At 35.7% G+C, this 144,179-nt stretch overlaps 10 protein-coding genes across 15 annotated transcripts in view; 7 read left to right on the top strand and 3 right to left on the bottom strand.

Moving 5' to 3' along the window:
* Positions 1-7,955, top strand: part of LOC125645553 (transcription factor SPT20 homolog) — a 20,052-nt gene extending 12,097 nt beyond the window's left edge. Inside the window, exons 2-7 of the mRNA XM_048871140.2 lie at positions 1,991-2,161; positions 2,385-3,441; positions 4,011-4,436; positions 5,000-5,164; positions 5,407-5,478; positions 7,274-7,955. Coding sequence (XP_048727097.2) covers positions 1,991-2,161; positions 2,385-3,441; positions 4,011-4,436; positions 5,000-5,164; positions 5,407-5,478; positions 7,274-7,455 — 2,073 coding nt within the window. The 3' untranslated portion in view covers positions 7,456-7,955. The remainder of the gene's footprint in view (positions 1-1,990; positions 2,162-2,384; positions 3,442-4,010; positions 4,437-4,999; positions 5,165-5,406; positions 5,479-7,273) is intronic.
* A 26,507-nt stretch (positions 7,956-34,462) lies between these two features.
* On the top strand, positions 34,463-37,424 carry LOC125645564 (uncharacterized). The gene is made up of 5 exons (XM_048871161.2): positions 34,463-34,659; positions 35,728-36,231; positions 36,387-36,474; positions 36,592-36,785; positions 36,933-37,424. Exons 2-5 carry the CDS (start codon positions 35,778-35,780, stop codon positions 37,205-37,207), a joined length of 1,011 nt encoding a protein of 336 aa, XP_048727118.1. The 5' UTR covers positions 34,463-34,659; positions 35,728-35,777; the 3' UTR covers positions 37,208-37,424.
* Positions 37,425-38,993: 1,569 nt separating this feature from the next.
* On the bottom strand, positions 38,994-52,847 carry LOC125645558 (proton-coupled zinc antiporter SLC30A2-like). 6 transcript variants are annotated; one of them, XR_007359366.2, is made up of 11 exons: positions 52,693-52,847; positions 48,624-48,658; positions 46,810-46,920; positions 46,113-46,259; positions 45,098-45,251; positions 44,295-44,361; positions 43,637-43,861; positions 42,899-43,004; positions 42,425-42,559; positions 41,937-42,141; positions 38,994-41,731 (listed from the first exon to the last, which is right to left on the bottom strand). XR_007359366.2 is itself a non-coding variant. In XM_048871147.2 (10 exons), exons 1-10 carry the CDS (start codon positions 52,845-52,847, stop codon positions 41,999-42,001), a joined length of 1,278 nt encoding a protein of 425 aa, XP_048727104.2. In that variant the 3' UTR covers positions 38,994-41,998. The 6 variants fall into 6 exon arrangements, 5 of the variants coding, with proteins under 5 accessions (XP_048727104.2, XP_048727103.2, XP_055998468.1 ...); XM_048871147.2 differs by having other exon boundaries at positions 38,994-42,141; XM_048871146.2 differs by having other exon boundaries at positions 38,994-42,329.
* Positions 52,848-53,965: 1,118 nt separating this feature from the next.
* On the bottom strand, positions 53,966-75,901 carry LOC125645560 (proton-coupled zinc antiporter SLC30A2-like). The gene is made up of 9 exons (XM_048871153.2): positions 74,935-75,901; positions 70,613-70,677; positions 64,882-64,992; positions 64,657-64,803; positions 60,690-60,843; positions 59,948-60,272; positions 58,827-58,932; positions 57,948-58,082; positions 53,966-54,609 (listed from the first exon to the last, which is right to left on the bottom strand). Exons 1-9 carry the CDS (start codon positions 74,949-74,951, stop codon positions 54,464-54,466), a joined length of 1,206 nt encoding a protein of 401 aa, XP_048727110.1. The 5' UTR covers positions 74,952-75,901; the 3' UTR covers positions 53,966-54,463.
* Positions 75,902-92,977: 17,076 nt separating this feature from the next.
* Positions 92,978-107,890, top strand: LOC125647462 (multiple epidermal growth factor-like domains protein 6). Its single transcript, XM_056142029.1, has 5 exons — positions 92,978-93,005; positions 94,412-96,043; positions 98,533-98,664; positions 98,919-98,954; positions 107,715-107,890. The coding sequence occupies exons 1-5, from the start codon at positions 92,978-92,980 to the stop codon at positions 107,888-107,890; spliced, it is 2,004 nt and encodes a 667-aa protein (XP_055998004.1).
* Positions 107,891-109,688: 1,798 nt separating this feature from the next.
* Positions 109,689-119,155, top strand: LOC125645568 (uncharacterized). The gene is made up of 10 exons (XM_056142494.1): positions 109,689-110,463; positions 112,047-112,257; positions 113,150-113,232; positions 113,490-114,029; positions 114,491-115,728; positions 116,110-116,316; positions 117,477-117,560; positions 117,738-117,839; positions 118,523-118,664; positions 119,029-119,155. The coding sequence occupies exons 1-10, from the start codon at positions 110,367-110,369 to the stop codon at positions 119,112-119,114; spliced, it is 2,790 nt and encodes a 929-aa protein (XP_055998469.1). The 5' UTR covers positions 109,689-110,366; the 3' UTR covers positions 119,115-119,155.
* Positions 119,156-125,046: 5,891 nt separating this feature from the next.
* LOC125645563 (nacrein-like protein) lies at positions 125,047-131,290 on the top strand. The gene is made up of 8 exons (XM_048871160.2): positions 125,047-125,248; positions 125,360-125,536; positions 127,858-128,033; positions 129,242-129,322; positions 129,438-129,467; positions 130,405-130,501; positions 130,601-130,803; positions 131,037-131,290. The coding sequence occupies exons 1-8, from the start codon at positions 125,074-125,076 to the stop codon at positions 131,181-131,183; spliced, it is 1,086 nt and encodes a 361-aa protein (XP_048727117.2). The 5' UTR covers positions 125,047-125,073; the 3' UTR covers positions 131,184-131,290.
* Positions 131,291-135,098: 3,808 nt separating this feature from the next.
* Positions 135,099-136,550, top strand: LOC125645565 (uncharacterized). The gene is made up of 4 exons (XM_048871163.2): positions 135,099-135,195; positions 135,360-136,040; positions 136,228-136,350; positions 136,430-136,550. Exons 1-4 carry the CDS (start codon positions 135,138-135,140, stop codon positions 136,459-136,461), a joined length of 894 nt encoding a protein of 297 aa, XP_048727120.1. The 5' UTR covers positions 135,099-135,137; the 3' UTR covers positions 136,462-136,550.
* Positions 136,551-139,172: 2,622 nt separating this feature from the next.
* On the top strand, positions 139,173-142,867 carry LOC125647461 (uncharacterized). The gene is made up of 4 exons (XM_048874133.1): positions 139,173-139,185; positions 139,574-140,257; positions 140,852-140,974; positions 142,820-142,867. Exons 1-4 carry the CDS (start codon positions 139,173-139,175, stop codon positions 142,831-142,833), a joined length of 834 nt encoding a protein of 277 aa, XP_048730090.1. The 3' UTR covers positions 142,834-142,867.
* A 79-nt stretch (positions 142,868-142,946) lies between these two features.
* Positions 142,947-144,179, bottom strand: part of LOC125645567 (uncharacterized) — an 8,835-nt gene continuing 7,602 nt past the window's right edge. Inside the window, exon 3 of the mRNA XM_048871164.2 lies at positions 142,947-143,911. Coding sequence (XP_048727121.1) covers positions 143,783-143,911 — 129 coding nt within the window. The 3' untranslated portion in view covers positions 142,947-143,782. The remainder of the gene's footprint in view (positions 143,912-144,179) is intronic.

Raw genomic sequence — 144,179 nt, forward strand, 5'->3', positions numbered from 1 at the left:
AAAAAAATGACGAAATTCGGACCATGCAACTTTAATATCAGTGGCAACATTTTTCTTTGGGTACCGAATTCTTTTTTCGCCTTATTGTTCGTTGATTCCTCCGTTGGCATTGTGTTTCACACGCACGCTTCGTTTTCTTTTTCCGGAAATGGAGTGTTGTTGAATCAACTAATTAACATTCTAATAAAGATATTGTATCAAAATATCCAAATAGTTATGAATACCCATTGCTTGAATGCAAGGTGAAGATAACGAACAGTGATCAATCTCATAACTCCTACAAGCAATACAAAATAGATAGTTGGGCAAACACGGACCCCTGGACACACCAGAGGTGGGATCAGGTGCCTAGGAGGAGTAAGCATCCCCTGTTGACCGGTCACACCCGCCGTGAGCCCCATATCCTGATCAGGTAAACGGAGTTATCCGCAGTCAAAATCAGTGTGCCAAGAACGGCTTAACAATCGGTATGAAACACTTCAGACAGCATTTGACCCAATGCGAGGTCGTATTGACGAACTAGATCGTTATAACGACCATAGAATTTGCGAAATGCTGACTTCAATCGAGACTTTTGAAATCCCTGTACCATGAACTTGTTTGTCAGTAGCTTACCTCGATTTAAAAACTGATTATACTGAATATATTTTACATGAATTTAATCTATGTCTCTCTTCTTTTCGGGAGTGTGGGGTGTAACTTTTAAATAATCCAGGAATAGCCAGATTTTGATAGTAATTATCAATTCAAATAAGGTATAGGAGAAATAAAACACGATAATTAAAGTACAGGCAAATTACAGTGTTCCTTGAGGCTAAAAGTATGAAATATCTATATAATACATGTGCATAGAGTTTAAACGTTTTTTTTTAAATCAGATACTAGTAATCACACCTGGAAACCTAGGGTGGCTATTAGTTTTAGAAGTGCAGAAACAGTGTGGAAACCCAAGGTCTCAGTAAGTTTCTGCTGCGCAAACCACCTGGAATCGGGGACGGCATAGGTTTACGCACTCCGTAAACTCTTGTAAACTTGGAAGTTTCCAAACTGAGAACTTGTGTAAACCATTTGTTTTATTAAGTTTCTGCATTGTTTACGCAAAATTTCCACACCATGGAAACCATAGATTTTCAACAACAAAAACCCACTACGGATAATACGGGTTTTCCAAATGTTTCCACTTGAACCAAGCAAACCCACTTTGTGTAAACTAGCAAAAACGTATAAATGAAGCACACTACACCATTGCCTGGTTCTGTCATAGTATATGTTACAAATTAATACAGCAGGCCGTTCACTTTTAATTAAACATTAGCTCTCATAACTCGAATACTCAATAGCCTGAAACTGAGACACGCCAATCTACTCATTTGCAAAACCGTATGTAAATTGATAAAGAAGGAATTAATCAAAATGAAATGTTTCATACTGACGGGATATGAGCGTATTGTCAAGCCATAGTGGCTGTGACACATTCGTGCAAAACACTGCGCACTCTGCACGAAGCTCTAATGCGGATCTATTTTTACTTAACTTGTTGGTTTCACCTGAATTTTAATCACCTGATTACGTCTACTTCTGTTGTTAATTCCGTTGTGTGGAATATGTGCAGTAGTAATATTATTTAATGTTTTCTTACTATTAACTTGGATAACCTTAACTCAATCTTGTTTGACATTTTATGCGAATCAAACGCTTTCTCCGGTCTTTTTTCATATTAAAGCGGCATTTTCAGTGTGTACAATTACCCTTTTATTTTATATCAATGAATATGGATAAAAGGTTTCCCATAATCCTCAATAATTATATCCTATCATTTATAGTGAGGGGAAATGCAATTTCAATGATGAAATGGAGAAGTTTGCGTATCATTCTATATGATTGGTTGAATGATAGATAGATAGATAGATAGATAGATAGATAGATAGATAGATAGATAGGTGTTGTACGGTATAGCAATGGTTAATCTATTGTCAATAATTAATTTCAGCAAACATTTAAGACCGGTACAAGGAAGAGCTCTTTCTCGTTTAAATCGCCTAAAGCTGTCAGTTGGAAGCGACCGTCCGCAAATGCACAACACAATGTCCAAATGCCACAAACGGTACAGAGGCCACAGACAGTGCATATTCCAAATACTGCCCAACAAAACCAGCAGAAAGTAAGGCACCTTCACACATTTCACCTAAAGTTAACGTACCTTAACACACCTCCATGTTAACATGAGAGACTGTTTCAATTAGCAAGCCTATAACAAATTCTTCTATATACTGAAATTATATCAGATTTGAATTAAATTATATATATGGACGGTATTATCACAATTCTTTCTAATCATTTCAGTAAATCAAATGGTATTGGGAATTTTATTTGTTATTCTACAGAACCTTGCCCAACAAGGATTTGCATTTGGTCCGGAGCGGTCGGCACAAAAGTCTGCATGGCAAAACCAACAGCAACAACAACCTACTCCAGTCCAATATCCACAAGCGGTGGGCTCAAATCAGCAGCAACAATTCCGAAATTGGCAGACACCACAGCAACAACCAGAACCACCACAGCCATATCAGGCACAACAACCAAAACCACCGCAAACATATCAGCCACAACAACCTGAGCCACAGAAACCAGAGCCACAACAGTCCTATCAGGGACAACAACCAGAACCACAGCAATCATATCAACCACAACAACCTGAGCCGCCACAGCAACCTTACCAACCACCACAACCACAACAGCAGATTCAGCAATCTTGGCAACAGCAATCTTGGAATGGTCCGTCTCCTCAACAAGGCATTCAAACGCAACCAGAACCAGTTCAACCAGTTTATAGCCCACCTGATCAGCAACCTTCACCACAGGTTTATCAACCTCCTCAGCAACAACCTACTAACCCGCAAAATCAGCAGCAAAATTGGAATCAAGTACCTGCTCAAAAGCCAGAACCCCAATATCCACCAACCCAAACTCATGGCACACAACAACAACAACCTGCTCAGGCAAATCAACAATGGTATCAGCCGCCAACACAAAATACCCAACATCAAGTAAATCCACAGGGACAGCCAGCTCAACAACAAATTGAAAGGTATCAACCCCATACTCAACCACAAGAGCCACAGGTTCAGTCTCCGATCCAACAACAGACATGGCATCAGCCAGAGCAACCTCCTCAACAACAACCACAAGCCCAACAACCACAAGTCCAGCAACCGCAAGTCCAGCAGCCACAAGTCCAGAAGCCACAAGGTCAGCAACCTCAACCCAATCAACCCCAAGTCCAACAGCCTCAGCAACAGCAGAGTAAGCAGTGGTACCAACAACCACAAGTCCAACCAGCTCAACCAGAACCACAACAGCCAACCCAGTGGTATCAACCGCCAGAACAACAACGACAACCAAGAAACAATCAGTGGCAACCTCAGCAACAACCGCAACAAGGTATATTTAACAGTATTGAAATCAAAGAATCTTTGAAATCTGACTCAGTAAAACCAAATTATTCGTCAATAAAATGGTACATCTGAAATCCTGGAATCAATTTGAAGTACTTTTATCATTAAAAGATATTTTACACAGATGGGATTTAAATGGTGATCCCTTCTTTTTGCATTAACGTTAGTCGAATGATAACTCTTCATCAATAAAAGAGCAGTATAGATGGAGTTAGGTAGAAGTTCATAGTTTAAAGATGAACTACTGTACGTTGTAAAATACTAAGGCCAAGGATTTCAAACTTAATTCTATCCCATTTTAACAAGAAAGATAACTCAAGTAAGACGCATGAATGTCACTGGCTTAGATTTACGATGTACCCAAATATGATAACTTCAAATTATAGAAAAAAATTTTTAGCACTATACATGAATTGTATAATTCTCTTAAGCTTGCAGTTTGGTCTTATCTGAGATAATTGATCGAAAACCTTAGATTTCTAAGATCATAAGCTAACTTCCTAGACCTATAGAACAAATCAAAATATGAAAACCAATTAATTTGAAAAATTGAAGGATTTTACCCGCCACAACAGCAACAGGGCAATCAACAAGGACATGGTGGACTTCCTGAAACATTACATTTAGGAACGACAACTCCCTCGAGCGCTTCCTTTGCCGATTATATTCAGAATCAACAACCACCACAACAACAACAGCAGCAACAACAACAACAACAAAAACCAAATCAGGTTTATCAACCCCATCAACCAGTTCCACAGCAACAACCTCAGTACCAACCACCACAAGTAGTTCAACAAACACCTTTTGCTGGCAAACCAGTACCTCATCAGGGTCATGCACCATCTAATATTCCTGTTGCGCCAGTTAAGCCAATTTTTGCTGGTAGACCAGATCCCATTACCCCCGCGCCTCATGCTCCATGGACCACGCCTGCCATTTACAAACCTACCACCCCCGCATATGTTCCACCAACCCCAGGTTGATTATGTGTATAGTTGTTGTTGCGATGCCAAATAAAAGAACACAGCAGCTTCTACTGTATCAGATTTTTACACGCAGTATATGTTTCGATGTACATAAGCACACATGAAACACAGCTTTCTGCAATAACTTTCACTGGTCATTAGGAGAGATATACACAGGCTGTTATACTACATGCTCATATCAAAAGTTTACTTATTCAATTTTACAGGGCTTTGTATTGATGTACCAGTGTTCTTCACTGCACTATATGTCTGTAATGTTGTATGTGTGTGTGTATGTGTGCATTTATCGGGTCCAATATATTTGCCTATACTAATTGTGTTTCTTTTTATAGCACTGTTTTATATTTTGTCTCGTGCTTTCACTTCTGTATACGAATACTTTATTATTATATGATTGAATCTCATTATTTCTTATCCTTTTTGTAACAATTATATTTTCAAATGACTTGCTCTACACTTCCAAAGTTAAACGATATCTCTTTTTAAACATCCTGGGCACCGTTGTTAATGTATCATCGCCTTTGTTTACCGTTTTGACTTTCCGTCTTTCACCAGCTCCTGTGTTCACAACACCAGCTCCCCCTGTGTCCTCTACCAAGGCTGGGGAAGGTCTTGCTTGCTACAACACTCAGGAGTGTGACGTCGGCTGCTGCTACGGACATAATGGTCAGTTGCTGGACATGTCCACATACGGCCCAGGTGGACCAAAGGAGTACCAGGGTATGTGGTACAATATAATTGGATATTACTGTTAATTTAAGTTAAACGAGAATCGACCATGATGGCCCTAGTTCGTGCAAAACGTACGGGGATTCAGATTGTATTTAAGATTAGAATTGTTTGAATTATTTGAATCGCCTTCTTCCTTCAGCAATATTGCTTGACAGTTTTCATAATTGAATTCAAATTATTGAATTCTTTCTCTGATTGTTTATGTAGATAAATGACTTGTGTTATTTCAGTTTCAGGAAAATGCTGGATCCGCACCCCTGGACGTGGCGATAGATGTGATGATTTATGTCCCTGCACCACAGGTTAGTTATAGGATACACAATACTTTATTAAATCTGATTGTTATTATTTACTTTCAACTTTATTAATTTTTTCTTTATACGCGTAATTTTTTCGTAGTTTACCACATTTATTTTAATGCATAAGAATTGGATATTTACTATTACCGTCCTTCATATCGTAAAGCCTAACACTAAATAAGTGCAGATACCATTATGCACAATGCACATGTAACAAACGAATTCACTTTTGGTGACGGTTTTCTTCCAAAACCCAGGATCCAGACATTTGATATTGAATGCATACATATACATATATATATATATATATATATATATATCAGTATTTTGAAATGTGTTACATAGGAAAAACTTGTTACATAAGGTACCTTTCTTAGATTAAACTTGACGGGACTTTGGCCAAAAACACTTCCTTCCGTGAATATCAATGACGTTAAATTTCCTTCATCTTCAGCGTAGTCTTCAAAATGAGGTCGTGGAAGCTGAGAGAGAAGCATTTTAGCGTTGTTATTTTGACAATCACTTTTCTGCTCAAATTTGAAATGACGACATACATGCATTAGCTTTTTGACAATTCGTCTCAATTTTGATTCAATGGATGTAAATCTCATCTTTGAAATGAACCCGAGTCATATCGATGATTGATTAATTTCACACACTTTTAATTCTTTAACATCTATGGTTTGTGTTTTGGTGTACTACAATTATACTACTTTAGCCTTGATATTAGTTATAGTTCATTTGATTTTGCATAATAACAATCATGTTGCTGCAAAACTAATATGTCCGGAGATATTTTTATTTACTAACGACAACATTGTTACGCTTACTAATAACTTTCTCTGAGTCTGGTTTTGTCGTAACTTCAAAATAAAGAGTGGATATTTTATCCAAACAAACGACATATACTTAGAGGATTTCGGTTATGCTTTTACGTGTTTTGTGGTGGGCTTTTGGAATCGTTCAGTGTTCACAAAATATCCTGACCACAACTTGTAATCACATCTGTCAAACTTAATGATGCACTACTAACACCGGGGATTTTTATGGAATTAAATTGGAAGCTCACACCAGCGGACGAAGGTAAGCTTATACTCAGATTTTAGTTGTTTTAAAATTTACTCCTAAATCCTTATTATATCAATCATCCAACTGGCTCAACCAGGTTTAGAATGTGCTAAAGTATTTAAATCTAAACCTGCCTTGAATCTATGTCATATTGTTATCTCGATATATACACAGAGTTGTGAAAAATATAGGAAAATATATAGTGTGATGTGCTTTCAACATAATCAATAAAAAAACAGGGAGGGGGTGTGTTGTTTTTAAAGTACAAGATCCTGGTTTGATATCACGCATGATAACCGGTGCTTGCAAAAAGACCTATTTTAAATGATGGCACGTTACAGAGCTATGTTAATTGATACGTTACAAAGCTGTGTCGATCACGCATTTTTGGTATCCTAGTTCACTGTGAAAATTGTAAATTTTGTAAACTGAACTTTTACCAATCAGATCAGGAGACGAGTACGTAAATGTACTAATTGTAGATAGTTTTATCTTCTGTGTTTGTCTAAAGAAAACCACAGCATTGGGCACAAAACAGTGTAGCATTAAACACTACATGTAAATGCAATTATAGTCGTCTAATACTTTAATACATTAACACGATCCTCTTCTAATATTTGCTTTGGTTATGCAATTTTAGCCAACTATTTACTAACATTAATCAGTACCTATCCAGTCACCTTTGATGTGTTTACAAAGATATTCGATGGCAATCAATGCTGTTTTTCAGGATTCACGTGTGACCAAGATTATCATCCCATCTACCCAAGCAACCCGAAATACGTTCATGGGGGCAAACTGTTTGAGAAACCCCCAAGAAAATGCAAATCCGCCAAAATTGTTAAAATTAAACAAGCTGCATTCTGGGAATGTTACAAAGACCATGCCTGTTCCGGTTTCCCGACGGTGTAAAGACACGGGAAGAATGTCCGACAAAGTGATTAGTGCTGTTCACAGCCAGATGATGTGACATTTCTATAGTATTTTCTCATGACTGTACGTAGCCATGCTGAGCATTGATGTCGTGTTGTTCACATTGTTAAACCGTCGTGGCCATCTGTGATATGGAAGACTTAGGCTACTACGGATGATGGATCTGTATATATGATACCCATACAGTTCAGAGATACGTCTAATGGTCATTTTCATTTTTCTCGATATTTTGTAAATCATTTTGGATCATTTCTGCAAAGCTGATTTAAAAGTACGCACTTAATTCCCTCTACATGTTTTCAATTTGTTATGACGTAATGTTTACCGGTAGAATTTTATCCCTGTCTCCCTAATTGTTCCATGTTTTGAAAAGTGCTTTAAAGAACTCTTTATGCAATTAAATTAGTTATTGTTTTCTTATATTACGTTAACATTATCATATATGCGGTTTGGAAGATAATTAAACATTTGTGACATGATATGGTTATAATCTTTTGTGGATATAAATTTCTAATGGATCGTAAATTATTTCATTATTTTAATTTGATAGTCTAATCATATATAAGTATGTTAATTGTAAGTATGATAGTGAAACACGAGCGGAAAATCAAAGGTAGTTGGGGATACCTGAGAAAGGAAAGAATATTTCTTGTAATGAACAACAAATCAACGAGCAAGGTCAATACTGCAAATTAAACATGCATGAATTTCACTTTAACATGACATCCACTAGTACTCTAATTGCAGTTCACTCAAATAAATTCATCACATAAAGTAATTGGACAAAAACTGTGATTTTTGAAAATCAAATTCTGTCTTAATTTCAATATTTTATTGGTGATTGTCATCACACTGTAATCAATACAACTGTGTTGGATACATAGCACATTCCTGTAGGATATCCCACTATCCAGAGCTCTTATTTAAGAAACAAGGTATCATTTAAAAATATTTATCGGGATATAAATACGGGTTGGTCACGTGATCAAATTCCATAAAGCCCGAAGGGCTTTATGGAAAATTTGATCATGTACCAACCCGTATTTATATCCCGATAAATATTTTTAAATGATACCTTATTACTTATATTTACATTTTTGGTCGGTAACATTGCTGAATTGTGTTAACAACACGTTTCCATACATTTCAAATTGTTGACGTCCACAACGAAGCGTCATAGATGTTCAAAATGACGACAACACAAAACAAAGTTCTATAAAATGAAGAACTGTTTTAATTATTAAGACGCTAGAAAGCAAGTATATCAACATATACTTATACATTAACTCGGGAGTATATAATGGAAAACTCTTCCATATGTCTAATTTTAGGGGGTGGGGGAATTATGATTTAAACGGGGATGCGCAGTGTTACACTTAGAGTTGTGATGCGCTTTGATTTTTGAAAAGTGAAGACGTTGAAGACCGACTTTGAAAGATATTGTGTGGATATTACGGAGTTAACAGAAGACTGAGATGGAGGAACATGAAGAACAGGGCAGCAGTCGTCAGGTGTAGGCAACTCATTTATAGACAGGACAGAGGACGCAGCTCAGATGAATCTCCGGAAAGAACTGAACATCGCAGAGAATGAGGAACTGCACGAAGGTAAGGGACGGTTTGGATTTGGATATGTAATTGTTGATAAACATGAGCTCACTGAACGCTTCTTTTGACTCTATCATTTTTTGTAATAGGTTTTTAACGACGCCTCGCTTCGATGTCCCGACATAAACTTGGAAATCGACATCAAGCACTATGGCTGCTGTGGTACGGAAGCAGTGTGGTGTGTAGGTCTTAATGCACTTTGACGACTTATCGGCCATACATCCTGTGAATGACCTTTTTGCTAAAGCCTAATGTCATCGTCTAGCAGTAGGTACAATTCCGCATCACCGATGACCAGGGTGAAGTTGTAGCAGACGAAATTTTAGACATACATTAGGCCTAGTAGGCTAGTAACTAAATACATTGTTTACAGAAATGCTTTTATCAATTATTGATGAAAGTCCACTGCTTGGAATACAAATAAAACCGTAAATACATATTGTGATGTTGATTTCATCTATTGAAAGATTTCTGTAGTAAGTGAGAGCAATTGCTAGATGTGTATTGCCTTAGTAAAAGTAGTACCTGTTACCTACTTTTAACAAATGTTCATACGCACAGCCGTGACCTCTGTTGACCCCGTAGTAGATTTATCCAGAAATAAATACGTATTGCTCGTAATAGTGTTATGTAGGAGAAAACAGTTGCAAATGTAAATATATGGTATTAAAACATTTTGTTACGCAATCCTTTGTCTTTTTAGGCTTTGTCCAATAAGCTGACTATTGCTGTCCATTATTTTTAAGAATGGACAGATACTGTCCGTTCTTAGAAATAATGGACAGTAATTGTCAACGTATTGAACTGTGCCAGATAAACAGGGGATGCTTACTCCTCCTAGGCACCTGATCCCACCTCTGGTGTGTCCAGGGGTCCGTGTTTGTCCAACTATCTATTTTGTATTGCTTGTAGGAGTTATGAGATTGATCACTGTTCGTTATCTTCACCTTGCATAAACCCAATAACTTATTAGATAGGCTGAAAATAAGAGAAAGACAATACATTTGTTAATGAGATACAAATTTAATTTTCAATTCCCTACAAGTAAGACTCAACACAGATATCGGGAAAATCACTGACACACTTAAAACGATATTTCACCTTAGTAAAATTTTCTGCTTTAACTTTAAGATTCGCAATTATTTTTAATTCCACTGGTCTTTATTATATCGCACCAAAACTTAAATTTGAAAGACATATTTCCATGCTATATTTGAATTTCGCTGGATCCAGAGGCACATTCCGAAACTTCTTCACAATGCTCTTTTTAATGTTTTCTTTATTAGCATATCCTTAATTCTGAATTATTATTTTCGCTTTCATGAATAATTTTATTTCACGAGATGAGTTTATTGGGTTCTTTTGGCTGCCGTTAATTATTTCCTCATCCAAATATTCGAAAACACAATGCTTTTCAGATTAAAATTTGGCTCCATAACTTTTTCACCCTCCATACCCAGACTATAACACTCATTAAGATAACATTTTCAGTACTTTCATTAAAATCCTTAAATTTTGACAGTCCAGTGACAATGCTCTCCCCATCAGAGGACGACATGTTGATATGGCTCAATACTATAGAGTGAGTGAATATAAAACCTGCAGTACAAGACTACTTACATGTACCTGACACTGTCCAATAAGTGAACAAAAGAAATAGACTTCTACACAAGACTGGTTATATTGTCAGACTATTCAAAAAATAACTTATTCACAATTATCATTGTCAATGGACTTACCTGAGCCTGTTCATTCTTAGAACAAAAGATGTAATGTTTTAAGTAGGATATAAGCCTCAAACCCTACGGGCCTCGATCAGTTCTTTCTCTCACAGAATGGACAGTTTTTGGCTTATATCCTTTACTTAATACCGCCATGTATATCCCTTACCTTAACACAGTATGTATTTATAATAGATCATTATTGCCTATTTTTAAGATTACCAAGGGATTCATTTACCGGCTGAGTTTATAAATGTTCCATTTTAGAATAATAAAGTTTATGAGCGTTTTAAAACAGAAACGCGTCACAATCAACAATTCCGTCTTTAGACGATATGGTATTATGAATGATATAATAATATGATTTTATTTGTAAATGCAACCTGCTGTTAGATTGAATGTTGCTGTTTGACCATTTTTTACATAACATTACATTCTAACTACGGATTACTCCGTTCATCTGATCCAATAAGAGGGCTTACGGTGGGTGTGACCGGTGAACAGGGAATGCTTACTCTTCTAAGGCACATGAAACTACCTCTGGTGCTTCAAAATTATTTACCTGCTCTCAATTTTGTACATTTTGAGGAATTTATGAGATGATCACTGTTGAATTTTCTTCATTTTTTTCGTGATAAACAATTTGAAAGATCCATTGTTTGGAAGGTTCTTAGTTATAAAATCCAGACATTATTATGAATCCAACGCAAACCTATCGTTGGATCGAAGAGGGGGGGATAGGTGAAGTGAAAAATCTGAGCTAAAATTTGTACTGATTGTACTTTTATATGAAATAGTCGCTTTTACAGTAGTTACGTGATTCTATTTGATCACGTCCTCTGAGTTTCATGCTATTCCTTTGGTTTATAAAACTGTAAAAATATGCTTTGTTTTATTTGACAATGACACGGAATGACACCACAATACCTTACCAAAATGTAACGTTAACGTCACATCGTCGTCGGAAACTCACGGTTGATTACGCTTCGTTCCTCTCTCCATCACCTGTGGGTCCATTCATTCCTATTCGCTCGTTCTCATGAATAAATTTTTAAAAATATTGTTCTATCAAAGTAATCGTTATAGTAACGGAACACTTTTGTTTTTAAAGGTAGCATTAACAATATTTTGTTACCACAACAATATTATACCTAAATTGGACTGAAAGCGTCTTGTTGATTGGACAAATTCGCTCAGGGTATACCATGAGCGCCCAACCAAATTGCCTCATTAATTATTCATGAGAACGAGCGAGTAGGAATGAATGGACCCACGGGCGATGGAAAAAGGAACGAAGCGTAATCAACCGTGAGTTTCCGACAATGACGTCACATTGCCTACTCCACCAAATACATGTTTGTTAAAGAAAGCGCCTGGGCTATTACTTGGCTGTTCTAACTTGTTGAGGTACAAGTACGGAGATTTCTAGGAAATGAGATAATAAAATAACATCGTAGAAGACCCACATCTAACTTCAATGTGAATATTAGTGTTAGATTTTTAATTCTGCGTCTATTGTCCTAAACGCTCTGTAGATTTTCTGTTAGTCTGCACACAGAAGTACATGTATATTATTAGCACAAAAGACTATACAAAATAAACATTTAATGTTTAACTAGCGGTAGTACGTAGCTACACGGATTCTCCATTCCGTATAGGGAAATACCACGTTTCCGTGTACAGTTTTCTTTATGATTTATGCAATTAACAGAAAAAAATCTATTATTGCAGATAATCACACATGTGCTTCATTCCATCCTCTGTTTCAATACAATATGTTGATCTGATTCTGCCATCACACTCAGACACGTCTGTCCTTGTGACAGATTTCTTTTATTCATTTTCGTTTTGAAAGTAACACTAAAGTACATGTATATGCGATAAGAAAATAATACAATCATGTTCTACACATACTACTGAATAAAAATTCTCCGGATTCCTTTCTTCATTGTTTTCGAGTCACGAACATACTTGTACCCTCGAATATAAACTATCCAAGAACATAAAACAAAAACTTATCTATGAAAATTATAAAGAACAGTTCTTTTAACTTTAACATCGAGACCGCGTGAACACGAAATTTTATCGCAGTCTACGATAATTTCAAACGACGAAAATAAGTAATTCTACAACATCACTCCAGTTGCGGCGTAACATTCGTTATAAGTGGTGTAGTATAACACTTATGATTACATAAAATACGCGAAGTTCAGAGTTACCCTATAATTGTTTCCCTTTGTTGAACTCTTACGTACCATGAGACACAAAATTTATGGGTATAAAATTCAATGCTTATCGTTGCATTCATTTGTTGCCTAAAGTTTTATTACCAGCTGTCATGCAAATACCCGAATTGCTGAGAAACACAAATGTACTAAAATTACGAGGATCGGAGAATAAAATAACTAAAACAAAACTCAAAATTCACCATATTTCTTTGTTAAAAGTTTTGAAGAAGAAATGAATGATGAATAGCACCATTTTCATTGATTTCAAATTGAGTTGTGTTTATACACAATGTTTAACTTAGTTAGGATTATATTTCGTTGCTTTCAGATCATCAAAGTACCCCTTGCTTGTCGTAGAGGGCGACTAATTGGTCCTTCGGATGAGACCGCAAAAACTGAGGTCCCGTGTCACAGTAGGTGTGGCACGATAAAGATCCCTCCCTGCCCAAAGGCCATAAGCGCCAAACATAGGCCTAAATTTTACAGCCCTTCACCGGCATTGGTGACGTCTCCATATGAGTGAGATATTCTCAAGAGGGACGTTAAACAATATTAAATCAATCAATCAATCAAGATCCTCAAACGTAAATGGTGTTTTTGTTGTTTTTGCCACTAGTTTGGTGTTAACGACTCATAAAACGAACGACAACTCTGTATATGGTTTTGTATTACTTCCGGGTACATAGAAATATGAAACGTTCGGGAAGTGCCGGAACGACCGATTAGAATTGACGTTTATACACCGCGGTCACGTGATAGTAACCAATTGAAGGGCAAAGTTGACATCGATAAAAATTTGAAAATGGTGTTTCACTAGCAGACGGTCCGTAAAGAGCTAATATGCACAGTCCTAAAAAGAGGAAGAACGCTGACGATCAAAGTCACTATTGGTGCCCAGTACCTTGTTGTAAAACAGATGGAAGTTCTCCATTTCTTATCCACTCACATGATTTAATCAAATGCATTTTCCTAGAAATGGTTGCAGGGATTTCTTTCTTGGAAATGCAGCATATTAATGCAGGAATATGATTCCAATTCAAGACTTCTATGCTTGTTTACTTACATGTAGTTGTTTTTGTAATTCGGAAGTGTCATATGCCCTACAAATACTTTCAACGCGCGATAAAAGTCGGAGTGGATCCGTATCTCGAAAGTCCGGTATTGAACTCGTGCAATTGCAAATTCCGAATTGCACGTTTCAATGCATACATACCGCCGTTGACAAAATCCTCTCCAAAACTGAGTAGTAATAAAGGTATTATTTTCATGAATAAAATTTCAGTCACTTCTTCACTAATCCAACTTAAATGTGCAGACATGTCTTTTGAAAGTGGGTAAAAACTGTTCAACTACGTGCGGCATCTGCTACAGAACTTACGCCGTATGACCGTACTGTGTAACGGGAAACTTAAGTCTATCATTAGACAGAAGTTTGTCGGCTGGTATTCCGAAAGGCGAAGATAACGAACAGTGATCAATCTCATAACACCTATAAGGAATAAAAATACACGGACCCCTGGAGTCGAGATCAACCGAGCAAGTTTACTAACAGCTTTCCAAGATTTATCTATGGAAAAAATTGGAGATAATCTTCATGTCAGTCAGATTAAATCCGCCCACGCCAACTGATTGCTGGATGCGTTTGACGTATTGTCTAAAGACCGTAAGTGTATACGGACCGGGTTTCGGCTGGCCGAAATTACGGGCACATTAGGGTGTTTTGGTTGTTTTTTATTTGTATTGTCCATTGTACAAATGAAAGGTTTTTCATTATGTAATTTCAAACGTTATATACAATGGATCTGTATACACTCGCACATGTACAAGCATTCACACATTCACTCATGTATTTCAGAAGTAGCTGTAATTTGTACAAAAGTTGCTTAATATCTCACAATTGAAATGTATATCAAAACGGGCTGTAAAAACTAAAATCATTCAAATGGGTTCAAATATGCTGTTCTACACATTCCATTCCTTTTCCAAAAATAATAGGTTACATCTTTTAACATTGTATTTTGCTTTCAAATGGTTTAGCAGACCTAAAATGATTGCTGTGTTACATGGTGTTGAACGAGAAAAAATATATTGTTTAGTATATGAAATAATGAAGTTCACATTCATGTTGCCTTTGGTAAGAGGCAGTTCGCCTAAAATGATATTTTAAAAATAAAACCAATTCTTTTAGAATTGAATAGTTCACGAAATATGCATTTTTAAAAAATTTCTCCATATTGTAAATACCCCGTTATAACTTACGAACACATGTTGGATAGTCTCTGTTTCGTTTTTACAAAAGTTACAAAACTCTGATATTTGGATATTAATTGTTTTGATATAGTAGCCGACAGGGAGAATTGTATGAAGAAGTCTGTATTGTAACCATTGTACAGAAGAATCTGATGTAGTTTTAAAACATGCTTTAAAAGCATTCTTTATGCATATACCATTCACCCAATGAGGAGATAATTCTACATTCCACTTTGCAATTGCAGTAAGTTTGTTGGTTTTTATTGCTTAACATCCCACTCGAGAATTTTTCACTCATATAAAGACGTCACCATTGCCGCTGCAAAAATTAGGCCTAGATGCTCGGCTCTTGCGGCCTTTGGGTTTTTATCCATATTTTAAACCATTTTGAAATAGCACAAACAACACTACCATACTGTATCATATTTATATTAAGAAGATTGAACTGTTGTTGAAACATTTATTTTGAAAGAAAAGTACACTCATCCACTAATTTGAACACAGTGCTGATACCAGTTCTCCCTATAAACACATTTACATGTATTACTAATCTCTGTGACACTCATCCACTAATTTGAACACAGTGCTGATACCAGTTCTCCCTATAAACACATTTACATGTATTACTAATCTCTGTGACACTCATGCACTAATTTGAACACAGTGTTGATACCAGTTCTCCCTATAAACACATTTACACGTATCACTAATCTCTGTGACTGAATTATACCATAGCTTTATTTTTCATGTGCTTGTCTTGTTCTATTTGATTGTAAAATGCTGCCATGAACTACACACATCATTCAAAAAACATTTTTGTTCATTAGAACACTAGAAATATAACCATCCCCAAAATCCAAAGTTTTTTCCACAGCATCATTCTCTTTAATTGCAAAAATATGTCTAACCAAGGTTTATCATAAGATGCTACCTGTCTTCCACCCAAGTGCATTTCAGTGATTTTGTGACGTTGTTCATATTTGCCATCTTTAAACCTCCAGATAGATTTCTGTATTAGGTGTAGGAAGAGAAATCAATGTAAAGGCAAACACAGTGACACAACCAATAGGGGTCAGTATTCGTCGACTCTATTGCTGAATCCTAGACTTAATATTTGGTACAATAATGTTATAGTTTATTTCAGTAACAGTTTCTAGATCTACAAAGAATTTAATATCAAGCAAAGGTAAAGTTGTTGATCCTCAGTCTAGTTTCCATCTTGGATGATGAAAGGTAAAGATAACGAACAGTGATCAATCTCATATCTCCTATAAGTAATACAAAATAGGAAGTTGGGTAAACACGGACCCCCTGGGCACACCAGAGGTGGGATCAGGTGCCTAGGAGGAGTAAGCATCCCCTGTCGACCGATGATGAAGGACTTGGTTGAAAATGTCGTATTCATCTCAAATAAGTTTTGTCTTAGAACTGTTTATACTCCTCCTAGGCACCTGATCCCACCTCTGGTGTGTCCAGGGGTCCGTGTTTGCCCAACTGTCTATTTTGTATTGCTTGTAGGAGTTATGAGATTGATCACTGTTCGTTATCTTCACCTTGCATATTTAACCCAGATAATTTTGAGAAGAAATCTAAAGTATCAAGAGCTGCAAACAGTGATTTTGGGGCAAGCTATATGTCATCATTTTATGTTCCCTCTGAGAGATGATGCATTTGGTGTCTTCTTTTTTTAAAATTTTCCATAGTTTCTTGTTCATATCAATAGAAATAGTACCATCTATTCAGTATCCTCAAGATTGTTTAGTCTACAACACATTTTATATTTGTATATCTGCAAAGCAATGAAGGAAATAAAGTTATTACGTAGGCGTGCAAAATTCTGCACACCAAAGGTATCGTATTCCAAACCAATGAAACATTTTTACATATACAAGATATCTCATATCTTCTGTTTCTAGACACAGAGAACATTTGTCAAAATATTCTTTTTTCCACTTAAACATGTACTTTTTACAGGAAAGCAAATTATGCATCATTTTATAATCAAATTCAGCAATATTTCTATCAAAAGCCGACTTGATTTTCTGTTGATACATGTAAATGTGTTTCCGCATTTTTTTTTTTTTTTTTTACTGATTTTATATTTTATTTGATACAAAATGCTTATTGTTCTAAGTTTGGTAAATATATCAAAGTCCTTTAAATCAGCACAATTTATTTTCAATATATATTCTAAATTTGAATTATAAGCTCTTAATATTTTATCAAAGTGTGAACGTATAAACTTGTGACCATCATTTTTTTAAATATAAATGGCGGTATCCAGGTAGCTTTCAATGCGTGGAATTTAGTAAGTACATAGATCTATAACTCCAATACTGCCACCTTCTATTTTACCAATCAAGGTTTTTCTTCTTATTCTATCTTTTGACCCCTACAGAAAATTAAAATGATTTTTCATAGCTGTTTAATAAACGTTTCACTAGTGAGAGGTAAGATAGATGCAACATAAATGAATTTGCTTATGCCTAAATTATTAATCTTTTCAGTTTTATCAAAAATTGTAAGCATTCTCTTTTTCCATGTCTCAGATTGTTTACATTTTTTTCACTTTTATCAATCCAATTTATTTGGTAACATTCTTCTTTATCAAGACCAATATATATTCCAAGGCATTTTACAGATGATGTATTTACTTTTATTCCCTCAATTGTTTCTTTGTTACGATGTAACCTACGTGGACCTGTCAATATACATTCAGTTTTGCCCACATTTAGTTTTGATCCTCAATGTGTGGAAAATTCATTGATTGATTTTAGAGCCTCCTTTAAAGATTCTACACTTTTAAGAAATAGTGTCACATCATCTGCATGATGAACATGTTTATACTCTTTACTAAATTCAGAGGGTTTAATTCCCATTTTATCATTATTCTTTATCTTTAAAGCTAGAATATCTGCGACAAATACATATAGAATTTCCGAAATCGAACATCCCTGTCTCATGCCTCTCTACATGGGACATGTATTTTAAAGATCCATCCATTGTTTGGTTGTTGTTGTTTTTTAGTTTGAATTGATATTTCTCTAGAAGTTTAGATAATTGAATCGAACGCCTTTTCAAAATCTAAAAATAACAACATTCCGTATGTGTCTGCTTCCTCACAATATTCGAATGTATCTAAAATTACTCTAGGATTTTCGCCGATCCTTTAATGTATGCCGATTGATGTTTATTGATGATATTTCCTACAACCTTTTGAAGTCTTATCGCAAAAATAAAAGCAATTATTTTATAATCCGTGTTAGTCAAAGTAATTGGTTGATATTTATTTTTAGGTTCATCTAGTTTTATACATGAGGACGATAACAGCATCTCTCTGTGAAAAAAGTCATTTGAACATTATCAAACATTACTTTTAACGCTTCATAAAATAGGGTTGTTGTTTTTTAAATCATTCCAAAAACATTGGTAAAATTCGTTTGTAAGACCATCCAGACCTGGATATTTGTTAGTTTTTAAATTTGTTACAGCATCAGTGCATTCCTCGAGAGATGGGAACTGCTCACAATAGTTTGCATCGTTTTCTAAATCAATAGGCGATATATAATTATCTATGCATTCTTCTGATACAGGTGCATTATCAGAAGTGTATAAACTTTTGTAGAAAGATTACATAGCACCCAAAATATCGTAGGTGCTTTCTATGCGAGTATTTTCATTGGCTTTCAGTTCTTTTATGACACGTTGTTTCTGCCTACTTTTTTTTCTAAATTTAGAAAGAAATTTGAACATTTTTCGCCTTGCAACATCCATTTTGATCGTGATCTCACGAAGGCACCTTTACATCTTTTGTCATATAACTGCATCTAGTTCTGACTCCATATTACGTTTTTTCTTCATATCTATACTATAAGAGTCGAGCTCCTCTATTTCATTTTTTTCCTATGATTTATTTGATTTTTCATTTTTTATTATTATTGAAAGTAGACATTAACGACAAACTGACAACTCAACTGTATAACAAACGGGATGATTTCAGCTTCTCCATCGTCAAATTTCCATATTTATGTAGACATATTCCATTATCACCTGCATATGGTGTTTATATCTCTCAACTGATTTGATACGCAAGAGCTTGTTCTGCGTATAGTCAGTTTTTAAATCGAGGCAAGCTACTGACAAACAAGTTGAAGGTACAGGGGTTTCAACAGTCTCGATTGAAGTCAGCATTTCGCAAATTCTATGGTCGTTATAACGATCTAGTTCGTCAATATAACCTATCATTGGGTCAAATGCTGTCTGACGTGTTTCATACCGATTGTTAGGCCGTTCTTGGCACACTGATTTTGACTGTGGATAACTCCGTTTACCTGACCAGGATATAGGGCTCACGGCGGGTGTGACCGGTCGACAGGGGATGCTTACTCCTCCTAGGCACCTGATCCCACCTTTGGTGTGTCCAGGGTCCGTGTTTGCCCAACTATCTATTTTGTATTGCTTATAGCAGTTATGAGATTGATCACTGTTCGTTATCTTCACCTTTCATTCTTTCGAAAACTTAATAGAAATTACTGAGATTTTATTTTGCATATTTCCCACTTATCTACTGCATCTAATTCGTCATTATGTATCTCATTTATAATTTTATTTATTTCTTTTTATAGTTTAAATCATTTAAATGGTAGTTATAAATTTTTCAATATCCATTTCCCCTTTTATTTACATCTATTTTAAAAGTAAGTTTTAATGACCTATTGTCAGACATTCTTTACCTAAAGTTTTTACCTGGAATTTTCGTATGATTATATTGTTTAACGGAAATGTAAAATATCTATTAAAAATATATATATAAAGATTCTAATACTAGGGATATCCTCCGAATTACACCATGTATGAACTTTTCAAATGGATGTTTTCATTGCCAAGTATCATACAAATAAAAAGAACAAACAATCTTTTTAAGCTTTGATGAACTTTGGTCATGAAAGTTATCTGTTTTACAGTAAAAGTCCCCGCATGTCATACATGTAATACTGTCGTCTTCTGTTATACCTTGTTTTGGCAGAAAATTATGCAGTTTTTAAAGAATGTGCACCTGTCTTTTATGGCATGTGTTTTACAAAAACTTTTCCATGTATTTTTGCTTTTAAAAATAATCTTCTTACGTCCAATAAATGCGTGTTTTTCAATTATTTCTAGGTTTAATTTTGTTTTAAAACAATGAAACGATTTGCCGAACATCTTGAGTCATATTTAAATACATTTTTTCTCTACATAGTGTGTTTCTTGTAAAACGATAATATCTATATTCATATCACTTAACCATGTATACAACTTAACTCTTTTTTCGTCCGAGTTTAACCCTCGAACATTTACCGACAGTTTTGCAAAACTATTCATGTAAGCTAAATAGCTGAGGAAAAACACTAGTAATATATAAATGCATGTACATAAGTATATAAGTTGAAGAAAGTTTGCATATCAAGCAAATTTCTAATCTATAACATGTAAAAAAAAATTATAAACATTTGGATTTAAATTCAAAATCATGTGTTAAATTGCAAACCGATAGAAAAAAGTAATCTTGTATGTTTTACATGTATCATCTAATTCAGAGGTCCAGTTTCTGTCTGAATCGCGATATATGATTGTTATCATATTTTGAACAATTTCAAGTCAACACCCTGTATTTCCTACAAATGCATCCAAACATATTTTTAATTGCAAACAAACTTGAATGTCTAGATACCAATCTTTTGCTACATTACCTGTTTAAAAGTATTGTTTATTGTTTTTGTGCATGTGCCTTCATCGTTTGACTCGCATTTGTTGGTTGACTCGCCTTGATTTGATTTATTTGATGCCTAATATGGTATAATTAAACATACAACTAATCTTCTTTCGTTTCAGCCTTGCGTGTCGACCTTGAGTTTTTAAATTGTACCATTATTGTATTGTTCCAGATTTTATCACGTAGATGCAAGGTGAAGATAACGAACAGTGATCAATCTCATAACTGCTACAAGCAATACAAAATAGATAGTTGGGCAAACACGGACCCCTGGACACACCAGAGGCGGGATCAGGTGCCTAGGAGGAGTAGATGTGTCTTCCAAAGCAGTGTTTCAACATATAACTCAGTTTACTTCATTTCTGCCTTGAATATCGACTTTGTGTTTCTGAAACGTACAAGTATTTCCGTCTTTTAAAACAGCAATTCAATCACAACTCATCTAACTAAGTTTTCAAATCATACCATCATTGTATTGTTCCGGATTCTTACACGTAGATTTTGCATTCCTAAACTGATTCATTCAAATCTGATATCGTAGTAAATCTAATGTAACGTACGACTTATCTTATCAGGGTCACGGCGGGTGTGACCGGTCGGTAGGGGATGCACACTCCTCCTATGCACCTGATCCCACCTTTGGTATATCCAGGGGTCCGTGTTTTCTCAATTCTCTATTTTTTTATTCATTATAAGAATTATGAGATTGATCACTGTTCGTTATCTTCAGCTTTTCATTGCAACACCAAAGTATCTCCTCTATAATTTATTTGAAAACATAGCAATAGTATGTAAATGTATTCAATTGTCTAATGTCCACTTTGTTGGCAGAGAATCGCCCGTGTGACTGCTTTACTCACTTTCGACAGAATTGCGACTTTTGTGCAAAGTGCTTTAGCTCTTTATTTAACCTAAAACAGCGTGAAAAAGCTTGCACATCGAAATTATGGTTCCTATGCAGGTCTCAAATGCAATCCGACGGTAGATTATTGGAAGAAGATAGAACATCAATTAAGACAATTTAGCCATGAGGTGGCTCACCACCACTTGTAGAATTGTTAGAAAGTGCCAGTTAAGAAATGCCCTCAAAGGTTGTTCAAGATCTGAAAGACCCCGTAATGCACGCAGATGGGTGATTAGACGAAATTGTTTGTTGGTTGTTGTTTTTACCAATAGCCCAATTTTAAAAGGGAATGTTTGCCACATCACGTGCTGCTCGGAATCGACCAAAATCATTTGGCTATTGTCCAAAAATACCCATAACGAGACTTTGTTTACACCCAGTCACAAAGCAGTACATATGCAACGATGACAAGCTCGCCCACGTCTTGGAGGAAAGTATTTTCATTGGACAAGAGACGCGTTTTTGCTGCATAACACAGATGGATGTATGGGGGTATGGCGGCAAATTAGAATTGCATATATGCTGAACGAAATATTGTTAATGACAATTCCGTTTAGTGATGGATCAGTTATTGGGTGGGGCTGTGTTTTCTACGACTGTAAGATGGACCTTATCTCAGTTAGGGACATATCTGGAGCACCATTGGTCGCAGAGTTCGTAAACGGACACCAACATTTCAAACCTAAGATGAATTGACACAGGCATTGATAAGGAAATCTCTACCACAACATCAAATTCAACGCTTGATCAGAGACTCAAGAAGACGCCTACAATCCGTGTGAACGGAAGTTACACTAAATAGTGAAAAAAAAAATCTGCTTAGTTTGAAGTTTACAACATGTTAACCCTATTAAACTTTATTTCATTTATATTAGACAATTGAAGCAATAGATAAAGGCATATTTATTTACCACGTCTTCAAATAACAAAGGAATGACAATGAATATATTTAGCGAAGGTGTTTCACGTGTTTAGAGATCAAATGATGCTATTTAGAATAACTTCAAACATGAAACTGTTATTCATTTATAGGGTGAAATTAATCATCATACTTGCGCTAAGAGAAAAAATAAAAACCGTTGGTGTTGCGATATATGTTTACGTGCATAGTATGTTGACGGAGCTACCGTTACAGCGAGTATAGATATGTGTACAACTGTATATAAGCGGATCCAGAGATTTTCCCCAGGGAACCATTCAGTTTTAAGGGTCCTATTGAAACTATCGACTAACACTTAGTATTTCACTACTGGAAGGGCATAAACATAGACAAATGTATGTATTTTCTACCTAGTCCTGCGATGGTGGATTCGTGAACTCCACCCACCCGCACCCCCAATATACATGTATGTTCGCCTGATATAGCCTCTACCAATGAAAACCATTTAAATATTTGATTCAAAAGAAAACGGAAAAAAATCTCTCTTGTACTAAAAATCACACAATAAGATCCTTGAAATTATAAAAAGAAAAAAATCATTATTCGTAAGGAAAGCGGTCATTATCCTGAAAATTTATCTAATAATTGGTTATAGGGCTTTCATATTTCACACGTGCATTCCTTTCTTAGGGTACCAGAATTAATTTCCTGCTATACGGATACATCAGTGTTTAACAACCATATCTTATTCACTTTTACTTAGTTTTCAATGCAAGGTGAAGATAACGAACAGTGATCAATGCAAGGTGAAGATAACGAACAGTGATCAATCTCATAACTCCTACAAGCAATACAAAATAGATAGTTGGGCAAACACGGACCCCTGGACACACCAGAGGTGGGATCAGGTGCCTAGGAGGAGTAAGAATCCCCTGTTGACCGGTCACACCCGCCGTTAGCCCTATATCCTGATCAGGTAAACGGAGTTATCCGCAGTCAAAATCAGTGTGCCAAGAACGGCTTAACAATCGGTATGAAACACGTCAGACAGCATTTGACCCAATGCGAGGTTGTATTGACGAACTAGATCGTTATAACGACCATAGAATTTGCGAAATGCTGACTTCAATCGAGACTGTTGAAATCCCTGTACCATCAACTTGTTTGTCAGTAGCTTACCTCAATTTAAAAACTGACTATACCCAGAACAAGTTCTTGCATATCGAATCAGTTGAGATATATAAACACTATATGCAGGTGATAATGGAATATTGCTACATAAATGTGGGAAGTTGACGATGGAGAAGCTGAAATCATCCCGTTTGTCATACAGTTAAGTTGTCAGTTTGTCGTTAATGTCTACTTTCAATAAAATATCTAAGTATGAAGCAGAAGTGGACGACTCTGTGGTGTCCTTTATTTCGAGCTCACAGGGATATATCAAATCGACATATGAATTAAAGCTATTATTGTTAATAGACAAAACGTCATCGATATTTGTTCCGGTCGCGGTGGGTCAGTGGTAGAGCGTTCGCTTCGTGGCCGGAGATCATTAGTTCCAAATCTAGCTCAGGCCATGGCCGCGTTGTACCTCAGACGTGAAAATTGGTAGTGATAAGTGAAAATCGCGGAGATTTCAAATGATGCCTTAAAATTGGAAGATTCGCCACTGGCGGATCATTCCCTCCACCTGTTTCAACTTGCGATCTTGTCTTTTAACAGGCGGATCCTAAAGTGTCTTACGGTAATAGAGGCGCAGTAAACGGCTGGGTGTCTGGGGATGTCTAAGGCTCCAGTGAGTCCCTAATGGGGGTCCAGGGAGTGAAGCACCCTACAACTACCGAGTTCTGACAAATAAGATGTGTATATTGTAGTGTTTTGGACATACTTCTTTTTAAAAAATGGATCGTACTTGTGAATCCCGGCGCTTGATACGCCATCGTTTAAATCTTTAGGGTATTCTTTTTACCGACGACGGTTTGATTGTTCTGATCCAATGTAGTTTTATCAATTTCAATTCTATGCCATACACATATATTTTGGTAAGCTTATTATACGATTTTCTTTTAACATCTAAGAAATATTACTATATTTGGCCTATGTTTTGTAGGAGACTTGGTGTGTAATCCGGTGAATCCAAATCCCAGATCCTAAAGCGGAAAGGAAGTGGAAGTACCCCCTCGAACATGTGCACGACTAGAAACTGCTGCTGCTCAGAGAGGTGCATTCTGGGATTGCTATGAAGATGCAAGTTGTTCAGGACTATAATAAGATTCCTTTACAAAGTGTCCCTTCTCTAACGATGTTCTGTGCTTTGTTACATGTTAACGAGGGAAAAGGAGATTGATGTATCTCATGTATGTGCCATACGACCTTTGAAGACAAAATACATACTTTAAAATGTTCGTATTGTGTTGGTTAATTCACTATAGCCATAGCGGCAAACGTTATGGTGAAACACAGTCCATGTAACATCTTCACCGTCGGAAGAGAATTTAATTATATTTTCCCACAGGGGTATGATTTTCCGGGGGGGGGGGGTTGTTCCATTCTTTTTTATCTGTCTATATTTAACTGAAACTACATAAAGATAGGGGGGAAATGAGTTTTACCAATCTCAAGGCACGATCCTTTTCCCTCTTCTCCCTTGATTCATGCATTTGTGTGAGTACAGAGCCTAACAGCGATGTGAACAAAACATGAAGTTGTCTGGTCAATCCTATTCTTGCAAATGCCATGTAATCAGGGGGGATGAATAGTCCACTTGCAGTATATACAATATTGTCAGATGGCGTATTGAATCAGAATGTCAAAGGTCAAGGTCATATATATAGTATGTACATGTAGTTGCTTAGGTCGTTTGATCATTCCGTGAAAGGTTATGATAAGTAAGGGATCTAAGTGTATTCTCTTTGATTTCGTGTCAGAGAGGTCATGGTTATAATGATATATGTAAATAAAATCAGACATCTTCGCTAGCCAAGGGTTTACGATCCGCTCCTCTTCTCTAAAAATCCTTGGCAGATTTAGTGCGATTTTCGTAGCTTTGAGTGGCGCCCTCTAGCAGATGGAGAAAACAACACTGTTTGGATTACATCATGCTTATCCAATACAAATGCGTGTTTCAGCTACTGTTTAATTTAAAGCTGTATGACCCGATGTTCATGTATTATTTTTGTACATAATTACTTTAAAGCAGATTAATTACTTTATAAAGCTATTAACTTTCCCTTAATTATATGCTTGAAAACATCTGCATGTAAAAGAAAACAGTGAGAATATTATTTAGAAAGTAAATATAGTGTGGTACATATATAAATCATCCCATAAATAGACGTCTATAAATAGACCCACGTGCGTCAGGGGAATCCCAACATGATGTATTAACTCATACGCAACCGTCTAGTTTTAAGGCTGAAAGAGCGTAAAACAACGAATTACTAACAGGTATTTGATATTTTTATTTCTATTAAACTTATGGCACGGTACTGTTGTAACAAAATACACAGCTTTACACAGATAAGACCACCAATGATCTGAAAGTTTGAACTGGTCACGTGACTGTCACTTGAAATGGCAGAGTGACGCGGTTATTTGTAAACATCGATTTAAAATCAAATAATTTTGGTTAAAACAGGTGAAATAATGTATGATATGTCATACAGCTTCATAACTACATACGTGCGATGATTTAATAGCGTTTTTACGAGATGGAAAAAAAATATTGTAATTCGGACCATACAGCTTTAAAAGTTGTTTGGAAATAGCTGCGCTCAGAAAATAACGCAATGTGGTATGCAAATCATTCAAAATATCAATAGTAAATTTAACTATCTCTTAATTGCATACTTGAAAAAGAAATCAATGAGAATAGAAAATAAACGTGTGAACCCATGAAATATATGTGGTCGTTGAGTCGTCGTCTAAAAATAACCCCACGTGTCTACGGTGAATTCCAAATTGGGGAAAATAGCTCTGACGCAGACCTGTGATTCTTCCGTCGGAAGACAAAATCTCCCGAATTTGAGCCCCCCTTCCGTTCCTTCCGTTAAAATGTAAAATCTTCCGTCATTTCAAATTTTCAACAACACAAATTTTCTAAGCGCCATTTTCCGATATTGATAAGGAAAAACCCCGAGACAATCGAAAGTCGTCTATTTTTCTGTCACAGTGACTGCACAGGTAAATGTCAATTAACGAGGGTACAGTAATTACTGAAGCCATTTGAGGAGTTTATTTATGATTACACAGCAATTAGTGATAATAAACAATTAGTGGATGATTAAAAAGATTGTTTTTGGCACACGCTCTGGTGATTAGGAAGTGATACCGACAGTTGAAGTCGGACGATCTTTGATGCTGTTGAAAACTTGGTAAGGAGCAGGTGGGAAAAGAAAGTGGGCACTGAAGATGTTCGTAATATGTGTGGACAGAATGACACAGTTGTATTAGAATGGATTATCTCTAACTGAACTGTATATTCAAAGATGGATACGGCAAGACGACGATGGGTGTGCACAGTTCGAATTTTCTCAATATTTATTTACACATGCATGTATAAATAGTACGTGGCCAAGTCTTGTAACATATATTTGTTCACTACACGATTCACTGAAGAAGAAAAAAAACACGTTTTCAGATATGCAATGTAGTTCTTTTATGTGAGAACATGTTTTTTATACTATTTAGCTCACCAGTGCTGAAATCTCAAGTGAGCTTAAATTTGTTAGTAGGCCAAGATCTAATATGTTGGTCAACTTTTCTGAAAAGTGATAATTGTTATAACTTGTTATCTCTGTAATAAATATATAAATATAACAAGTTTTTTTCTTTTAATTGTGGTTTTTAAGGTATTGACTTAAGAATTATCAATGTTCTTAACACAAAAAAGGAATTATCAATGTTCTCAACACAAAAAGGATCTGATGATTATGAACTCAGACACTTGTAACACAAAAAACTACTAGTAGCATGATTTCATTAGCCAATGAACACACAAAAACGGTAAAAAAAAAAATGTCGATAAAAAATCTCCAGTTATCAGACCAAAACTCCAGCTGAAAATTTTCAAATCTCCAGTTGTGGCATGACAGTTCTGTCACAGGTCTGCTGACGCAACTGTCTAAATCTGACAACGAATTACAAGAGACTTATGTTACGGTACTGTAGGAAATAAAATGCACCTCTTTACGCAGGTTCTCTTCTGGACTGCTCACGTGGCATCATTCGTTTGGATATGTATTTGATACACGGCCGAGTGACAGTTGTAGGTATTTAAATGCCTTTGTTTTGTACGTGATCTAACGTAACACGTTCTCTGATTGAGCAGCGGAATTTCCCTGCGTCCAATCATATGCTGAAAGTTGAGGCTACAAAAATCGCACTAAATCTGCCAAGGGTTTGTAGAGCGTAAACCCTTGGCTAGCGAAGATGTCTATGGTTGGTCAGGGCATAGACATATAACAGTTATTATATCTATGGTCAGGGTAAAAAAGACGATAGTATACACTTTGATTTTGGTGATTAAACCTCCAAGGTCTTAGTTATATACAGCAAAATACCCTACATACGAAGACTAGACTAAGTTGTATTCCACGCGTCACGATTTTTCTGAGGATAATTTATCGCTTATTTTTAATCGTACAGTTTGGGCTCGATATTTCACCAGAAGTCGCGCGTGGTGGGGTTACAAGAAGGTTACAAGAGGGATATTTTAATATATATGCATAGGCATTTGGGGCATGGATCATGCGACACGCCCCTTAACATTTCCTGATCTGGGGTCTTACTTTTGAGATGTAAATGTACATTTAATTTAAGGATTATCTAAAACGTATTTTTCGTCTCTGTTACATATTAGTAAAAAAAAAAAAATCAAAATTTTCAATGATTCGTAAAGAAAACATAGCATTCACTGATAACGCGACCCTAACTATAACGTAACAGAGACGAAAATCTTTAATGTATATTTACAAAACATAAGTAAAAAGAAAAGAAATATGTTGTTCCAGATCAGAAAAAATAAGGTGGAGTTGGGGTTGCATGCCCAAAGGCCTGTGGTTTAACATGGGTTTATTATAAAGAACTGTCCGTCAATGTATAATTAAAATCCCCATTTTGATATAGTGCAAATACTGGCCAGTGGATCTGAAATTTTATCACACCCTCCCGAATACATCAAGTACTAGCTAGAGTCTTATATGCACGGTTTCGAGTATTTGGTATTTGGAGAAATTGTGTTGAAGGAGCGAAGGAGTGGGGGGCTCTCGGGGAGGAGGGCTTTGATTTGAAGTGGGCCCAGGCGAGAGCTATGGTAAAAATATTGTATCAACAATTTCAGTATGAATTATATACATAACAATTGATAAAAGTCTGACGGCTGATTAACATAAGACAATGGGGAATGACTCTTATCTATTTATTCAGCAAATAAATATTTGTCATAAAAGTTAAAACCACGTGATGTATCCTCGCGCCTAAAATTGTGACTTCGCATATACATGTAAATGAAAACAATTTAAGACAAAATATATATCGATAGCTAAAAGATACAAAGTATCATTAGTTTGTTGACTTTTGAAAAAAGTCTTAGTGCTTGAAACATTCCTCGAACTTTTGATTGGACTCGATATTCGCGTAAGCTATTTCCGTAAAAAAAAAAAACACAAAAAAAAAACCAAGCGATAAAGCGAAAATGTAAATAAAATCAAGCTCATTTGAGTGTTTATTATCACATCAAATTTCACTGGAAAACATTGGTCACGATTGACGCGCGGAATACAACTAGCCAATACGATTATAGTACTAACAAGTAAAGCTTTTTTAAAAAGCTTGCCGTCTTTAGCAGCAACTCTATAGAGCGAAGTTGAATTATGTCCCTTGTCTTCATTATTGAAATAAATAATCTCACGGACATCATGCCTACAAAGCTGTGTCCTGACTCCCATTGTAAAAGTTTGTATTTATGAAGGGTATATGTACTGGAAATAAAAATCACTGTTCCCTGTATTAGCACTGATTAAAGCCTCTATATAAAATGAAACTGAGATTTTCAGTGTGTATATCAAAATATTTATTTTTTAACAAAGTTATGAAAGAAAACAAACTAAAAAGACTTAAATTGCTCAAATTTGCATAAAAATTATTCTTGCATATTGTACAGTACAACTGCTTTAGAAATTAACCAGGATAAAGACCTGAGAATATTGTAATAGTTTTGCCAAAAATTATATCATAAAATACATAGAGTTTGATGGAATAGATTAATAATTGTTATTCAAATTTGAGCAATTGTAAGGGGGGGAAATATTCTGAAGGAATAGGATAGTTTTAGAACAGATGTGTTGAAAAAAACAAAAACTTTAAGTTTACCTGATACAGACAGTCTAAACTTACAGCAGGGGTAATTTAAAGCAACATAATATGTAATGAAATGTTACTATCCTATTCCTTCTTAAGATTAGCAAAGTTCTCAAATGCCACTGATAATACAAACAAAAATGGTTGCATTGTAACCACTGATTGTCGAAAACGTGGGTGACAAAAGGCGCGAAACTTGTACGAGGCTAATATCAGCAATCAAGAGTGAATTCATCAAAATTCTAAGTTAAGTTGAATAAAAATTCTTGTGATTCAACGATACTTCACAGACATAAATGATCTAAATCATGAAAAAACGTCACTCTATGATATGTAAGAAAAAATATGAAACAATCACACATAATTAACTATACTTCTGGAAGTCCCTGAAAATGCATAAATTAGACTCGTTTACCAAAATTGTAATAACAGGTGGATGGATTATTCTTTTGCATGCTTTAAAAAAACAGTGATCCTCATTTTGAAGTCAAGGCTTATTTATTCTTATGTAATTCTTAGCTTAAGGTATCATTAAAACTGTTTTGTAAGGATTAGCCCTACCGAATAGACAATTCCCAAAACACAAAAAATCAAAACAAAAAAACGGCGAGTTTTTCTGTTTGTATGCAAGAATGAAAACATTGCTGTAAATGATGTAACCATAGAAATGCTTTGTATTAGTTGCTTTTAAAAATGTAATGTGTCAATTTCATGAATTGCATTTTTCTTTTGTTCGTTTTGTCGATTTTTTTAAGATTGAGGTAGCAGGGGACAGTTTCGCACTATAGGCCCGTCAAGTTTCTTAAAAAATGGAGATACCCCATATTTGAAGTGATATTACATGTGTAAAAATGTGTAGAATAATTTTAGGATACATTTCAAGTGTAGCTGAGTGCTTAGTGAAAAAAATGATATGCAACATGTAGGTGTCACCATGATGCCTAGTATATAGATGGGTGCAAATGCGAAACTAAGACACGTGGTCAGCAGCTGAAGAAATTCAGACTAAAACCTAGAGGGTCCAGGAAAAGGTAGGTAGCTCAGAGGGAAGGTGGATGGCCCCATATAACAGGTAGATTTTCAAGAAGGTCAGACAGGGTTCTTGATTGTGCACAGCGTCTATATCCCCTCGCTTGGTACTGTGGTGGTGTGGGGGTGGTGCGGATTTAGCCCAAATGACAGAAAATCAGAGCAAGAAGGGGGCACCTGCTCAGGGCATGTTTTGTGCAGCAACACCTGCATGTATGGATGACATTTAATTTAGGGCCCTAATTTAATAACTACACTAATATGAAATACAAATATTGAGAAAACAGGGTTGTATGATTTTTCATTAACCTGTCATAACCTGACTTAGATGTATACCCCCTTCCCACATGTTGAAAAACCAAAAAAACTGTCCTCTGCCACCTGAAAATCTTGAAAAATTGTTAAGTCGTACGGAAATTAGAACACCAGAAAATTATCTCCCTTGCCTTGAAGAGCATTTCAACCAATGCAATAATTGAAAATTTTCACTTCATGCACTTTCTACCAATGAAAAAAGAGAGGAAGTGCAAAGTCTGAAGACTGTAAAACACTTCAACTCTGTTTACCGTCTTCCAAGGAAGACGGTAATTAGATATACAATGTATGCATCAGGAATTGGGACAAAGAGTGGAAAACCTGTTGACGTTGACATTGAAATCTAAAAGCAGAGAGATTAAAATATTGTACAGATCCCAAAAAACTTCGAAATGGATACAGATGGAATAGGCAATAGAAGGTGTAGGTTAGGATACACTTGATCGACGGAATTGAAGATAATTTATGGTGAAGATATCTTGGCCCCCTTTTAAAAAAAGATCTTTCAAACAATGATAATATGCAGTTACTTACTAGAAAATACACTCATTGCGAAATTCACATTGAGTTTTATCTATTACAGTTAATGGGTTTATAACACAGTTAAGATTTGACAAATATTTCGAATTTCCTACATTTTCTTTTTGTCGAACACTATTTACTTTGAAGAAACATAGGATTATAGCCAATAATATTTCCTCTCCTATACAAATTGGCGGGCCCAATGTATAATCATTTGGTATAAGACAAACTTTATATAATGTCGGCTGGACAACATACCGCACGTTTTAATGAGCTTTTCACCGTTATCTGTTCGACACCTAGATGTAGGTTAGAAAACGTCTCGAATAATTTAGCGTATGTCAACCCGTCCTTATTCTAGCTACTTCATTGGCTACCCTCCCGCCAAGGTAGATTTAACACAACTGCAGATGAATCAATATAATTTTATTGTACGAGTTGTTTCCTTTTTGTTTGAATCGTTGATCATTCATCCATTACAAGTTATGCGACACAGCATCGTGTCTGTGGTCAATATCTCACCAGAGGGCGTATTACGCTGCGCTACAACACCTCTGTCAACGTCTAAATGTCAAGATTCTTGGCAAAACTTACCTATACCTATAGCATCATGGATAATAATTTTATAAGTTTAAGTTTTATGCTTTAAATCTTAAAGTAGGTTCACAAAAACAACGAATTCCATGATTATACAAGTGTTATTGAATGAATGAATATTTATATAAACCTTCTCATTCGCTCAGGTGTCTCATATTTACCATCTTCTGATTTTAAAAAATTCAGAGAAGACAGTTTGATTTGCTCAGATATTATCATTACAGTTCGATATGATAGTTAGTTTTTGTACATTTTGATATAACTTTTTAGATGTTGACAGAGGTATTAGTGGAGCGTAGCGGGAACGATAACTCTGTGTAGAGATTGGTGGAGCATAGCGGGAACGATAACTCTGGGTAGAGATTGGTGGAGCGTAGCGGGAACGATAATTGGTTTGGGGTGTTTGTTATTTGGATTGGGTATCGCATCAGTCTGGCGCACCTCACAAAAAATTGGAGAGCCTACCGCATATAAGGAAAGTCCCATGACACAAGCAAAGTTCCAGGAATTATTTTCTTTCGGCCATGATTCGATGTGGACCTCCACATAAATAGAGTGATGCAACCTATAAGCAATGCGCGTATGGATCTTGAAAAATAGAATATGTACCGTGTACATCTAAAGCTAATTCGCTTCCTGAAACATGTTGGTATGATGCGTCGCAGATCACACCTTCTTATATTCAAGAATGAAATTAATTTCTTAAATGCATACAAAACAAATTCAAACTGTTTAATAATACACGAAATTAAGAACATCAAACTGCTTTGTTACATGTAAAGTCTGAGAAACGAGAGCCATGGGTCTTAGGGAGAAAGCGAGAATCCTTCTCTCGAAACAAGAACCAAAGCGAAAAGAGTGGAGTGTAATAACATGGAACAAAAATCGTGAGGAGAAACGGAACAGAAATGACGTCTAATAAATAAACCACTCTATAGGTAGGAGATATACTCTTTCAGATTGTTTTTAAAAATCAAGATAAATTTAAATGCTGATGCTTATATATTTATTATCATGATTGACATTATACATATTTATATAACTTGTGTATGCAAATTTTCTTGTAATATTACAATAATGCGTCATAATCATTGCTCTTGAACAATATAATAAATAGCTTGATTTGTAAGCAATTTCCTGATTTCTGATATGTGTTGTGATATGACTCATTCTTGGTGCTAAGGCGATTTATTCTCTAGGACTTGTTTGTTCTTGATTCACGTATAGAAGAACAATGCATATCGTCCAAAGACAACCATGGATTCCTACTGCATTTACTCTCCTCCATATGTCAAATCCTGCAACGAAAAGGACTTACATGTACATAGAAACACATCTATTATAGCATAAGCAAGAAAGTCCATCAGAGTCACAAACTCCAGCCATTGTGTAGTGTGTATTATCAAAGATCTGATTCGTGTGGTTCACTACGCAGATAGATGGAATTGATGATTAAACTGCATGTTGATCATTCCTGCGATGACGAGGAAAACCCATGTTACGTATCCTTTTAGTTTTATTTTTCAATCATTCGTTCTCGCTTCGATGACTCCGCAGTAAATTCATCTAAGTTTTAAACACTTTTCGGGGGTTTGGTTTACCTGTTTAAACATCGCAGGGTTTCGTCATCAAAAGAGGCCAACCAACCGTATCGTGAACAGGATATATTTATGCACAGAAAACGCGAATGAAATTTGAAATACCTGGAAGCAAACTCCGTTCTCGTTTCCTTGTTGTTGTGAAATTTCAGACAGCGACATCCACCCCTTGATCTGTGTATGACGTAGGTTCTGACTGCACAGTGGCGGCGAATATTGTTTTATTCGCCATTAATTGTGACCGAGACACGAGCTGGGCACGGAAATCGACACCAGGGATAATATATAACTTCTGATAAGGGCTCTTTTAATTTGAAGATCTATTTAAACAAGGCTGCATGGTGATAAATATTTTACACGTGGCAAACAACCATATGGACTAGTGGAGTTAGTGCAGTGCTTCTCATAGATCTACTATATGGTAGGTACTTTTTATATTCAGATGAAAACGTGATTTTTGGGGGGTTCTTTATTGATAGGAACTTCAAACTGATAGTTAATGGTTAATGACGAGAGAGAAACTATATACATTTTTGGGCTATCAAAATTTTAACTATTTTCGTTCATTAACAGAAGTCATTTCTCATGCTAGTTAGCAAAACGTATTCAGAAGTGTTCGACTCCAATTTATACATAAAGATGGGATCGTTTGTATTGCTTTTCAGTGATAAAATTTAAGGAGCTATTCGGGGACACCAATAAGTCTATTAGATGAAAAATTGCAGACCAAGTATTTAGATTATGAGATAAGACCGTCCTGTTCAGAGTTGCGACCCAGAATGTGCTCTGTTTACAAGATTTAGTCAGGTGATACAAAGACGGCACGAAAGCATGTATTTGTCTATTGTGAGTGGATCAGATGGCCTATTTACGTATTTAAAAACACCAACTTAAGCTCATTGTTCACATCGCTCAGCAAAAGTCCCGTTATAACTAATGCGATCACGAATTCATTCAAATTATTACATGTATTCCGAAAGGTAAAATTCAGAACAGCACAAAAGATGAAACTGGATTTTACGATTTAAATTTCGCAACAGAACTATTTTCTTATCTACCTATGTAAGGTTACATTTTAAATCACAGATCATTAAATCGAATGTTTTTATCAATCATGCATCTGGGCACTGATTAGTTACATCGTCAAAAAGCCAATACGAGATATTTTGATGAAAGGATTGATATTGTGTATTATTCATATACAACAGTGTACAATGTGTAGATATCTTAGGGATTTTTTAATGGATTTTAAGGAAGACGGCGATAACATCTCGTCTTAACAATGAATGTAGGGTGTTTCATTCAAAGCACAGCCACGCTCCGGTATTTAGTCAAAACACAGCCACGCTCTGGTACTTAGTATTAATGTAGGAAGTAATTAATGGTATTAACCAGGCTAACTGTTGACTTTTATATGTGTATGACTCATTGTCTTTGATACACATACAAACGTATGTACTACTGTAAATCCATTGTGAATTTTCTGTAGGGCGGACTTTGAATTTTGGAGAGAAAGAATGATTTCATAGTTTGTATGTGATGTCAACGATGCCAATTGCTGTCAAAAGGACTTCTTCTCAGCGATCGCCACCCCGGACAAAGAGGGGGGCCTCGGTCAGAAGGGCCAATAGCTTTAACCTCTTGGCTAGACCCAGTAAACCAGGTGACCGGCTTAACGTCGAGACGTTGTACAATTTGTCCCCCTACCGAGACGGGGTAGATGAAGTGTCGGAATATGCCCGCTCAATATTGATTAATGCAGTGAAAGTTGAACCACATGTGCATGACACCTTTTTCCCAAATGAAACTCCGGATCTTCTTTTGGAATTCTTGGATACCCGAGGATTTCCGATGGACAAATTAGCAACGGGATTGGTTGCGGAAAGTATATCCAAGATCAAAGACCAATATAAATTTCATCAAATGATTGACAATAGCTCGCTCCAAAATCTTCTTAGGGAAATTTATAACAGTCTTCAATGGAAAAAACTAGGTAGGATAGTATGTAGAAAACAAATAAAATGGATTTTTGTATACTAAGAATGACTTTACACGATCAAAATGATTCATAGACGTATCGTTTACTAGTTAGAATGTCTTTGCTTTCAACACACAAAGAACATGATTGATATCGATTTCTTAATTCAGGTTTCTGTCTCTACTCTTTAACTTATCCCGAGGTTGTCCGAGATGAGAGGACCGGGGTCAATCTTAAAGACTTCATTGAAGACAACGGGTAAATTATTTTTCATCGTCGTCAATGGTGTGGACCTGTCGCTGAATAATTTAGTTTCCATTAAGGTTGCACATTTTCTTCTTCTTCATTAGCTGTACATATCCTGTCGTCTTTCAGGCACGTCTGGGCGGAGAAGCTCCTGGCTCACATTATGGAACCCCAGTGGACCATGACGTGGATATTCCGCATCGTTCGGGGTCAGTGCACAGAGATGGACTACAATAGGGAAATGAATGCCCTCTTTGTCAAGCTTCATCTGTTAGACCCTCAAGTGGTTATTCCAGCCTTCCAATTTCTTCAGAACCAAAAAGGTATATCCAAGGCAATTTTCTAATATCAAAGCCAATTTTTATTCTCTTTTCATTCGTCAATATATTTTAGGAAAATTTACATAACTGATTGTTTTCAGACATTGAATCTTCTTGTAGAATCACTAAATCGATTTACAACTTTTGCAGCCCTTCCGTCCGTAAACTTAGAGTTGGCAACGAGAAACTACCTAGGAGGTCCACTGGACTCCTCCCTGCTGGAGGAGGAGGTCCGGGCGGCGGAGAACAAGGATTCGGTGCCTCTGAACGCCTCTCGTATCAGCCTGTCAGACGTACAGATCACGTATGGAGTGGACGTAGAGGAGTTTATAACCAGTGAATGTGGAAGTCTCGATATCTGGAACGAGAAAAGACCCGAAAACTCGAAGATATCGAAAGCACGTGACCGATGTGTTGTCATGTGACTTCAATGACGACGAACTAAACGAGAAGATTTGATCTTTTGATCAATTACTTTTCAGCATCATTTCTCAGCATTAAATCACACATATACCATGAAAGTCACTGTCTCAACATATTGCACTATACATTCGACAATCTTCAATACTCATACATTTTTGTTGCTTCTTGCATGCACTTTTGTATATACATGTAAAAAAGATTTAAATATTATAATTTTGACGGTGCTTCTCTTATCAATACTAGTACAGGGTACAGGGTTTTCAATGCCATTAAAACGGACCATTACTGGACAAGGAGGAATAACACGCGGAAGAACTCTAGAACGAGGAAAACATGTACAATACATGTGTATTTTGATATTGAAGACCTCATAATACCTTATTTAGTTTAAAAATGTAGTTTTAGTATAAAGTACTATATAAAAATTGAAAAGCTCTGCTAGCCTCACACCCACAATCTAGAGATTTGCAATCAACACGTTATCCCATCGAGCTACCTAGCCAGGCAATTACATTTGAAAGGAATATACAAATATTGCTAATATTTACATTTTCATTTAAGTTTTAAAAGGGAAGTCGGCCATTATGACGATGTAGAGTACCACCTTAAAGGGACATGGACACGATTTGAGCCGGAAATTTTCTAATTTTATAATTCCATTTTGGTTTAGAATGTTTAACTAAGGTATTTTTAATGGTTAGAAAAATTTGAATATCAGTTGGCAAGGTAAATGAGAGATACCAAGCTCGCAATTCTTTGTTATGTCAACAAGGCTCGTGCCATGCTTTTGTTTACATAGGTTAAATATACTAGTAAAGGTTTCATTTAAAGCAGATTTTTTTCAATTCACAAGTTCATTCAGAATACAATTAAATAGTTTCTATTCTTTGGCACATCTCATTTTGTTTTAAACATGCTATTTTGTACTTTTACAAGTGGAGCCTTTTTTGCATAAGAAAGAATTGTGAGTGCTGTATCTCGCTTGTAACTCAACAATTATATTCAAATTTTGGTTGACCATTGGAAATACATGTACTTTAGTTAAACATTGTAAACAATAAAGATGGAAAAATAAAATTTGAAAATGTTCAGCTCAAATTATGTCTGCCCCTTTAATTAAGCCTAAAGGTTTTATGACGTCATAGTTAACATGGAGTGCCACCGTGTTTAAATGATGGGTACACTAATCTTAGCCACAGGTGCGCAAAATGCACCATTTATAGGAATTGACGAGCACTATTCCAGACTAACATCACATCTTGTGTGGGACAGATCATTTCCAGTGTAGTAAACGGACAGCACATTTAATGATCCGTGTACAGTTGACAAATCACCCCCTCCCATGATTGCTATTAGGATTTCCCCATTAGTGCAATATGCGACACATCTCTAAATGTCACAGCGGCCGCTTTCCGAAAACCATAAGCACATTATAGTAATCAGAATCAACACATTCAAACTAGCTGTATTTTTGTTTTTAGATATTAAAGCAAACTCCATCACAGTGTTTTGACAGCCTTGAGTTTGGGGAGAAAGTAGAATCAACGAACACTGCATGAAACTTGTGCAACCTTCCACCATGACGCGGAATATTTCAACATAAACCGTAATGATACCAATAAACATTTATGATATGCCTTTCAACTGCTGATAACTTACTACATGTAAATTGAATCCCGATATACCCAAGCTGCATTACATTGCCCTACAAATCTAAAGGTCATTAAATACACACAATTTCTCATTCTTGTTTTAAGGGCAATACCAGTTCATTTGACAAATACGCAGTGGAGATAATTTGCATTTTATTCTTTAGAATAGATGATATGCATAGATGTCGATTTATACATGTACACAGTGATTCTTGTGTAATATTCCAATTGCTTCCAGTCAGATCATTAGCTAAAGGATTCTTACAGTAGGAAAATCCAAAACTCGGTGGAGTATTAAAAAAGGAAGCTTTATATGGAAAGGACTTGTGTGTTCATATTTTATGCAATGTACAGTGTAGATCTAAATACAAAAGAAATAAGTAAAAATTAAAAATAAAGTAAAACAACTTAAAATTGCACATGCCAAATAAGCAAACTGGGGTGTTGGACTATTAATGTGACAACATTCAAATTCTTGTAATATTAGTAAATGAGACGCAATATCACTTTGAATATTTACAACAAACTTAAAATGACCCGTGCCTTTAAATGATGGTTGTTTATACACTTTCAAATGAAGAACGCGTTTCTATTGCTAGCGCTAAATTCATCACATACAATGCATTACAGATGTCTTATCAAACGAATCACATTCTGATCGTATATACAATATATATAGCCTGTTGTTATCTTCTGAAGATGGTAAATCATTTTACGATATACACAGCGTTTAATGAACATACACTTAAAGACCCAAAAAAAACACCGTACGGTTGCTCCACGGATGACTGAATGTGGGCGGAGCTTATCCATGGTCAATGTTATTTACTTGGAATTTACCTGGCCAAGAGATCAGTTGTTGTGTATATTTTTATGATATACACAGGAAATTTCTCAGGTTATTACAAATTATGCTTAGTGTCTTGATTTGTGCAAAAAAAAAAATAATTAAAATTTCAACCTACATGCATACCGCATTTCTATTTCCCGTAAACCTTCAAACTTGGTCATATTTATGTATTGCAAATGACAGGTTTAGCCCATTTCTAAACCTTTGCTTTTTAAAACTTCTAATTAAATTGTTATATATCGTATATAAATAATTTCCGAAATATAATATTACCCGACGTGTCCTGGGAGTTCGCGGTGTCGTGGGTGTAGTAGGTAAAATATCCATGTTTCGAGAGAATGAATAAATCCAAGTAGATCTGTGTACATGTACAACCAAATGAAGAATGGTCAAGATACCCCTCAATATGGGCTGTCTGTAGGGTTTCTGTAGCTATAGTGTTTGCGTAATGGTGGTAATGACACGAAGTATACACCCCCTCCTCTCTCTCTCTCTCTCTCTCTCTCTCTTTAGGGTTTCTGTGGACGTAGTGTTTGTGTAACGATGGTATTCCAAACAAAAGCTGACACATAGCTAGTCTACTCCCCTTTCTCTCTCTCTCCCTTACTCTCAATCATTGACTAAATGAGTAATTATTGTCATACGTATGCAACACTATTGCCATGCCATATTATTTCATCTATATTATTGCTACAGTTTTACACATCTCTCTCTCTCTCTCTCTCTTTATAAACATAAAACCGTGATAAATTATAAATAGCTCAACAACTCTCTCTCTCTCTCTCTCTCTCTATAAATATAAAGCCGTGATAAATTATAAATAGAAATATCTCAGTAACTCTCTTTCTCTCTCTCTCTCTCTCTCTCTCTCTCTCTCTCTCTCAATATAAAGCCGTGATAAATTATAAATAGAAATATCTCAATAACTTATTTATGCTTTTTTACTGTTGTTTGATTTCTGATTGTGTAATTTATAATCCATGTGGTATCTCAAACAGAAGCATTTTTTAAACTACTGTAACAGTTTTACGCATGGGCAATATAACCATTATACATGTTGATGTGCTGCGCCAATAAAGAATTGTTCATGTTTTTATAAAAATAAAGCCACAATAAATCATTAATAGAAAATATTCCAATAACTTATGTTTGTTTGGGTTTTTTTTATTATTATTATTATTGTTTGATTTCTGATTGTTTAATCTATAATACATGTATAAAGATGGAGAGAGAAAATACGATGATAAATTGCATTGTATAGGGGACGTTAGAAATTAAAATATTCTAGGTGCGAGTCAATGCTATCAAAACTCAGGTATACTGGGGCTTTCCTCGAGATCTGAAGACTGCCGGTCATCATTAGCCATGATTGTTATCAAAACATCTTTCTCAGGTAGCTGTAGACCACGGTCTCTGCAAACGTCAATCAATCTAAGCTCTATTGTTAAAAGTTTGATTGACCAGCGGCTTATCATTGATCGCGACACAGGTAAAATTTGGGGGCGTTAACTTAAAGTTGGGTCTTTAAAAAATATCCAACACTTTATATTATGAGATCTTGCACGAGATGATTACAGAGAGAGGCGGATGGAACCTTCACCATTCAGTGTTTCCCAGTTACATCTCACTTAGCAACATAGATAAAGGTTACATCTCACTTAGCAACATAGATAAAGGTTACATCTCACTTAGCAACATAGATAAAGGTTACATCTCACTTAGCAACATAGATAAAGGTTACATCTCACTTAGCAACATAGATAAAGGTTACATCTCACTTAGCAACATAGATAAAGGTTACATCTCACTTAGCAACATAGATAAAGGTTACATCTCACTTAGCAACATGGATAAAGGTTACATCTCACTTAGCAACATAGATAAAGGTTACATCTCGCTTAGCAACATGGATACCGACTGGGTTCGATTCTCGATCCCCGCGCCGCGTCACACCTTAGACGAATAACATGGGCAGTGACTGTTCCTTCACTAGGCGTCCAGCATCAGGAGTTAAAGTCGCAGATCTTTTAAATGAGATAAAACAAAAATAAAGAACACTACAACACCAGCTGTAGACGAAGTTTTTGAACAATGGATGTCGAGTCTCTGCAAGGGAGAGAACAATTCTCGAATACGACATAAAACAACATACTGACAGACATAAACTTTGTCTACGTCCCTTGAAAATGTTTTTGAAGTACGAGATTCGAACATTCAAGATGTATTTACAAATTGTACTATAAAGCACCAACAGCATTACTCCATTCAGAATCGTATGGTCATCATTCGATCTACTTGGCATCTTGACAGTGAGTGCAGTCGTCCATTTCGGTTACATATTCCTCCACCTGAATAGTGCTCTCTGAGATCCCATACTTCATTCGAACCATTGTCGATCCCAGCTTCAGTATCTTCATTGCATCTGTGTTGGATTCTGTGAATATTAACAAATACAAAATAGCAAATCTAAATTCCTGAAAGTTTGTAAAAATTTCGAGGATAGCAAATATCTGCCAATGCATCTCATATTTAATTTCGGTAATCCCATTCCAATGATATTTTTAATCCACCGACTGGTTCGAATGCGGTTCCAAATGTTGCCAATCATCAGACCAACAATATCTTAGAAGAAAATTGTGAACAAATGAATGTACATAGAACTTTATAGCCAAAGGTAGATAACTCATACAAATCTCCCGATCTCCTTATCAACTTACCAACAGCTAAATGCAAAGACAAGGCAATTTTGTCCATGGAGAGCGACCAGAGTCTGAGGTCATGAACATCCTTTACCCCGGGGAGTTTGAGGAAACTGTTTCTTACTGAGGTAATATCAAAACCTCTGGGTGTTCCTGTGGATATATCACAATTATCACCTGACTCTCTTTGATGAATTTAATGAAGTGTATACACCAGGCTGGCGGATCAAAACAAATTTCAAACAGGGGATTACGACCCAATTTTGTACCTTTCCTGCTTAAAAAAGGGCGGGGGTTGAAGACCCCAAAATTGCAAAATTGCTAATTTTTGTTTTAAAAAAAAAAGTCTACTAAAAGGGGGAGGTGAGTTTGCAACCCCCGTAACCCTCGTCTTGATCCGCCACTGGTATATGATTGGTTAAAGACTGATCATCAACAGTTAAAACATGACTGGATTTTTGTCAGATTTTACTATTTAGTTTCAATTATTACCTTCCATTAGCACATTAATGATGTCCATGAATATTTTGAAAGTAGTGACCATCACAATCAGAGAAAACACGAAGGTACAGACGGGGTCTGCAAGTTTCCACTCAGGCTGTTAAAACAGAGAACAATTATTAGGTTTGTTACTGACTGTCTACGGGAATAATGTCTGGCTGCTCGAGTTTTTCCCCACCTTCTATGGATTTGAACAACCCAACATATCCCTGAAGACAGTCAGTAACAAACCCAAGAAGTGTTTTGTTTTGTCGAGGACCAAACCTTTTTGTATGTCAATAAATATAAGAAATACAACGAATTCATTTATTAACAGTCAACAAGAACTAAACTGAGCATTTCAACATAGTAACAACAACGCATGAACACAATGTTCAACAAATTTAACAATTTGTTAAAAGAATTAATGTTATTGTCATTTCAATATTCAAGTAGGGCAACAATCACCGCTTACTTTTGGTTAATGGTAAAGCTATTTATGGTAACAGAGCAATTGGTAAAGGGTTAGTGTCAATACTAAAAAGATTCCTGACAAATTCGTATTGAAGAATACATCATAGGCTAAATGAATCGTCTGGTAAATTGAATTGCTTTTATTGATGAACAAATAAGTGCCAAAGAATTGTTTCCAAATAAAGTTCAACAAGACGCTGTTCAAAGCATTAAGGGTAAACAAATGAAACTCAACTGTATCTATGTCACTAACTAGGTCATGTCAGTCTGCCTTACCTTAAAATAAATAATAAAAGCTGCAATAAGGACACCAATGCTTTGAATTAGGTCACCCACAACATGAATGAATGCGGCCTTCACATTGATGTTGTCTGTATGATCGTCCTTGACCTGGACTAGAGGGTCAGTCTCACTGTGGTCACCATTCATTGCCCCATATGATGCCGGACGTGTTGAGTTGTCTTTATCCAACAACCTTTGATTATCTTCTGATGTCTCTGTCTGGCATAAATATATAACAATTCTTATTTCTAACAACTTTATCTCAAATTTTTAAACAAGATGGGTTTGAGAAAAATTGATGCACCAGTATGGCCAAACTCCAAGGTCATTAGAGCAAATATTTTGGTAGTGACGGTACAAAAAGAAAGGAATTGTCAAAAGAAATATACATGTGAAATATGAAAGCCCTACTGCCAACCATTCAAGGTTCAAGTTTTAGCGGACAGGAAGACAGACACATACATAGACCAAAAACTATAAGCCCTGAATCTCCAATTATGGGGGCATAATAAAGTCAATTTCATTACTTGATTAAGAATTAGAATTTATAAATGCTGCATTCCATGGTTTGAGAAAAAATAAACTGAACTGCACTGAATATGGAGAAACTGATTTAGAGTACATATTATAATCATGATGTAAAGATTTTTACCTGAGCTATAGCAGATTTTTTCTTGTGAGAATGATTGTGGCCATGGTGACCTAAGGATATGCCCATTCTGTAAAAAAGTAGGGACAGTTTCTACAGTCATCTGGCTCAGAAAATAAATGATTTCAATAGGAGTCCCAAAATTTGGCATTCAAATAAGGAATATATGAGCAAATCCAAACTACATTTAATTTAATCCAAAATTGCTTAGTGCTGTATGACAAGAGCGTGAAGTTGGCATAAAATTGCCAAAACTGCAAAAATCAATGAAATTTTTCATAAATTCAGGGGATTTTCCTTTCAGAAAACATACAGCCTATGTGTCGAACAAATTCATATTCAAACACATTTTTCATCTTCTCTTAATACACAATATATATTAATTTCATTTTGCTCGACAGATGGGCACACCTTTTCCTAAGCAATAATATGGATGAAATTTAACAGTTATCAAGCTCTTTTTGAAAAAGGCAGGAATAACTCTTATTCATAACGTAATAATGCTATAAAATAAGAAATAACTTTGAATTAAGTTGAGATAGTATACTTGGCATGTATTTAACTTATTCAAAACACAGATTAAGCTTTATTCAAGACACATTTAAATCTGAGAATTTTTGGGGGCCTTTTTATGTACAAAATCATACCCTGTTCTTAGAATTTTTACATTTGGTTCACTACCTTCTGAATAAAATTTTGGGAAGTGCGATATATCATGTTGATTGATTAACTGTATCTAATTAACAATATTTATCAGCTGTTGCGCTACATACTTTATGTAAACATGTGCATTGTATTATACCTACAAAATATTAAAGGCTACTCCACAAGCTGCAGTTATCAGCATAATTTCAGCATTAATTACATAATCCTGATGAATCACTCTCCGTACAGCCATGTAAAATAAAACTCCAGTCAATATCCAGAGGAACAAAATGGAAAGCAAGGCTCCCAATATTTCTAAAAAGAGGAAGACTGTCAATGCTCCATCCATCCAGACACCATTATAAAGACTATCAATGCCCCATACTGATAGACCTCATCAGAGAAAGAGTCTCACTTACTGATCCTCTGCTAGTGAGACGGGGGGGGGGGGGGGGGGGGGGGGGGGGGGGTAGATATTTGTTTGTATCTTGCCTGTTCCTATGTCAGTAAGCAAGTTAGCTGTAAGTCTGCTTACATTGTTTCACAAATAATTTTGTTATGAATAGTTTCCTAGTTAACAACTAATTTTTTAATTGGTCCTTGGCATAAAATTGAAATTTTTGCACTTATTTTTAAGGTAGTACTCTACATCGTCATAATGGCTGACTTCCTTTAAAAACATGGATGAAAAAATCGATATCAGCAATATTTGACTTTTCCTTTTCCATTTTTAAAAATACTTAGCCGAGTAGCTCAGTAGGTTAGAATACCGACTGCTGAACTGTGGGTCGCAGGTTCGAGTGCAGCAGGGGTTTTAAATTTTTTTCAGATTACCTTCTACTAAAACTGTATTTTTTGACAAAATAAAGTAAATTTGAACATTTTCAACTTCAAAATACTGTTGTACATGTCCTCCACTTTTCATCTACATCAAATTTCTCTGGTGTAGCATACCTCCTTAAGATATAGGAAGTTTATCATGTATATTGTACCTATAGATCATTTTGATAAGAGTTATGGCCCTTTGCAGAACATTAAATTTTTGTTATGAGTAGGAGGTACATGTAAGCCCAATTATAGGGGGATGTTTTGATCATAAAGCTAAAAGTCTTCAGAATACACAGTCTAGAATTGCCATAAACATATCAAACAGTTAAAGTTGAACACTTTCTGTACCTGCCCTGTACCACCCAAAGCTGAACTTTTTGGAGGGAGATCTAGTGGCAAGCATTAATGCAAGGAGACTGATCATAAAGCTGGCAAAGTCTGTTAACAGATGGGCAGCGTCTGATATGATGGCCAAACTTCCCGCCATTACCCCACCTACAAATATTCAAATCACACATGGATTAATTTATTCATAGTTAAATTCAGTAGTCATAAATGTACATGTAATTCACTTGAATGAAGACATTGAACTACAATTTTTTTTTAAATTTTGTATTCTCACATTTCTCTTTGATTCCTATAGTGCAGAGAACACAGTTAACAAGAACATATTGTCCACTACCTGATCCTGCTGACATCAGAGATATAAGTGTGACATAATTATGATATTGCATGTGGTTAATAAGTACATGGTGCATGTATTTATATGTATGTCGTATTTTTTCAGCTTTATCTACCATAAAAGCATTGCCTCCATTGTCTATCATGGGCCACTTAAATTCGATTAATATTTACCAGGCTTGGATTTCTCGAAAAAAAATCTCAAACTTTAGTTTGAGTTTTCTTTTATTTGAGCAGTTAATTGAGTAAAATTTCGACTTCAATTTCTTTCGAGAAATCCAGGCTGGGATGCATCATAAAGGACCCATTAGATCAACATTTAACTACATTCCTGGACTTGAGTAAATTATTATATATCTCATACCCACTATTTCTCCTGCCATGAACAGGACACACAGAGTGCTGGCAATGATTAACTTCCTTCTTGCTCTCTTGTCAACACCAGTTTTCTCTTGCATTGCATGGCAATGTGAACCTATAATGTTGAGTTCTATACATATAGTATGGATCATGCACCTTTTATAAAAAGTAAGTAAGTTTTACAGACAACAAGATTGCTACTTGTAGCAATGTCCCCCATCGCCACAAAAAAAGTTGAAGCACAAAAGTCCCATAACTCATGTAAAATTTGTCGAATCAAAATGATGGCACAATATGATCAACTATATATGGTGAATAACAATCCTACCAAATTAAACTAAAATCCATTGAGCAGTTTTTGAGGATTTGCATCTACAAAGTGTTCCTATATATAGTGTAGTGTGCACAAATTCAACAAAATCCCATATCTCCTGTAGAATTTGTCAAATTAAAATGACGGCGCAATATGATCAATTACATATGGTGATATTACAATCCCACAAAATTTGAACAAAATCTGTTGGGTGGTTTTGTTGGAGTTGCGTCTACAAAGGCAAGTGGGATGGACGGATGCAGACACCTGTATTTCTATGTCCCCTTCCACGTTGTGGTGGTGGGGGGGGGGGATAAGTCACAAGAAATGAGTGTGAATATTGATCGAGAATGTTTTCACCACCTCCTGATGATTAAGGCTTAAAATGGTACCTGTACATATGATACAATACTTATCTAGATAAACTGTTTGCTATATTACACATCTCAATATCAAAAAAGTAGAACCAATCAAACATTCAGCATATTCTGTCAAAATCTTGAATTCTACAATACCTACCAGCATGTTACCAGATGTGAACATTAGTTCTTATTGCTAGTGCCAGTACATAATAATGAGAAACGGAAAGAAACGTGTACTGGTGACGTTTTAGATCAGAGTTGAGTGACAGTAATGATATCTTTTCACTTAAATAAGCAAAAATTCTTAACTTTTTCAGTAAACTTAAATTAATTTGTATGATTGTACACAACACCTCATCATAGATGATATTACATTTCTTTCTAATTAAATGCTCTGTTTTAAACCTAAATTAAAAGAGGAATCATTAATTTTCTTGTACAGAAAACCTACGGCTGATGAATGATGATGACTTTTTTCTCTAACATTTAATGGCATGGTCTCTGTTTACATCCTTCAAACTGACACCAAACTGTACTACTTATCAAGTCACTTCCGTTATGTGTCATTTTACCAAGTGCTTGGCATCTCAATTAAGCACATTATTCAATTGACAGGTTTTCCAACAAAAATCAAACTATGTGTTGTTTCATTACACATTTCAATATCTTTAATCAATGGGTTTAAAATTCTACCTTTACAGAATGAAATGTAGATAATACAATAAATTTTAAAATTGATTGATGTACAAATGTAAATGTATAGACATCCTATTTTGCTTGTCAGTCACCTTATGCTTATTCGGGGTGTAACTGCACAAATTGATTTACAACGTGTTCCACACCTTGACACTTGTCTAGCTGTAATGGCAGATCTACTATCAAACTAGAAGTGTCCTTTCTATTTTTACAATCCAAATAGATCTTGATGTGTGTCATAGATCACTCTTCCTAGATCATGCGTGTAATAAATTATCTCATACATCTGTAGTTTAGGAACATGTGGTCCTCTGCATGCTACCGATACCATTACTGATGACAATGGGATTTTGTCACATGGGAATAGCGAATTGGTGCACCACTGTCATTACTGAGTTTATTTAGATACAAAATGAGGTGGAAATACAGAAAATGTTGGTACTGTACCTCTTCTGGATCTCTCTTCAATACTCTGAATGATGCTACAAAAATAGATTGTAGGCATTTGTTTTCTTCCTACAGAAGCTATTCCTGTTGGTATTAGAATGTAACATGTGTAAATTAAGAAAATAAGAGGCCCATTGGCCTTAACAGTCACCTGTGTCACATGCAACAACTTTTCAATGAGCTTATAGTCAAATAAGGTGTTAGTTTTTGGGGTTTTTTTTCAAAAATGACAGTAAATTGTCTTTAGCTTTTCAAATTTAGTTTTTTTAAGGTCCACGAATAAAAGAGCAATACAAAACTTGTACTTTATTTTCAGTGTCTGACTGCTGTTCCCAGAAACCCAAGTTACACTTTAAGTCCCAAGGGGATTTCTCGAAAAGGAAGATTTTACTAAATGCAGGCTTTCAAGTGACATTTTGCAAAAAATAAGGGCCATTTTTTGGGCAAAATTATCAAAAAATAAGGGCCTTTTTAAGGATTTTTAAGGGCTTTTTAGACAAAAATAAGGGTTAAATTTACAAATCAATAAGAAAGAAAAAATGTTTTACTCACCATTTGCAAGAGCAATAATACAAAAACTAATTACCCACTCAGAAGATCATACCAGTGGTCATCAACAGCCATATTCAGCATTCAGCACAAACCATGATATAATTCAGGTGGACTCCCATGGCTCACAATCAATGCTGAATATAGCTGATAACCATCAAGATGTCTTCTGAGATGTACATTTAATCAACATATTCATTTTCTGAAAGTATACTAAGACTAAATTCAACAAATTCCAACACTTATTTTATGTCAAATTTATTTAAACTCAAAATTTGAAAATGTAGGAATTTCAACAAACAATTAGGGCTTTTTTAGGATCCTAAAGCTCAAATAAGAAAAATAAGGGCTGTTGTAGAAAAATAAGGAAAATAAGGGCCCGCTTGAAAGCTTGTAAATGAAAAGTATCATTCCTCTTTTACCTATTCATTTCTGCTCTAGATCCTGAACCCTTGATGCAAGCCAGGGCAGAGGATTTACCATGCATAAAGTATTTATTCATAAAACACATTAGAAAAAAGACATTTTTAAAGATTACATTATTTTCACTATATGTCCATTTTAATCTAACCCTAAAACCTAAAAAACAAAGAAGATCTGGCCAAGGTGATGGACATTTCACAAATTTGGTAGACTGCAAAATGCTTTTTTTACAGCTATGCAAACAATATTTCTTAACAATGCACAGAAGTAAAAGAGACAGTTTTGAAAATTTAGATACATTTTCACTATATGCCCATTTTGGCCCCAATATAAGGTCTGAATCTGGCCTGCCCAAGAGTAGGTCAGCATGGCTGACTGTTTTTTAGTGTGTACCGGCCACTGGAAAATAACCGCTCTCCATCTTGGTTTGTAATAATACAAGTACTCGATTGTTTGTAAAGATTTTGATTAGTTTTCAAAAAACTTCCATCCCATCAAAATTACTCTAGTAATTTGGGCTATACGGACCCTGGATAGCTCAGTGGTTAGAGCACCTGACTAGTAATGCAGGGGTCCTGGGTTCGATTCCGATTTTCTCCTCTCTCCTATGCTACATTTGGTGCTGTTGACCACCCCTGGACTTGCAGGTGAAGGTCCTGTCAGGGGCAAAAAGAATCTGGGTGGTGTGTCTTTGAGGGTGAACACTATTTAAGGAGGGAGGAATGTAGTTATTAGGGCTATATGGACTGTGGATATCGGCCTGGTCCCTGGATCATGAAACATCTTAAGCTTAAGTCAAAATCTGAATATTGCAATGAAATGATTGAGAAGACAACCATCCCAAATAAAATTGATATTCTGTATTGCTTTATCAAATTTCTAGTGTCTGTAAATATAAGTCTCAGTCCAAAAGCAATGAACATCTTACAGGTGATTGAAAGTTTGACTTACATGTAAGTCTGATTTTGCTACATGATCCTGGGACCTGGATAGCTCAGTGGTTAGAGCGTCTGACTAGTAATGCAGGGATCCCGGGTTCGATTCCCGGTCCAGCCAAAGAATTTCTCCTCTCTCCTATATATACTACATTTATATGTTACATTTGGTGCCGTTGACCACCCTTGGATTTGCAGGTTGTCCTGCCAGGGGCATAGAGAACCTGGGTTGTGCGTGTCTTTGAGGGCGAAGAGAAATTAAGGAGGGAGGAATGTAGTAATTAGGGCTATACGGACCGTGGATATCGGCCTGGATAGCTCAGTGGTTAGAGCACCTGACTAGTAATGCAGGGGTCCCAGGTTCGATTTCCGGTCCAGCCAACTATTTTCTCCTCTCTCCAAAATATACTACAATTGGTGCCTTTGACCACCACTGGATTTGCAGGTGAAACTCCTGCATGGGGTGAAAAGAACCTGGGTTGTGTGTGTCTTCGAGGGTGAAGACAAATTAAGGAGAGAAGAGTGTAGTAATTAGGGCTATACAGACCGTGGATATCAGCCTGGATAGCTCAGTGGTTAGAGCACCTAACTAGTAATGCAGGGGTCCTGGGTTCGATTCCCGGTCCAGCCAAAGATTTTCTCCTCTCTCCTTTATCTACTACATTACTTTGAAAAAAAATGAAAAACTGGTACCCCTATTGATCTCGTATGTTAGCACCAAGAGCAGGGAACCAGTTTAGAAAAAATGGGTCTGAAGAAGAGTCTTAACTTGATGATGGGCAACAAACACTATTTGACATCGGATTATCCGGTCATGGTAGCTCAGTGCTTCATAACTTGGAGGTTGTGAGTTTGAGTCCCACTCGTGCCATGGCCATGTCAAACCTAAGACATAAACATAAGTTGTGATTGCTCCTTCGCCAAACACTCAAGGCTTTTAAAAGTGAGAACCACAAGTCTTTCAGATATGACATTAAAACGGAGGTCCCGTGTCATGGCAGGCATTGTTGTACATTTAAGAACCCTCACTACTACAGCCCTGAGCGTGGTACTTCACCTACAACTGGTGATGTCTCAATATGAGTGAAAAATTATTGACAGGACATAAAACAAACAACGCAGGAGGCGACCAAGAAGAATTTCAAAACAGTGAACAGTTATGATAATTAAAGGGAAGAATGGAGAAATAACAAGTCAGTATTTAACTATATCGTTTTGAGTTTATTTTGCAGCATTGCTTCATATATATTTGGAGCCTAAAGTTTTTGTGAAGTTAAGCCACAATGACCTATAATTTTTTTTTCATTTAGATCCTCTGTCCTATCAATGTGCATTCACTGGATTTGGCAACATAATTATGGATTATTGAAGTATCATTTTTACTAACTTTACATAGTTTGGGAAGCCTTAAACATTGCTGCACAATTTCTCAAAAATATGTAGGCTCCCCACCGATCACCTTCATAAGTCATTCTGGATACCGGTAGTTAGTTTCTACTTATGTAGTGTAAGCATTTCAGTAACTCGTAAGTGGTCATCTTAAAGCCTTACAGAAAGTAAAAGTAAAATCTAACTATTCAGAACGACTTATGAAGGTGCCTGGTGGGGAAATAACAATTTTGAATCAATCATTGGTTCTATATTTATTGTTTCACTGGGAGAGGGGTATGCACAGTAAGATCTATACACACTATCCACATTCCAGGTGCCTGTGTATGCAATATGAAAGGTTTTCATGAAGTGCAATGGTAGCACATTTATTTTTCACCTCTGCAACCCCAATAAATGATGCTAGAGAGTATCATGGTTGCCCTCTAGGATATAAGTCAAAGAAAATATAATTTGCCTAAATATAGTGACTGAAACTGAATTAAAATGCACACACTATAATTAATGCAGAATATTTGAAGAAAATATCTATCGAATGAAATGCAAAAATGAATCACGCTGTTGAAAATCAAGGTATTGGTTGGTTCAGCAGTCTTACAGTATAATCCCGACTGAGATTCGGCTCGGTTGGATAGTATTTGTGATTGTGCTGAGCTAGGGACAACTTCCTCGTGTGCGCCATGCTTCGTGCTGTTGCCGATTGCATCGTATAGGTATGTTGAAACATTTAGAATGAGGCAGTAAATCGACAATAATTAACTATGATTATGTACCTCTGAATTTCTGGGTCTATCTCCTTTTCAGGCATATCAACGCCCACAGAAGTCTGAGAAGAGCATTTATAAACACAGCCTGGAGACTGGTTGCTGTCTGATGACGCAGCCAATAGTGGAGATGCCCTGGGAGGCGTAGATAGAAAGTCTGCCATTGTTTATACCTCGTGATTCTCTTAATCATGCAAATTTGTTTAGTTATCAACTCATAGTCAGGAGGGTTATTTTCCGCATTATATTAGCGTGACATTGTTTATATTTCAGAATAAAAAGTACACCGAGCCCGATGTGTTGTAACTTGAAGGCTTAGTGCATGTGCAACTTGTAAAGAGGAATACCACACCTGTGAAATTTGATATGGATGAAAAGCGGAGGTTACGTACAACAATATTTTGAAATTGAAAACTAATTTCAAATTTAGTTCATTTAGGAAAAAAAATATTGCAGTTTTAATAGACATTATATAATCTAAGGGGGGGGGGGGGGTCCATTTTGAAACGCTGGACTCGAACCCTCGATCTACAGTTCGGCAATTGACTCGCTATTAAACCTACTTAGCTACTCAACTAGGCAATTGGATCTAAAAGGAATAGACATGTATTGCTGATATTTGTATTTATGTTTTAAAAAGAAGTTAGACATTATGACGGTGAAGAATATACTTCCTTAAATACAATTTTTTTATGTCCTCAGAAGATACGCATGCATGTACCTATTGCTCCACTCAGCTTGGTCAAAGTATCGCGATTAGACAATGAATATGATATATTGTCTATCCCTCTAACTCAAGTGATCTCTCTTTCCAAAAATAAGAGTAAGATGGACGTACACTACATAATGAACAATCCAGATAAAATAAATGCCAACATTGGCGACGACTAACACAAACAATTCTTAGCCAAAAATAGATGTACAAATATAACTAATCAGGGATGAACCAAAAAACTTTTCACTGGGCAGTTCTACGCCTTATAAGTGATAAATTTCCCCGTCAAAAGAGGGAAGCCGGAACTTCCAAATGGCACAGAAGTATTCCAACTTAATAAGGTAACTAGAACTAGACAATCGTTTACAGGGAATAGCCACATCCTGACACCATTTATAAACCTGGCTTAATAGTACCCACATCCTGACACCATTTATAAACCTGGCTTTTTCTGGAGCAGCACGAGATGCGAAGCAAAGAAAAACATGGCCTTGTCTCACTCTCATACCTTTCATTTCTGGAGTTTCATATTACTATATAGGAACATTTTTTGATGTGAAACAAATATGAATTTAACACTTTATTAAACCATTTGTGAAAAGTACCATATTGTGAACATTTTCACATAAGACCACAGGATGTTGTAATTTACATACATTGTATAGTTAACTTTCTATTTTCCACAATCAATTCAAACAAAACCACAATATAATAATATACATGTATACAGAATGTACTATTTATATAGATCTATGTATGCCATATATATACATGTACAAAATGTATGTATGTATATATATATATATATATATATATATAAAATTATTATTTATCTATGTACAATTACATATATACATGTAGATCTATGTACATAAAAATGTATGTCATGATACATTGCAACTTGATACGCAATTATATTTGTAATCGTGTTTAAAAAGTTAAATTTCAAGATTCCTTATGAACGATTTTTCATAACGATCCGCTCTGGACAGTGAGTTCCGGCCATCCTGATAACTCGGTACTAGTCGGGCGGATCCTGGAATTTGTGACATTCATGACTCGGTGTTAGTCGGGCGGATCCTGACATTCGTGACAGTCGGACATAGCTGGGTGATATTCCTCAATCTGAATGACGCTCTCCGAAATTCCGAACTTTTTGCGAACGAGACGTGTGCTCAGCCTTAGTACAGTCATCGGGTCTCTGTCCTTCTCTGTAGAATACATAACATATAACGACAAATAAAACATGCACAAATGGTTCGATGTAGACTTAAAATCCATGTGGAGAAATCTGCTTAATTATGGTAAAATATACTCCAAATTTCCGAAAGATCCAATAGTGAGAAACCACTACTACAAATTATATAGGAAATATACCAAAATGAGAAAGTTCAAATGTCGAGAATTTAAACAATCTTTATTAAGACAGTTAGAAACTTTACATGATGAAAATCCAAAATCTTACTGGAAATTGATTGAGAAACTTCAGAAAGTAGAAGGGGAAAAAACAACAATGCAGATGTAATTGACCCAACAACATGGGTCTCCCATTTTCATGACCTGAACAAACCCAAACCAAATTTCAACCACCGTCTGGCATAGCTAGATAATATTCTAAACCCATATCAGAAATATCAAATGCTATTTCAAAAATAAAAGTAGGGAAAGCTCCAGGTCTAGACAAAATTTCAAACTACATGATTAAATACGGTCAGACCCATCACTTACCATGCTTTTACAACATTTTCAACAGTTGTCTTACTTTTGGTCATTATCCTAAACCATGGTCTTCAGGTTACATTACTCCTATCCATAAAAGTAATGACATTAACGATCCAAATAATTACAGAGTCATACCGGTTACAAATGCAGTTGGGAAATTATTCAATAAAATACTTTACATTCGCTCAGACAAATTTCTTACTAAACATCGTATAATCAATGAATGTCAGATAGGTTTCACCCAAAAAGCAAGAACTTCTGACCATATGCTTATTCTCAAGACTATTATGGATAAATACTGTAAGACCAAGGATGGAAGAGTGTATGCCTGCTTTATTGACTTTCATAAAGCATTTGGCACCGTCATTCATTCAGGAATTAGAATTAAACTCTTAAAATTGGGAGTTGGAACAAATTTTTATCAGGTTATTAAAAGCATGTACTCTTCAAGCAAGTCCTGTGTCCGTTTAAGTAATACCTGTGTCACATTACACTGCGATTAGGTATCCGACTAGGTAGCGGGTTCTGAGCGGCCTGAGAATGCCAAAATCTGAAAAGTGTCCGACCGGGGACCATGCGGTGAGAACACGCCATTCAGGGCCCGTATACCCCACCGGCAGCTTTTAGCGCGGAGTTAAATCCTGGCGATGTCAACCCCATCGTAAGATAACGCTCACGTGCTTCAGCGAGTTGTAGACGTAGGAACGGCAGTCTCAGATGCCTCGGAGGATTGGCCATGTCAATGTTGATGGCAACAGCGTCGATGATGATGTTGGAGATGATGACGATGACGATAGGTATATATACACCAGTTTGCAATTGCCTTAATTGCACTTAACACGCATGAAAAGGCAAAGGTCACCGAACGATACCCGGATGTTCTCAGAACGGACATCGTCCGGGCTTCATCCGATACCCCTCAGGTGTCCGAGCGGTGACCGCACGGGGGTACCTAGTCCGTACGATGTCCGTATGGGTACCGGACGTACCCCTCCCGGTTACCTACCGATAACCTTACGGATATCGGGCGGCCACCAACACCATCATTCCATACGCTCCCCGCCCGGTAAACACACGGCTGCCTTCCTTGTCCCGCCCGAGGTGCGGGCGGTATATGAGGAGAGCTAATCACCCGGCAGACTTGGAAATGTGTCCCTACGGTGTTAGATCTTGACAGGTCCCCCACCGATACCTATACCTCGCCCGGTACCCGCTAGTAATGTGACACAGGCATAATGGTATCACCGATTTTCTCCCAATAAAAGTTGGTGTCAAACAGGGGGACAATGTAAGTCCAAATCTGTTTAAAATATTAATTAATGATCTTTCAGATTATCTCAATTCATCCCCAGATCCTGTGGTCTTAAATTCTCGAACATTTAATTGTTTAATGTATGCTGATGACATAATTCTACTGTCCTCCTCAGCTAATGGTTTACAACAAAAACTAAATATTTTGCAGCGGTATTGTAATGTTGGTGTCTGAGTATTAGTTTCTCAAAAACTAAGATCCTAATTTTTAACACGGCAGGCAGACTCTTGAAAACTAAATTCTATTTGGCTGGTATTGAACTAGAATGTGTATCCAACTACAAACACCTTGGGGTTTCATTTTGTTCATCTGGTTCATTCTCCCTTGCTCAGGAACAACTATATCATAAAGCCCTGAAAGCATTATTCAAACTTTAAAAAAGACTTCGTTTCACTAAACCCTGATATTAAAACCATTTCTCATATATTTGACCATACCATCAAACCAATATTATTATATTCTTCGGAAATCTGGGGTTATTTCAATCCTTTTTCCAAAAAATTTACTAACTCCGATGGTACCATAGACAAAATTTACTTAAACCAACTTTGTGATAAACTACATCTCAAATTTTGCAAATCAATACTTGGTGTACATAAATCTGCAACAAACTTTGCCGTACTGTCGGAATTGGGAAGATTCCCCCTTCACTTTGACGTATTAAAAAGTATGCTAAGTTACTAGTACAGACTTGAAAATCTTGGTCAGTCATTTCCACTATTGTTTGATGCATATCGAGAATCAAAATTACTTTTGAAAATTCTATCTGAAGAGGCATTAAAGCCGAAAGCGCTAACAGTGAAATGTTATTCGAGTTTTGTGTTTCTTGACTTTTATTATTGGATGTATTTACTGTATCAAATACCGAATTCTTTATTTACAAACTATATATATATATATATATATATATATATATATATATATATATATATATTGTAATAATTACAAATTTTAAAAAAGGAACTTGTAAATTTTCTATGATGTTCAAAAGTTGAAATATATTAACCCTCCCTTTATGCCGCAAATTTTCCCTCTGTATTACATTGAAAAATCATGGGAATACATTACATTCCATACGGTAAATTGTATTCTTTCACAGGTACATGTACTTATATAAAAAACATAAATCTAGTTTTCATTTTCACCCTTTCTCAAAAGAAATTTGTTCTAGCAAGTGTCGTTAAGGAGTGAAAGGACTTTCTACCAAACCATCTTTATACGATATTGCTTTAATTATTCACTGATTACTACAACACACTTCAACTTCACTATGTTGGTGCATTTGGGAGGTGTTGGAGGGTGAGGCTGGATCGCAATGAGATGGATAGTATTATGGCAGATAATACAGTCACCAATCGGTTAACGATATATAGTTAACCAATCCTACGATATCACCGAGCTACAGAGATATAATTTTTAAAAATCGTTGTTTATTTATGTAATTGTCAGGAGATTATTTCATTTCCATACTTCCTATCACTGTTACAGTGTTTGTGATAAAGATTAGACACATACCAACAGCCAGATGGACGGCGATGGCGATCTTGTTCATGGAGAGGGACCACATCCGCAGGTCGTGAACCTCCTTCACGCCGTCAATCTCCAGCAGATTCTTGGTCACGTCCACAAAATCAACCGTCCGAGGAGCGCCTTCAGGGGGAATTAAAAAAAAGCAAAACTCCGTAAACTATGAGTATGGCCTATAAGAGCATGCATATCATGGGCTTTACTCATATCTTGAATGAGAATCTATCGTTTCCTCGTGGTCTTTTTTATCAGTTTTAAGGTAGTTCTATCCTCATGTGGAAGTGGAAATACTGAATTAATTTGCACTAATATAGTTTAATTTAATCAATAACCAACGAAACAGGATATACTGTCACTGTTTTAAATATGGCAGACACACTAAACAGAAGTATATGTCAACATAAGAAAATCGCACAATTTTATTAAAACGAATTATATAGAAACATAAAAATTGTTAAAGTGATTCCCAATGTCAACAGTTTCAAAAACTGCCAATTTATAAATCTGTATAAATTGATTGTGGATATTAAGAAATCATTGTATAATAGGCATACAGTAGAGGCAATATCAGCATAGGATCTAAATGGTTTATAATAAATCATTATTTATGGAAAATAGAAATTTTCCTGTATCGATATTGTACCAATATTGTTTATCCAGTGAATAAAATTCATCCAAAAGATATATATCTATCATTCACAAAGGTTAATGAAATAAAGATTTTTGCAAAAGCCTATCTGACGTCACATGAGGATGTGATGGATTATTCTTGTTTTTGGTTTTGGAGAGGGTTTTTTTTTTCCATTTTGTTTAGATGTTAAAATGATAAACTGCATCAAACATATAGGCATCGGGGGTATCTATTACCTTCCATTAAGACAATAATGATATCCTTGACGATGTGCATAGTGGTGAATACAACGAGAATCGAGAAGAGAAATGTACAAATTGGATCTGCGATTTTCCACTCCGGCTGCAAAAAAAAAGAATTAATCGATTGTCTCAGTATGATGATTTATTGATTGGGTATGGTTTTACGCCGTTTTGGCAATATGTCAGCAATTTTCAATAAAAAAAACAACAAACAAACAAACAATAAGCATCTAGGCTATTTTTACACAGTGTGCTTAATGAATGTTCCAGACTTGCAGTGTTTCGGATGTGAAAGTCAGTGGGTACGGTGTATAAGGAGGTGAAATGATTGAGTTAGTAGATCCGCTACTGTAACTCCTCTATAGATCCGCCACTGTAACTCCCCTATAGATCCGCTACTGTAACCCCCTATAGATCCGCCACTGTAACCCCCTCTATAGATCCGCCACTGTAACTCCCCTATAGATCTGTCACTGTAACTCCTCTATAGATCCGCCACTGTAACTCCCCTATAGATCTGTCACTGTAACCCCTCTATAGATCCGCCACTGTAACCCCCTCTATAGATCCACTACTGTAACCCCTCTATAGATCCGCTACTGTAACTCCTCTATAGATCCGCCACTGTAACTCCCCTATAGATCCGCCACTGTAACCCCCTCTATAGATCCGCTACTGTAACCCCCTATAGATCCGCCACTGTAACCCCCTATAGATCCGCTACTGTAACCCCCTCTATAGATCCGCCACTGTAACCCCCTCTATAGATCCGCTACTATAACTCCCCTATAGATTCGCTACTGTAACTCCCTCTATAGATCTGTCACTGTAACCCCCTATAGAACCGCCACTGTAACCCCCTTCTATAGATCTGTCACTGTAACCCCCTATAGATCCTCCACTGTAACCCCCTTCAATAGATCCGCCACTGTAACCCCCTTCTATAGATCCGCCACTGTAACCCCCTTCTATAGATCTGTCACTGTAACCCCCTATAGATCCGCTACTGTAACTCCCCTATAGATCCGCCACTGTAACCCCCTCTATAGATCTGTCACTGTAACCCCCTCTATAGGTTCGCAACTGTAATATAGAGGATTTTCAAATTTATTTACCTTAAACCAAATGATTATAGCAGCAATAAGAACGCCCAGACTTTGTACCAAGTCACCAAGAACGTGAATAAAAGCTGCACGGACATTGATATTTTTCTCTTTATGTGAGTGGCCATGGTCATTTTTCTCGACATCGTGGACATTTGCATTGGATATGGTACCATACTCTACTAATTTCTGCGTATCGTCCAGCAGGTGCTTGCTGTTGGTTTCTTTGGAGTTGTCATCATCCTGGCTCTGATGACCACTGTCTGTTGGGCTGTACCCTGGGCTCCCCCCGTGGGAATGGTGATGATGACCGCCTTGATGCAGCGTGGCACCCATGCTAAAAATGGTCGGATTTATTTCAAGATTAAATTTTATAGATTTCCAGACACTGGGTTAAAGGACCGGAAAGCGTTACTGTAGTAAGAAACTTTCTTTTGGCACTGTCAATACAGTGCTGATTGAAATGATCCCAACTGGGATGAACGGGCTTACCTCATACAAGTACAACGGAACGCCCATTCACTTTATAAACATGGAATACTGTAAACCACCTTTTATTCGCGTGCGGGAATTTTTCGCGGGTTCGCGAGAACATCGCCGGCTAGAATATTTCTCGCGCGAGAATCAGAAATTTAATGTCTCTTATAATTGTTTAATATTATCGCGAAAATTAGTCGCCGTGAACTTGTTTATCACTGTGAAATCGCGGAATAAAATCGTTAGGAATAAAAGTTGGTTTACAATGGATACTTACATGACGTTGATTACCACCCCTGCGGACGCTGTGATCAACATGATGAGGGGGTCTATAGTGTAGTCTGGGTGGATTATCCTCTGCACACCGAGATAAACAAGTACACCGGTCAACACCCAGAGAAACATGATGGAAACCAGAGCACCAATGATTTCTGAAAAACAGTTACCGGGTGACGTACATTTGAGGAAAGATTCACTTTTCGACTTTCAGAGAGAATTTGACTTCATTTGACATCTACATGTATGATTTTAATGTATGTTAATCAGTTTTCATGTTTTGAATGTCGAACTTATACGAGGCACAGCTCATATGCGAGTTGAAACATATAATGACAGAAAAAAGTGTGACAATTAATTCTATTCAATAATGATGGCCTGCTTTGTTTAATGGTTTTTTTCTTGGGGGGGGGGGGGGTATTGTTATCCAGTTTCTAAGATTTTGCATACCTGTGTTATCATATTTAACTCAGACGTTAATTTTTTATCGTGGACTTTGTTAATCATATATTTCAAAATGATATTGGCACAATTATTAACGAAACCAATTAGTGTTGACATTCAAGGATACAAGGTGAATTGTACAAAATTCATATCTTTATATAAAAAGTATAGTAGTTATGCTTTGGGTCTTGAATAAGTTTACTTCGGTTTCGTATAATATTTCCCATTTATTTTCTATGAAAAGAATTATTAAACAACGTGTCAAGGTGCGCCGGGGACAATCTTTTACCATATGGTACATCGCAAGGTGTACCTCAAATAAATGATGGGCGAACACATATTGACATGGGTAAATAAGATGTAATTCAAGATTAATGGATCTTTGATACTAAAAGTTATTACAATACGTACCATATGGAATACAACAACAAATGAATCGTATGCAATAATGAATTGATCACGAACTGAAATCTCAAACAACAATGAAGAGAAAACAGAGAGAGAAAGAAAGAGAGAGAGAGAGCAGAAGAGAGAGAGAGAGATGTTAAACATGAGAGAGAGAGCAGGAGAGAGAGATGGAGAGCAGAAGAGAGAGACATGTTAAAGATGAGAGAGAGAGAGAATGTTAAACATGAGAGAGAGAGCAGAAAAGAGAGAGAGCAGAAGAGAGAGATATGTTAAACATGAGAGAGAGAGAGAGAGAGAGAGAGAGAGCAGAAAAGAGTGAGAGAGCAGAAGAGAGAGAGAGAGAGCAGAAGAGAGAGAGAGCAGAAAAGAGAGAGAGAGAGACATGTTAATCATGAGAGAGAGAGAGAGAGCAGAAGAGAGAGAGAGAGAGAGACATTGCCAATCTTGTAATGTAGTTTATTGTACAGAGTAGTAGGTTTAGCTGGTTCTGTGTAGAGATACGACTGTTTTTAATTGTTTTGTTTTGTCACATGTACTCAACTTCCATTTCAATTTTGACATTACTCATCGTGCGGGTCTTTGGAATATTTAATGCTTTGTTTATTTATGAACTTTGGATATTTAAGTGAAATAATGGACTGTCCAGGTCAACTTAGAGCCGAGGACCGTAAAATATCTAACATGATGAAAAGTTCAAAGCTTATAACTTACATAAATATTTCACACGTATTTCATATCGCTCTGCTTTTTGAATTTCCCTTACCTGAAACTGCAGTGAATTATGCTACTGAAAGATTATTATTTGTTTCTCATTTAAATACCGACAGTTTAATAAGAAGACGAAACGTTTTGAATCACACGAAGTGTAAATAAAAATGCAGTTTGACCTGTCCTTGAAATAATAAACTTTGACATGAGAAAAGTTTTTAAATAATTATTCCGCTCGTTCAGCATGCGCTAAATCGAATAGTAGTGATGACTTACTTTGTTACGTCGGGTACGTTCACAGAATTTAAATCAAATGAAGATTCGGATTATATTCTTGATATTTAGTTGGTATATTTTTTTACAACCCATATGAGAATTCTTCACTCCTGAAGAGACGTCACCAGCGGTAAGGGAAGTCCCACAAACTTATGGCTGACTTATTGCACTAGTAAAGAACATGAAGCATGGGTTACATTTTACACTATATAAAGGTGTCCAGTGTACCTTAAACACGGGTCCCATAGAAACAATCATTTGTGACATTTTTGAACATGAAAGGAGTTGAGGATAGATTAAGGGAAGTGTTCTACACCAGATAAATTTGATATGGATATGTACAATAATATTTTGAAGTTGAAAATTTTCAAATTTACTTTATTTTGTCAAAAAATACAGTTTTAGTACAAGATAGTCATTACAAAAATTTAAAAGCCCTCCTGGATTTGAACCTGTGACCTAGAGTTCACCAGTCGGTATGCTAACCTACTGAGCTACTCGGCTAGGTATTTAAATTGAAAAGAAAAAGTCAATTATTGGTGATATTGATTTTTTCCTTCATGTTTTTAAAGGAAGTCAGCCATTATGACGATGTAGAGTACCTCCTTAACTCAGTTAAGATTGAACCATATATCCAATGTGTCTAGTCCTCAAAGACGTACATAACAAGAGTTTGCATGTCTCTATGATTTAAACACATGTTATTACGTATAACATAATAGAATTAGACAGCGGACAGTCTATATATATACAATGTATATATAATTATGTAACGGTCATGTATTTTAAGTAAAACACAAGCTGGTGGTTTGGGTTCATAAAGTTCTTTATCATCATATCCTAATCCTGGAGGATGATCGTAAACTCGGAAGAATAGAAACTGTTGTAAAACTTAGTTTCTTTGATCTGACTATAGATATAAATAGTATGGTCACTCAGTCCGGGTAGGAGTGTTGCTGGGTTAGTTTCTGGAACTGGCGCGAATCTTGCTTATATAGCACCAAACCAGTAAAACAACTCACAAGATACTCACAACCATGCACAAACCATACTGACCTTTCACACTCCTCTCTCTACCAATCAGCGTTCATCCCATGATTATGAATGAAATGAAACGATTTACGATGAAATGAGTAACGTAATGAAATTATATTAGTATGTTAAATATGAATAATTTCATCCTGTGACACACACACACCCAAACACACACATATAAATATATAAAAGTTTGAGTATTGGATTTTATTTTTTGACTTTATATATATATTGTTTTACGTCCACACACACACACATATAAATATATAAAAGTTTGAGTATTGGATTTTATTTTTTGACTTTATATATATATTGTTTTACGTCCACACACACACACATATAAATATATAAAAGTTTGAGTATTGGATTTTATTTTTTGACTTTATATATATATTGTTTTACGTCCACACACACACACATATATAAATATATAAAAGTTTGAGTATTCGATTTTATTTTTTGACTTTATATATATATTGTTTTACGTCCCATTAGAGATATTTTCACGAGGACAGAGTACTAGCACTTACATGAAGTACCACGAACATTCCTTATTGTCGGAGAGGTAAGAATTACCATCCCTTAACACATTACCTTCCACTCGTCATGGACATGATTGTAAGGCATATTAGAATATTTAGAAGAAAGACAATTAATTTCATTCCACATTCTTCTCTCCCGCTGTTCGTCTGTGTTTTCAACTGGTGTTCATTTTTCATGATACATGCAAAAGTGGGTAATGCGCTGGAGATCGAATTTTCAATTTCTGCCACACAAATGATGTAAATACATAAATAAATCAAATCTTGAGGGAAGGATTTATTTCTTTCAACATAAACTTAAGGATTGGAAAACAAATGTAATGATGTGTTAGCAGATTACACCCGTATTTTTAAATACAATCTTCGAGGATTAAAAAACGTAATCTGTCCCAATCCTTACTAAACCCTGTGATCTGGTCTTAAAAGCATCAGTTTCATTCTTTGATAAAATGAAGCATTCAGAACAATGTCGTTTTTCATAACATATAATTGCTAAACGTACTTTCCATCATAAGTCCCAGGGTTATATATACATGTTTAATTGCTTCAACATACCTGCTCTGTACCATCCAAAGCTTAATTTCTTGGTCCTCCTTTTAACTGTTAAGTGCATTGCAACTAGACTTATTCCAAAGCTAGCAAAATCAGTCAAAAGATGCGCGGCGTCAGACATAATGGCAAGACTACCTGCTAATGCACCTCCTGTAAACGATATGAAAGGACTTAAAGATACCTTCTTTTTCTCAGAGAGAGAGAGAGAGAGAGAGAGAGAGATCATACCCACGGCTTCTCCAATCATGAACATGGAACAAAAGATGCTGGCAACAATAAGTTGTCTTCTTGCTTTTTTGTCGAAAATATCCTGGTTTTTCTCCGTATGACAATGGCTCACTGTGAATTAGAAAGAGACTGCTATTTATAATATTACAATCATAATTCTATAGTGAATTGTGGATATCATGTTGTAGTGTAAATTAGACTACACTAGATATATAATGTGAAGAAAGAAATTAGAAATAGTATCAGTAATGGAATACACGTGATTTATCAGAGTTTTCCACTACTAAGTTTGTATTTGTTGTTGTTGTTTATTAGTTTGTTGTTTTACTAGAAATATACATCACCAACTGTGGGCCAAGAACCTTAAGTTTGACCTATGCATAGAGCTAATGTTTCTTTATCGTGCCAACGCCTATCGTGACGGGGGGGGGGGGGGGGGGGGGGGGGGGGGGGGGGGGCTCAGCTGTAAAGTCCTATCCGATAGAACAGTGACTTTTACTTTTGATAACTGTCACGTGGTGAAGGAGCAGTCATTATTTCGTTCGCTAAGCGCCCAGCATCAAAAGGAATACGAGTGAGTACATAGTCGACAGTTACTTCACTGTAATTGTCATAACTAAAGTAGGGGTTTAATTTAACGAACTCTGCATTCCCCGTCGTTGACATTTCATATTGTTATTATTTCCCCCAATTACTCCGATGTGTAAGCTTATAATGGGAGAGGTGAATTTGTGGTGGTTCGCATTTAAAATTTCAGGTCGATGAACACCCTTACATAACATAAAATGTAGGTGTATTTCGTCATGTGATGTTTTAAAATGACCCCAGTCTCTGAAAAAGGCATGTATTTTAGTATGTTATTTCTGGATAAATAAATACTAGATCTATTAGATAATAGAGGGATGGATAGATAGATAGATAAATAGATAGATCTATTAGATAATAGAGGGATGGATAGATAGATAGATAAATAGATAGATCTATTAAATAATAGAGGGATGGATAGATAGATAGATAAATAGATAGATCTATTAGATAATAGAGGGATGGATAGATAGATCTATTAGATAGATAGATAAATAGATAGATCTATTAGATAGATAGATAAATAGATAGATCTATTAGATAGATAGATAAATAAATAGACAGAGAGATACATGTATAGATAAAAAAGAATATACTCCTTAAGTTATTGATAGAGACATATGATTAACCTGACCTATTTCACCTTTTAAAGGGGCATGGACATGATTTCAGCTGAAAATTTCCACCCACCCCCCTATTTTTAGTGTATAGAATGCTTAACTACTAAACATTTGAATGTCAGTTGTCGATATACACATGTACATGCGGGATTCAATATTTTATGTAAACAAGGATCATGCCATGTTTTTGTTTACATAGATCAAATATACTAGTAAAGTTTCATTAAAGTAGATTTTTTTTTTCAATTTACAAGTTAATTCTGAACATAATCAATAGTTTCTAGTGTTTGGCACATTTCATTTTGTTTTAAACATGTTATTTCCTATTAAGTAATCTATAGGTAAACAAAATCATGACACGAGCCTTGTTTACATAACAAAGAATTGTGAGCGCTGTAACTCACTTGTAACTCAACAACTGATATTCAGACTTTGGTTGACCATCAGAAATACTTTAGTTAAGCATTATAAACAATTAGTCATGGTCATCTTTCTCGCTAAGTCATGATAGAAAGATATAAAACAGATGAAAATACCGGAGTGAATTCAATCCAATATTATTTCTTAGTCGAGAAGTTCTATTGGAAGCTTAGGTATGGACTAAGTACTACATTATTTATTTTTGTAAGAAAGACGCAAATTGCAGAAGACCAGTTTGGGTTTTAATTGCTTGCTAGATACCTGAATGGATTATGGAACGGTATCTGTAAGTTATTGCTGTACGTATGAATGTATAATTATGAAGTTACTCAGCTATGACGCTCTACCAGGTGTATACTCAAAGGTCGATCTACAAGTGTTTCTTTTCTATATTTCTTTTTCATGCTATAAATCTAGAATTACTTATACTAAATGACATAAAAGGTGAAGATAACGAACAATGATCAATCTCATAACTCAGAAATACAAAATAAGGTGCCTATGAGGAGTAAGCATCCCCTGTCGACCGATCACACTCGCCGTAAGCCCTATATCTTGATCAGGTAAACGTAGTTATTCGTAGTCAAAGTCGGTGTGCCAAGAACGGCCTACATGTAACAATCGGTACGAAACACGTCAGACAGCATTTGGTCTAATGACGTGCAAGATATATTTACTGAGTTTTTGTGGCATCTACCTAAAATCACATACTACATGTACAGTGAAAGTTCTTGAAGTAACCATGTCTTTATTTCATAATAAAGAACGTGACATCGTGTAACATTGAGTAACTAACGGAAAGCGTGTTAAGCACATGTAGTTAGTTTGCTTCCTGATTTAACAAATCATTCGAATAGAAATATATTCAAAATTGACAAGATAGAATATTAGTAAGTTGTGAAAAAATAGTCTCTAAAAAAATGTCATATACCTAAATCATGCCCGATAGATTTCACACCTATTGTAAACTCAACTGACTAATTTACATAATGAACAAGTGAAGATAACGAACAGCGATCACTCTTATAAATCCTCTAAGAATACTCAATTAAGATAAGGGCAAACACGGACCCCTGAATATATCAGAGGTGCTTAGGAGGAGTACGAGTACCCTGTTGACCGGTCACACCCGCCGTGAGCTCTATATCTTCATAATGTAAACGACATAATCCGTAGTCACAATTAGTAGGTAATGAACAGCCTGTGTTTGCAAATTTGCGACATGCTGACTTTAAACGAACTGTTGAAACCCCTGCAACATTAACTTATTTGTCAATAACCTGGCTTGATTAAAGAATGGATCATACGCAGAACATGCTCTAGTAAATTGTATCTGTTGAGAAACAAGATATAGAGCTCACGGTGGGTGTGACCGATCGACATGGGATGCTTACTCCTCCTAGGCACCTGATCCCACCTCTGGTATATCCAAGGGTCCGTGTTTGCCCAACTCTCGATTTTGCAATGCTTATAGGAGTTGTGAGATTGATCACTATTCATTATCTTCGCCTTTAATAAACACAATATGCAGGTTGTGATAGAATATTGCTGCACAAATATAATAACTTGATAGTGGAGAGGGTGAAATCATCCCCTTTGCCATATCTTCAATAAAATATCTAAATATGAAATAGATATGGAAGGATATGTGATGTCTTTTATTTCGCGTTCACTGGGATATATCGAATCGACATTTGAATGAAGATGAGAAAGGTTGATATGCAAAACGTCGTCGGTATATCTAAATGTTGAGTTGAAGGCCACAGGAAAAGGGTTTTTCGTTTCATGTGGAAGCTTTTCAATAAATTATATGTCTCATACGAATACAAACAAGAGGTACTGTGAGCAATGCTCACTAAGAATACCCCCCGCTTACCCCAATCTCCCAAAGGGTGTTGGTAATAAGTATAAACTACCTCTTTTCTGAGTGTAAAAAACAAATGGCATGACAAACCGAACCATATTGCTACTTCGATGTCCAGTGCGCGTGACCTTTGACCTTTTGACCCCAAAATCGATAGGGAACATCTTCATCCCATGGGTAGTCCATATGTATGATATGGTGACTGTAGGTGGAAAGGATAACGCTTTAGAGCCTGGAAACCATATTGCTACTTCGATGTCCAGTGCGCTTGACCTTAGACCTTTTGACCCCAAAATAGATAGGGAACATCTTCATCCCATGGGTAGTCCATATGTATAATATGGTGACTGTAGGTGGAAAGGATAATGCTTTAGAGCCCGGAAACCATATTGCTACTTCAATGTCCAGTGCACATGACCTTTGACCTTTTGACCCCAAAATCCATAGGGAACATCTTCATCCCATGGGTAGTCCATATGTATGATATGGTGACTGTAGGTGGAAAGGATAACGCTTTAGAGCCCGGAAACCATATTGCTACTTCGATGTCCAGTGCGCTTGACCTTTGACCTTTTGACCCCAAAATTGATAGGGAACATCTTCATCCCATGGGTAGTCCATATGTATGATATGGTGACTGTAGGTGGAAAGGATAACGCTTTCGAGCCCGGAAACCATACTACTACTTCGATGTCCAGTGCGCTTGACCTTTGACCTTTTGACCCCAAAAATCAATAGGGAACATCTTCATCCCAGGGGTAGTCCATATATATGATATGGTGACGGTAGGTGGAAAGGATAATGCTTTAGAGCCCGGAAACCATTGCGTCTACAGACGGACGGACTGACGGACGGACAGACAGACGGACAACCCGATTCCAGTATACCCCCCCCCCCCCAAATAACTTGTTGCGGGGGGTATAAAAACAGGTCAGCTGATAATGGAAAACAAGTCAGTTTTGGAAACTGCTGCAATCAGTTATAATCACGGACTTAATCTGAGAACTATTCCATTCATATATCAAACATTATAGTTTCCCAAGTAACCCTTTGTTTAAAATTGTCGCTAGATTTGATTTGAATAAAACTTGGAGTTGATTCTTTTGTGTGAGGGTGTCTTTTTTGTCCAATTTTACATGGATACTTGAAGGAAACAAAAACTCCAATGTTTGATCGAATATTTTATTGCTACATCACGTGAATGTTAAAAGTAACCACGTGTTTTCATTTGACTGCGGATTACTCCGTTTACCTGATCAGGATATAAGGTTCACGGCGGGTGTGACCGGTCAACAGGGGATGCTTACTCCTCCTAGGCACCTGATCCCACCTCTAGTGTGTCCAGGGGTCCGTGTTTGCCCAACTATCTATTTTGCATTGCTTATAGGAGTTATGAGATTGATCACTGTTCGTTATCTTCACCTTGCACTTAATAAACATTACTCATTCATTAATAGAATAAGACGTTTCATGCGATATTGAGATTTCAAGGTATGCAGTACGGTGAATTCAGTTATATATTAGCAAGAACAATATTGCTTTGAAGAAAATTAACCGACTTCCACAAAATATTTTAATTAACACTACCATTGTGGCTTTTGTAGGTAGGAATGCAAAGTTGAAATACCGTATTTGTAGGTAATCAGATAGGTTATACATATAGAGATCCTCGAATTTTGCTGTTTGTCATGCGACATGGTTGTATGACTGGACTTGTCCCAAGGGCACATCATTAACTGTTGCTCTTTGGAACAATTGCTATGACTCTTTGTTCTGTCATTGTATTGGGGAACATATGTGAATCGGACCACGTGATACATTTCAGATCAGGCATGAGAAACATAACACTTTATTGAAAATGATAACATTTTAGATCGGACACGAGATACTTCACTGGTTATTGTAAATGGTACACCTTTTACAACACTATTGTAGACTGTACTGGAATAAGAGAAAATATGCAACCGATTTATTTGTAGGAGTATAGTTAAGTTTATATATAATTATGCATCTTGACAAAATCTGACATTTAATGTTTCCTTTACTTATTCATATGCATTTCAGAGCTACTGGAATCTTTGATACTTCAAGTATCTACTGAATATTCAGGTAATCTGTTAAAAATGTGTTCTTGTTTAAAAGTCTTCGCCACTCTAGGTCTAATAAATATTTGATAAATCAGTAGTTTGAATTACATAGTACATTAAATGTAAAACTTTTAGCTTGCAGTTTGGTTACTTACATTGGTCATCCATGTTTTCTTTGTCTGAACTGTCTGTTGCACCATTTCTCCAGTTCATAGTTAGACTGAAAGAAAAGATGACCCATAATTTATCATCAGAGCACACATTGATGACTGCGGAGGGATATCGGATCACATTTGTATTCACATATTCGCTTGATTTGCAATAATGATTAGCTGACCTATTTTTATATTATTATGAAGTAAACTTTATATACCACGGATAACCCCGTTTACCTGATCAAGATATAGGGCACATGACAGGTGTGACCGGTCGACAGGGATTGCTTACTCCTCCTAAGCACCTGATCCCACCTCTGTTATATCCAGGGGTTCTAGTTCGCTCAACTCTATTATATATTGCTTATAGGAGTTATGAGATTGATCACTGTTCGTTATCACCACCTTTCATTCAAAACTTGTACATGACAAGAAAAAACTCTTGCCGTGGCCTTCAACTTGACATTTAGATGTAACGACGGTGTTTTTTCTGTTAACTCTACTTATTTTTATCCATACATGTATATCAATTCAATATGTTTCAGTGAACTCAAAATAAAAGACACCACAGAGTTTTCCACACCTACTTCATACTTAGATATTTCATTTGACATACATGTACATGTAGGTGTTAACGACAAACTAACAACACGACTTTATGACAAACGGGATGATTTCAGCTTCTCCATCGTCAACATCCCATATTTATGAAGCAGTATCCCATTATCACCTGCACATGGTGTTTTGTCTATCAACTGATTCGATACGCTAGAGCTTGTTCTGTGGATGGCCAGTTTTGAAATCGAGACAGGCTACTTACAATTAAGTTGATGTCCTCCTAGACACCTGATCCTACCTCTGGTGTGTTCAGAGGTCCGTGTTTGTCCTATTGGTAACTTTGTATTCTTTATAGGAATTATGAGCTTGATCATTGCTTGTTATTTTCACTTTTTCATTAAAGGACACATCGCATGTTTTTAAACTTTTTAATTTTTTCAGCAAAATTAATTCATTTCATACCTAAAACTACTTTACATGTGTTTTAAATGAAACAGTTTGTGTAGTTTTCGAGTTTGAAAGCGATGAAATTCAAATCTTGCGATATGCATATTTTCTTCGATATTTTACGCGCCATTATCTGTGACGTCATATGCGACCTCGAGCGAGAAGATTTGAAAACAGTTGATAGCCATTTCATAAAGAGATTAGATTTAATTGACAAACAAACAATTATCACATTAACAGCTTGTAAATAACACTGCATTAGGGTGTTTTGTGCCGTTTAAGCTAGGGTGTACTTACTGTCAGTAGAGAGGATTTGGACTGTGTTTTTTTTCAATTTTCGAAGGAAGGTATGAGGGACAAGACGTGAATATTTTTTGTCGGCACAACGACTTTGCCATAAAAAACCCCCAGTAGAATTTGTCCCTGTACTTTTTCAAACAAGCACTTGGACAAAGATGTAGATAAACTGCGAGAAAATTGTTCTATCGAAGCTACGCACTGTTACATATAGGCCTACGGCATATGCTTTCCGTTCTGCTCTCGAATTCAATACACACTCACACCAACTGACCTTCACCTTGTAACAACATATAGGCAGAACTTTGCTAGCAGTGTCTACCAACTGGTAGTTTTAAAAAAGAAATTTAAAGATAAAAGATAATTGAACTTTCAATTATAAATAATAAAATATAATATTTCCCGACTCTGAATTGAATTATAATGCTTTCATTTTTTTTTAAGGAACGCGTACGTGTTTACAACAACAGCACGCCGCGCTCCCACTTCCTAAGTAACAACGTGTAGATAACAAAAAATAATGATTAATAAAATTGCTTGAATAAAATAATTTAAAAGTATTGTGATTTTCAAAATAAGTTTGATCATCATTATTATTATTTGTTTTTTCGAAATGCACCCGTGATAGTAGGCCTAGTTGTCAATGCTACATAATCGTATCATAATTTAGGCCTATCTAACTTCTCCAAAAACAGATTTAATAATTATTGCACTGTTTATTTTAGAAAAACAACAACGCTATTTACAGTTGTTTACAGAAATGGCATTACCAAATTGTGTTTAGACAGTGATCCCATGTAAACATTATTTATTCGCAAATTTATGCAGATTTCATAGTCGCTTTTCTCGCTACATTTGGGTCGCTATTTGTATGCACTGGTGGCTAAAAGATATAAGACTCGGGAAATTTGTCAACATCGAAATAAATGTTATCCATGGTAAATAAATTAGGCCCCTAAAACCCGAGTTTTTAAAAATATCTAACACTACTTTTACAACAAGTTGATCGACGAAGGTCGCATATGACGTCACTGTACCACGTGACTACCTATCTAATTAACTAGGCTTTTTGAAATCGGGGCTTAGATTTAAGTCCATATTGTGGCTAATTATCGCAATACTTCAGCGAACGAACTATTACAATTAATTTCTCTAAGCATAAGGAAGACAAAATGCATATAATTCTGTATACTTTGAAAACACGAGATGTGTCCTTTAAGATTTATTCAATATTTTTATGATACTATGTTGATATTTTTATTCTAGTTTGTAAATAAAAAATTAATATTTTCTGTTTTAGTTGATGGTTGGATGTTTTATGCATGTTTTAATTTATTTTTACCCTTGTTTGTAATTTTGATTCTTAATTTTTGTTTTATGTCTTTTTGATATTTTTTTTATTTTCATTCAAATGTGGTAACCCGGATTATCATTTAAAACGACAGACAGTGATCAATTCGCCACTTAGAAGCTGAAGACCGTGTGTTTTGGCACTAAATCTACTTCATCAATCACTAGAAGACTAAGACAGCATGATCAGAAAATGTCTTTGCGACAGTATACCTATTGTAGAGCACACACGAATTCTCTTCGAGCATCACATGCAGGCTTCGGCGTTTGACGCAATATCAGAAGCGGAGGTGGACACTCGCATCACGTGTCTATGTCCAGTGCCAGTAGAGATAGGACTGGTCTCATTATGTTGAATCAATATTTGACCGATAGACTTAATGGAGGCTATTTCTAGCCAGCAATACAAACAGCAGAAGTGTGTATGATATTTTAACGGTCTAGGGTTCTATTTATACCGTACTATGCACTAAGTAGTGGCGGATCCAGGGGGGGGGGGGATTTCGGGGGTTGGACCCCCCCCCCTCCCATTTCGTCAAAAAATATTGTTTAAAGAGGTGAAAATAACGAATGTTAAGGGTGGAACTCCCCCCTTTGGCATCCTTAATGGTAAACCCTTTTTAAAAATCACTGGATCTGCACCTGCTATGATATATATATATATATATATATATATATATATATATATATATATATATGTGTGTGTGTGTGTATATATATGTACTATGCTATACATATATTGTACTACTACAGTTTGTACTATTCGTTACTATATATGTACTATATAATGTTATAACAGTAGAGATCAAGTACACAACTTGGAACTATAACGTGCTTTTTCATTCTGGTTACCGCCCGTATCAGAAAAACGTATTACCTCTGCATGGGGTTTTTGTCTTTGAAATTTTATTTCCGTAGGTTTTTTCAAATCCGTTTTTAGTTTTTAAAATGAATTTGAAAGATAAAATTGTTCTATCATTCAGAATTAGAATATAATCGTGAAAATTTTATTCTTAAGTTAATGACCAGAATCAAAATTACAAATATTTATTCATTTCGAATACCTCTACTAAATTGACGGTGTATAGAAAAGTGACAGGAAACACGTGGTTTGTTCTGAGTTCGGGTATCGGTAGATCGATTGGCTATTATAGTAAAACTTGTTTACGGTTGACTAGGTTGAATCCGTGTTTCCCATGGGGTAGCCACGTATATGGTAGAATTTCGGGCGTTTTCAAATCATTCGAAGTTTGCTGCTATACTTTACAACAGACTACACCCCACCCCTCCCAGTAATTGTTCGCTTATATGAACTATTATCTTTTCTGTAGAATGGATATAGGAATGAAGTCAAAACTAAAGATTTACGTTTGTATATATCGTTGCACTTGTGCATGTGAACTCATCCTAAATATACAAGTGTTTTGTTTTATTTTATAAATAATGTATGTTCGGTTGAAGTGGTGAATAAGAACACAATTCTCTGTTGTCAGTTCCATCACTAAATTTACAAGAGTTTTGTCAGACATTCATCGTTATACGAAAATAGAATTAATTGTCCACAGCATCAGTCAATTCACTCTTATCTTTTTATGACATACTCTTGTTGATTCACATTTCTAAGCACCATTCATTATTAAGATAAATAAATGATGAAATTAAAAACCTACCTGTCTCCGCTGGTCATCTTCGAGGTTCCGTTCTTGCCGAAGCTTGGGTTTTATGCAGTTTGTGTTAAGCCAAAGAATAAAAACTTCAGAATTTTCATGCTATTTTTCAACTAATAATTCGGACATATTTCTCAGGAGCAACTGACTGAATGATAGGTATTTTTCTAAGTTCTTAATCCTGTTTGAGTGTGTTCTCCATTGGTACTGCGTGCAGATATCCTAATGTTCGAATTTGGAGTTATTTTGCACACGGCCATGTTCAAGTGCGGGGACAGATGCGCTTTATTAAACTAAGTTTAGTGCCTGCTGCTGTCATCTGTTGGTGTGGCAGTCCCAAACTTATTCAGCTACATGTATACCGGCGATCATTAACACCAACTTAAAACGGATTTATGATTTGATTTTCCTGAAATTACATCACTATTGTCTAGATGTACATGCACATGGTATTGATTAATTATGTTTATCACATATCATTTCATGGGGTTTTTTGTGATTATTTATAAAACTTGTACACGTATTTCACTAAAACACAGTATCAAATTTAATATTTCATTTTGAGGTTAGATGAAATTAAATTAACAGTTGTCTCTGCTTTAAAAATGCGCATGGACATGTTTGATTATATTATATTATTGACGACGGAAATATCACGTGCTACATTATCGTGAACCTTTACAACAAGATTACCAATGAAACATACAGCATGATTATCATCTCGGAATAATTAAAACGAACCAGACAGTATGTGATTTTACAATAGCTTATTGTTGGGATTTTTCATGTCTGAGATATACAGCTTTCTGTATATGTAAATAAATATATCATCTTTGAAAAACATCGGAAGGGTTTACAATATCAAAAATATTTCTACAGGAACTTACAATATTTTTTACAAAAAAAAAGAAAAGATTTTCAATGTAATTGATATTATATTACATATGCAGCTGTAACAAAATCGAATACAGCAGGTAGCGTTCGATATGCAGCATATATATATATATATATATATATATATATATATATATATATATATATATTCGTGTACAAAACTTTTTATAATGCTTCTTTATAAAATCCCGGAAGCAGTAAGATGTAAGAAATATGTGCAAAGAGGAAGTGTCGTGTCAAAACAATTATATGCTGTACATTTCTCGACTACAGCTTTCCAAAAATTGAATCGTTTTTAATACTTCTTGTCTGGCTAGAGAGAATGACGACTCCTAGGTGTTACACTATTTAAAAACTAAAAGAAAAAAAACATACATGTAACATACGCGTATTCATACGGATTACATACACGGATTTCAGTATCATTTCAAGAGACTGTCATTCACACCAACCAATGCTTTATGAACTGATAAATCAAAGGATTTCTAAATGTTTGGTAATTTATTTCCTTTGTATATGTATAATATTACACACAGGATTAGTGAGTTTCTTACACTGTTAGATCACATGCATTTGAACAAATTAGATTTGACAGAATGTCATGCAAAGTCGTCGGAATTAAAACCGGGGGCGGGGGAATGGGATGGGAGAAGATAAAGAGGTGAATCGATACAGCTGGACCGTAGAATGAATATTCGCAGTGTAGCGACTGACCCCTGAAATGTAAAAATATATGTAGAAACCGATTACAAAATTGAAAATTTCCGAAGTAGTATACCTCTTCACCATATAGCCATTAATGAATGGCATTTGTGTTTCCCTGAACCACTACGATAATATACGATGTTATCAAACACTTAATTGCTCGACAGCTTTTAAGTATAACGTATTATCTATGCACTCAAATGTCAGTCACAACCGCATACTGTACACGTAAAACTCAACATGTTATGTAGTTACAATAGTGAGTCTATTCAGGGGTGCTGCGAGGAAGTGACACCCCCTCTCTCGTTAGGTGGGAAAAGTGTACACCAAAAAGGTCACTTTACGTCATTCAGGGGCTTCAATCAACAGAATATGGGCTGGATAATACCATCTATATAAAGTTCGATCCCCCCCCCCCTTACACATTTTCTGGATCTGTCCGTGAACTTACTATGAAAGTAAGACAAGTGCATTTAGTTCTCTCTCTCTCTCTCTCTCTCTCTCTCTCTCTCTCTCTCAAATTTACAAAATCAAATTTATAGTTTTGCGCAAGTCCCGGTAGGTAACAGAAGCTTTAGTCTGGATTTATTGTCAGTTACATGACATTCTGTCAGGGTAATTTGTTCATAACCAACAATTAAAGATAAATTAATAGCCTCTGCTTAGTACCATGTACACGTGTGCAATGAATGTGTGCTGGGAAATAAAATTACTAAATATTTAGAATTAATTTGATTTAACAATTTGTCACATCTTTCCTAAACATGCTTTCTTATTTATTTATTTATTTGTTTTTGTGACATCAAAATCTTCATAAATGATTTGTTGGAAAATAACGATATGGGAATGAAACGCAAGTTCATGAACAATTTGTAGTGGCACTTTTTTATAGGAACAAACTTCACAAATAGAAGTTGCTTTTCTTACAGTATTAGTCTTTATCATCCCAACGCCAGATTTGCCCCCCCCCCCCCCTCCCACCACTCCGTTTATTATCCGGACCTTAGCTTTTTTCCCGCCCCGCCACTCTGTTTATTATCCCGACATTAGCTTTTTCCCCGCCCCGCCAGTCCGTTTATCATCCGAACGTTAGCTTGGTCCCCGCCCCGCCACTCGTTTATTATTCCGACCTTGGCCGGCTTTATCCCCGCCTCGCCTTCGTTTTTAGTCTCGATCATCCCTCTGGGGTAAAATTCCCGTTAGATGGTGCTGATCTAGTGAACCAATGTTCTGGACGACTGTGTTGTATGAAATAAAAACCGATTTATCAGGATTAATTGAAAATTTGTATTTTAACCAGAGTGACCTTCCAGACGTCACATTCAATTTACATACATGTAATAGTTACGTAAGTGTTGTGATTATGTGAGTCCATTGAAATTTGGGGATTTTTTTCTGTCCTTGAAATCGTCACACGGTTATGAAATTGAGAATTTATTGTCACCGAAAATTCAATTATAAATTCAGTTCACAACTCCAATATGAAATAGAATCACTACAGAAAATGTTCTTTCACAAATTTTAAAAAACGGAAAGTTTTGTAACAATATGAAAGAAATTCTAAAGATAAAAAATCCTCTTTATTCTAAAGACCACATGATTAAAAATCAGTAAACCTCACCCACATTTCTAATTTTGATCCAATCAAAAATCAGGATACATTGGCTACATTTACTCATTGCACAAAGACATCTTTCTTTATTGAAAGTTAATTTCCTTGAAAAACATCAAACATGAACTCAGAAATAGAATTTGTCAAACTCTGGGCTCAGTAGAAAATAGGATAAACTCCGAATGCTGAACAAATTAAAGATAAACGTGATAGCTGGGGAAAGTTCTATATAGTGTGACAGGAGTCGAAACAGGTGTTTTGTTTTTGTAGCCTGGGAAACTAATTGAAAGAAACGTGGACTATAGAAACCAATTAAAATAATCTAAATCAAATGCAAAACTTATACGGTACCAATTTTGATGCAACAGATGCGCATTTCGACAAATAATGTCTCTTCAGTGATGCTCAACCGAAATGTTTGAAATCCGAAATAACAATAAAGTTTTAGAGCTATTATGGGGAAAAACAGTGTGCCAAAAAAGTGGAGTCAAATTCGTCCAAGGATAAGAGCTTTGCGTGAGGGAGATAGTCCTTAAATTTGAAATGAATTTCTAAATTTTGAAACAGCAATTAAATATACATCAATATTTTCAAGCTGGTAACGAAGTACTTAGCTACTGGGCTGTAGAGACTCCCGGAGACAAGCAGTCCACCAGCAGAGGTCTCGACCCAGGGGTCATAATGCAAAATTTATACTGTACCAATTTTGATGCACCAGATGCGCATTTCGACAAATAATGTCTCTTCAGTGATGCTCAACCGAAATGCTTGAAATGATTTTAGAAACCTGATAATTACATGTATACAATATGAGGAAGAGCACTAAATATTTTTTCGGAAGAAAAATATACTAAAAATAAAAACTGTTTTCTTTCAGTGGAAAATTCATGCTTCAAGTCTCTAGAATTTGAATGAAAGTAGCTTCTGTGGAGCGTAAGTCTAAACGCAGTGCAGCTAAACAACTACATAAACGGACGGGTCATCTATCTGAAAAATGTCAACAGTAAGTTAGGGTGGCAAGGGACAGGTTCTGGAACCTGTGGGTAGGGGTGCTATACATACTGTTGCTGGTGTACAACACATGCTCTGAGCAGGTGCACCTTTCTCGCATTTATTTTCTCTCATTTGGGTTGATCCGCAGCACCCGCACACCATCACATTACCGTGCGAGGGGATTTAGACACTGTGCACAACCAAGAACCCTGTCTGCCCTCCTTGAAATCTACCTTTTATATGATACCATCGACCTTCCCTCTCAGCTACAGACCTTTTATTGGATCATGCATGCTTTTACCGGATTTTATTCAGCAACTGACCACGTGTCTTAGTTTCGTATTTGCACACATCTATATGCTAGGAATCATGGTGACACCTACATGTTGCATAATATCACCTTTCTCATCAAGCACTCAGCTACACCTGACATGTATCCTAAAACTATTTTATACATTTTTACACGTGTACTCTCACTTCAAATAGGGATGTTTCCATTTTTACGAAAATTGACCGGACTTATAGAGTGAAACTGCCCCCAGATACCTTGGACACAAGACACATGTATGGTAGCGTGGCGAGAATTCCATCGTCGTTGAAACTAGGCTGAAGATTTCTGAATTCACGAAATATTCCCTTGTCATATATCAAACATTGGTATTCATTTCACTGCGACAGATAGCTGGATGCAATTTCAAAAACATGAATGTTGTCAAACAGCGATAATGCCAAGATCAGATGTGTGGATCTGTATCTGAATCCCCTGGTCACTGGTAAATAGATTGGAAAGCTGAAGATAACGAACAGTAATCAACCTCATAACTCTTGCAAATAATACAGAATTAAGAGTAGGGCAAATACGGATCCCATTAGCTGAGGCCTGAAGACATCCACCACGGATCCCATTAGCTGAGGCCTGAAGACATCCACCACGGATCCCATTAGCTGATGCCTGAAGACATCCACCACGGATCCCATTAGCTGAGGCCTGAAGAAATCCACCACGGATCCCATTAGCTGATGCCTGAAGACATCCACCACGGATCCCATTAGCTGAGGCCTGAAGACATCCACCACAAGCGGGCATATTTTGCCCATGACAAAACTGCACTATTGACGTAGAGGTGAATACATTTGGAAATATTTACACAAGATTTTATACAAACCTGCTTGTATACCATTCAAAAATACAGTCTGGGCAATATCAGAGAGATGGGCAACCGTCTGGGTATAACTTTGGGGTGCAGTTTTGTAAGTCGAGGTAATTAATGTAGCCACCATTTCTAGCGATAATGAAATTGGACATGGAACTGTTTATCCTGACCCTTGCTTTTTGGGCTATGACGTGCGAAAACATGTGCCAATAATATTTCCGTGGGAAGATTTGAGACCAAATAATTCTTCAGTTAGGTAACAGAGTGGATATTAGCAACTGTTAATTTCATATATTTTTTAATATGACGCAATGGCATAGTGCCAATACTATTTCTCCCGCAATGTAAAACTATGGTATCCGGATAGCCAAACTATTGAACACGTTCACGTATTCGAGGCTCCATATCTTCCCAACGCATGCCTCTCTTGCCAAACCATCTTATGGAAATGTTGTGGGGCTGAGGATGTACATGTAGGTGCTGGTTTGTGTAATTCGCAAATGTGTGCTGGTGGGCGCAATGAATTAAAGATTAACCCACTATCCAAACTATAGTGTCGGTACCTGCAAACTCAGCATACTGTTCAGGCCCGTAGGCAGGATTTTTCAAGGGGGAGTTACATAGACTCGCAACGCGAGTCTATCACCTCGCACCGCGAGGTGCCACTACGGCAGGGGGTCTGGGGTATTTGGTGCAAAATCCTGCAATCTAGCAATTTCCTGGCACTTAATTTGAATTTTGGAATCATGCCTTTTTTACTATGAATTTTCATGATTTTCATAAAAAATCCCGACTTTAATAGTCACAATTCAAACAAAATGCCGACTTTAATAGTGCTTAGTAGTTTTCAAGGGGGGGGGGGGGTTCGTACGAAACCCACGAAACCCCCTGACTACGGGTGTGCTGTTAGCAAACAATATAAATGTTGCAAAGTAATGAGTATAAGATTGAACTGCATTGGATTTCCAACGACTTTTAACTTTAATTTCGTCTTCGGGTACGCCCTCTAAGAACAAATGTGCAGCCCCACCTATTCGAAATGAATGAGATTTAAAAGTCCAGACCAATAAATTTAATTGACTTGTGGAGTACCGCCGTAAATTATATTATCCCGCGTTTCGTTAGTAATAGCGGGAAAATGTTGTATTTACGGTACAGTATATTGTACGGGTAGAATGGAATGATCCATTATTAGCCAATAGCATGTGAGTTAGAAAAACAGGTTTTCGAGCAGGTATTCACTTCTTGCCGCCGTTCGTCACGAGATAGACGAAACTTAATGGATAATTAAATTTTATGTTTTTGCGATTTTCATCGTTTTATTTCTAGTTTTTTCCTGGCCGGCCCTGATGCTATATAGAGGGGATTTGAGGTATATTTAAAAGTATTGTTATTTATGTATTGCTCATATTCTGTATATGGAGTTGGAAGCTTATCTTAAGTTTTGTATATGGGAAAACGCCTTGTTTTTCTGCGAATTGTGTATTTAGAATACAATAAATTACGGGCGTCCAGCAATCACGGCTGGCTGTCAGGCAATGTATGTTAGTGTTATGTTTTTGGTGTTAAAATGTAGTATAGTTAATACTTGATATGATGTTAGAGGTTTTGAATGGAGGTGACAAAAGAATAGGCCTTGAACATTAGGTCTGATTGATAAGAATTGATGTAAGTGGGCAGATAAAGTGGATGTTTGTTGAGTGGTATTTGAATTGCGGCGCGGGCCCCTTAATACTTGACACCGTGAACACACTTACTCGTAACAATGCAAAGATAGCTAACTCTAAAGCGGTTGCAAACATAGTAGCTTCATATGAATTTGAGCAGATAGAGGACAACGCAGGAATTAGTTGACCTAACATGGGCAAAGTGATTGGTGCTCTAACGTCTTTAGAAGGGTTTAGCGGATGCAGTCCTTCAAGCATTTTTTGGACAATATTTACATTTGCCATTGCATTTCCTTATATGACAGTACTAATGAAATTGAGATTCAATTTCGTATAACATGAAGTTGGTCACGTGATCAGTCTTTTCTTACGTACATGTATGAATACAATCACCGCTTCAAAAGTTAGTTCCTCTACTTTCACCTGGCTTCTTGCTTATGCAATGCAGTGGGGGATTTAGACCCCCCCCCCCCCTTTTCGCCACAAATTTAAATAATAGAAATATGGTGAGTAAAATTCCAGACTGGCACCCAAAATGGCCGAGTATTTTGGTTAATACTTGACTTTCACACACACCCTTTCGTAAACCCTAGATCCGCCACTGCAATGACACCATAACAGAAACAAACGCAGCAGCTAGGATATTTATACAGAATTTATTTTGCAAACAAACAAAATTTTCATCAATTCATAAAACAGAAACATTAAACATACCGATCTGTTGTTTCATTTTAAACAGTTTTAAATACCGTCTGCAACTATGCCTAAATTGCAACTTCTGAATGGCGAATTTATAAAATAAAGTTCTATAATATTCGAAGCGAAAAAATGTAGGCAGAGTTATAAGCCTATTTACTTTATGATGATAAGTTAACCTGTTGTTTCCTGGCAACTGCCATCACGGCTACGATTCAGCATGATCATAAGCGAGGCTGGTTTCGAGGCTCGAAAAATCATGTTCATGTCAGGGTACCGGTGCGAGTCTTCATTAAAATCCTACAACAGAAATCTCTCAAGTGAACAAAAACTCCGTCAGTTCGTTTTTATTTTCTCTTACACACACTGAAGGTAAATAAAAGAAGCAACCTACCTACACTTTGTCTAAATCTGTCCTACTGTCTCGAATCGTCTCCTGCATTGCTATAACCGCGAGTCATAACGATGAACATGCCATTGTTTCTTTCCCAAAACCTGACTAAGAGCTTAACGTTACAGCTGTTTCGTCTTTTTTAACCTTTTCAATTAAATATCTATATCTTATATTTTCTTTGATATTGTTCCTAATTTTTTATTCGATAAAACTCTAACGAACTATATTTTGTGTTCTACGATCGTTATTTCGGTCATCTCATAATCATGGAAGCTCGGTAAGAACACAAATCAAAATAGAAAACATAAATATAAGAAATAAAATATCATTTTTGGGTGTTATTGGGATATGACATGAAGTTGGTACGTGATCAAATCTACTATAACGTCATATCCCAATAACATTCAAAAATGATATCTTATTTCTTAAATAAATGTTTTTGTGTTATCGACATGGCCCTGAATTTGGAGCTGATAGCTTATGCCACTCGTGTAACATCTGGCAGGTGAAAATGATATTAAATTTGCTGCCATATATGCGATGTAATTAACAAATTGATGAACTGGTGGTGGCCAAAGAAATGGTAATGAAAACTTGTTACGAAATACGTTAAACGAGTCCAATCCTCTCTGGTATGTGTTAGCCGTAATTTTTGCGACCGCAGCAGGTAGTATGGTGTCTATGTGAGGTTTAAGAGATTGAATAATTCCGGTGGAATCTGAGTAGGCTGACTGTTCGCTTTGGGCGCTAGTGCTCTGAACTTTGCCTACTGAACACGAGAGATTGAATCAGCTATAGAGTTATAATAGCCCGGGATATGAACACATTTTATTTGTATGTTGCATGCAAGGTGAAGATAACGAACAGTGATCAATCTCATAACTCCTACAAGCAATACAAAATACAATACAATGCATCTAATACAAAGTAACACTAAAGACCTCAGTAGGTGCATGACGCGCTGAGACTTACTGGTTTGGGAATTGATAATGTGGACTAAGGCCATATTATCTGTATTTATAAGTAATTTTTTGGCAATGAAATGATCACGCCATATCCAGATTGCAGCAACTATGGGTATGAGTTCCAGAAATGTAATGTCTCTACGGACTTGAGGGGACCAAGAATTTGGCCATTAAATGACTGCCCAAATGTTGTTAAAAAACGCACCCTTACCACAGGACCACAACTGTCGGTGAAAAGGTTGTGTGCCTCGTTATCAGACCAGCCTATGTCAGGGAACGGGGTTTTACCATTGTAGTTTTCGAGAAATTGGAGCCATACTCGAGCATCTTCCTTCATTGAGTTAGTTACTCTTATAAGGAAATAGGATTTTTTATACCAATTGTTGCATTGTAAGAACGGCGGCAGAATGCCCTGCTGCCAGGAAGTGCTTTAGCAAAAAAGTTGAGTGAGCCACAAAGCGACTGCATATCTTTCAGAGAAACCTTTCTGGAGCAAAGGAATGAAGCTAAGGAAGACTGAAGCTCTGAACATTTAACAGCTGGAAGGAAAATAGTTTGTGTAACTGTGTCGATACCTAACCCCAGAAAAGATGAATTAGTAGTGGGACCCTCCGTTTCCTTTGCATTAATAGGTATACCAAATTGTTGACACAAGGTTTCAAAGGACTTTGCCAGGTCTGAACAATGTGACGTGTCCCCCTTCCCAGCAAATAAATCAAAGTACTGAAGGTACTGAAACGTTGTGACGTTTGGCAGCGAATGGCATGGATTCTAATGCAAGATCGAATTAAATGAAGGATATAATATGTTGGATGGTATTATTTGTAATCCAGAAGCATATGTTATACCTTCAATTTGAGGTAATGAAATGTGTTAACTGTTGAAACATTCTAAAACTGAGTAGCAATCATAATTAAGCTATATGTGAGGAAGAGACCCATAGGCCACAATGCACATCTGACCTACCAAGGATGTGTTTAGTAGGAAGATTTTTAAAAATGTGGTCCCATCCAACCCCTTGGAGTCGTAACTAAGACACACTTGAATCTAGACTAACTAAGGATGCTTCCATATCAATATTTTTAATGATGCCTTTGTTGTTCTTGAGAAGATTTTAAAAAAAAAATCCTATATATTTCATTGTAAAGTATTGATCCCCAATTGTTGGCATACCCTACCCCTGGGGGTTATTACTTGAACATACTTGAATCAACACTATGAAACGAAGGTTTCACATAAGTTACAGTATTTTTTACTCTGTGGTTGTTGTTGTTAAGATTTGTAAAAAAAAAAAATGTGACAAAATTTTCACTAATTCTTGGGTATTTCCGCTTAAAAGAGTTCATATGAACAAAATTGATTGTATTTCCCCTGCATAAACTGGTAAAGCAGACACATGAAGCAACTGATTTTGAATACAAACATTTTTGGGCAAGTCCTCTGGGTTAAGATGTTCATATGGACAGGCCTGTCTTGCATGCTTGTATAAAACATCACCTTTTTCGAGAACAAAATGAATATCATTCGCATCCCAATCTCCAAACAATTTTTGGTTAACTGCATTAAATGCAATGCACACAAGTGAATTTGCTACACATTGTTTACCTCTGCTATATTCTGAGAAAGTTTCTGACCCTTGATGAAAGTTGGCAGACACGCATTTCAAAATTATGGGATCTTTTCTTACATTGTGACTTTTTCTTTTTTTTGACAGATTTTGGGCTCTCCCTTTGATGACTATCAAAATCATGATTTTTTTTTTTTGCTACCCTTCATATCTGATGACGACAACAACTGTCAACTCTTGAAATAACTCATTCAATTCTTGAGTCAAAGTTAAACCAGTCCAAGAAAATTTCCACTCTTGAAATATCAACTCTTGAAAACAAGTGTCAACTCTTGAGATAATTCATTCAACTCTTGAGATAAATCATATTTCGTGACAAAGAAATGTAAACTTGATTTCCAATATATTACTTCCAATGGAGTTCTTTTCTTGAATAACAAATATATTCACAAAAACATGTTCATTTATATTTCTTAATCAATGTTTACAGTTATCTGACTTGACCATGAAAGAGCGCGGGAAATGGCGCTCGGCCCTTTCGATCGAAGATTACATGTTTACACCCAGATTTAGTATTAAAATCTCAAAAAATGCGTCCAAAAGAAATATTTTGGTAAAATTGTACGAAATTAACACATTGGGTTTCAGATAATTACCTTGAGTTAATGCGTTGGCAAGAATATATCAGTTCTCTCAGGCAAGACGTTTTCTCCTTGTTGATAAACAGGATAGCGTGGCGCGTATGGATACAGAGAAATAGTGTAGAGTTTAATATTAAAATTCTAATTACACACAATTTCTGCTTGATAAATACAACAGATCACATACAAGGAAGACTTCTTCAATCTGACATAAAACAGAATTTATATATAACAGTTTAATAAAAATGGAACATAATATCAATGTGAACTATTTTTTGATAGGCGATAAATCGGCTAATTAACATAATTTTCAGACATAAGAGGAGACAGCTGTTTACCCAGAATTCCTAGAGAAAAATAGACCATGTTTCCCCCGTCTATATGTGAAAATGCGAATGAATACAGAAGCATTGCAAATCGTTTCCTACAGTCCAATTCTGTTTTTCTAAGATCGTGGAATAAAATGTTGGCAAACGACAAATAATTTTGATCTTGTTTACAAACCTAAACACTAATTCGCGATTCCTTTTGATGTGTGGACTTTGTTTCATATCGAAGGGATAAAAATTGCGATTTCATAAATTCTTATTTACACCAAAAGTCAATAAAAGCGTGCAATTGAGGGTTTCAAAATCATAGTTTATCGACCATTCAAAATATATATAGTAACATGCGTTTATTAATGGTAAATATCTGTTGAACACTCACCTCAAATTGTTTCAAGTTAAGTATGACAGATTTTTTTTTACAGTCGGTCAAAGTATGGTATATTTTTCGAGATTTTTCTCACATGTAACCTTCGTTACTGAGTCCTTGACATGATAATATGTAAGATAAACATTAATTTTCCATGTATTATTCCATAACTTGTATTGGAATTGACTGAGCATATATTTTTCTAATTTGCGAAAGACAATAAATACAGGTTTTCAAAGAAAATATTTAATCAACACAAGAAGAAATTATTTGCTGTAAAAGTCAGCAATAAGATTTTAAGAGCACAAAATAAACGACTAGATATCACTTTCAATATCTTTGAAATGGCAAAAAATAAAATTGATTAACAAATATTCTCGAACAGTTCAATATGTATGAAACATGAAAACAAAAGACTAGCAATAGATATAGAACGATAGCTTTTTTGTATGTAAATGAAGTAGCGCTATAATTATGTAACGTATGTTTCAACACTTGCACAACAGTACATCCATGAAAATATTATGCCAAAACGATGTCACCATCAGTTATTCTTTACGATTGATGTTGCAAAATCATAACGACATCACTTAATTCAATGGAAATACCAATTTTAATAGAAATATAACGTAGACAAGCAAAAATATTTACCAAATGTGTCTTTTCTTCTGAATTTATTAATTTACAATAAATGTGCGATTAAAACAAAAGTGATAGATTGATGTTTCGCTATATAAATGCCCATGATTCTTATAGAAATAACAGACACATATTTTGAAACCTGGATTGCTCTTTGTTATAATAAACAATGAAAGTAACGTATGTTTCTTATTTTTCCTTTCATTACTATAAACACATCATTTCTATTCCAAAAATGGAAAAAATCATATGTACCCATTTCTAACAATCTGTTTACAATAATAATATAAAGAAAATGTTTAATTTCCCAACATTTTGATTAAATGTATACCGAATCTTATGTTTTTGTTGCTTATTTTGGAATACCTTTCCATAGAAACTGTCAGTATAATCCACCACGCGGTGTTATGAATGAATATTTAACGTGAACCTTAAGACATAGATGTCCCCTATTAATTTTGAGGTCAAAAGGAAAACGGTTAAACTACTCTGGACATACGCTATTGTCCGTTGAGAAATCTTTCCTTGATAGACATCAAACTTGAAACACTGGTGCCCCTTATGAATAGATGACCCCCATTGGATTCCAAGTCACAAGGTCAAAGGTCATACAAAATTACTCAAATGACCAGTTGCTTATAAGTATTTTGAGAGGCAAAACTTACATGTATCATTATGGTAGCCTTTGACCGGTAGTTAAACCTTTATTTTCACTGTCTATACAGACATTCTACCTTTTCAGTATTGCCACAAGGGGAGCATATAATATTATTTCTAAAACATTTTTTCATGGTTGTTCTTATGTATTAATACATTTTTCTTCATGGTAGTTATTCTGTACTTCTACTCTCACAAGCGCCATTTCTGAAAAAAATAAATAAAAAATTAAAAACAAGTAGAATAATATTACGTAACGGAATTTGTGGTAACATATGTTACACTCAGATAAAATATTTTTGAATGATTTCTCTATAAGATTGCATAGAACAATCATCAGAGATTAGTCCCTTCATTTCTAAGATATATTATGAAAAGATGCTGAATTCTAGCAAATTGATAAATGTAGAGTTGCATAGTTACATGTATCATAAATAGGACAGGAGCAGAGGAAAACATGTCCTGTATTTCTTGCAGAGGATATCTGTATATGCTAGTGAATACGGGAACAATAACACATTTGTTTCCTCATAACATAGTTGATATTCAACAAACATATCATTAATGATGATATTTTGTCAATATGTAGTTCAATATTTGATGTCGAATCAAGCATTTCATTAAGTAGCATACGTTACTTTGAGTAACGTATGTTACCAGCATTCTACTCAATGTAATTCTTACACCAGAAGAATTTCGAGATATTTGGAATACGATATACATTCTTTGATATCAGAAGAACAAATTCAGACCAAAACATTTCATCTGCTTAATCAATATTGTATATCAAACATTGCAGTTGTTGTAACAGTACTTACCGTAAGAGAAAATTAATCCTGATTCTCAAAGTTTAACACGTATTGACTTTCAAACTCAAATGTTCATAGTAGACGTTCATGTCGTATACCACATCATGCAGAGAGAGAGCAAAAATACGCTGGAAATTGTTCTATCATTCCCTTTAATTAATTTCTCGGTAACGAATGTTACATCACGAATGTTACATCTTGACACGTTTGTCAAATTTCAGACCAACCAATGACTTCTGCAAAAGAAATGTTTATATTTTCATTCTCTGTACACTACGAGGTTTTCATAAAAGGGGTAACATTTGCTCTGCAAATACGTTTTCATAAAAAAAATTAGTGTATCGTATGCTACATTTCTAAAATCAGAATTCAAAATTTTGAGAATATGATGACTTCTTCTCAATGCCACATCCAAATATCGCTTGATGAATATTTTCACACAGTTTTTGAATATTTTAGCGCCAAAATAGATCAAAAACATAATGATAATACGAAATCTTTGTCCATACATTGAGTGTTTAATTGACCCTATGATCACATAATATAATCTGGCGACATGGAGTAATATATACACCACTGCTTAAAATCATACGCAAAAGTTGTTAAACTTTTATTGAATGAAAATTTAGGAAATACAAATGATATTAACGCAAAGAAAATTTAAAAACACGCTCTCAGATTTTTATATTTGCTTGTTCAATTTTAAAAATTGAGTCGGCGACAGTCACGTACGTTACAAAATTAGGGTATCTACGCTTCCTACCAAGTTTATAAGTAAAGGGGAAATAAAAAGTATACCATGCCTAGGGAGGCTATGGGTCCATGAATGTATAGCACACAAAATATATGATTTGGTATAGCTTATTTTCTAATAAAGTGCCGGCGACATCGATTGCACGCTTTTATTGACTTTGAGTGTTTAACTCGCTTATCGTAGAGGGTAAACATATGGATCCTATATCAATCTCAAAGTGAATTGTGACAGCTTTTACGTTGCATTAGCATATGTGACAACAAATTTCTTATATTAAAAATCAAAGCGATTTCGCAAATGGTAGTGATTAAAACAGGGCGCCATTGAAGCTGGGGTCTGACATACGAGGCTGACTTACGTCACCTCGAAAAATCATCTAAGTAATACATTATGTTCTGACTATTACACCTTTTAGCCAATACCCAGTGGAGGAATGATGAAAATTTTGAAACGTTTTCTTGATGTGAAATCTGTATAGGTAGCGCGTGATCAGGATGATAATATTGCGGAGTTTGACGATGATCTCCGATGGGCATTGCACTAATCAAGGACAGAGGAGTTGTCTATCTTTAACGCATAATTGTTCTATTCGTTAAGTCTGATAATTATCTCCTTAAGTCAAGGTACAAGTTTGTATTTACATGGAGAAATATACACTTTATGGATCAAACTAGTACAGAAGTAAATAACACAAATATAGAAACTAAGAATATGGTAAGTATATAAGTTGACACACATAATAAGAATATGGTAAGTATATAAGTTGACACACATAATTTTAAGCTTAGAAAGTTTTTCCAAAAATATGTGCATTACAAGAATCTTTTACTGCTCTTTATATATACATGTATCAGAAAATAATGCTTGGTTTTCTTTGAAAGACAAAAAAATAAAATAATAATAATAACATATGTTATTCTGTTATTCAGAGTTACTGGGATGTCATTGGCATTCATATAGTGAAACAACTTTTCCCTTTGGCATTGATATTTAGAACAATTCATAAATAAGTGTTTGATATCCTCCCATTCAGAGCCACAGTATAAACAATCTGAAAAGTCTTGCAAATGATGTGAAAAAAGATCAGCTTTCAAGTTACTATTAAAACAATTGAAAAGATATTGCAAATGTTACTAATGAAAACAAGAAGCAGGAGGAATTCAATAACATTTTCTGTGTATATAATGAGAATAGATAATTATATTGTTTCAGTTTACGAATAAACGTGTAACAAACACATGTACTTTCTCGCCACAACGTGCCTGAAGCTGATTTGTTCAGTGAGAAAATACAAGCTGTGTAGTACATGTACATATCATAGCCCCTATTACCAGTATGTTCCGATATTCCGTAAGAGACTCTATTTTGTATAGATCATTGGTTTACATTTTATAGTATTAAACCAAGGTCTCCCTTTTATCCACTGTGTATTAAACACATCACCTCCATCAATGTTTATTGATAATCCTTATCTAGTTTGTCACAGAGGTTTGATCAATTTGTATATAAAAGCTATAAAGAGCAAAACAAATTTTCATTTAAATAAAAGATATAAGGAATTAATTGTCTAAGCTGTTTGTTCCACGGTGTATATAAATAGTGAACATCTCGCCGAATATACATATACTTTCATAATATGCAACAGGAAAACAGATATTTGTTTCTTAAACAGTGTTGGGAAATAAAGCATTTGTATTACGTCAGATACCATTGATTGATTGAAAATTGTTTAATGTCCCTCTCGAGAATATTGCACTCATATGGAGACGTCACCACTGCCGGTGAAGGGCTACACAATTTAGGCCTATGCTCGGCGCTTACGGCCTTTGTTTGAGCAGGGAGGGATCTTTATCGTGCCACACCTGCTGTGATACGGGACCTCGGTTTTTGTGGTCTCATCCGAAGTGCCACCCCATTTAGTCGCCTATCCCGACAAGCAAGGGGGTATCGATGACCTATTCTAATCCGGATCCTCACGGGACACGTCAGATACGTAATACCTTGAAACTTTTATTTCTTCTCACACAGTGGTTTATGTTCTGTGTATTTTTACTATATATCTAACTCTCGTAATATTTTAATTGTGTATTTTTACTATATATCTAACTCGTAATATCTTAATTGTGTATTTTTACTATATATCTAACTCTCGTAATATCTTAATTGTGTATTTTTACTATATATCTAACTCTCGTAATATTTTAATTGTGTATTTTTACTATATGTCTAACTCTCGTAATATCTTAATTGTGTATTTTTACTATATATCTAACTCTCGTAATATTTTAATTGTGTATTTTTACTATATGTCTAACTCTCGTAATATTTTAATTGTGTATTTTTACTATATATCTAACTCTCGTAATATTTTAATTGTGTATTTTTACTATATATCTAACTCTCGTAATATTTTAATTGTGTAATTTTACTATATATCTAACTCTCGTAATATATTTTAATTGTGTATTTTTAACATTGTCCTGTATATGATGACTGTAATTTCCTTTCGATTACCCCTCTTTGTTGAGCTCTGGGATTATGTGCTTCGTGTCTCGTGTGATTTGGTGATCCGCGCCTGTCACCTCGATACGATCCGACTCTTCGGATCAAATTACTGTAGTAATAATATAATATGTATCAAGGTTTCTACTGTAGTAAAATCAATGAACAAAAGTTGTTACCATAGTTAGATAACAGTTAATCAATGTATCAAAGATTTAACTAATGTTCCAAACTTTTTACCAGAGTAAGTCCGTATCACATTAAAAATCAAAGGCCTCGTGGACCTCAGAGTCGAATCGCCCGCGATTTCCAACAATGGGTGGGGGTATACAGCACCGTCTTATAAGCTTTAATTCTGAATCTTTAAAGTATGGTAAAACATGCGTATTATGCTTAACTAGATATATATGGAAATGCAATGTCACAAATTAGGAACACGACACATCGGCTAGAGGAATTTATCCATAAAAACTTCAAAAACTGTGTAAACATAAAAGTTCAAGATCAACGGACACTACCCATGGTAACCCAGCACAACTACATGAGATGATCATTTATCGGTACTTGTATGTCAAATATCAAAAGCCTACCGCAAAATACAAATAGTAGAAGCCCGGACACAATTTGTAGCAGGTATCGATACAAATTATTCTCTTGAAGTCTTCAAATATCTTGATCGCCTCTTCCTTCGTTCCCTTTACATGAAGTATTCCTGCAAAAATGTAGCAGGTGCGTATGTAAATGATGTTAACTCGTTCGTTCTTTATTTATTCAAACAAAGCAAATATAGACTTCATTAATTCATTTCAGATATATTTTTGTCCGAATTCTGTTAGAATAATGGATTTACACTGCTAATGTGAGTGTAAAGAACGATAACTCTGGTACACGTCCACGTTGTCTCCAAACCGAATGATAAAGAAAATATTATTGTAATCAGGAAACACTGCTTTTAAATGCAAAAAACCACACAATAACCAATACTTTATTTAAACCACACACTTTGGTATGCACAATATTTCCCATGTTTTGCCGAAATTTCAATGACCAGTGATTAATTATCTCGCGTATGTATCGACAAACTTATTTCAGGTGTGTACTCAGAAGTGCAGTGCCGGTGATAACAAAGGTCTTCTAGCTATCACGAGCCGTCTAAAAAAATCAACAGCATAAAAAACACTATACCGAACGTATACAATATTTAAGCATGAAAAAGTACAGTATACGATAAATAGAATATCACATGCCAAAATCCACATCATATGTCATATCAGCTTGAGTGGCCCGAATGCATGTAATATCCTCCATATATCAGCTATCCAGGCGTATAAAACATTCCCAATGCTTTGCCTTCGATAGCTTCAACAGCTGTAGTGATAGCCATTTCCTCATGAATGCGGTGCAGATGTGAAAGGTGTGTGTATGAACCTTACAAGATATAGTACGTCTTTTTTAACGGCTGGGAATTCCGAAAGAAATGAAAGCATAATATAAGAGTATAAAATATGCATTTCATTTCTGAAAGTGCATGAAGGTATGAACTGCGAAATGAATATCATTTATTATTTCATGGAGATGTTAACTGTTCGTTATCTTAACATTTTCATGTACACTCATTGCTTTGAAGGTACCTGTAATAACACATTCTGTCCAGTTTCTTGTCCTTAACCCCGATGTCCTCTAAAATACTTTAGTAAAAATCAAGATAGCGTTAACGCTTTATCAAAACCAAGTCATACTGGTATTTGCCGACACGTTGCTTTGTTTACATTCATAAATAGGACGCGTAGGTATTCATTTTCATTCTAATACACAAGGTAACCTTATTGTGGTAACGTCGGGTGAAGTTTAGTTTTGAAATTAAGTATACAATGTCTGTACAGTTAAGATATCTTGCCGTTTTTTGTGGTTTTACAATTTTTCGTTTGGCTTACTTGAATACAGGTAATTCCTCTGGTGACAATTCTAATGGTAAGTGTAATCAAAATATTATTTTTATTTAACTGTTCATTTAAACCCAGGGACAAGAGTGCAACATGGAGGTTATCATATCATACATTCTTAAGTAGGACAATATCACTTTAGTTGATCCGTTTACAATTGATGAAGTTAAATCCCAGAATCTCTACCTGTAGGTAACTGTACGAATTGCTGGTACGGTTGTGACAGGCCTTCAGGAAATTGCTCGGGACAGTGTTCTCATGGATTTTTTGGAGCCAAGTGCAACAAGGAATGTCCCCAGTGTCTCGATTGTGACAAGAGCAACGGCACGTGTATTTCTTGCCATAATCGTCATTATGGCCCAAGGTGTGAATTCCAATGTAACGAAAACTGTATGATTGGATGTAGAATATCTGGAGAATGCTACAAGTGCAATGAAGGCTTTTATGGAATGTCGTGTAATTTAACATGTCCATCTCCAAATTGTCGAAACGGATGTGAAAGACATACCGGGAACTGTACCGGCTGGGGATGTGATGCAGGATTTTGGGGGACAATGTGCAACAGAACGTGTCCACAGAACTGCGGGTTCACCTCTTGTCATCAGAAGGACGGGTCCTGCCAGACTTGTAAGGATGGGTACAGTGGGAGGACATGCGACAAAAAGTGTGATTTTGAGCACTGCAGCCTGTGTCAGTTTGACGTAACCACTTGTTTTAATTGTTTCAACGGCTGGTGGGGTGACCACTGTGACAAGAAATGTACAGACCATTGCAGTCACCCATACTGTTCACAACATACCGGAAAGTGCGGAAAGTGTGATGAAGGTTATTACGGACCATATTGTGAAGGAACGTGTAATTCCGCTTGTAAAACATGTTCTGATAATAATACTTGTGACACCTGTAAAAAGGGATTCTATGGCCATGACTGTAAACAGAGATGTCCTAATCGCTGTGAGGACTGTGAACGTGATGGCAAATGTAAGACATGTACTGTTGGATATTTTGGAGAGGGGTGTAGATGTGAACTAGCACAATGTACTAATAGGACAAATAATTCTTGTTTTAGTTGTCAGAATGAGACAACATGGTACCCTTTCCAAAACGGGTGCTGTCCGTGTAGTGATAATTGTAATTCAACATTAGATGATTTTCTTTGTACCAGTAATGGCTGCGTCAATGGTTGCAAAGACGATTCCTTCGGCAAGCATTGCTTAACATCGTGCAGCGTACACTGTGCAGATGGCGATAACGAAAAATGTAATAATGAAACTGGAAATTGTTTGAATGGCTGTAAAGTAGGGTGGTATTTACCGCATTGTGATTTTAACTGCGGTTTACATTTTCCACACTGTAGTTCATGTAAAGAATATACAGACAATAAGAATAAGCCATATGTAGTCTGTGAAGCCTGTAAATTAGGATATTATAAAGAATTATACTCTGGTTTGTGCAAGCCTTGCGAGCACTGTGTTGGTGGCAACATGTGCGATGGCAGGATTGGATTCTGTAAATGGGGTTGTGAGAAGGGATGGTACGCGAGAGGTACACGATACAGGTGTGAATATCCTTGTCCTGACAACTGCACTGGTGGCGTCTGTGAAGAAATTGGCGGGAAATGCAAGTCTGGATGTCGAAGAGGATCCTACGGTCCTCATTGCCTTAAATTTTGTCCTAACGACTGTTTGAACAGCACGTGCGCGTTTGAGAGTGGAGAATGCGTATTGGGGTGTGTTCCAGGAAAACGTAATGCATATTGTAATGAAAGTTGTAGTTCTCAGTGTGGAGCCAAAGGCTGCCGGCAAGATGATGCCTCTTGCAAAGGTCTGTATAGATTGTCTTTATTGATTGATCACTCTGAAAAAAAATGTATTCTTTTCACTCTGTATATTGATGGCATGCATATTTATCTGTGGTCAATGGATATTTGATATGTCTGATGAAAACTCTAAATGGTGATTTTTTTTTTTTTCTTGTTCTTTTTTTTTTGTTTTTTTTTGTGTGCACATACCGGTATATCAGATATACATTATTATTATATAGCTAATAAATAGTCTAATATAAAATCTGCGTAAAATTTAGAGAATGTTTGCGTTCAATATCCTGAGAATTTATTGAACGCTAACTTTGCATTGCATAAATTGTATGCGCCCGAAACACTCCGAGTATGAGCGTTCAATATTGACGTTACCGTAACGACGTAAACAAGCCAAAATGGCAGACGACGGTCCTCCGACTCTGACAGAGCCGGTATTTGATATTTACTTAAGCAAATTGTTTTACTGTACATAAATTATGATGTCCCCATTTACAAAATCAGTTTGCTTCATGCATTAATGACGGGTTAAATATTGAACAGTTAAGAAATGCAATATTAATGAATTCTCGTCTATTTTGGAGTAGTTTGAGTGAAAGGGGATATGACTTAACATCTAAATACTTTAGCTATATAATAAAAGGGTTATTGAACTTATATAGGTGAATATTGGCACTCGTTGGCTGTCAAATGCACTCGCAAGCTCGTGCATTTTCACAGCCAACTCGTGCCAATATTCACCAATATAAGTTCAATAACCCTATGATATTATATCCAGAGAAAAAAAAAAGAAACAAACAAAGCATATGAGCTGAAGGTATGTGGGATTTAAGAGAGAAAGAGGAAGAGACAGAAGTTAAGAAAACAGAAGGTTCCATCGATTCCATTGGGTATCAAACTTTTCCTTTTTACCATATTTATACGGAAATTTTTTTTGAGTTTCTTAAAAAAAATTTCATTTGTGAAATTGCAGCACGCACACTCAAGGACTTCTCAGTGCATCTTGCTGTGTACACATAGTATTTAAGCCATAAGACAATAGTGTTTTGTATCAGACTATTATTTTCAATAAAACCAATATTTTTTTGTAATAGCTATCTGTAAATCAGTCTTATCTTCCAGAAAATGCTCAAATTCTGCTAGGAATAATTGTAAAAAATCACATTCCCACAGAATATGTTCTATTGTTTCCTCTTCATAATGATAATGATTGCAGTACTTTGAGTCAATTTTTTTTATTTTGAATAAAAAAGAGTTTGTAGCTAAGATTCGGTTTATAATTCTGTATTGAAACCATTGGAATTTGCTATCTTTTGCCACTCTTCGAAGGGTATTTTATGAATTATTTTCCATTCGTTAGTGTCAACTTCTAAAAGCTCACTCGATTTTGTTTTGCCTGATGTGATTGAGGTATTTTGATTTATAATTTCATAATTTTTTGTTGTTGATTTGTTGCATTTCAACACTGTATATATATTTGACATAATCAATGTATTTGTGAGCTTTTTTTTTATATAGTTTTGTCACATCCACAATTTTTCACCCTAAAAAATTAATCTTTGTATTTGGATAAGTATTGCAAAACGATTCAAAACCGAGAAATGAACCATCTTCATTGATTATATCATTAAGTTGTCTGATGCCGCTGTCAAACATTTGTTTTTTATAAAATGGTTTTCCACCATTATGAATATTTGGGTTATAAAATAGAGGTGCATCAGCAGCAACATCAGACTTTTTACTAAGGTTATGCAATGTAAGCCATGATTCAAATACATGTACATCTATCCAAAATTTATTTTTCAATGTTTTCAAGAATATTGTAATGTATTCTATTCCACAGTTTACTAATTTGCTGAAGTCCAACTTTGGAATAAAATGTTCCATCCCTCTATTTGAAAACATGAGATATCTTATCCGAAACAACTTCATAGATGCTATGAATGCCATTAGGTTTACCATTCTTAAACCCCCATCTTCATATTTTTTAACAATGACCTCCTTTTTTACCCTATGTATTTTATTATTCCATATAAACAAGAAAAATATCTTTTCTAATTCCTTAAGGTAAAGTTCAGAAGGATTTGGGATTGACATTAAAATATGGTTTAATAATGGCAAAACCAATGTCTTAATAACTGTAATTTTCCCTATGGGAGTTAAAAACCTTTTCTCCCATTGTTTGATTATAGATTTAATTTGCACTAATTTTGGTTCATAGTTTAATTGTGGTATCTTATCTAATTCCATGTCAAAATGTATTCCTAACAAAGTAAATCTGGTGGTACCCCACCTAAGCCTGTAATTTGGCAGCAAAATTTCATTACTATATTTTTTGGAACCTAACATATTACAGGAGTTTTTTCATAATTGATATGTAGTCCAGATATTTCTGAAAAATAATCTAAAGTTTTAAAAGTTTCTGCGAGAGATTCTTCACTGTCATCAAGGATAAATGAGGTATCATCAGCTAATCTCACAATGGTGATCTTTACAGATTGCATACAAGGATATTATGGAGAAATGTGTACTCTGCCCTGTAGTTCGAATTGTCTCGACAATGTTTGTAACCAGACCGGTTTCTGTACTGAGGGATGTGTGGCAGGATGGAATGGGGTACTATGTGAAGGTTTGTCTATCATTTTTCATTGATTTATTATCTTTTCAGCGTAAGCGAAATCGACCGAGATGCATATTCAAGTGTTTAAAAATAATTCCGTTTTATTGAATAATTTGTGTTTCCTCGGCCACATGTCATGCGTCTAAAATCCAGCTATAATTGTTAAAATAAGACTAGTTTATATGTATACAGACTATAGGAATATAAACTACATGTTTACAATAACTACCATCAGTGATTCCTGTCGATGATAAATTTTTCAGTATTGGTACCTCCAAAAAGCGAGAAATCATTAGCAGGTTAGTGTTTCATACAGTCAATCATTTCATTGCGATTCATCAATCAATTATTGTCTTTCATGTCAAACTGCACACATCATCGTTTGTTTTAGTGTAAATGCTATCCCTTTTCAATGATCATAGTTTTAGTGTAATTGCTGCACTCAAAATTGTTTAATAGCGTGAATTCTTCTTCTTCCGTTTCTCATACAAAGTTTGTCCGGGCCATAACTTTTTTGTCTTTTGACATAGGCCTTTGCTATTTGGTATGTGGGTATAACATGATAAGACAGTGTGTCGCGTACCATTTTTATGACCTTTGATCTTGACCTTTTATTTAAAGGTCGAATAATAGAATTTTAGGGGCATTTCTTTTGTCCGGGCCATAACTTTTTTGTCTTTTGACATAGCCCTCTGATATTTGGCATGTGGGTATACCATGATAAGCCAGAGTGTCGCGTGCCATTTGATGACCTTGACCATTTATGTAAAGGTCAAATGATAGAATTTGTGGGCATTTTTGTTGTCCAGACCATAAACTCCTTGTTTGAAGCTCATATGCATATAGGTGAATGTTATACACCGTAAGTCTTAATTTTTCCACTTGGGACTATGGGAAATAGAAGGCCCTCATGGGGAGACATCAGTTTTAGTGTGCTAAAACAATTCCTCCTAGTTTCTTTTGATCGTATTGTTACGCGTTACCATTTTGGAAGCCTACTATTGTTTTGTTTGAAAATGTTCATGAGCCATTGTGTCAACCGTCATGATAAAGGTGGGGGTGTTAAGAAATCCTGACGACCTGTCGTAAGTAACATATGTGAATCCAGCTTTATATATACATTATCTTGTTCTTTTGTATATACATTATCTTGTTCTTTTGTATATACATTATCTTGTTCTTTTGTATATACATTATCTTGTTCTTTTGTATATACATTATCTTGTTCTTTTGTATATACATTATCTTGTTCTTTTGTATATACATTATCTTGTTCTTTTGTATATACATTATCTTGTTCTTTTGTATATACATTATCTTGTTCTTTTGTATATACATTATCTTGTTCTTTTGTATATACATTATCTTGTTCTTTTGTATATACATTTTCTTGTTCTTTTGAAGAAGTTTCTATCGGAATAATTGCGTCGAATTTGTAATTCTCAATTTATGTTTAGCAAAATGATCTTAGTAAGTTCGCGTATCAGAAAAAACATTTAAAAGAAATTCTCATCACAATTATGTTTCTTATTTCAAGTGTAAAACTTCCCATTCTTCCGTGTCGATGGAAATAGCCCAGAGCTCGACCCAGAAAACACACGAGTGATATTATGAAAAGAGTCTTCTGGTGAACTGAAAATCATAGATAAAAACACACCCGAGTGTATACACTATAATAAAGATAAGAACGGAAGTGTCGTCACCAAAATTGTGAAGCCCCCCACCGGACAGACTCTGATTTAAGAACCTGTCTTTTTATTTCTGCTGGTGAATATTAGAATTTAGCTAAGAATATTATCATAGATTTCACAGCCCTTGGGGCTAGTGGTACTTTTAACTAACACTCAGGTGACCGATATGGCCGTTGGGCCTCCTGTTACAATCTCTCTCAGTTTTCTGTCCGAATTCGTGTGTTTTAACAAATGTTTCTGTTCTTATTTAGATAATTCCAATTCCTCCACGTCGACAGGTAAACAACGTATTTCATGTAACATATGTGTTCTTAGAGTTTATAGTAACCTTTTGAAATGTTGACGGTCCATTTTATTACCGGATCTAAGCACTAGTGGTCATCGCCATTCTCTTCCAGTGACCATCGTCCTTGCGGTTCTTTTAGCTCTTGCAGTTCTTTCAGTGATCATCCTTGTTTTTATTCTTCTGCGGAACAGGCGGTGAGTATATCATAATCGACAACACATAGAAGAGCCTCCAATGAGTTGTTTTGTTGATTTTAAGAATTTCGAGCTATAAACTTTAAAATGATTTGGTAAAGGGATATCTCTTAGAATTAGAGCACCCATCTTTTCGCCTATAAAACGACTGTACTAGAATTTTGATGTCCATAGCTTTATAAAATTTTTTCGAGTACTTCTTCAACCAGATTAAAAACAGCAAATATATGGTATATGTGATCGCACGGAGAAGACGGGGGGGGGGGGGGAATAACAAAGAGGATAGCCATTTTATTCTATCATCTCCGCCATTGAATTTTCTTTGAAACTTAAAAAATCGTCAGAGATTTTGTGGGTACTTTGAGGTTGAGTATTTGAGTTTCTGCTGCTAAAAATAGGAAAAAGTTAAGATAACGAACAATGATCACTCACAAACCCCTATAAAGAATACAAAATTAAGAGTAGGTGAAACGCGGACCCCTGGACACACCGAAGGTGGGACCAGGTACCTAGGAAGAGTAAACACTCCCTGTTGACCACTCACACTATGAGCCTTATATCTTGATCAGGCATACGGAGTAATCCGTAGTCAAGATAAGAATTTTATAGATTGGATAATGTTCAATAATTTCAAACAAGGTGTCCTATAGGTGAGATTATCTTTACCCGTGCGAGGAAGATTATTCAAGCGAGCAATTTCACGAAGAATGTTAAGAATTTTAGTGTCTCTTGTGTTATACATTTTGTCCTTAATTTCACTTTATATTTCAGGATGGGAAGAGGCAATTTTGAGATGACCGAAATTGCAGCAAATCGATAATTAATTCTGTCGGGAAAAGAATTTGTTAAAGAAATCTTTATTGCTACAGATGTTGATTTGTAAAGTTTGCAGGTTTACATGTTTCTTAAGATCTGGCATCACATCAGAAAACGGTGTAGACAAATAAAATTCTTTTGCTAATTAGGGTCCCGCCATATACATGTAGCAGGTGCCCTATAGTAATCACGTTGTCCGTCTGTCAGCATTTCCCATCGCACGTTTCCTTGGGAAGATTATACGTAATAAGATCTCTGTTGATTTTCATATTCATCAGCTTTATTGTTACGGAATTATGGGACTTAGAATATTTTTAGGTCACTTGAGTAAACTCAGACCTATTGCAATTGGTTGTCGTCGTGCATCCTCCGTCGTGCGTTAACAATTGAACATTTTTAACTTCTTCTTGATAACTAATATTCAAATTCTTTTCAAATTTGGTATGAAACATCTTTGGAACAAGAGGGACATGAATTGTAATATTTCAAGATTCTGCACCACAGGGACCCTAGGGGCAGGGTAAAAACTGCCCAAACTTGACCAATTTTCAAAAATCTTCTTCTCTATAACCACACGTGTGTAAGAAAAACTAAATGCATAGTGATGTAGAGTGGGTGGCCTCTACCAAAATTATAAATTTCGTGATCCCCGTGGTAGGGTTTCTGACCTCAGGGCGGGGCCAAACTTAGTATATGGTGTTTATGTGTAAAACACTTAAATAACATGTTCTTTCGTGCTATTGATACTAAATTGAAAGTAAATGAATATTTAGAAAGAGCCGGTAGTATTTTGTTTTTACCAGTTGTAAATTTGATGATCCCGGGAGTAGGAGTTTTGGTATCAAGGTGGGGCCAAAATGGTCAGTTATTAAACGTGTGAATAATAGAAATATTTAGCATTTTCTTGATAACTACCATTCCAATTCTTTTCAAATTTGGTATGAAGCATCTTTGGAACAAGGGGGACATAAATTGTAAATTTCAGGATTCCTGTACCCCTGGGACCTTAGGGGTGAGGCAAAAACTGCCCAAAATTGACCAATTTTCAAACATCTTCTTTACAATCGCACACGTGTAAGAAAAACCAAATACATATCAATGTAGATCAGGGTGGCCTCTACCAAAATTGTAAATTCCATGATCTTAGGGATAAAGTTTTCGTTTCAGGGTGGTGTCAAAATTATAATAACGATTTGAAGGACTTATTTAAGTTTGCTGATATTGTATAAAATCTAAATGCATACTTAGGAATAACAGAAAAGGATGTACATTGTACATAAAAAATAGTGAATTTCACAACCCAGGGTTTTGACTCTAAGATGGGTCCAAATTAGTCATACATAGATCTTTTAAGTTAATACACATGTTATATTATGTAAGGCGTTTCATCAGTGTATGCACTTTTGAGGTCATTGAAGTTTTAAGAATACTTCTTGTTTTATACTGTTGCTGAACATTATAATTTAGCTTAGATATTCAGAACAGGAATTTTTTTCTAGATTTCATAGCCCTTGGGAGTTGTGATACTTTTCACTAGTACTCAGGTGACCAATAAGCCTGTGAGCCTCTTGTTCAATATTCATATCACAATAGCACTCTCTATGCACGCAATTACTGGAGATTACATGGTGAGATTGTCGTAAGTTTTGTATGAAAGGTGAGGATAACGAACAGTGATCAATCTCATAACTCCTATAAGCAATACAAAATAGATAGTTAGGCAAACACAGACCCCTGGACACACCAGAGGTGGAATCGGGTGCCTAGGAGGAGTAAGCATCCCTTGTCGTTCGGTTGTATGTAATACTACGATTAGGCAGAGGAAGACCCCGTTCAATTTTCAGATTTCTGTCCGTCCGTCAGCAATGTCTATAGCAATCGATACCTTACTGGTGCATTATCTGTGAAAGTGATGGTAACCATTTCCTCCCAAATCCCTCAATGGCATAGGAATATATATTAATGACAAATAAAATATTTATTTTGTTAAAAAACAAGAGAAACCTAATATAAAGTACGTTAGATAACCGCTTTCAGTGTCAAGTAGTATATAAGGAAGAACCCTTTTCTTGCAAGACAATTATTTAATCACCAAAATGTCACATTCATGTGAAGTATAAAAGTGTTTGAAATAACTAAATACTGGTGTTATTACTGCAATATATGATATAGAGTAATGTTCAATGAATTGAATTTTTGGTGACAAATGACAGCTAATGTTGCGTTTCGTCCGTCGATCCGCCCGTCAGGTACTCTGCGGGCCTTATCTGACTTGTCAGTTTTCTGGTTGATTATCAATATTTTGCGACATACAATAATTTATTATATACCCATCAATGTATCGTTCTTTGATACTGTGGATTTCACAGCGTGTGATCCGGTTTTCCGGATCACCACACTGTGGTTTTCTGATTCCGTATCAGTATCCTCTGAAACTGATGCCGTCACAATGACGTCACAATGCAACAACGCAACGTTATTTGTGGAAAATATTGACCACGTCACAAAACAAAAAAGTATATCTGCGTACACAAAATATAATTTCACTGTATGTCTGTATTTTTTGAGAATTTGGATTACATTTAGCATCTTATAAATGCGGACTTAAAATACATAGGGGTATATAATAAATTTATCATTACTACAGTAACTTGATCCGAAGAGTTGGATCACGTCTCGTTGACAGGCGCGGATCATCAGATCAAACTCGACGCTTTGCGTCTCGTGTGATCTGATGATCCGCGCCTGTCAACTCGACGTGATCCGACTCTTCGGATCAAGTTACTGTAGTAATAATATATATGTATTTCATGATTTCTAAGAGATATTTTATAAAGTAAATCCTAACGTTTTGAGATATCCATAAAATAATCAGGGAGAGAATAGATTTGGATTCTGAAATGTTATTCACGTGTAGTTGAAAATTTCGATTTTACCATGTTCCTTTTTATGTCATTTTTATTTACTCTACCTCGTTGACAATCTCTGTATATTCAATTGCCGAGTTTATAAGATGACCATACACAATTGCACTTTTAATTAAAAACTAACACTAGAAAGACAAATCACTACCGAGTTTTTCGGAGGTCATAGAATTTGAGGTCTTTTCTACATTTAATACAGTCTCCGATTGTCTCCTTTATGAGAAAAAATAAATTTGTGACATTTCTAAATGATAATATGGAGAATTGTACACCGTGTGAAACTGATAATCCTGATTATTGCTGGTAGCTGCGTTTACTTTATTTTCTTTATGCGCATGACAGAGATGTAAACAACCATGAATGTATGTACGTCAAAGTAAACATTTTGTTTAGCACTTGATATTGTGCCTGATTAGTGATGTATATAAAGTGTAATGAATATGTTGTTTATGATGTAAAAAAAAAATTAACATTTTAATAAAAAAAAAATTTAATCAAGGTTAATCTCATAATTGTGGAGACGCGAACAAGTCCGATCACAATGTCTATGGGGCGGACATGTTTGGTTTACAGCCCCATATGGTAAGAAAAATTGCTCATGATCAAATAACATGTATATGTTGTTCAAAGAGTTTCAAAAATAAATTCTAAGTACTATCAATTCTTTTAGAAGTGTTTTTAATTTCTACATCGAAAAAAAAAATTCTTTATTTGAGCGATTCGTTTTTTATGAAATATCCAGTAGTCCACACACCAGTAAAGAAACGCATACTGCAATTTTCTGTAATGTTTTTAGTTTTCATTCAAATAAATTAATGCATGAATTACACCGCCGCACGAATAAGTTCATTTTTAAGATGTTCTATCACTTTTTTAGAAGTGTCTTACGTAAAAGAGTAGTCTCTGGTAGGTTTCGGTGCGTTCGAATGCATCTATCTAACATGTCACACACATGTTCTCTTGGCGAGATCGGGACTGTAAGGGGAAAGGGCGTTGTCTTGTTGAAAAGTAAGTTTTGCTGGCGGACAAACAGCACGACAACAGGTTGCAGAACAGTGAGTTGCCAAATTACCATTAATGATGACCAAACGCGTCGACATGTCTGAGAAGAGAAAACGACACCCTCTTTGTATAGGGAACACATTTAGACAGTGTCGTCACAACCATTTGAGTCCGACTTTGTACGACGTCACGTTGATGACGATAAAGAGCCATTTCCACTGTCAAGCGACAACGTCACGTTGATGACGATAAAGAGCCATTTCCACTGTCAAGCGACGACGTCACGTTGATGACGATAAAGAGGCATATTCACTCAGTCGGATCACGTGCTCGTCCTTTTCCGTAACCGGTAAGAAGACTCGGACGTGGATCGACGCAAGAATGGCATCAAATCGATGTATTTCTTCGCCGGAAGCGCGCCTGTGGATGAGGTTAAAAGACGAGAACCGAATCCCTGTATAATGTGTTATTTATATTTTCACCACAGATTCAGTTTCGGTATCATTAACGTCATTTTCACTCTTATTCACTCTAATATATAAACATATAAGTGTAAAATGATGGTGATAGAATACCTTGGATATGTATGATATCTTAGATCCATTTGAAAGCTCGCGTTTCATATTGTAACATACGACTGTGAAGTCATGGTTGCATTTGTGTACACATGGCAACAAACTCTGATTGCATCGATTCACATACGAGGTTTATTTGCGGTTACGGAAATAGACGAGTAGTCACGATTGATTTTCACTGTCAAGCGACGACGTCACGTTGATGACGATTAAGAGGCATTTTCACTGTCAAGCGACGCAGATGTTTCAGTTTAGTATCTCGCTTTATTCCTGAATTACGTGGCCCTGGTGTCTCATTTGCAGTCTCCACCGACTGCGCATTTGCTGCAACCTTATGACAGTTGTATCAGTCAAAGGCGTTTATATAGAGACAAGATGCCGAGCTTTTGTAGACAGCCAGTGTAGTTGTCATCGCATTTTGGTGCTAGCCAACAGTAACTACACTGCCTCAATTGAGAGACTTGAGAGACATGAACATCATGTGCTGGCGATTATCGAACCTCTCTCTCTCTCTCTCTCTCTCTCTCTCTCTCTCTCTCTCTCTCTCTCTGTGTGTGTGTGTGTTAACGTTACAGTTTCACTGCCGTATTAAATAAACCCCCGCCAATGAAATGACGTTAAGATCTTGCCTCTGATGAAATTCAATATCAGGATGATACACAACCTGAAATGTGCTGAGTCCGCACATTGGTTATACAGCTCTGTGGCGCGATTCCGCTGCCACACTCCTAATAAGGGCACGGATTGGTTATCCTACGTGCAATCCACCGCTTGTTGTATCCCACGGCTTGACGATCTCATAACTTTGTGATAAAACGACAGTGATTCAAATGACTTGGTGGGCTTTGAGATCTCACTGCTTTGTGAATCTATGGCTTGTTCATTCCACTTCTGACACCAATGTAACAGGATGATCCGCGGGTATTGACAAAAAACAAGTTTGTATGTATTCACTTGTATCCACATATGATATACAGTATTAACAATACGGAACTTTCGGGATGTGCCGGAACGACCGATTACATTTGACATTTATACACCCCAGTCACGTGATAATAACCAATTGTAGGGCAAAGTTGACATCAATACAAATGGTGTTTCGGTAGCAGACGGTCGGTAAAGAGCCTTGCACAGTCCCACGATGACGATACAAGTCACTATTAGTACTTAGTACCTGGATGTACATTAGGTGGAAGGGAAAACGCGCATTTAGACGCGTATCATTTGATGCAAGACGTGAAGTTTTACCGATATCCTCAAGATACTCCAAAGATTTATTTCCCTCGCCAACTCACATAATTTAATCAAAGCCATTTTCCTATAAAATTGTTGTAGTGATTCCTTTCTTTCAAAGATAGCATTTAAATGTAGGAATTTGATAGTAATTGAAGAATTCCATGCTTGTTGACTTAGTTGTTATTGTAATCTGGAAGTGATATGCTCAACAAATTACGTTCAACGCGCGATAAAAGTAAAAGTGGTTCTGTATCTCGAAAGTCCTATATATGACGCCTGGTCTGGTTACATGTACACACAGTTCCGGGATACATACAGTTCCTGGATACACACAGTTCCTGGATACACACAGTTCCGGAACACACACAGTTCCGGGATATACACAGTTCCTGGACACACACAGTTCCGGGATATACACAGAAATGTAGAACTCAACATGCAGGTTGCACACCAATCAAACAAGAATTCCATGCAGCATGAGGGACATTATAACGGTAGAATGAATGGCTAAACCCAGGACTCGGTTATATCAGACACAGGTAAACGGGGTGTGTGGAGGGTGTGACAATGGAGAAGCTGCAGCCATTCCATTTCTAATATATATATATATATATATATAGAGAGAGAGAGAGATAGAGAGAGAGAGAGAGAGAGAGAGAGAGAGAGAGAGAGAGAGAGAGAGAGAGAGAGAGATTTGAGTAAAATTGCCAGTTTGCTGTAAACATCTATGTTCAATAAAGTATCCAAATATGAAGCAGATGTGGAAGACTACGGTGTAGTTTTTATCCATTTTGGCAAACTATCGAGTTCTTTATCTTCAAATTAAGCCAATACTCATTAACTGAACTCATGATACTTGTAGATGATGAAGTTCTGTCCCCAATTCAAAGATCTGGGCTCTCTGATTTGAAGCTTTTGAAAAAAGAAGTATAGTGCAAACATGGATTTTTTTCCCCAGTAAATCCTTTTTTGAAAATTCAATTAGATATGCATGTATTATGTATATTATACATGTATGTGTTGTAGAAAAGGTTATGCCAGAAATTGAATGGAACGTAACGTTAGATGTCATTTTACAATACGTTTGCGTTTTTAGAAATGACCGCATTGAATGACCATTTTCATGATGACTGTTTTTCTTCTCAAGTTTTTACTGGCATTCTATTTTACTATTTTTTGTTTAGTTATACAATTAAAAAGAAAATACAATGCAACTTGCATGATAGATTTAAACTTTGCAGCAAAGCTTTATGTTTCAAATACAATCAATTCCTTTACTAGAGAATGAACGACAGTAATCTTCTAATTTTATTGTGAGGTGTAAATAAAATTTAAAATGTGCGCATGCACCTTTTAGAATATGAAAAGAAAGTTTTGATATTGGAATTTGACATATTGTTAGGGAAAAGGAACATGCATTTGATATCAATATCATTACAATATTTTCTTAAATTATATATATATATATATATATTATATTGGGTCAAATGCTGTCTGAGGTGTTTCATACCGATTGTTAAGCCGTTCTTGGCACACTGATTTTGACTGCGGATAACTCCGTTTACCTGATCAGGATATGGGGCTCACGGCGGGTGTGATCGGTCAACAGGGGATGCTTACTCCTCCTAGGCACCTGATACCACCTCTGGTGTGTCCAGGGGTCCGTGTTTGCCCAACTATCTATTTTGTATTGCTTGTAGGAGTTATGAGATTGATCACTGTTCGTTATCTTCACCTTGCATATATATATATATATATATATATATATATATATATATATATATATATATATATAAAAGATAAGATAAGATATTCTTTATTTCCTCCAAATCAATGGAGAGTATATCATAATCAAATTATAAACTTATTTGAACAGAACAGGAAAAAACATTTTTATATTATGTACATATTGAAACTAACGATTACAATCTACAGATTACGGCAGTCTATGACAAAAAAACCCTCTATTTTTATACAGTGTATTTGCGACAGTTAGCATGATTTGCTTCCATTTTGCATAAGAAATATTTTCAAAGCTTGTACCTTGAACACAACCGATTAAAGATAAAAATTGCCATTCGTGATCTTGATATTCAAACAAAGCATACTCTTCTACACTGAGTATTTGTAGAATATTTTCAAGCATAGTTTCTCTGTCTTCCAAAAGGTTAAACAGCTTAGCATAAGATGCATATTAAGATTATACGTATTCCTATTATATAATGGACACAATTTACAAACAATTTTCATTTAGGACACTTCTACTAAAAAGTTAATCAACAATCTTTTGAACGGGTCATCCTTAACAATTTGCCATAATATATAAAGCCTCAGCTTTGTGTGCAGTTTCATGAAAAAGTACATATCAGTGTCAACGGAAAGAGAAGCAAGCTATTGTCTTTCTTCTGTTGCCCATATTGCTTTAATAACAAGTTTGAAAAATTCATATTTGTTAAAAACTGCGGTACTGTTGTTTTTGAATAAGTCAATAACTTGATATTTTTCTACTGTAAATTTAAAGACGTTAGATTTTTATTTTTTTTTTATTTTTTTTATTGCTTTTTATTTATTTATTTATTTTTTTTTTGCTTTTGTTTGAGAATTTTAACAGCATTCGTACTAGTGTTAGTTTAGTTTACCATTGCCGTCATGGTTCAATAAACGCAGTTAGTTTATGTAACCGAAAAGAACATAAAGACGACTCTTGCAGGTATCTAACTGCGAGATATTTTTATTTTCTTAAGTTTACAGTTCCAGTATTTGTGTCTAAATGAACATGGTCGGTGTTATCGTGGAAATGCATGCTTGAACACCTCTTAATCATTCATCAACGATTACGTTTTTTTCCCCTCTTTTTTTTTGGAAGACTAATCGTTTACATGTGTTGAATGACCCCGTTTGGCTGATGTAAAATCAATGGAGATTGGAGTTTCCATGTTTCCACTCAAAAGCATATGTTCGGTTTACTGTACAATTAAAAGTGGTGAATGATGGTAAACATGGATACACAGAGACATTTCGACAAACAAGGGAGCAGATTTAAAAGCCTTTTCTTGGGCTTTATACTTATGTGCAACTTTCAAGGTAAGTCTTTAGTTCATTTTATATCACAATTTTGTTGTTGGTCTCTACAAGTACACAATGGGCGAGTTGTTGTTGTTAATATGATAAAGATGGAAGCATTTTGCATGAAACTCATCAAAATATTTTCAATACTAAAAAATTATAAAAACCATGAATGTAGAAATTGGGGGTTGGGGTATATATTCATTTCTTTTTGTTTTATATATTTACTATTCATCTATTGCTTGCGCTTTTACTTGATGTTGTATTTGTGTTTAAGCAGGGAAACTAAAACAGGATCTGCTAAACATCCACATTTCTGTGAAATCCCCTGCTCGATTAGTTTACGATATGTGTATGAATTATCGTTAATGGATTAACAAAAGGGTGCAGAACAGAAATGTAATCAGAATGGATATAATTGTATTGATTTGTACATGTAGGAATATAAAATGACTGCCCAGATCTCCAGAGGGGAACGGAAAGTACTGGTTATCTTATTTCAGTCTGATAGAAACACTATGTCTTGTTTTATATGATATATTGTATTGAAACCCTTTTAAACTCGATATAAATCGAAATATATCACGAATCTCTCTCTCTCTCTCTCTCTCTGACTTACATACTTATACCATGGATAATTAGCGCAGTAGAGAGAGAGAGAGAGAGAGAGAGAGAGAGAGCTCATACTTCAGTAGGTGGTGTTTCCTAATTTACGAAACAATCCGTCAATTTTCAAAGGTTGGTAAAAGATCGAAACACTCCCATAGCATTTTTATTCAAACTCTCCTTAAAGTCTCTTTTTGAATTCCCACTATTTTAAAGTTGATATTACTGTAATTCATAAGAAATCGATTATTTTGCTCCGCGGTCAATGAACAAAGCTAGGTATATGCAAACATGATCAAAGACTACTATAAATCGCTTATACTACAAACACGATAATAGAACATTTAATGTCCACATATATTATAAGAAAAAAACAAATAGATACATAAAAGTAAATAATTATTTTTGATCGTCTCTCCTTGTATGTAACCTTTCCAGATTATTGCAATGTGTGTATTTATATTTATAATTACGACTGTGTATTTATATGCATGTACATACCTCTCAATTCCGGACATAATGTAGGGCCTGGAAGATTAATAACACTCTCTTAATTAAATTACCTGTGACTTTTATTGTCTTCGATTGCTTAATTTTCGACCGTGAAGCCCCTCTAAGTATATTGACCCCAATAGTGATATATGTACCTGTTTTTATACACATAAAAACCTCCCACTCATAAAGCAAAGCATTATCATATGCATTCAGGAAATGTGCAGAACACTTTCTAAATATGTATAGACTATTACAGAACAGAACTAACATCTGCACTGATGGAATATATCTAATTTCGCTGTAAGAAAGTAAAGCGCTAAATTTAATCGATGAAAAACAGTTTTTGCATACTTCAACAAATTACAATATTTTTTTTCTTGTCTGAGGCTCATTTAAGGAAGTAAAAACATTTTAGTTTTGATTTCTCTTCTCTAAAAACTCATGTAATTAAGAGATGTTAATTTTGACATGCCCTATAATTATGAACTCCTGTTTGATAGATATTAGTGGCCAGGAGAGGGCGCTGCAGAGCATTATAGGATACCGCGGGATAACCGGCGTGGTCCACATAGAACCCAATTTTAGGGTGAACACTTCCTTGGCTGTTCTTACTTTTCCTAACATACGGGAGGTACACATTGTGGAGATCCGGGAAAATAGGGTGCTTACTGACGTAATGGAGAGGTGTCAGGACAGGGACCTAGGACGAAGGTGCGTGTAATGTCTTCGTGTTCTCCAAGAGATAAAAAAAGAATCCGCTTTCTAGACTACATGCATTTATTTCAACAATATTCTATTCAGTACTGAGTGGGATTGAACAAGGTCACGGGAGAAACCCTCTACAAGAAAAAAAAAAGTTTCAATGATTTTTAACCAAGAATGAAATGTTTTCATGACATTTAACATAAAGAGGGAACATAGTAAGTGCTGTATATAAGAATTGTAAACTTTATGGATTTTCACCAATTTCTTCGGAAACGTTTTTGTGATGTAATTTTGGTATAGACATGCTACAATGCTAATGTAAATATATGATTAATGTCTATGAACATTCAACTATCAATGGAAAATAGTAGGTTCAATGCAAGGCCTAGACATGAAGATGATATACAGTATGAAATAAGTCGAAATAAACTTTATGTCCAATTCTAATTTTATTAATAAATTTTATTTATAAGCTGTGAAAGTGATGTCAACCATTCTTTAAAAAAAAAATCTCTCAATGGCATGGAGCATGGGAATATATATTTAAAATGATTATTATAAACACTCGTTATGTGCAAACAGAAGAAAAACCTAAAAAAAAAAAATAAATAAATAAAACTACATTACACTAGATAACCGAGGTTAGATAACTTTATCGTAAACAAATCTATAAGGAAGAATTTTAGGCTTGTAAGACAATAATTATCTAATTAAAAATATTACATATTCATGTGCCTGCTTTGAGGGCAAGGAGTATATACAATTGTTAAATACTGGTGTTATTACTGAAATGTAGAAGATGATGGGGGCAATTTTCATTAAATTGTGACAAAATGACAGCTTTTATCGTTCTATTTTTAACTATTCATTGCGTCGAAAACCTTTCGCATCTCTCCAGATACATCATTGAGACGTGGCTACTTGTCCCTGGCCAAGAACATCGATATTTTGTCTTGACCTCTGATGCACGCTCACTTAATGGTGAGTTTAACAACATTTTACAAACAACTCTGAAAGATTTACATTAAGCAAAACTTAAATCAGGTTGTAATACATTCTTTAATGTCTGATATTTTAAAACTATGATCGTTTTATTGATAGGTAAACATGCCTTAAGGCCTATTGCAAGGAAGCTTTTAATTTAATTTTTTTGACCGAATTCTTCTTTTGACGTTAAAGTATAATGGTTTTTCTTTTTAAGACGTTATGTATAACTTTTTATAAAATGTTTTAATTAGGTAGATCAATTTTGCTGACTAACACCGAAACCGGAGAGAGAGTATGCGGTACTCTTGAATCACGTGGATTACATAATACAGCTGAAGCGAAATTCCTCTCCAGAATTGGAGGACTCGTGACATTTAGACAACCAGAAAATGACAGTGTTGCAGACACGTCTATTAGAGTCAACCTCTTCAAAACACAAGAAGAAAACCCAACTGCAGAAACTCTTTACTGGTTCCTAGTTCCAAATCCAGATCGAGATCAATACAAGACGACCCTGGACGCAGAATGTCGTCTGCCTCTGCCGTTCCCGCCCTCTCTCCCACAGCTGTATGCGATGTCTCGCAGATTCGGTCGTATGCGAATTGGCGCCAACAAGAACGAGGCAACTTACACTTTCATTGATACCGGGTTTCCACTGTCAGGGCTGAGGACAGTTATTGGAAATATTTTGGTGTTAGCCAAGGGAACAGGCGAAATCATCTCATGTGCATTTATAAGAGAAATTGAGCCAAAACAAGCGACTGCATCTGTATTTAATGACGGCGTTAAAGGTAAAGAACAATGTCAACGTGCGTAAATTACATGTACATCAATCACATGAAATTATTGAATTTTTACGGTTCGTGGGTCAAGTTCTTTACATCTATGCTTTTATCATATTTCAATTTGCAAATATGTTCTTACCTATATACAGTACATGAAAATGTACATTTATACATGACACCCAATCGAAGCAGGAAGCACCATTTGATATAAAACGGGATATAGTATTATATTATATAAATACAAAATTAATCAACAGTTGAACAACAGCATAAAATGGCTGAAATATTGCCAAAAACGGCGTAAAACCCTAATCAATCAACCGTATTGGAAACTAAGCATACAAACTGCCTGGAATATATTTCAACAATCTGAATTACCAATTTGAAGATGAATGTTTATTGTATTTTTAAACATTCACTTGTTTGCTTGGTCTAAATAGATACATTTTTTATATTTTCATTTCCAGGAACAGTTAAGTTTTATCAAAGATCCCCGTATGATATAACGGTTGTAAGAATATTACTGAACAATCTGCGGGGTCTGGCTGGTGGTTACCACATTCACAAATGGCCGGTACCCCAAAAGCTTACCGCATCGGACAATGTATGTGATGACAATAGTATCAGTGGCCATTTTGACTTTCTAAGAGAAAAACCGAAGTCCCCTCCGCCTCGAACCGGAACTGCTGACCAATACGAAGTAGGTGACTTAAGTGGTAAGTATGGACTCCTGACTGAGCAGGACAGTTTCAGTGGGCAATTTAGAGACGACAATTTACCTTTATTTGGAGAGTATAGTATTATAGGACGTTCCTTTACTATCCACCGATCTTACGAGAATGAGCGATGGGTCTGTGCAACCATTCAACCGGTAGGTAGAGTTACCAAAGCCGTGGTCAAATTCATGGGACCTGTCATCGGCCGAATTGTGTTTGCGCAGACTCGGAATGACTATTATTCTGATACGCACGTGTTTGTGGAAGTAAGTTATGCCAACGGAATACAAAAACCAACATTTAATCATAACTGGCATGTGCATGAAGATCCTGTTTGTGATTTATTTAATGATAGACCTTGTAACTGTTCGGCGGCAGGGGGGCATTTTAACCCTTTTCGTGTGGACGTTAAAGGAAATTATGCAGCTAAGTGTACATTTTCCAACCCCTTCAGATGTGAACTTGGAGATCTATCCGGCAAAAAGCAAACAATTAATGTTAGAAGCAACAATACTGTTTGGTATCGGAATTACTTTACAGACACGAACTTGCCTTTGGGAGGCCCGCTCAGCATTGTAGGAAAATCTGTCGTAATACACGACGAAAACAAAGGCAAGGGGCGTTTGGCATGTGCAAACATTTTCGAAGTTCCAGCTCGGGCTTTGTTGGTCGAAAAGTGGTACAGCTCGGAACCATCTTCTGTAACGGGGCTTTTCGAATTCGTCGGAAATGTTCCACAGTATGAAGATGCGATCACGTGGACCTCTTTACGTTTGTCGGGGTTACAAGGTCAAGCTGCAGGGTATCACATACACACCGAACCAGCCAATCCAGTTTCTCCAAATCCTTGTGAAAATAACATTGTTAGTGGGCATTTAAACCCATTTTTCATAAACCAAACCAACAGCCCACCCACAGGAACGGGAACCCACGATTTGTATGAAATAGGTGATCTAAGTGGCAAATATGGATCTATTCTGGAGGGCAGGGTAAGTTCATTTTGTAGCAAGTTATTTGGATATTCTTTTTATTTCCCACAAATATGTACAGTATGACTGTTGGACACTATTCATTTTGGATGTTCTTTATTGTTTGTACATTGAAATACGCATTAATCACCGTACTGCAGATTCATTGAAATCCGTAGGGGCCAATTTTCTTCGATTGTAGATATTTTACTGTTTCGTTGGGAGGTACTTTCGTGGATATGATTTCTTAACATTGAAGAATTGTATAAAATGTGTATTTCGATGTTGTTTGAAATTCGTGTGATACGGGTACCCATGGAATCCACGAAATTTGAGCCCCCGCGAAATACATGTATAATGATTTCACAATATATCATGTAATCAAACACATCCCATTTACAGGATACAATTCTAGCCTCAGGACCTGATAATTTTTTGCCAGTTTCTGGTCCATTGAGTATCAGTGGAAGATCTTTGGTCATTCATCGGAGTGATGGATCGAGATGGGTGTGTGGAAACATCGAGGAAAACACTGAGATGTCTGGAGGAAGGGCTGTACAAATGATTGCTAGGTTTACCAGAGGCCTTTTGAATGGTTTTATTTTACTGGTAAGAAATAAACATTTTGTAAATTTACATCCTTCAACCATTACATTTTTTTCTTAAAGAAACTCAAACTATATTCACGATCAGGAAAAGACAACTTATTATCTTTAACCCAAAAAGTAAGACAAGTGAATTCTCGGGATATCAACTCGCAACTCGCTTTCGCTGGATCTATCATTACTAGTCCTTCGTGTGGCAAAACTTGTGGGATGTTTTTCGACAGCACACTTAGCATGGAGTGTCAAATAAATGTATTGACTACATCATGGTAGTACCAACTTCGTAATATCGGTAGAATTATATCCCTTATATCAGAGGGTGCGTGCAGGACACTTGTTAGATCACTGATTACATCCCGTCTTGATTATGGAAATGTACTTCTTTGTGGTGTTAATTCACCATCCTTGTAGAAGTTACAGAAAGTTAAAAAAGCCCACTGCTGTCAGGCTAGTGACATGATCACGGAAACATGAGCATATTACACCAATTCTGTTGTTGCTTCACTGGTTACCTGTGACATGTCGAACGAAATATAAAATCCTGTTGTATACTCTCAAGGTTCTACATGGATTAGCTCAAGCATACATCCAGAAACTAGTTCACGTCTACCATCTTCAGCGAACACTTCGATCTATGGACTCGTTATCCCTTTTAAATTCACGTGATCGTACTAAACTGTATGGAGAAAGACGGGTTGAAATGTACTCATCAACCTTATGGAAGTGCCTCCACCGCGGATTTCATTAGCTTTTTTTTTTTAAAACAAATGAGCTTTTAAATAAAACATATATATATAAACTTGCATTTAATTTGGAATTCTGTCATAATGTAAACAGTTGTTTTTACAGGTTGATATCTATAAAAAAAAAAACATTCGCATAAACTTTTAGTATGCCTTAGATTTGCCTACCCTCAGTAACTCTGTTAACCTCCGTTTAGTATTATTCCATGTCCGTTTTATGTATTTTTAATTTCTTTTACATGTAAAGCGCTATATAAATGTGTATTGATACTAAAGTTTGTAATAGAGCATACGTACATTGTACATGTACGTATACCAAATTTCAAAATTACATTGTATATCAGTACACTTTATATTGAGTGAGGACAAAGAAAATATGCTTTGAATAGCTTACTTAAAAATACAATCCATTCTTTTGCAGAAACAGTATGTTTATACTGATAACACGACAAGCGACACTGAAATACTGATAGACTTAAAATTTAGAAACAACGAAAAATTAAGGGTAAGATTCTTCTCTTTTATCCTCATTTAATATGTTGATTTTACTTTGATGACTTTTTTTTCAAATAGGCATCAACAACTGTACTTTATTTGCTACATCGCTACTGAAAAGACTTTTGTTGATTGATACATGTATGTCTGTACTTACCTTCCCAGAGTCGTTATTTTCTCTCTTTAGGTAATGGGCCTTAACTGGCACGTGCACGTGCATAGCATTGTAGAGGGAGGCACCTGCCAGGATGCCGGTGCACACTACAATCCTTATGTTGTTAATACCGTGGTAAGATGACTCCTAAATTAGGACTTTTACCTCAAGTTGAATGCTCGGCTGATTATTGAAATTGTTTCATTGCTTTATAAACTATAGGTTCCACAAATTGAAAAATATGTTCATTATCAAAAATGCTTTATTGCCTTATAAACTAGGAATTCCACCACAAGTTGAATACTCTGTTTATTATCGAAACTGTGAAATTTAGAATTACTAATTCATAGCTATGCTAAAGGAAATATTGTTATATCAAATATTTATCATTATACGCATAGGGGAAATTTTGGCGCTTAATATGTGCCCGCATAATTACTATAAATTTCCCTCACGCGTAAATAACCACTAATACAGTAATAAGCTGGTGGCGGTGACCTAGTAATGAACAGGGCCTCATCTGGGAGGTTCCGGCTTCGACTCGTATATCGATCCCGACTCCGTGACAACCTAATCGCCCAATATTAGAAATGAAAAGGGGTCTTTCGGACTTATTTTGAACACGAAGGTCCCTTATCACGGTGGACGTTGGCACGATGAAAAACCCTCATTGCTACGGCCTAAGAGCTCCATGCATAAGTTAAAATATGCTGTGTTTCACTCACAGCAGGTTCCGTATCTACACGAGTGAACTTTTGTCGAATGAACGTAAAACTACATACAAACTAAGCATCACCATCTCTTATCTTCTTGTTTAGCTCGGGTATGACGAGTGTTCGTTTACAAATCCCTATCGTTGTGAACTGGGAGACACAAGCGGAAAGCACGCTGTATATGAAATAGGTGGAGGTCCAAGATTTTTCACTGATGTTAATTTGCCGCTGATTGGTCGATTTGGAGGTTAGATAATTTGTTTTAACTATCAAAAGTAATAAAGATTCTTCACTGATGTTAATTGCCGCTGATTGGTCGATTTGGAGGTTTGATAATATGTATTGATTATCGAAAGGTATAACATATTTCGTATGCACACTATTAATAGATCTGAGGAATTCCCAATACATACCTTTTTACCTTGATCGATAAATTAAGTCATTAAAAACATTCTCATTGGAAATATTACTGATTTTATTGTAAATTAATGACAGAAGTAAGAATTGTGATGAATGAGATTTACATACATGTATAAACATAAAGAAAACAATGGTTTGAATAAATACACCCCTGCATGTTTTATTTACATGTTATTTTTTTCTTTTTTCAGTGGCCAACAGATCATTTGTAATACACGAACCTAACAGGGGACCCGGAAGAATTGATTGCGCCAATATCGTCCCAATTCTATTATAATATATGTACTTTGGTTTGGAATAAAACACGTTTTCTTATTACTTGCTCATGTTAACGAGGAACTGTCTTTTATAAAAAGCGGTATTTTGAAGGACGTCTTTGTAAGATATCTATAATGAACAAGTGACGATAACGATCAAAGATCAATATAAAAACTCCTATAAACAATACAAAATTGATAACAGGCAAACACAGACCCCTGGATATACCAGAGGTGGGATCAGGTACCTAGGAGGAGTAAGCATCCCCTGTCGACCGGTCACTCCTGCCTTGAACCCTATATCTTGAATTATTCGTTCAATTGTTTAAAATAGTTAAATTTCTTTTTCGTTATATTTTGATATCACAATCATATAACATTTCTAATTAAGGAAGTTGGAGTGCCAGCTTTTCTACATATGTATGAATCAATACTTATCTTATTTGCTCAAATATATTATATCTGTTATATGTCTTAGGCACCTGATCTCACTTCTGGTATATCTAGGGGTATGTAAATACTCAACTCTATTTTGTATTTCTGATAGGAGTTATGAGATTGATCATTATTCGTTATTTTCACCTTTTTATTGAACACTTTCCAGTTGAGGATTGCCATTTCAAATTTTGAGAGGGTTTAGAAATTACAATATATTTTGTGAGTGAGATATTCCAATTAAAAAGCCATACATCTGCATAATTTTGCATTTCTGATTCACTATAATTGCCAATAGTTATACCCTTATACACGTAGTTCGGTTTTCTGATAAAAATAGTAAAACTTTTATTCATAGGTAGATGTAGTACATGTAATTCATTAATTTGACTGACATCATTTTTCACTTAGACCATTGGGATTAATTGTTGCTTCAACAATTCGATGATTAAAACCCTTGCACTGTACATGTAATCCCCACTTTTAAATTTCTTCTTAAACTTTGAAGTAAGGCGTATGCTAATTTTATAACCTGGTTGGATTTTTAAACACCTATATTCTCTATGATGATTTTTTGCATATTCAGGTACTAAAAATTATTTTATATTCAGTCTTCTAGTATAAAAATTATTCATATAGGGCTCATGGTGGGTGTGACCTGTGGACAGGGGATGTTTACTCCTCCTGGGCACCTGATCTCACCTCAGGTATATCCAGGGGTCCGTGATTGCCCAACTCTTTATTTTGTTATATTGCTTATATGAGTTATGAGATTGATCACTCTTCGTTATCTTCGTCTTTCATCTAGATTGTCAGAAGACAATGGCTTATATTTTTGTCAGAAGTCAATAGTGTACATTTATTAAGATTAGATATTACATTCTGTTCATACCGCCAGAACTGTTTTAAGCGAATAAAATCAAAAGTATATTTCAAGTTCAAAAAGATTAAGTTTTACACACCATGAAAGGTGAAGATAACGAACGGTGATCAATCTCATAACACCTATAAGCAATACAAAATAGATAGTTGGGCAAACACGGACCCCTAAACATACCAGAGGTGGGATCAGGTGCCTAGGGGGAGTAAGCATCCCCTGTCAACTGGTCACAGGTTCATATGAGCTCTATATCTTAATACGGTAAATGGAGTTATCCGTAGTTAAAATCAGTGTGCCAAGAACGGTCTAACAATCGCTATGAAACACGTCAGACAGCATTTAACCCAATGATAGGTTGTATTGGCAAACTAGATCGTTATAGCGACCATAGAATTTGCGAAATGCTGACTTTAAAACGATACTTTTGAAATCCTTGTACCATACACAGAACAAGCTCTTGCGTATCAAATCAGTTGAGAGATATAAACACCATATGTAAGTGATAATGGAATATTACTACATAAATATGGGAAGTTGACAATGGAAAAGCTGAACTCATTCCGTTTGTCATAAAGTTGATTTGTTAGTTTGCGTTGATATTTATTTTCAATAAAATATCTCAGTATGAAGCAGAAGTGGATGATTCTGTGGTGTCTTTTATTTCGAGCTCACAGGGATATATCGAATCGACATATGAATGAAAGTTATTTTTGTTAATAGATATAACGTCGTCGATATATCTAAATGTCGAATTGAAGGCCACAACAAGAGATTTTTTCTTCTCACGTCAATGATTTTGAATGAATTCTGCTTCATATGAATACAAAAACAAGTTAGCCAACAAAGGAGCACATTTCGTGCCCATGGAAATTCCAACTGACTATTAGAAGACCTGATCACCAAAAACTACGGAGATATTGTCAATGAGAAACTCTAGCATATTTTTTATTTTAACTCCAGAGTACTTGTGCGTGGAATCAGAGTGTTGTCTAAGAAAGTAATTTTTGGGATTCTAATAAAAAGCATTATGACTCCCGATTCTTTTTGTTGTTTTTATTTTATAATTGTCGTTCAATGTATAAATTAAAAAAATATATATTTTTCTAAAAGAATTGACAACATCATACCGATTAGGATTCTAACATCTTTAAGATTGGGATTCTAACATCTTTAAGATTTTGCCCCATCAACGACATGACTAAATACCGTTCAATATACCCGCAAATTTTGCGAATGTTCATTTAGTACCATAAATTTACACAAAGAACATTTCTTCTTTATGGTGTTTGATAAATCCATTCATTTATGATTCAATTGTGTGTGTGTGCATCGTTACAAATGTAGAGAACTTGCAAGTTACGGCGACAAGTCTACGTTAATTTCAACATGCCTGTCCCGCGGCTTAGAAGTCTGCAGAGCAACGAATTGGAACGCCTGCATAATCATAAAAAATCAATAAAAACATCACCGAGGAATAACGCCTGATACATTCATGGACAAAAAATAAAACAATAATTTTGATATTTAAAAATTCCCCTTACTTACTGCCATTCTATATCAGTTGTATGGTATCCTGATGAGAACGTTTGCAATTATACCCAGTTCTTCTGCATAAACATTGCGGACACGTCAACAGTTAAGTTTAGAAATACTGAAATTTATTTCATTTCATTTGCTTATTGAATTCAATTTCCTCTTACTATATTTGAGTTATCAATCACTATTATTAAAATGCAACACGTGGTATAATTAGCATTTCATAGCTCGTGTGTTTTTAGAATGAAAGGATACAGAAGACAAAAACGAGAAGGACGCGCATTGCATACGTATGGTCTTGCTCTTAATCTCTTCAAAAAAAATTTCCTTTAATATCAAACAAGGTCATTCGGTAATTTGTATATCATTAATGTTATTAATATACCAAGATACCAGCTCTTTCTATCAATTTCACATTTTTATACTAAGAGCGCAAAACAAAGTGTAATATTATCTTCTGTTATGAAAATTTCTACAAAGCGCACAATTATGTTTTCTTTTCTACTTTATTCATAATAAATTGCCTTTATAAGTTCTTATACAAAAATCAATAGTAACATGCTAGTATTAATAACATTTTATCTGAAGATGGGAAATTGCATGCATGTTTAGCTGACCTGACCCGAAGGTTCTTATGAGATTTTCTAATCAAAATTCACCCATCGTTGTTGTTGTTGTAAACTTCACATTTTCGACTTCTTCTGTAATATTGCGGATTTGATTTTAAATAAATCTTATCAAAAATAATCCTTGAGTAAAGGGGGTGAAAGTTTGTTGAAAAAGAATAACTATATAGCGAGACAATTACGAAATAATAAACTTAGGTAATTGTGTTTTTAAAATCTTTTAAAACAACGCCTTCACAACAAGAGAAGTCAAGACGTGTATAAAAACTTCCTCACATAATAAAGATTCAAGTTTATTAAAATAAAATTTCCGGAGGCCACAATAAGAGTTATAAATTGTACATAGAAATACACAGCAAAATTCTTTAAAACATTCTTTTCATATAGAATAGATATAGATAGTATAAGATCGGCATTTAAAAAAAATCGTATAATACACATTAATACAAAAGTTCGTATCATATGATTATCCTTCTTTGTAAACCAGTGGTGATCAAAGAATATTAGATAGGTTACATGAGGTATATGTATTGGTTCCAGCTGACAAAGCTTGTAACAACATTGTCTTTGTAAGGTTCAATATTACAACTGTATTTCAAACAAAATTGACTTTAATTCCACTTGTATTCCAAGTTTTCTTTTAAAAGATGAAATTCTATAAATCCATGCTTCGGTTTTAAACACATTTGATATCCCAGTCAATGGAACGAATGGGTCTCTACTGGATTCCAAAACTTCATACAATAAATGTTCTCTTTGCTCCCCCAAAAATACTAACTGCTCTAAATGTCGAATACGTGGATTTTTTTTTAGCGAGACACAAATTTAGCGATTTTCCCATAATATATATATATATATATATATATATATATATATATAGCGAGAGCTAATTTTAGCGACTTTATAATTCCAAGAAAGATAACTGTTGCCTACACTACGGGACAATTATTAGCGATATTCAATTTTAGCGATCTCAACACCCTCACTAATGACTCTTTAACACATTACACGGTCATTCCTCGCGATAAATGAAAGACAAGACGTTAATAATTTACGGTTGCTTCTTCAATAAATATAGAACACAGAAATATTCATATTTTGTGATGAGACTTCAAATAATTAATTTGTTCAACACCACTCTGATTATACGCACAAGTACTCTGAAGTTGATAGTTAAAGATACCGAAGTTCCTCATTGACAATATGTACGTAGTCGTTGGTGATTGGGTCTTCCAACAGAATGTTAGAACTTCCATGGGAACGAATTGTGTTCCTTCATTAGCTGACCCGTTTTAATATTCTTGCGAGGTAGAATTTATTCAAAAGCATATTCTCGAGAGGGACGTTAAACAATATTCATTCAATCAATCAATCAATCATATCTATTGACAATATTCATTTTCACTCATATGACTATTCGATATATCCCAGTGAACTCGAAATAAATTAATTTAGAGAGTACATGAGTGAAAGAGTGAGTGAGTGAATGAATGAATGATTGAGAAAGATAGAGAGTGAATGATAGAGTGAATAAGACAATGAGTAAATGAGCGAGAGAGTTAGTGAATGAATGAAAGAGTGTGTGAGAAAGTGAATGAAAGAATGAATGAGAGATATTATGAGAGGGTGAATAAATAAACGAGTGAGTGCGAGTGAACGAATGAATGAGAGAGTGAATGAATGAGAGATTGAGTAAATGAGATAGTGAATGGATGAATGAGAGAGAGGGATTAAATGAATGAGAAAGTAAGTGAATGAATGATAGAGTGAGTGAGTAAGAGACTGGGTGAATATATGAGTGAATGAATGAGAGAGTGGATGAGAAAGTAAGTGAATGAATGAATGAGAAAGTGAATGAATGAGAATGTGAATGAGAGAGTGAGTGAATGAGTGAATGAATGAGAGAGTGAGTGAATATGAGAATGAATGGGTGAGAAATTGGAGATATTACGCCAAAATAGATTGTATCGTGTATGATTTTACGTTCATGACTGCGTCCAGATACTGGGTCGTGTTCCACTTCCAGTGTTCTTGGTTAATTTATTCTTCTCAGTCTTTTCTTGCAGCAGAAATATCGTTTTAAATTCCGCCTGTGTGGGTCAGATACCGAATCTCAATTACCTGAACAATAGACTGTACACATGTCAGTGATGGTAATTATACCCACAGATGACTTTATATGCATCAATCATAAATGTAATAGCAGACATAACTCAATGTAAACGCTGGTGAATTCATGATGGGCGAAAATTATAAAGTCTTAAGATAATTGTTACATAATAAACAACATTGATTTCTCAAGGCTGATTCAAATCAGCACAAATTTTTTTTCATAAGTACAAATTTCACAGAATGCACTTCATTATGTCTGTAAATTCTTAATTAGCTGTCAGATAATTGATTTCCTGATCTGAATGTCATTAACTTATTTCATGTCATTATAATTCTTACATTTAAGTATAAATATCAGGAAATCTTACAAATGCTCAGGTTGCTGAAAACATGCTTCGAGGAATGTGTACCGTTGCTTTTAGTTTAGCGTTAGTATTACTAAATGTATCTGTTAAAGAAGTTTGTTGCTTTGGTAGCCAAGGCAATTGTCTTCCCACTAGCAACAAATGCACGGTTTCGGATATAAAGGACGCACGATTTACATACGATGAAGACTCATGTCATGGTAATCATGTTTTGAGTACATGATATGACAACAATTTCTTTTATGTAAGTATTGCAGAGTTTAGTAATGAACTCGAGCAGTTTAATTTATCTAATGAATTTCTTATTTCAGGTCCAGAAAACTGGTATAAAGTACACAGTTGTTGGTACTTATGTGAGGAAGACAGAGGATCGAGACAGTCTCCAATAGATATAGAAACAGAGGAAGCTACTACTGACAAGAGTCTTACGTTTAGTTTCTCAGATGTGTGTACCAGAGTGGACGCCGAATACAGAAACTGTGGCAGCGGTAAGACTTTAAATAGATTTGCATTTACATTATAAAGCATGCATTTCAAATAAAAACAATTCGTAAATGACCAAATCCTCAAATAGCTGTGTTTGTTTTGAATTGACACGGGCAAACAATTATTGAACTCCCATGACTTTAAAAAAAACCCATAGTTTAACTCATTCTTATCAAACCAAGCACTTTGCAATCAGATCCCTTACAAACATATACATGTATATGATTCTATATCCAAGTGCACCGATCGGTACGAGTGAAAAGCAATACTATTCCTGGTTCCTTATTATAAATTATAGGATCAAAAGATGTGGATGGAGCTATTTATGTAGAGATTGATGTGTACTGTTTAAGGTCCAAATAATGGAACTTCGCATTTCTGGACAATGCACAACAATATATTGATGATAAATAGTGTTGTAACATTGTAAATTTAGGGTGATGATTTTAATTTTTTTTAGACATAGATTAGTACAATTGTAAAATTACTGATAACCCAAAAGCAAGGTCGTGGAGTTAATGGAAATTGATAAAGGATCATTAAAGAGAGCTGGACCACTCAGTGATACCCTTATCCGCTGATTTTGATTACTTCAGGGTTGGAAGTTCAGCAACTATTTATTAGTCCCCCCCCCACACCGGTTTGTAGATTTTTTATCCGTAACGACTCTATGGTGAGAACATTGCCTTTCAAGATTGGGAAGAAGTTTTAGATGTTGCACGAGTAGTTAACACTGCCGCGTTCTTGTTAGCGTTGGGACGATATCCTTTCTTTAACCTATCAAAGCAATCCCTAGCTATGTGACCTGTTCGGCCGCACTCATAGCATTTTTTGTCTTTCTTACCTGCACTCGGAAAATATTTCGTCTAAATCTCTGCTGAAGCTGATCTCACGCTGATCTCACACATTGGTCTCCACTCGATAATTTGTGCGATCATAAGAAAATGAAGAAGCACCGTGCGTTTCAATAAACTGTTCGGCTAAATGCGTCATTTTAAAATGTCTTTTGGGTGACGTTCTCGCAGAAAGGTAGCAAGAATGGCCTAACAATCGGTATGAAACACGTCAGACACCATTTGACCCAATGACAAACTTTTGTCAAAGTAGATCATTATAACGACCGTAGAATTTGCGAAATTATTACTTTAAACGAGACTGTTAAAACTCTTGTAACATCGATTTAAAAACTGCCGATCGTAGGCAGAACAAGATTTTGCGTATCGAATCAGTTGAGAGAGATAGATACCATATACAGGTGATAATGGAATATTGCGAGATAACATTTATGGGAAGTTGACGATGGAGAAGCTGAAATCATCCCGTTTATCATACAGTAGACTTGATTGTATTCATGTGCTTTATCATGCGTATAAAAACCAATTTAAAGAAATATATTACAAAAGCATTAATTGATGATTAATACAATGTAAAATAAACATCGAAACCGTGTACCAGAGCTTACCAAAGGATATCTGGTGCGCCATCATTATTTAGGTAGCAGGGGACAGTTTCGCACTGTAGGCCCGGTCAACTTTTTCAAAAAATGGAAATACCCGATATTTGAAGTGATATTACATTTATAATAATGTATACAATAATTTTAGGATGCATGTCAAATATAGCCGAGTGCTTAATAAAAATGTTGATATACAACATGTAGGTGTCACTATGATTCCTTGCATATAGATGGGTGCAAATACGAAACTAAGACACGTGGTCAGTTGCTGAAGAAATTCCGGTGAAAACATGCAGGGTCTAGCAAAAGGTCTGTAGCTGTGAGGGAAGGTGGATGTCCCCATATGAGAGGTAGATTTTTGAGAAGGGCAGATAGGGTTCTTGATTGTGCACAGTGTCTAAATTCCCATGTTTGGTACTGTGATGGTGATGGGGTGGTGCGGATTAGCCCAAATGAGGGAAAATCAAAGTAAAAAAGGGGAACCTGCTCAGAGCATGTTTTGTGCACCAGCACCAGTATTTATAGATTACATGTAATTTAGGGTCATAATTTATTAACTACACTAATATGAAATACAAGTATTGACATAAAAGGGAAATATGATTTTTCATTAGTATGTCATAATCTGACTTTGGTGTATACCCCCTATCCACATGTTTCAAAACCAAAGAAACTGTCCCCTGCCACCTTACAGTTGCATGTGCGATAATGTTACATGTAACTTGTACCAAGAATGTTTCGGTGTATATCGCATCGTTTCACGAAAACGTGGTGTTCAATAACGGCTCAAGTATAGCTAGAGGTCTTTAGAATTAAAAGAGAAGTTTTATCATCTATATAATAACGTCATTTATTCATTTTTCTTAGGACATAGTCCTCACTTTGAAGTAAAGGGAAGCAACAACAAAAAAATATACTTATCTGATGTGCCTAATACTCCACCGAACACGAAATATGTGTTAGACAATGTCCACATCCATGTTGGTCAGGAGGAAGATGAGGGATCGGAGCACTCTATCGATGACACATTTTGGCCAATGGAGGTATGTGTCCTTTTACGTAATTCCAAAATCCACACCACATACAATGTAATAAACGGAAAATTTAATGTTTTGATGTTTAAGATAGAATATATTTCACTCGTGAGACAGAATTTTATTTTCGATATTTTCACTCATGCTTCACATTCGTGAAAATAAATCCTGTCTCACTCGTGAAATAAATTCTATACCGAACAACAAAAACCTCGAATGTCCTCTATTTAATCATTTATTGATTTAACATTGTATCAGTATATTGATAAAGGACATCACGACATCTCCAAAAGAAAATAAATACATGTACATTGAATATGAATGACAAAAGTAGATATCAAAATATTTTCAAAAAATGGTAAGATAAATATCTATTAACGATGAAATAATCGATCGCTGCAGCTTAGCGGTTAGGGCGAGGACTTCGCAACCATTGGTTTCGGGACGATTAGATATATTTAGCTAACCCTTCTCTACTGTCGCATTTTAACGCCTCATATTGACCGATTCGGTGGAGAAAGGGTGAAGAGGTGTTTCGATATAACAAAATGTGGTTTTTTTTTTTTACTATGAGCATTGATACATCTGTGTAAATTGTAAAAGCCATGCATATTTCCAAATAGATTAACAGAAAGCCTGTTAAAATATATATTAATGTTGTTAGAGATAATTCGCATTAAGAACATGTAGGAGACTCCCCAAAATTGTGGAATTTTGTATTTTTTCTGTAAATGTTTAAATATTATTAAAAATCTATATTTTCCACAAATATATCCTATGCGATCACCTTTATTTTTGCACAATTCACGAATCTTTGCTTGAATATTCAATGGAGAAGCATTACCCAAGAATAGAAATCCTTCAAAAAAGCGTCTTTTTATTGGTGCATTTCATGTACACATGATTTACATTGTTGTTTAATCAAATAATGGAAAATTACATGTGAACACAGCAAAATGTTACTTTATTTGATGCTTTCAAAGTAATGGATATCCTATTACCTCCATTCATTTGTAGCACTCTATTAAGAAAACTTGATACCTAAACGCTTTTATATTCAAGTTATGAATGTAACTTGATTAATGGTTATTCAGTCTTTAAGATTTCAGACAGAGAGGTAGTGAAATGATGGAGATACTTTGATTAGAACGAAAACCGCTTGATGGAACCACGGCGCTTTTAATAGTACAACATTACATTCCTCCCGTTCATTTTAGGCACACATGGTTTTTTATGACAGTAAATTCCCCAGTCTTGGTTTAGCAAACTCTCTGGTAGCCATGATGGTGATGATAGAGGTAAGCGAATAATTAAAATATCTTGTTTAATTAATCAGTCTATTATGTTCACGCATTCATAAATTGACTCAAAAAGAGTTTTTTCTGACAATAACAGTGACAATTATTTTAACAGATTGACGGTTCCCCCGTGGCCCCTGACGTGGTAAGCATTCTCGTTGTCTTATATGCGACCTCATCTCTTCTACATATAGTATATCTCATCTCTTCTACATATAGCATATCTAATCTCTTCTACATATAGTATATCTCATCTCTTCTACATATAGCATATCTAATCTCTTCTACATATAGTATATCTCATCTCTTCTACATATAGTATATCTCATCTCTTCTACATATAGCGTACCTCATCTCTTCTACATATAGTATATCTCATCTCTTCTACATATAGCGTACCTCATATCTTCTACATATAGTATATCTCATTTCTTCTACATATAGCGTATCTCATCTCTTCTACATATAGTATATCTCATCTCTTCTACATATAGTATATCTCATCTCTTCTGCATATAGTATATCTCATCTCTTCTACATATAGCGTATCTCATCTCTTCTACATATAGCATATATCATCTCTTCTACATATAGTATATCTCATCTCTTCTACATATAGTATATCTCATCTCTTCTACATATGCAAGGTGAAGATAACGAACAGTGATATAATATAGCTGTGGTGTCGTAATTAGTTTGATGTTAATGGGTTGACTTGACATATGATGATAAATGGACCATATCATTGTTAAAGAGACTTATTTTCTTCATCATTACTTAAATCATCAACTCCATCCATTGAACGACGAAAAGTTGTCTCAGGATTTACAAACGGAAATAACACATTTTTTTTTAAAAAATATAAGTGATTATTGTTGGGGAAATTATTTATGAAAAGGTGAAAATAACTAACAGTGATCAATCTCAGAATTCCTATAAGGAATACAAAATTAGGAGTTAAGTAACCACGGACCCCCGGATATACCAGAGGTGATATTAGCTGCCTAGGATGAGTAAATATCCCCTGTAGACCGGACACACCCGCACATGAGTCTTTTATTTCATGTCATTTTATCATTCAGGAGGCCACACAAGATTGCGATGTTCGGTTCGCTAGCCATTTAGATTTCTTGATGAGAACACATTTCGGCAATTCTGATGAATATTCATTTTTCGAAGGTAATCGAATTGAAGCAAGCATGAATTGCAAATCGAGATAGTCCTTTGTTCTCCTTTGTGAAGAAAGAATTACACAATTCTTATTCTTATTTATCAAAGATGACTCCGATGACTGTACTTTCTATGATGAAGAATGTGTAAAACCAAAATGCGAAGGTGGTGAACACTTGAAAATCTCGCCTAGTGACGTACTACCCAGTGATTGGAGTTTCTATTCGTACAGAGGCTCTCTGACGTCACCTGGATGCAATGAAATCGTGGAGTGGATTGCATTAAAATGTCCTATCAAAGTCTCCAGTGTGGTAAATTTTGATTTTGTCTTTCAAAATCTGTTTGATAACATAAACGTTAATGAAATAGTTATTTTAATTAATCTCATAGTACAGGTTACATGCCCGCTATTTTCATTTAGCATGATGGCTTCTAGATCTCTTGTTTATCAATGGGTAAACGGAATCAGTCATTGTTTTCAGAACCAAAAGAGAGAGAGAATATCATCCGTATTTAAGCGTACATGTAATTTTTTCATACCTAGGCTTTCAACGCCCTTAGGAACATTCCTGTCAACGGGGGAAGTACGCTTCAAACCCACGGAACACGTCGCCCGATTCAAAGCAACGAACTCCCAATCCAGAAGAACTTTGACAAAGAAAAAACTAGACAGCATCCGTGTCCAAAATGATACCGAAATTCTAGCTTTCTGAATATTACATTTTCTTATATCAAAAGTTTTCATATGGATTCTTTCTACAGATAATATATGGTGGATATAAAGCATTTGTACAAGAATTACTATATTTTGGTATCAAAGAGAGAAGCATGTTTTGTCGTGTCACTTTGTGAGGACAGTGAGAAAGGTGAAGCTAACGAAAAGTGATCAATCTCATAACTCCTATAACTAATACAAAATAGAGAGTTGGGCAAACAAGGACCCCTGGAAATACCGGAGGTGTGATAATGTGCCCAGGAGGAGTAAACATCCCCTTTCGACCGGTCACATCAGCCGTGAGTCATATGTCTTGATCAGGCAAACGAGGTAATCCGTAGTCAAAATCAGTGTGAAGCATTGGAATAATATTATAGAAATAGTAGATGAATCATTTTAACTTATAGTCTGCGTGGTAATACCTTGTAATGAAATTTTTATCATGTTGTAATTTTCTGATTCAGTAGGTGACTGTCAATGCATGTTCTGCTACCTATGTGACAATGGGTGGAGGTATATATAAATGATCAACGTAAAATTTCCCTTAGATTGCAGAAGGCTTTATAATATGAAACGTGGTCTATCATATTGTGTTAAAAACGATTTGACCGAATTGTCTCTTCTGCCTTATTGTCTATCATTACATTGCATTTTGCCATCTTATATAAGGTTTCACTTGGACTACATTGATATGCATCATATGATATACATTCTGTTGTTTATTGCGGAAATTACAGCTGCCCGCAGACGTCATTTTTGCGTCCTGACACATTAAAAACTACGTTTTAAAAATGAATATATAGAAAACGTGCATTCTACGATTCGTCTACAGCGGACATTATTTGAATAGTAAAATGCTTTCTTTGGATTGTTAGACGATATATGGCGGTCTCAAACAAACCAGAAAAACCGCGTGTTATGCAAAAAAAACCAAAAAAACCTGCAATGTTTCCGACCTTCATCCCCTGTTCAACAAATCAAAGCATTTAAATTTCTCTGTATTTTTTAAACAAATACATTTAAGTATGTAAAAATGGATGTTATTGACCCGTATGTTATTCAAACGTAACAACTAAAAATCATCTGATCTTGACTTGACTCCATATTTGGTAATGAATTCCATATTTGGACGATGATAAAGTGAAACAGTCCCAGATGAAATAAACCATCGTGTATATGTAATATAGGTATGCGTTCTCAATAATCCTAAATTCAAATAATTGATGGTTTTTTTTCTTTTTACAGAAAACATAGTTTAATACAATTTCAACAATGGCGCGAAATAGGTCGCGCGGTTTGTGGATTGTGCATTTTCACACGCGGACAGGCGGTACTAGAACTACATCTTACTAGATTGAAACAGGATGTGCCTTCACAGTTGCAAATAACAAGATTTCAATAGAAATTCAGCAGAATGCGCACCGTGAATGTAAATATATATAAAGTACTACGTTTTGACATTGCTTTAGATGCGCATATCATGATGGAATATTTATATAATAATGTTACATCTTAAGACTATGCCCAAATAGTAGTCAGGGTTTTTGACACATAGTGTACGAGCCGAGGGGATAAAAAGAAAGAAAGAAAATAAGTACGATATTTAAATGTTTGAAATTTAATAAAAACACTGTTAATTGAAAGACGATAAATAAGTACGCTATTTATTGAAAGGAGATAAATAAGTATGCTATCTTTATATAAAACATAGAAAAGTTCTAATAATTTTCAGCAGTGTCATCATCATTGACTTACTGTGGATCTGTAGATCTCTGGTCTATCCTCATAATTACCCTGAGAATTTAATTCCGCAGCTATCAGACAACGTACTCATTAAACAGTGTACTTATTCATATTTCTATATTCTTTCATTAAATCGCTTGCTCATCTTTCATTCAATAGCGTATACTCATTTATCTTTTTTCCATTGAACAGCGTATTTATTTATCTTCTTTCACTCAATAGAATATTTGTTTATCTTTCTTTCATTTCGATTCTGTGCTTATTTGTCTTTTTTCTGGGAAACAATATGTGAAAGGACAGAGAGAGAGAAAGCAGAGAATGTGTTGGTCTATACTTATAAATTGGAAGATCCCAATACAGTGATCTATATTTATAGATATAAAATACTCTCCGCCTTTTCTTTTCAATTTGTTTTTTCAAAATATCTAGTTGATTGAGATAGGGTATTATTTTTTATCCATGCCTCAAACCTGTCTAGTGGACAGGGAAATATGAAATTGTACGCTTTCTCACCTGTCTATAGTGAACAGGTAAATACTACATCATTAGGTATTTTCTCTCCTCACCAGTGTATAAAGGACAGGTAAATACTACATTGTCTATAGTGGAGAGGTAAATACTACATTATTAGGTATTCTCTCATCTGTCTATAATGAACAGGTAAATACTACATTATTAGGTATTCTCTCATCTGTCTATAGTGGACAGGTAAATACTACATCATTAGGTATTCTCTCATCTGTCTATAATGAACAGGTAAATACTACATCATTAGGTATTATCACACCTGTCTATAGTGAACAGGTAAATACTACATTATTAGGTATTCTCTCATCTGTCTGTAGTACATGTGTAGATAGGGAAATATTAAAATATTCCGTAGTGATTATGGAAATGTTACATTTTATTGTTCAAGTTTCCCCTGTATCAATTTGGAAACGCGATATAGCTGTTTCGGGTGCAGTTGAGGGTCGAAACATTTCAAAGGAATTGATCCATTTTCCGCGCAAAAAGGGGTGTTGCAGATCCGACCGAAATTATTACTTTTTTGTTCAACCAAGTGAATACAATCCCTTAACAGCCTCTAAATATACCACTGAGCTACTTACATGTAACACGAGGTCATTAAGCTGTAACTAGTAATTTAGCCTAAAAGTACACATATGAATTGTTATCTAAACGATAACAAAATAATTAGCACAAGGATACCGACCTAGCCATTGAGCTTGAGAGTTAAACCACGTGACTTTATCAGGTTAACTACTACATTGATATATGATTTATGAAAAATTAAAATGTACCTCAACTACATTAAAAGCGTTCAATGTAGTTTTATCTTTCTAAAACGTCTCCAGCAGTGATTGTAAATAACATTTGCACTGTACTTAATGCGTAAAAAGTTGAACCATAGTCTTAGCATAACATATTTTATCAAATGACTTTGAAAAGTTACTTTGTCAGCCCAAAGGCTAAGACATTTTTAATCAAAGAAATCCCTCGCTAAAAAGATATCAGTAAACAATCCTTCCTCAAATACAAGACAAATCTAACGCATATGAATATAAATGATAAAATAGGATATTAGAGAATATAAATACAAAATATTTTTTAAGTATACAATATAAATTGGAAATTATAAAATACAAATGGAAAATTGTCGCATACAACTCAAGAATCCTTTTAATATCAACTTTAGAGTACTTCTGCGTAGAATCGGAGAGGTTTTTTAACTAAGGATGTTTCTTAAATGACTGATCACCAGATATAAATATTTCCTTTGTCTATTTTTGTTGAAGAAGTATCTGTCTATGATATCAAAAAGTTTAGTCTTTAACTTATCGTGCGGAATGGTCGTGTAAAGTGTCGAATAAGTTTTCATGTTGTTGATTTGAGAAAATGTTTTGTGATTTCAAATAAACTAAACGTTTTTAGAATTTTTTACAATCGGCATTTGATTTGCGCCACTTCTGGCATATGTTGAAGCGTATAATCAAATACTAGTACTGGAACATTTCAGTCTATATGAATTATTCTCCTTTGTATGATATACTGGACACCTTTAGAAAGTCGTCGATATGGTTCTGTGTATAATACACGACCCTTGCTTTGATAAATTGTAATCTTAATGATAACTGAGTGTAAAACTGATAAGAGCACTAAAGATCACGAACGAAGAAGATCAAGACTATGAATGCAGTGGTCATTTTGTCCATTGTACTGTTATCCTACGCAGATGCCGCTAACCGTGAGTGTCACCACCTTAAATATTAGAATCTAATACAAAACTTAGCCATAGGTGATGATATTATCAGGGGTATTTATAAGATATTCTACCACATCTCTGAAACCTTGTTCTGTATTAATGGAACGCTTTCAGATTCATTTCATGATTTATGACTTTAATTCAAGATTCTTGCAAGGATATTTACTTAGCGAATCCCAGCAGCGCTAATGGTACCTACACGATAAACAATCGTAAAAACCAGTCATATAAGGTTTACTGCGAATTTCACAACAACTTCGGATATACCTATGTGTCCAAGAATACTGGCGTTGAAGTGAACATCAACGATCTCTTCACAACAAAGGCACATGTCAAAGTGAGGCACGTGAAGGCAAATGGCGTACAAGCAGAGACGATCATGGAAAACATAAGCAACTACCCGAAACAACCGGTTGGAATTTTCTACAATCAGCACACGGGATACGCGGCATCCGTCAATGCTGCTAATCTAGCTCCGTATCTCTATTTGGGCTTCCTACCCATTAGTCTGGCGAACCATGTCAATCCTCAGGGATACCGCGCCTCGAGTCAAGATTTCAGGTTCACAAACTGTGACAGAAACCCAAACAGCTACTTCGTGTTTTACTTCAATCCTAACCATAAAGCCCCGACTGGGTATGTCAACCATTGCTGCGAGTCAAGCCTCATGCACTCATGGATAACAGTGGCTCAAAACCTACCTTCGGCGTATAATATGCCTGACGAGTTCTACTTTGACTACGAACTTCATTTCGGGGGTTGTGGTGGATACGCATTCATTCATCACCACAATGACATAAACGGCGCTGCCCTTGGTGTGCGTTTTGGTATGTTATTTTCGAAACTGTAGCATGTTGTTTAGAGTCAAATCTTTATTTGCAGATATACACTTACTAAGTATTTCGGTTATTAAAATGGAAGAACTACTGAATAATGAATGTGTCATTTCCGTACTTTATTAACCCCATACTGTACAGCTTAGATAACACTGTTCTGTTCTGCCTCGATTTGTAGAGCAAACAGATCCCTGCCAAAGTGGTCCATGCCAAAATGGAGGTAGTTGCTATTCCGAGGACGAGACCGATTTCTTTTGTGAGTGCCCTGTCGGTTACGAGGGAGATTCCTGTCAACTGAAAGGTAAACATTGCTCTCATTCTCTCTCTTTCTTTTTTGACGAAGATATCCTCTGAAACTTCAAAAATCTTTTTTTTTCCAGGAAATACCGGAAATGGCGGAATAATAGGCTAATCAGAGAAGAAGGAACAATGAAAATTAACATTCCTATTGTAGTTTTGTTTTGTCCATTGCAAAAGCAAATAAAGAGAAAGTGATAGTAGAAAAAAATTTGTTTTGTTTTCCTGACATGCCGGAACCATTTGAGTTAAAACAAAGAAAAAACTCTGAGCTGCTCCATATTACTTTTTCTATAACTAATTATACAATTTTTTATGACACAGTAATTTTTTTCTACTGAAAATAAATGATTAAATCAATAATTTTGTACTACGTTTACAACTTAACAAACATTTTCAAAGGATTGTGTCCGGAATTCAGTTTTGTTCCAGTATTCTTAAACATTATTTTGATTACTTACATCACAAAACTATTGATGTTGTAGAGTGCATTCTGTACGAAGAAGGGTTCAAAAATAAAATTTCTTCAACGAACCATGTCTGGTACCGAAAAAGAGGTAGCTTGAATATCTCGTTAAAATCTCTACAATTATACATCTCAAAAGCTTTGATATCTTATTAAAAACTCTACAGATATGGACAGATTCTGATGGTTCGTGACCCTTATCTTTTCGTCCGGACAATCTCGTAACTCTAAAAAGAAATACAAGATAGGGACTTTACGATATACATGAAAAGGTGAAGATAACGTACAGTGATCAATCTAATAACTCCTATAAGGAATACAGAATTAAGCGTTAGGCAAACACGGACCCCTGGACACACCAGAGAGGAGTAAACAGCCCCTGCTGACCGGTCACACCCGCCGTGAGCACTATATCTTGATCAGGTAAACGGAGTAATCCGTAGTCAAAATCATGATATAAAGAACGGTGTGATAATATGTATGAAACACGTTAGATAGCATTTGACCCAATCACAGGTTTTATCGGTAAACTAGATCGTTATAACGACCATATAATTCTGAAACACGTCAGACAGCTTTTGATCAATGACAGGTTGTATTGGCAAAGTAGATCGTTAGAACAACCACATAATCTCATAAATCCCCTAAAGAATACAGAGGACAAACAGGATCCTGGACACTAGAAAGAGTAAGCATCCCATGTTGGCCGGTCACACCCGCTGTGAGCTTAATATCTTGATCAGGTAAACGGAGTAATCCGTAGTCAAAATTAGTATTCAAACAACGGCCTAGAAAAATGTATCAAACACGTCAGACAGCTTTCGACGTAACGGTAGGTTGTAAATTAAATTGTTAAAACAATCATGAACTTTGCGAAATGCTGCCTTTAGATGAGACTGTTGAAAGTCCTGTAACATCAACTTATCTGTTAATAGCCTGCCTCGATTTTGACAATTGATCCTACGCAGAACATGTTATCGCGTATTGAACAGTTGAGAGAAGTAGCTCGAAATAAAGGACACCACAGAGTCGTCCACTTCTGCTTCATACTTAGATATTTTATTGAAATTAGACATTAACGGCAAACTGACAACTCCACTGTATGACAAACGGGATGATTTCAGCTTCTCCATCGTCAACTTCCCACATTTATGTAGCAATATTCCATTATCACCTGCATATGGCGTTTATATATCTCAACTGATTCGATATGCAAGAGCTTGTTCTGGGTATAGTCAGTTTTTAAATCGAGGTAAGCTACTGACAAACAAGTTGATGGTACAGGGATTTCAACAGTCTCGATTGAAGTCAGCATTTCGCAAATTCTATGGTCGTTATAACGTAGATCGTCAATACAACCTCGCATTGGGTCAAATGCTGTCTGACGTGTTTCATACCGATTGTTAAGCCGTTCTTGGCACACTGATTTTGACTGCGGATGGCTCCGTTTACCTGATCGGGATATGGGGCTCACGGCGGGTGTGACCGGTCAACAGGGGATGCTTACTCCTCCTAGGCACCTGATCCCACCTCTGGTGTGTCCAGGGGTCCGTGTTTGCCCAACTATCTATTTTGTATTGCTTGTAGGAGTTATGAGATTGATCACTGTTCGTTACCTTCACCTTGCATGTAAGTGATAATGGAATATTGCTACATAAATATGGAAAGTTAACGATGGAGAAGCTTAAGTCACCCCGTTTCTCATAAAGCGGAGTTGTTAGTTTGTTGTTAACATCCATGTTCGATAAAATACCTAAGTACGAAACAGATGTGGAATACTCTGTGGTGTCTTTTTTTTCGAGTATACTGAAATATGTTGAATAGACATATGGAGGAAAATGAGCATTGCTTTAAATATGTCAATCGTCGTCAATATACCTGAACGTCTAACACGAGATTTACATTGAGATGAAATATAATAGAAGACTTTCATTGATGGACTTTATGATTGGTACTCGCACTGGACTATAACTTTGGGTACAGAGACTATGTACTGTTAGACACATATCTTTATATTCATTTGAAATAGTATGACAGTTGTTAGTTTTGTAATAACATCATGTACTGTCGTTGACTTCGGATATATTCATGTTTACATCTTGATGAAGTGAAGAAATCAAATCATTCTGTAGTTTGCACTGTATGTGTTACGGGTGTGACCCGTCGACAGGGGATGCTAACTCCTCCTAGGCACCTGATCCCACATCTGGTATATCCAGGGGTACGTGTTTGCCTAACGCTTAATTCTGTATTCTTCATAGGAGTTATGAGATTGATCACTGTACGTTATCTTCATCTTTTTATGTATATTGTATAGTCCTTATCTAGATGTATATGTAAATGGTGAGTAAGAACCATCAATGAAGGTACGAGGTATGTAAAGTGTCCTAACTCTATTTTGATGATGAAACTATGGATAAAGCTGACACTGCTGGCAACTTCTAATTCAGTGGAAATGCCCTTTCGTAGATTTTGAATTTTAGAAATCTGATTAAAAAAACCCACATGTATGGTATTACATATATGCTAACAGTTTTATCTTGATTTAGTTCAATCATGATGAATCGGGACCCTAATGGACACTAATTGATAGTATTGTATGTTTTGGTGGATCAGGGGAATATTCAAAGGAGTTTGCACTAGTGTAAATAAACATGATGTTCTATTTGTATGCTAGGGCAAGCTTTTAATGTACAATGAGAAGTGGGTGTTCAGCGTAGAAGTAATCAATTTTTTATAGATGTAGTATTTTTTCTTTTAGATTCCTGCAAGGATATATATTCTACAAACCGCCATAGTCCAAATGGCACCTACACAATATTCAATCGGAAAAATCAACCTTATAAAGTATATTGCGAATTCCATTCCAAGTTTGGATACACCTATATTTCAAAAAATTCACTCCTTAAAATCGACATGAATGACTTGTTTACTACAACAGAACATGTCAAAATACGACACGTCAAAGCAGATGGTGTTCAGACTGAGACTGTTTTAGAGAACATTGAGCGATATAAAAATATCTCGCTCGCTATATTTTACAATCATCATCCTGGATATGCCACACCAATTAATTCCGTAACATTAGCCCCATATCTATACTTGGGGTTCCTTCCAATACAAATAGCTAGTCATGTTGGGGACGTACAAGGATATCGAGCATCAAACCAAGATGTCCTCTTCACGAACTGCGATGCACAACCTAACAGTTATTTCGTATTTTACTTCAACCCCGGCCAAAAGGCAAATGCCGGATATGGTAGTGGTTGGTACACCTCTGTGTTCATAAACGAATGGATTTCCCTAGGCAACACTCTTTCGTCGGCGAGCAGTATGCCACCTGAGTTTTATTTCGACTACGAGATTCACTTTGGAGGCTGCGGTGGATACAAGTTTCATCATCAAGAAGAAAACAAAGATGGTGCCGCTCTTGGTTTACGATTCGGTATTTATATTTATGAGGGCTTTTCTTATTTTCTATTTCGGTGACTCTGGGTGTATTTTCAACACCCACAGAATTCCTATACAATACCGTTTAAGGAGGTACTCTACATCCTCATAATGTCTGACTTCCTTTAAAAACATGGAGGAAAAAATCAATATCAGCAATATTTGACTTTTCCTGTTCAATTCAAGTACATGTAGCTCAGTAGGTTAGCATATCGACTGATTGATTTTTTCCTAAGAGGAAAAAAAAGCATACCGATTGCTGAACTGTAGGTCGCTAGTTCGAGTCCAGCAGGAGTTTTTAATTTTCTCAGATTATCTTCTACTAGAACTGTATTTTTTGACAAAATAAAGTAAATTTCAAATTTTCAATTTCAAAATATTGTTGTACATATCCTCCACTTTTCATCTACATCAAATTTCTCTGGTGTAGTACACCTCCTTAAACAGCGATATTTAGTATAACTTTGAAAAATTGGAGGCATGTAATCCAATTAAGAACTTGAACACTTGTTCCAAAAGAGACTTTTCAACTCAAGTTAATATTGTAGCTATAACCCCAATGTTTTAGTATAGTATGATTTCATTGTAGATGAATATGATCCCTGTGTATGTTCTCCGTGTCAAAACGGCGGGAGTTGCAGATCGCCATCTGACACTCAATTTATTTGTGATTGTGCACGTGGCTATACCGGAGACACATGCGCAAATTTAAGTAAGAATGTTATATTCCATTCATTTCATATAGTCTTAAATCATCATCGATATATGCATTGTACATGATGCCCTCTAACCGGAAGTTGTTATTTGTCGAGTCGGTGACATCTATTATAACGAGAGTCCGTGAGGATTAATACTGCGCTACACATCATATAAATGCGTCATATTGTAATTCTTTTTACTGGGTGAGTGTAAATACAAACATTGGAAAAATCAGACATACTATGTTTGTGACGTCGTTTTTCTATTACGTCATTTCCCATTGGGGATCCGGCTTAGAATAGGTCGTCAGTACCCCATGCTTTTCGTAAGAGGTGACTAAATAGGGCGGTCCTTCCGATGAGGGGCAAAAACCGAGGTCCCCTGTCACAGCAGGTTTGGCAAGATAGGGATCCCTCCCTGCTCAATGACCATAAGAGCCGAGTACAGGCGTAAATTTTGCAGCCCTTTACCATCAGTTGTAACATTTTCATATGAGTGAAAACTTCTCGAGAGGGACGATAAACAATATACCATCAATCATTCCATGGATATGGGTGAAAGACTCTCGAGAGGGACGTTAAACAATATACCATCAATCATTCCATGGATATGGGTGAAAGACTCTCGAGAGGGACGTTAAACAATATACCATCAATCAGTCCATGGATATGGGTGAAAGACTCTCGAGAGGAACGTTAAACAATATAAAATCAATCAATTACGTCATCTTTGCGATAAGCAATCATATGACCAAGTCAAAATTACAATATGACACATCTCAGATTCTCACACATAGAAGCTAGAGATACATCTCAGATTCTCACACATAGAAGCTAGAGACACATCTCAGATTCTCACACATAGAAGCTAGAGACACATCTCAGATTCTCACACACAGAAGCTAGAGACACATCTCAGATTCTCACGCATAGAAGCTAGAGACACATCTCAGATTCTCACACATAGAAGCTAGAGACACATCTCAGATTCTCACACATAGAAGCTAGAGATACATCTCAGATTCTCACACATAGAAGCTAGAGATGCATATTACTTGTCCACTCATCCATAAAATATAGGTCAGAAGCTCCATCCAAATGTTTAATGGTTGACTGCATCATCTATCAGCCATACATCACCGAAGCAATTTTGTACCACGAAAAATCTAGTTATTGTGGAATGGACTTAATTATTGGGGAAAAAACCCAATAGCCTGTTCACTCATTCAGAAAATGTAGACCAGCATTCCATTGATGAATAGTCAAGTGCATCCATCAGAGGAATAATCTATGTAAGCTAGCACTGTGTAAGGTTAATCGTTTCTTGGAAATCGGGAAATCGACCAGTTATATAACTTTAAACTGTAGTTAAACACTATAATCTGGCCACTCTTCTAGGTTAGATAGGTCAAATGCATCAACACAGTCATGCGTGTGCGTCACAAACTGTAGATACGCCATCTATGCGTAGTGTTTTGAGGGGGTTTTTTTGGGCGGGGGGGGGGGGGGGGTCATTAAAAAAAATACTGTCTTGTTCACCGATGTTGATGACGCCAGGTTGTCATGGTAACTTTCAAGGTACATGTACAATCCTCTAGAATATATGCAGTGTATAGATTCCATGGATAAGTGATTGTCATCGTTTTAATTTTCTCGATACATTTCTCCCAGTCAAGTTATTATGTACTAAACTAAACAATATCTAATTGTACTTAATCAATACTGAATGAATGTCATGCCCAAACACCTGATTTCACGCGTATCAATTTGGATATAAGAATTGATCCGAAAAAAATCCCTACCGTAAATCAAGAAATTGATGAATCGATGACGCATTGTATATTTTTTTTCTATTTCAGGCCCAAATCTGTAGTAAACTTTGGAGTCTTCACGACACCGTTGCACAGTCTATTAGGTATACCTATGAGATCATGAAATAATGCAATGCTAAAAATATATTCAGACGATTTAATGAGACACAAAACATTCACATTGTGGCAGTTTATTCAAATATTATTTGATATAACATAATTAAAACAACATAATTAAAATATTCGACATATATATTAACAAAAACGATCGATAACAATCTCTAAGTTCTATTCCAGAACAATGTAGGTATATTGCAAATGTATCACAGACTCGATATCACATATAAAAGAATATTGAAACTCATTGTTAAAAGTTTCACATGAATAGGAACCATTTTGTCATAAAATTAGTTTTCGCGGAAAACGATTTTCTTTATTTCTTGAAATGATTTCAAACATATTTTCCATCTTTATCTTTCATCACGAATTAATAGTATATACAAGTAATGTGTATGCAAACCTTATAATTTCAGAAAATGGGATTGCTTAGAAGATGTATTGGCAACAACCACAAATAGCAGAATAATTGTACATATTCTAAAGATTCGTTGTCAATGACAACTAAATTATCCCACAGTTTTATTGATCGAAAGTCACAGTATCATGTAACTTCATAATAAATGTATAGTACACAAAAGCAGTTTCATTCCTGTTGTGGTAAAATATGATATACACATATCCTAGTGATGTAAATTATTAAAGTCGTAAAATATATCGCCCAACTTTGTACCGGAATTTGAATACAAACAGGAAAACGATTTACAATGGTTCACTCGGGTATAAACGAGAACTATTTTGGAATAAATCGTTGATATTTAATTCTGTCTCCAGATTCTCCCAGCCATACACTGTATCACGGACGTCATTACCAGTGCACATTGATGAACATTTCAGAATTGACATTGCATTTGCTACAGAGACATTTACAATAATGCCCCCCACATAAATCCGCTACGTTCGCTCCGCTAACATGAAGCTGAGTCCGATAATAAGGCCGATGAGGAGAGAAATTGTTAGAACACAGAATACAATTATGATGGTCTTACTGCTGGCGGTCCTCGTTCGGACTGTTCCAAGATCCTACAACACAATAGCGATCAATTTCAACGCAAAATTCAATCAACCATTAAATTTGTAAAAGAATGTCATAACTCTGTACTTTTACGTCTTTCTGAACAACCATCAAAATGTATATCTCAAACGGTACAATAAATTATTCATTTAGGGTTTTTAAATTCAAACTATATCCATTGACCTAACATTACAACGGTTATTTTATATCTTTATCAATGACATATATAACATTTATCTGTCTAGATCCAATTAACAATTGTTTGACATGTGCTCT

The sequence above is a fragment of the Ostrea edulis genome, chromosome 6 (assembly GCF_947568905.1).
Source record: "Ostrea edulis chromosome 6, xbOstEdul1.1, whole genome shotgun sequence".
In the NCBI taxonomy this organism is placed as follows: domain Eukaryota; kingdom Metazoa; phylum Mollusca; class Bivalvia; order Ostreida; family Ostreidae; genus Ostrea; species Ostrea edulis.

Coding starts and splice junctions, on each gene's coding strand:
- LOC125647461 (XM_048874133.1), top strand. Junction 140,258..140,851: donor CGCTCTTGGTTTACGATTCG/GTATTTATATTT, acceptor ATTTCATTGTAG/ATGAATATGATCCCTGTGTA.
- LOC125645568 (XM_056142494.1), top strand. CDS start 110,367: ATGATGGTAAACATGGATACACAGAGACATTTCGACAAACAAGGGAGC. Junction 113,233..113,489: donor TGATGCACGCTCACTTAATG/GTGAGTTTAACA, acceptor TGTTTTAATTAG/GTAGATCAATTTTGCTGACT. Junction 116,317..117,476: donor TGAATGGTTTTATTTTACTG/GTAAGAAATAAA, acceptor ATTCTTTTGCAG/AAACAGTATGTTTATACTGA.
- LOC125647462 (XM_056142029.1), top strand. CDS start 92,978: ATGAAGTATTCCTGCAAAAATGTAGCAG. Junction 96,044..98,532: donor AGATGATGCCTCTTGCAAAG/GTCTGTATAGAT, acceptor TGATCTTTACAG/ATTGCATACAAGGATATTAT. Junction 98,955..107,714: donor AAGCGAGAAATCATTAGCAG/GTTAGTGTTTCA, acceptor GGATACACACAG/TTCCTGGATACACACAGTTC.
- LOC125645558 (XM_048871146.2), bottom strand. CDS start 52,847: ATGGCAGACTTTCTATCTACGCCTCCCAGGGCATCTCCACTATTGGCT. Junction 46,921..48,623: donor TGAAGAGAGATCCAGAAGAG/GTACAGTACCAA, acceptor TCAACATTATAG/GTTCACATTGCCATGCAATG. Junction 43,005..43,636: donor CTTTTATTATTTATTTTAAG/GTAAGGCAGACT, acceptor CTGTTTTAACAG/CCTGAGTGGAAACTTGCAGA.
- LOC125645564 (XM_048871161.2), top strand. CDS start 35,778: ATGTCAACGATGCCAATTGCTGTCAAAAGGACTTCTTCTCAGCGATCG. Junction 36,232..36,386: donor TCTTCAATGGAAAAAACTAG/GTAGGATAGTAT, acceptor TTCTTAATTCAG/GTTTCTGTCTCTACTCTTTA. Junction 36,475..36,591: donor GACTTCATTGAAGACAACGG/GTAAATTATTTT, acceptor GTCGTCTTTCAG/GCACGTCTGGGCGGAGAAGC.
- LOC125645565 (XM_048871163.2), top strand. CDS start 135,138: ATGAATGCAGTGGTCATTTTGTCCATTGTACTGTTATCCTACGCAGAT. Junction 136,041..136,227: donor TGCCCTTGGTGTGCGTTTTG/GTATGTTATTTT, acceptor CTCGATTTGTAG/AGCAAACAGATCCCTGCCAA. Junction 136,351..136,429: donor AGATTCCTGTCAACTGAAAG/GTAAACATTGCT, acceptor TTTTTTTTCCAG/GAAATACCGGAAATGGCGGA.
- LOC125645560 (XM_048871153.2), bottom strand. Junction 64,804..64,881: donor CATGATTGGAGAAGCCGTGG/GTATGATCTCTC, acceptor TATCGTTTACAG/GAGGTGCATTAGCAGGTAGT. Junction 60,273..60,689: donor GGGGTGGTAATCAACGTCAT/GTAAGTATCCAT, acceptor GACCATTTTTAG/CATGGGTGCCACGCTGCATC.
- LOC125645563 (XM_048871160.2), top strand. CDS start 125,074: ATGCTTCGAGGAATGTGTACCGTTGCTTTTAGTTTAGCGTTAGTATTA. Junction 125,249..125,359: donor CGATGAAGACTCATGTCATG/GTAATCATGTTT, acceptor TTCTTATTTCAG/GTCCAGAAAACTGGTATAAA. Junction 130,804..131,036: donor CTATCAAAGTCTCCAGTGTG/GTAAATTTTGAT, acceptor TTTCATACCTAG/GCTTTCAACGCCCTTAGGAA.